This window comes from Pangasianodon hypophthalmus, chromosome 19 (genome assembly GCF_027358585.1).
Source record: "Pangasianodon hypophthalmus isolate fPanHyp1 chromosome 19, fPanHyp1.pri, whole genome shotgun sequence".
NCBI classification, from domain to species: domain Eukaryota; kingdom Metazoa; phylum Chordata; class Actinopteri; order Siluriformes; family Pangasiidae; genus Pangasianodon; species Pangasianodon hypophthalmus.
In genome coordinates, this window is record NC_069728.1 from 19,275,423 (window position 1) to 19,395,422 (window position 120,000).

General features: G+C 38.8%; 6 protein-coding genes across 12 annotated transcripts; 5 read left to right on the forward strand and 1 right to left on the reverse strand.

The window, feature by feature from the left end:
• Positions 1 to 16,187: 16,187 nt before the first annotated feature.
• prph2lb (peripherin 2-like b) lies at positions 16,188 to 20,840 on the forward strand. Of its 2 annotated transcripts, XM_026948089.3 has the most exons (4): positions 16,188 to 16,311; positions 17,100 to 17,704; positions 18,903 to 19,149; positions 20,164 to 20,840. In XM_026948089.3, exons 2-4 carry the CDS (start codon positions 17,127 to 17,129, stop codon positions 20,404 to 20,406), a joined length of 1,068 nt encoding a protein of 355 aa, XP_026803890.1. In that variant the 5' UTR covers positions 16,188 to 16,311; positions 17,100 to 17,126; the 3' UTR covers positions 20,407 to 20,840. The 2 variants fall into 2 exon arrangements, with proteins under 2 accessions (XP_026803890.1, XP_034169335.1); XM_034313444.2 differs by lacking the exon at positions 16,188 to 16,311 and having other exon boundaries at positions 16,836 to 17,704.
• A 1,404-nt stretch (positions 20,841 to 22,244) lies between these two features.
• On the forward strand, positions 22,245 to 28,806 carry serpina10a (serpin peptidase inhibitor, clade A (alpha-1 antiproteinase, antitrypsin), member 10a). 2 transcript variants are annotated; one of them, XM_026948088.3, is made up of 5 exons: positions 22,245 to 22,561; positions 25,212 to 25,781; positions 26,860 to 27,133; positions 27,266 to 27,413; positions 27,806 to 28,806. In XM_026948088.3, the coding sequence occupies exons 2-5, from the start codon at positions 25,217 to 25,219 to the stop codon at positions 27,992 to 27,994; spliced, it is 1,176 nt and encodes a 391-aa protein (XP_026803889.1). In that variant the 5' UTR covers positions 22,245 to 22,561; positions 25,212 to 25,216; the 3' UTR covers positions 27,995 to 28,806. The 2 variants fall into 2 exon arrangements, with proteins under 2 accessions (XP_026803889.1, XP_026803888.1); XM_026948087.3 differs by having other exon boundaries at positions 22,246 to 22,561; positions 25,209 to 25,781.
• A 93-nt stretch (positions 28,807 to 28,899) lies between these two features.
• ppp4r4 (protein phosphatase 4, regulatory subunit 4) lies at positions 28,900 to 60,864 on the reverse strand. 2 transcript variants are annotated; one of them, XM_034313737.2, is made up of 25 exons: positions 59,662 to 60,864; positions 56,137 to 56,210; positions 49,766 to 49,868; positions 49,485 to 49,632; positions 48,002 to 48,075; positions 47,766 to 47,872; positions 46,865 to 46,972; positions 45,075 to 45,196; positions 44,449 to 44,571; positions 43,205 to 43,368; positions 41,508 to 41,627; positions 40,521 to 40,598; positions 38,429 to 38,512; positions 37,883 to 38,062; positions 37,678 to 37,783; positions 36,865 to 37,012; positions 36,603 to 36,747; positions 36,477 to 36,515; positions 36,314 to 36,385; positions 35,158 to 35,221; positions 34,341 to 34,421; positions 34,164 to 34,254; positions 33,219 to 33,283; positions 32,660 to 32,822; positions 28,900 to 29,452 (listed from the first exon to the last, which is right to left on the reverse strand). In XM_034313737.2, the coding sequence occupies exons 1-25, from the start codon at positions 59,764 to 59,766 to the stop codon at positions 29,407 to 29,409; spliced, it is 2,610 nt and encodes an 869-aa protein (XP_034169628.1). In that variant the 5' UTR covers positions 59,767 to 60,864; the 3' UTR covers positions 28,900 to 29,406. The 2 variants fall into 2 exon arrangements, with proteins under 2 accessions (XP_034169628.1, XP_034169627.1); XM_034313736.2 differs by having other exon boundaries at positions 37,883 to 38,065; positions 59,662 to 60,863.
• Positions 60,865 to 62,538: 1,674 nt separating this feature from the next.
• LOC113547694 (ankyrin repeat and SOCS box protein 2) lies at positions 62,539 to 73,053 on the forward strand. Its single transcript, XM_026948155.3, has 9 exons — positions 62,539 to 62,772; positions 64,438 to 64,569; positions 64,670 to 64,845; positions 65,633 to 65,788; positions 67,108 to 67,353; positions 68,492 to 68,663; positions 68,835 to 69,372; positions 69,452 to 69,605; positions 71,523 to 73,053. Exons 2-9 carry the CDS (start codon positions 64,484 to 64,486, stop codon positions 71,663 to 71,665), a joined length of 1,671 nt encoding a protein of 556 aa, XP_026803956.3. The 5' UTR covers positions 62,539 to 62,772; positions 64,438 to 64,483; the 3' UTR covers positions 71,666 to 73,053.
• Positions 73,054 to 73,906: 853 nt separating this feature from the next.
• asb2a.2 (ankyrin repeat and SOCS box containing 2a, tandem duplicate 2) lies at positions 73,907 to 82,115 on the forward strand. Of its 2 annotated transcripts, none has more exons than XM_026948108.3 (10): positions 73,907 to 74,056; positions 75,544 to 75,895; positions 76,564 to 76,686; positions 76,778 to 76,947; positions 77,045 to 77,200; positions 77,932 to 78,177; positions 78,435 to 78,606; positions 78,699 to 79,269; positions 80,061 to 80,214; positions 80,919 to 82,115. In XM_026948108.3, exons 2-10 carry the CDS (start codon positions 75,567 to 75,569, stop codon positions 81,068 to 81,070), a joined length of 2,073 nt encoding a protein of 690 aa, XP_026803909.3. In that variant the 5' UTR covers positions 73,907 to 74,056; positions 75,544 to 75,566; the 3' UTR covers positions 81,071 to 82,115. The 2 variants fall into 2 exon arrangements, with proteins under 2 accessions (XP_026803909.3, XP_034169629.2); XM_034313738.2 differs by having other exon boundaries at positions 73,918 to 74,056; positions 75,529 to 75,895.
• Positions 82,116 to 84,869: 2,754 nt separating this feature from the next.
• asb2a.1 (ankyrin repeat and SOCS box containing 2a, tandem duplicate 1) lies at positions 84,870 to 102,991 on the forward strand. 3 transcript variants are annotated; one of them, XM_053242357.1, is made up of 11 exons: positions 84,870 to 85,061; positions 88,271 to 88,552; positions 91,191 to 91,310; positions 91,426 to 91,595; positions 94,133 to 94,288; positions 95,095 to 95,340; positions 95,428 to 95,599; positions 97,697 to 97,747; positions 99,182 to 99,752; positions 100,966 to 101,119; positions 102,799 to 102,991. In XM_053242357.1, the coding sequence occupies exons 2-11, from the start codon at positions 88,287 to 88,289 to the stop codon at positions 102,942 to 102,944; spliced, it is 2,052 nt and encodes a 683-aa protein (XP_053098332.1). In that variant the 5' UTR covers positions 84,870 to 85,061; positions 88,271 to 88,286; the 3' UTR covers positions 102,945 to 102,991. The 3 variants fall into 3 exon arrangements, with proteins under 3 accessions (XP_053098332.1, XP_026803897.3, XP_026803898.3); XM_026948096.3 differs by having other exon boundaries at positions 84,871 to 85,049; XM_026948097.3 differs by lacking the exon at positions 97,697 to 97,747 and having other exon boundaries at positions 84,871 to 85,049.
• The last annotated feature ends 17,009 nt before the right edge of the window (positions 102,992 to 120,000 follow it).

Genomic DNA, 120,000 nt, shown 5'->3' on the forward strand with positions numbered 1-120,000 from the left:
TTTTAATAGTTTTATTTATTTTTTGTATCTTTTTGTTTGTGTATATGTATAATTATTTGTCTGTTTATATTTTTTCTTTCCATTTTTTTTTATTATTTTTTTTATTTTTATTAATAATATTTGAAAACAAAATTCTTTCTTTCTTTACTTCTTTTTTCATTTCATTATTATTTATTAAAATTGTAATCTGGAGTGTTGTAATCTGGAGTGTTGTAATCTGGAGTGTTGTACGCTGGTGTGTTGTACGCTGGAGTGTTGTAATCTGGAGTGTTGTACGCTGGAGTGTTGTACAGTGGAGTGTTGTAATCTGGAGTGTTGTACGCTGGAGTGTTGTAATCTGGAGTGTTGTACGCTGGAGTGTTGTAATCTGGTGTGTTGTAATCTGGAGTGTTGTAATCTGGTGTGTTGTAATCTGGAGTGTTGTACTCTGGAGTGTTGTAATCTGGAGTGTTGTACGCTGGTGTGTTGTAATCTGGAGTGTTGTAATCTGGAGTGTTGTACAGTGGAGTGTTGTAATCTGGAGTGTTGTAATCTGGTGTGTTGTACAGTGGAGTGTTGTAATCTGGAGTGTTGTAATCTGGTGTGTTGTACAGTGGAGTGTTGTAATCTGGAGTGTTGTAATCTGGTGTGTTGTACAGTGGAGTGTTGTAATCTGGAGTGTTGTAATCTGGAGTGTTGTAATCTGGAGTGTTGTACGCTGGTGTGTTGTACGCTGGAGTGTTGTAATCTGGAGTGTTGCACGCTGGAGTGTTGTAATCTGGAGTGTTGTACAGTGGTGTGTTGTAATCTGGAGTGTTGTAATCTGGAGTGTTGTACGCTGGAGTGTTGTAATCTGGAGTGTTGTACGCTGGAGTGTTGTACGCTGGTGTGTTGTACGCTGGTGTGTTGTATGCTGGTGTGTTGTAATCTGGAGTGTTGTACGCTGGAGTGTTGTAATCTGGTGTGTTGTAATCTGGAGTGTTGTACTCTGGAGTGTTGTAATCTGGAGTGTTGTACGCTGGTGTGTTGTAATCTGGAGTGTTGTAATCTGGAGTGTTGTACAGTGGAGTGTTGTAATCTGGAGTGTTGTAATCTGGTGTGTTGTACAGTGGAGTGTTGTAATCTGGAGTGTTGTAATCTGGTGTGTTGTACAGTGGAGTGTTGTAATCTGGAGTGTTGTAATCTGGAGTGTTGTAATCTGGAGTGTTGTACGCTGGTGTGTTGTACGCTGGAGTGTTGTAATCTGGAGTGTTGCACGCTGGAGTGTTGTAATCTGGAGTGTTGTACAGTGGTGTGTTGTAATCTGGAGTGTTGTAATCTGGAGTGTTGTACGCTGGAGTGTTGTAATCTGGAGTGTTGTACGCTGGAGTGTTGTACGCTGGTGTGTTGTACGCTGGTGTGTTGTATGCTGGTGTGTTGTAATCTGGAGTGTTGTACGCTGGAGTGTTGTAATCTGGTGTGTTGTACAGTGGAGTGTTGTAATCTGGAGTGTTGTAATCCTTGAGTGTTGTACAGTGGTGTGTTGTAATCTGGAGTGTTGTAATCTGGAGTGTTGTACGGTGGAGTGTTGTACAGTGAGGTGTTGTAATCTGGAGTGTTGTACAGTGGAGTGTTGTACAGTGGAGTGTTGTAATCTGGAGTGTTGTACGCTGGAGTGTTGTAATCTGGAGTGTTGTACAGTGGAGTGTTGTAATCTGGAGTGTTGTAATCTGGAGTGTTGTACAGTGGAGTGTTGTAATCTGGAGTGTTGTAGGCTGGTGTGTTGTACGCTGGTGTGTTGTACAGTGGAGTGTTGTAATCTGGAGTGTTGTACAGTGGTGTGTTGTAATCTGGAGTGTTGTACGCTGGAGTGTTGTAATCTGGAGTGTTGTAATCTGGAGTGTTGTACAGTGGAGTGTTGTAATCTGGAGTGTTGTACGCTGGAGTGTTGTACAGTGGAGTGTTGTAATCTGGAGTGTTGTAATCTGGAGTGTTGTACAGTGGAGTGTTGTAATCTGGAGTGTTGTAATCTGGAGTGTTGTACGCTGGTGTGTTGTAATCTGGAGTGTTGTACGGTGGAGTGTTGTAATCTGGAGTGTTGTGCACTGCTGTGTTGTACGCTGGAGTGTTGTAATCTGGAGTGTTGTAATCTGGAGTGTTGTACAGTGGAGTGTTGTAGGCTGGTGTGTTGTAATCTGGAGTGTTGTACGCTGGAGTGTTGTAATCTGGAGTGTTGTACGCTGGTGTGTTGTAATCTGGAGTGTTGTACGCTGGAGTGTTGTAATCTGGAGTGTTGTAATCTGGAGTGTTGTAATCTGGTGTGTTGTAATCTGGAGTGTTGTAATCTGGAGTGTTGTACGCTGGAGTGTTGTAATCTGGAGTGTTGTAATCTGGAGTGTTGTACGCTGGTGTGTTGTAATCTGGAGTGTTGTACGCTGGAGTGTTGTAATCTGGAGTGTTGTACGCTGGTGTGTTGTAATCTGGAGTGTTGTACGCTGGAGTGTTGTAATCTGGAGTGTTGTAATCTGGAGTGTTGTAATCTGGTGTGTTGTAATCTGGAGTGTTGTAATCTGGAGTGTTGTAATCTGGTGTGTTGTAATCTGGAGTGTTGTAATCTGGTGTGTTGTAATCTGGAGTGTTGTATGCTGGTGTGTTGTAATCTGGAGTGTTGTACAGTGGAGTGTTGTAATCTAGAGTGTTGTAATCTGGAGTGTTGTACGCTGGGGTGTTGTAATCTGGAGTGTTGTACAGTGGAGTGTTGTACTCTGGAGTGTTGTAATCTGGAGTGTTGTACAGTGGAGTGTTGTAATCTGGAGTGTTGTAATCTGGAGTGTTGTACAGTGGAGTGTTGTAATCTGGAGTGTTGTAATCTGGAGTGTTGTACAGTGGAGTGTTGTAGGCTGGAGTGTTGTACAGTGGAGTGTTGTAATCTGGAGTGTTGTACAGTGGAGTGTTGTACAGTGGAGTGTTGTAATCTGGAGTGTTGTACGCTGGAGTGTTGTACTCTGGAGTGTTGTACTCTGGTGTGTTGTATGCTGGAGTGTTGTACACTGGTGTGTTGTACGCTGGTGTGTTGTACACTGGTGTGTTGTACAGTGGAGTGTTGTATGCTTGTATGTTTTATGCTGGTGTGTTATACTCTGGTGTGTTGTACGCTTGTGTGTTTTATGCTGGTGTGTTATACTCTAGAGTGTCGTACTCTGGTGTGTTGTACGCTGCCGTGTTGTGAGCTACAGTGTTGCATGGTTGTTAGCTTGTTAGCATGGTAGCGTGGTTAATTCTGGAAAGCATTCATGGAATCTTGCAGTGCAGATGAAATCCTCACGCATGCTGCATTTCTGCTGATTCCATCTGCAGCCTTTCCCAGACAGGACTGACCTGATTCTCTACCGTCACAAAGACACTTTACATAATCACTCACATTCATCCTGAGAGCGAAACAAAGAGATAAAGTTCTGATTTAAACCCAAAAAAGCTTAGAGTTATCTTACAGTACAGTGTAGTACATCTTATAGTATAGTGTAGTGCATCTTATAGTATAGTGTAGTGCATCTTATAGTATAGTGTAGTACATCTTACAGTATAGTGTAGTGCATGTTACTGCATTAAACCGTGTATGTTCAGGTTTTATACACTGAATGTGGTGTAATATTCTCTAATAACATGATAATAAAAGCCTCCAACCTCATTTCTATCCTCTGAACACATTTTAGATCACGATTATTTTATTTCTCTGGTGATTTAGACATTTAGACAAGAATTCACATTTCCTCTCTACATTTCTCTTCTGTAATGAATCATAATCACACTATCTGCTGTCACCAAGAAGAGGACAGGTTTCCTTTAGAGTCTCAAGTCTTCGAGTTTTTTTCCTCATGTCATCTTTTTCCTCAATTCCCTCTCCCCTGACTTGTTCATTAGGGATCTAAATCTACAAGCTGCTTTCTGACAATGTCTTGTTTTTTTTAGCCAATAAATTATGGGGGGTGAAAACTTTTGCACCCACCTGCACCTGTGGCGGTGGCAAACACCTAAATATTGCATGTAGTTCCGGCTAAATTGATTAAGTAAATAAAATGGGTATACAAATAGAATCAATTTCTTAAAAAATAAATTAAATAAATAAAAATATAAACAATTGAGGATTAAAATTCAACCGTAAATTTGTGAAAAGTAGAGAACATTTAAAAAAAAATCCTATTCAAGATTAAAATTCAATTTTAATTGAACTGTAAATTTGTGAAAAATAGAGAAAAAATCAGCTAGTTTTTTTTTTACACATTTGGAGGAAAAACAACACAACTTCAGAATGTAAAGAGATATTTGGACAAAACAATCCTATCAGATTCCTGTAGTTTTCCATTAAATAATTTTTGGTTACTCTTAAATACCTCATCAGGTTCTTCTTTAAAATCAGCAGATAAAATGTGTGAACTTTTCTCTTTTTTTTTTTTTTTTTTTTTACGCATTTGGAGGAAAAAAATCTAAAAAAAAAAAAATACAATTATCTATAACAATTTATGAGTTTTTTTTTTTGCTTGTTTTTTTTTTTTTTCTCTTCAGTTATAGTTTATTTTATTTGGGTTTTTTTACTTATTTTATGGCTTTGGTATGAAATTTGGTATTCATTAGAAAAATAAAGTTACACAAAACAACAATCCTGCTTCATTTTCATTTTATGTGATAAAACAATCCGGCTATATTTTTATGTGAGATTTCCCAAAAATATTGTAATAAAGCATTTAAAATTTTTCAAAACTTTTAGAGGGAATCAAACTTTTTACAGTCAGGGACCCTTTTAGCTGGGTTTAATTAAATATTAAATAAATAAATAAATAAATAAATCACAGACCCTAACCATCAGATTTATTTTACAGATTTATTTTATTTAAAAAAATAAATAAATAAAAAAATAAGGAGGCTCATCATTTAAATATTAAATTCCTGTTGATATTATTTATAGGTTTTGGAAATGGTGAAACTGTGTTTCAAAAATATTTATTTATTATTTACAGTATAATAATTTACAGCTAATTAGGTAAGTATGCACATAGGATCCTGATAGGATATGTTGTGTGTGTGTGTGTGTGTGTGTGTGTGTGTGCAAATTAGGGAAGGAGAGGTTCAAAAATTAGCAAACGTGTCAAGCAGTTAGTGACTCGTCAGCCCAAACCTGCCGGTGCTGCTGATCCGGTCCTGTTAGAAACTTCACCTCACCTCAGCGAACATTCAGCCCCGCTGTACTTCCTGCCACTCCCATCTTCTGCCCCTTTACCCCATTACAGGGCAATCAGGGCAATCAGGATGAGTCAAATCACTGTGTGTGTGTGTGTGTATTCACTACAAATATAAATATATCCGTCTCTTCTTGTTAAAGAAAATCCAGACTCTTTGTACATATGATTAAAAATAAATCACAGGATCAGCAGGCTGTGAAAAGCTCTAATGGTTTCCATTATGTAATGGACTTTAATGAGGATTGGTTTAATGGTTTCCATTAGAGATGAAACACCACCAGAACCACTAGAGCCTTTTATGGTATGGAGAATAAAATTAGGAACAACATATTCCATTAAAGTACCATTACAGACCATCAGAACCACAACAGGAAGCAGAACAAATCACTGCGTGTGCTGCGGTTGTGTTTTTTGCTTGACATGTCTGCGTGTCTGAACGTGACAGATTTAGAAACCAAAAGTGAACATCTATAAAGTCTGGGGAAAAACCCTGCTAATTTAAAAATTTGCTAAATTATTTGTTGGATGCAGCGTAATTCAGTAAACACACTGTGCAAAACTGAGCGAAGTTCGTAAACGGTGGTTTCACACTGTGCGATTTTCAGCCTGATTTACCTGCTGCATGTAAACATCGCACATCGTAAAACAACTCTTCATCATGAGTTGAAAGAAGAAGTCTCTGGTGTCTCGTGGAATACCATGGCAACACCCTAGCCTCAACTGAGAACACCATAGCAACTGCCTAGCAACACATTAGCAATCACCTGGAATACCACTGCAACACAAAAATAACCGGTGGAAACATAATAGCAACAACCTATCAACACACAAACAACCACGTAGAATACCATTGCAACACACTAGCAACCACCAGGAACACCATAGCAACCACCTGGGATATCATAACAACTGGCTAGCAACAAACTAGCAACCACTAGGATCACTGCAGCTACTACCTAGCAACACCCTAGCAACCTCTTCTAATACCATAGCAATTGTAGAGCAACACACTAGCAACAACCTGGAAAACCATAGCAACCACCTGGGATATCATAATAACTGGATAGCAACACACTAGCAACCACCTGGAATACCATAGCTCTACCCTAGCAACAAACTAGCAACCACTAGGAACACTGCAGCTACTACCTAGCAACACCCTAGCAACCACTTCTAATACCGTAGCAATTGCCTAGCAACACACTAGCAACAACCTGGAACACCACAGCAACCACCTGGGATATCATAGCAACTGGCTTGCAACACTGTAGCAACCACCTGGAATACCATAGCACTACGCTAGCAACACATTAGCAACCACCAGGAATACCATAGCAACTGGGTAGCAACACTCTAGCAACCATCTGGAATACCATAGCATTACCCTAGCAACATACTAGCAACCACCAGGAACACCACAGGAACTACCTAGCAACACCGTAGCAATGAGCTGGAACACCACAGCAACCACCTGGTATATCATAGACCACTTGATAGAAACTTAGACTACCATAGCAATCACCTAGCAACACCCTAGCAACAACCTGGAACACCACAGCAACCACCCAGTAACACGGCACTACCCTAGCAACATACTAGAAATCTTTGATCTTTCTTATTTTTATTTTTTTATTTTTTTAAACATGTATCTTGTTTAACTAGTTAACTAGTTTAACTTGTTCCAGCTCTTTGGAAGCTCTGCGAATTTCCTTCAGGAAATGCGAATCTAGTTATCGTCCTGATTTACATAATTAATAAAATCAATAAATTAATCAAAAAATCTGTGAAAAATCTGTTCAAACGTCAACAACACCATGATGAACTGAATAGATACACACTCGAACAGGTACAACCGCATTACACTGATCACACGTCACACTCTCTACTGCTGCGAGTTTCACAAATTTATCAGTACAAAAATAAACACCCACACACACCCACACCCACACACACACACACGCACACACGCGCACACACACACACACACGCGCGTACACACACACAGCAGGTTAGTTACGAGGTGAGTTTTGAGCAGTCTCTGTGACTCTCTGAGATAAATATTTCTTTGTGTGTGTGTGTGTGTGTGTGTGTGTGTGTTTTACTGGGTGTGTGTAGTGTTTATTCAGTAAATCTCTGAGTGTGTGTGAGTGGAATCAGTTTCTTATTTAGGTTTTAACAGATGAAATTAGATATCTAATTTAACAAGGAGATGTCAGGTGCTTTAGGACCTGGACCTTCGTTTAAAACTAAATGAACAAATGTAAAAAAAAAAAAATATTACTTGTTTTAAAAATAAATAAATAATTCATTCATTCATTCATTCATTCATTTTCCTTTCACTTCGCAGGGGTAGCAGAGACATCTCAATCCCTGGCCCCAGATTCCAGCTCTTCCTGGGGCGTCTCCAGACCTTCCCAAGGCAACTGTGAGATATAATCTCTCCAGCAGGTCCTGGTTCTGCCCCGAGGTCTCCAGTGGGACGGGCGTGATACAGCTCGACCAGGAGCTGACCAGGAACCTTCTTTATAAGATCCCTGAACCACCTCAACTGTCTCGTCTCAATACTGAGGAGAAGCAGCTCTACACCAAAGCTCTCCCAGACGCTCCAACTCCTCACCCTATCACAGAGAGCGTAAGCCCAGCAACCCTGTGGAGAAACCTGATCTCCACTACCTGGACTCGCTCATGATTGTGCTTGAGGACAGGGATGTAGATTGACCAGAGAGCTTCATTTCCTCCATCAGATCCTGGTACAGAGACAGCAACAGTGATGCCACTGACCTGATCTCTCCTCTCACCTGAACAGAGCATCTCACTCTCACTTTTCCCAGGAAACAACCATGGCTTCAGACTTGGAGGTTTGTGTAGAAGATCCAATTTGCATAGTGGCTAAAGAACATCATTTACAAATAGTCAAGTCAAGTGGCTTTTATTGTCATTTCAACCATGTAGAGCTGGTACAGTACACAGTGAGATGAAACGATGTTCCTCCAGGACCATGGTGTTACGTAAACATCACAGACCTACACTGGACTACATAAAGTGCATGCGTGCAAACAGCACAATCCAGTACAGAATTACTAAAACAGGACAATAGGCACAGTAAAGGACAGAGCAGCTCCGACCAGTACACAGTTCTAGGGTGTTGCTAGGTGATTGCTATGGTATCAGAAGTGGTTGCTATGGTGTTGCTAGGTATTTGCTGCAGTGTTCCTAGTGGTTGCTAGTTTGTTGCAAGTGTAGAGCTATGGTATTCCAGGTGGTTGCTAGTGTGCTGCTAGCCAGTTGTTATGATGTCCCAGGTGGTTGCTATGGTGTTCCTGGTGGTTGCTAGTGTGGATAACAGGTTGTGCAAAAAATACAACAATATAATAGTCAAGTACTGCAAATATAACATATATAACATAACATACTATGCCACTGTGTATTTTCTATCATGAATACAGTGTTAGCGGCAAGAATGCAGGTGGTCAATACAGTATTTTGTTTACGGTGTTTTAGCGGAAATTTAAATAACATGGATGTCACATCTATCCCCCCCATACCACACGCCTCTCCGTCCTTGTTTGCATCTTGATATCGTCTCCATTAAAATCCCAAACAGGAGTGCAGATGAAGACAAGACACACCGTTGATGGTGTCTGACACTCACCTTCGATTATTTCAACACAACACCAACACTGTGGACACAAATCCCACACACAGAGAACGGCTCACACACAGTAGCGACCCTGATACCCCGTACTCCTGCACCAGTATCTCCTACAACAACTGTCAGTGCACATGATCATAGGCCTTCTCCAGACCTGAGAAGACTGAGGAGACTGGATAAAAACACTCCCATGATCCCTCACAAAGCGGTGAAAGAAAGTGCTGCTCCACTATTCTACAGCCTGGGCAGAACCTACATCGTTCCTCCTGAATCCCGGGTTCAACTTTCAGACGTAGCTTTCACTCCAGAACCCTGGTGTAGACTTTTCCTAATGGAGGTCATGTCCACTAGCTTAAAGAGTTCCTCAAGGTGCTCCGTGAGGAATCACCCAACATGTAGAGCCTACAATCCCTCAGCAGAGGTTGTTCATCGTCTCGTCATCGTCTCGTCATTGTCTCGTCTCCGTCTCCTAAGGCACTGGGAGATTAGTGAACTACTATTTAAATGAACCTGTGACATTATTATCGGTCCTCGATCAGCTACAGTTTTAGGATGCAGTTATACCAAAATATATTTTTTTTAATCTACAGAAGGAGAAAATTTGTTTTTACAAATTCACATACTAGTTTTAAAAACTGATTGATTTCATTTGTATTATTATCTCTTTGAATGTACATGTTTATTTATATGATGGAAATACAGAATGTGTTTTTTAAGCACAAAAGACACAAAGAAATGAAGTCTGTGGCTGCGTCTGTGTCTGTCTCAATCACAGAAATCCTTCCAATGCACTGGAACGTTAGCTCCATAAAAAATCCCACAATGCACCGCAAACACCACAGAGCATCGATGCTCACCATGTTCCCTTAGTGGAAATGACGTCGTATTTTTGAGAAAAATGGCGGACGAACTCTCAGCCAACTTCGTCTACAAATTTAAGTAGCTTGTTATCGTTGCTGTAGCTGTCAAATGATTACTTATGTTAGCGATTTTTAACTTTATTTAACGTTCTATATACGGTTTGTTTGAGTCTAATGACTTTTAAGTGTTTAATGATTTTTAAAAAATCCACTAGCGAAACGTGTGTGATTAAGCTAACGAATTTATAGGACATGTAATATCAGAAAGATATCAGTCCTGCCTGTTGGTGATAAACACCAGTGGTGACGTATTACACAACGCGAGTACGTCGTCATGTGTAGTGACGCCAGGATCCTTACCAGCGTCGAACTCGTGTACACGATCTACTGATTCACCAGCTAGCGAGCTATAAAGCTGATTGAGACACGCCCAAATACAACCCACTGGGGAATTACAGAGCATTGATACAAAGAAAAAGAGAAAGTGCTTAATCTGAGTGACGTTGCTGTCACATGACCACACTGTACTGTAATTACCCTTTCTCTAATACTGTATTAAAACTTTATTATGCAAACTGCCTCATTAAATACGTATATATATATATACACATGTATATATAATTTCGGTGTATAAATTAGTTTTTAGTTATTATTAGCTGCAGTAGCTTCTGTAGACCTAAACATTTAACTGTAAGAAACTCTAAGAAAATTATTTTTTAGTACATGATATCTGTTTGAGTGTACAGTCTTAAAATGCTGATCTCAACCTTCATACAAAAATGGGTTTATTTCCATATTGGGACACATCCGATTTTTTTAGTTATTTATTTATTTAGGTATTTTGGCTGTATTTTGTTTTTTTATGTCTTATATTTGCTGTTTTAATGTAATTTAATTTTGTTTATTTCTTTTTAAGATTTATTTATATTTATTTATTTACATTTTTTTTATTTAATTGAATTTAATTTATCTTCATTAACATTTCTTAATTTGAATGTATTTATTGTACATGTATTGTATTTTTTTAATTTAATGTTTTTATTCTTTTATAAACTTTTTTATTCTTTTATAAACTGCTGCACTTCGGTGTGTTTAAATGTGCTGTGTAAATAAAGCTGACTTCTCTTTAAACACAAATCCGCTTGCTATAACATGTTCCCCGTTCCTCCTGTGAGAACTCGAGTCCGTGGGCTAACGGAGAGGAAACAGGAACAACACGCTAACCTGATTATCCGCTGTAGCACATTTAACATGAAATTAAACATTTTTCTGCTGAACTAATCAACAGGACGTTTGGCTAATAAATGCGATTAGCGTTTCCAGGAACCAGGCCGAGCACAAAGGCTCCACTGTGGACATTATATGTCTCATTTCTCATTCTCTACAGGGTTATAATGCATTATAATCTGGACATAAAGCAACACTTTATGTAATATTCATGTTAGTGCACATGTGTGTAGTGATGAGAGAGAGATCATCTCACAGTCTGTATGTTTACATCTCTAAAGCTGGCCTTCTCATGAACTATCAGCGTGATGTGTTCATTATATAATTGTGCTCTTTAATCAGATCCATTTGGATTAAACAGGGCCATATGGTCACGTTGGGTGCAATAATATTGGCGCCTTCCACACATGACATCAGCGAACTGTGAGATGTTTTACTGAGGACTCGAGCAGACGAGCCTGTCGTTTGTGTTTATTCCCCTCGTGGGCTGTTAGCAGAGGAAATGTTATTTACTGGTTAATATGGACATGAAGGATTAGAAAGGAGGCAGGTTGCAGTACTGCGTAAACTCTAAATCCAAGTAAACACTACATTAGCTACATGAAGTAAGGAATAAACCTCTGTGTGTCATGCAGTTATAGGCAAATAATCAGGCAATACTGAGTGACATGATGAAGTTGATTATTTTCTAACACGTCTTTCACGTTTTTCATTCCTCTTAACACTCATACTCAGAATATGTTGACAAACCTGTCTCTTAACTTTTTAGTCATGAAATAGTTTAAACATTTTCAAGACGCCCCACAAAACACGTCACTAAGCAATAAAGAAAGGTTTGATTCTTTAATATTTTGGTTTTTTTTTTTAAAGAAAATTTACTTTAAAATGCCACGTGCTGGTAAAATAGTTTTCCAATAAAGACCAGTCATGCTGCTCTACCAGCTTTTGCTAACATTTAAAAAATATATATTCCTTATTCATTTAATGTCACGCTGAACATAAGTGTGAGGTCTATCACATGTAAAATATTATATACAATAAAAATATTGTATTTAATTTCTTGTCATTACTATACATATACACCGATCAGCCATAACATTATGCCAATCAGCCAAAACAGCCCTGACCCGTCGAGGCCTGGACTCCACTAGATCCCTGAAGGTGTGCTGTGGTATCTGGCACCAAGACGTTAACAGCAGATCCTTTAAGTCCTGTAAGTTGTGAGTTGTGGCCTCCATGGATCGGACTTGATGGCCAGCACATCCCACAGATGTTCGATTGGATTGAGATCTGGGGAATTTGGAGGCCAAGTCAACATCTTGAACTCTTTGACATGTTCCTCGAACCATTCCTGAACAATTTTTACAGTGTGTCAGGGCGCATTATCCTGCTTATCCCTTTTTTCCCATTAGGGAATACCATTGCCGTGAAGGGGTGTACCTGGTCTGCAACAATGTTTAGGTAGGTGGTACGTGTCAAAATGGCATCCACATGAACGCCAGGACCCAAAGTTTCCCAGCAGAACATTGCCCAGAGCATCACACTGCCTCCGTCAGCTTGCGTTCTTCCCATAGTGCATCCTGGTGCCATCTCTTCCCCAGGTAAACGATGCACACGCACCCGGCCTTCCACATGATGTAAATGAAAACGTGATTCATCAGACCAGGCCACCTTCTTCCATTGCTCCATGGTCCAGTTCTGATGCTCACGTGTCCATTGTAGGCACTTTTGATGGTGGACAGGGTCAGCATGGGCTCTCTGTCCGCTCTGCAGCTACGCAGCCCCCTTATGCAGCAAGCTGTGATGCACTGTGTGTTCTGACACCTTTCTATCATAGCCTGCATTAACTTTTTCAGCAATTTGTGCTACAGTAGCTCTTCTGTGGGATCAGACCAGACGGGCCTTCACTCCCCACGCGCATCAGTGAGCCTCGGGCGCCCATGACCCTGTCGCTGGTTCACCGGTTGTCCTTCCTTGGACCACTTTTGGTAGGTACTAACCATTGCATACCGGGAACACCCCACAAGACCTGCCGTTTTAAAGATGCTCTGATCCAGTCGTCTAGCCATCACAATTTGGCCGTTGTCAAAGTCTCTCTAATCCTTACGCTTGCCTATTTTTCCTGTTTCCAACACATCAACTTCGAGAACCGACTGGTCACTTGCTGCCTAATATATCTCAACCCTTGACAGGTGCTATTGTAACGAGATAATCAATATTATTCCCTTCGCCTGTCAGTGGTCATAATGTTATGGCTCAGTGTATATCTGACATATATCTGCTAAATACCATGTCATGGCTGTTATGTTTATATTCACAGCAATTTATTATACTGTTGTTCTTTTGCACTACTGTTATATCTGACCCTTTCATACTAGAACTGTGTACTAGTCGGCACCCCACTGTCTCTTACTGTGCCTGTGGTCCTGTTTTAGTAGTTATTGTACTGTTCTAGTAGTTATTGTAGTGTCTTGTGCTGTTTGCACACGTTTGCACGTGCGCTTTATGTAGTAATGTGTAGTCTCTTGTAGTTCTGTGTTGTTTTATGTAGCACCTTGGTCCTGGAGGAACGCTGTTTCATTTCACTGTGTACTGACCAGGTGTATATGGCTGAAATGAGAATAAAGCCACTGGACATGACTTGATGTAAATAAGCAAAATTAAATGTTTTTTTTTTTTTTATTTATTTATTTTAAAATAATTTTTGTCCTTGAATTTCAGTTTTTTTGGAATCGTGAAAATTTGTGGTGCTTCCAGGGTCAAAGTTCAGAAGAATAAGCGGCCATTTCAACCTGTACCAGGTGAGTGTTCCTCCACAAGTGTCATCGGAGTTACACATTTCAAGCTTCCTGTAAAATAATTTTTACTGAAAAAAAAAAAAGTAATAATTTAAGAGAATAATGTATTGATGCTGGTGATTACTGATGTGTGCATTTTGGAATTATTTTGGAATTATTATTCTAATAATAACAATAATAATAATTAAAGAGACATGCAGGAAAAATGTGATGGAATAATGATGATAACAGAATGACAATTACAATGATCTCAATTCCATAAAAAAAGGAAATTTGTCATTGGTGTTACTGTCACTGGCGTAAGAGCCTGTGCTTATGACACCACTGATAATTCATAACTCCAGTGATGTAATCACATCATATTAAATATCCAGAGTGTTGTTTACACATTATATATCGTAAGCGTTGTTTACACATTCAAGATCATTTCAAATTATATAAAATATGTAAAGACAAATTCAGAATTTGAACATTTTCCTTCCTTTTCATGTTAAACTTTCTTCCCGTTTTTTTTTTTTTTTTTTTTTTGAGGTGGATTTTTAAAAAAATTTGGCCAAATATAAAAAGTCTGTGCTGATGATTGTTTACGTGATGAGCTAGCTAAGTTAGCAGCACTTCCTTGCTAACACTAAACAAACCATCAGGTATATTTGAAACAGCTACGTTATGTTAGCTAGTCAATGCAGCCTTTTCATTAATATAAAAATAAGTAGCTGTTTAGAATGAAATCATACATCATCGTTACCCAAATAAATCATTAGTAACAAGTTGCGGTGACAAACAGAGAAGCTATTTCATATCATATAATCCTAGTTAGCTATTATACAGCTGTTAGCTGATTTAGCTATTAAACCTGGGAAACTGCAGCTAAATTCACTGCTAACTTTGAAATATATCACTAAGCTATAGCTGATTAAAAAAGTTATAGTTTTCAGATTTATAAAATCAGCTAGTGTCTTGTGTTAGCTAATTAGTTTTGAACAGAGCTTGTTAACCATGATGAGAGCTAATGGCAACGAAATATGGAAATGTAGTGTTGTGGTTTTTTTTATATATATATCTTTTGTAAATAGATCTATAAAGTCGCTTGTTTTTCACTATGTTAGTAATAATTTTGATTTGTGGAACTCTGACTAGCTTTTCAACTAGAAAGCTCCTTCTTAAACATTATATTGTATAGAGATAATGTTATCATGGCACTGTATTTTGAAGTGAATCTCGAATCTTTATGAATCGAATGAATCAAAACTCGCAGTTTGACTCATTGAGTGAACAGTTCAAAGGAATCAATTCAGTAAAGTCATTTGTTTAGGAGCGTTTGAGTGGCTCTTCGTCACTTTTCCATGGCTCTGACGCCACCATGTGGCACGAAGAGAACATTATTATCCAAACAAATAACAATCTTTAGAGATTATTTGAACTGTAGTAAGAAATTTGAAATATGAAAATGTTTACAGAGCTCACACATTTTGACAAGAGGAAAGTTACCAGATTTTACAAAGTTACAAAATGTTTTTTCCTCTTTATCTGTCACTTCCTTTTAACTCTTAAAGGTTCTTCTGTTGTCTCTCAGGGAAACCCTTAAACGTTCTGTGTTTCCCTGGTGTCAAGGGGATGGTTAAGGCATCTTCTGGATTTCTAGAGCAGATGTTCTCGACATGTTTTAGCCCTTTTAAGCGTCCAACACTCTCACAACTCGTATTTTCACTGATGCCAAAGTGGAGTACGGCTAAAGAATGAAATATCGCCCATGTGAAGCACAAATATTGTATTTTGTAGCATTTCTACTTTGAAACCATGACTATGCTGCACAAAAAAATACAAGCTTATATGTTATTTATATAAAATACAATATATTTATTTATATATTAAAGGCCATTTTAAGTAGCAATTCAGCATGCTGGACTACAATGTGTAATTAAAAGGAGCTACAAACTGAGTGAAGACTGATTAATCATGTTTATGTACATAGAATTACATTATAAATAACAGTTGGTTAAAAAATCTCATCAGGCAACCACCAAAGTTCCCAAAGGTCCCATGTTCTAGAGGGATGCTACACAGAAACTTTAAAGGTTGTTAAAGGTTAAAGGTTTAAAGAACCCGTTAAGTGCTAGCATGGATCCTGTGCTAAGAGTGTGCTAGAGAAAGAGGAGTAGTACGTTTCTTCAGTTTGGGTCAAAATGGTGTCACACATGTTCTAAAATGATCAAACCCCAAATTCTCGACTTTCAGTATCAGGTTAGAAATTGCACGCAGTTTAGATTTTACTTAAAACTAATAAATCCTGATTTTTGGTCGTCTCTGAAGGTAAATGTGTGCATCTGGAATTTACAGACAGGGAAACACTCCATCTGAAGTTGGATTGGTCGAGGCAGTCTGGCGCTTTTCCATTAAATCCTGATGATAAGCCGATTACGTGGCTCAGAGGCAGGCCACTGCTCCGTCCATCTCCCTGTGCTTACCTGAAAATATATCAACAATGACCGGCAGGAAATGTGGATATTAATACATCTGAAAGACATAATATACACAGATCTATCTTATGAAAGGAGAATGTGAACACCAGGAAAATTAAGGTATGTGTCTGTCGTTAAAATTCTAGTCTGACACTGTCCCTTGTTTCTCTAATTATTGTTATTACAATGTAATTTTTAGTTTTGTGAAATATAATGCAAAAAGAGCAGGTTATTTTAAGACAATACTGCTTTGTTCTGGTGACTCTACACCACAGCGCTGTTGAATTCTGGATTGTGATTGGTCAGAAGGTGTTGATTAATTTTTTATGACAGCAGCTCTGACAGTAGTGCAGCTGCAGATCACATGTTCATATTAATGCCCTCGTTCTGATACGTTATCGTTTCTATAGCAACAGCTCATTCACAGGGACTTGTATGGTGAACGCTGCACATAAACGGATTTTAAAACTATGTTGATATGGTGAAGATTTCTGTAATGAGATTTATTTATGGAAGGAGTCTCCAGTGTCAGCGCTTTGTACCAGTCAGAGGTAAAGATGTCACTTTGAGCTTTCTGGCATCTTCAGGTCAGAGGACTTTTGTATGTGTTGCGGTTTCTCAGTAACATGCTGCTATGGGAAAATAATCAACTTCTGGTTGGTATTAGCAACTGTGATTCATCACACCATAATGTCATTGATTATTTTCCTATAACAGCATGACACAGATTGTTTTCTTCTATTTCCTCTTGTGTTTTCCTCCATCTTGGTTTTAGCGCAGCTCTGGCCGTCATGGAGGAAAGTAAAAATATCTCGACTAATCTGATTAGAAGGGGCCTCTAGAAATAACCCTCTCCCCCATTCCCATTCTTCTGCCCTGCTGACCGTATCTCCACCGTCTCCCCCCAGACCTACTGGCCTAATATCTCCAGTAAAATGGCGGTCTTAAAGGTGACCTTCACTAAGACGAGTCGAGACAAGCTGGCCCAGGCTCTGTGGGTGCTGAACTGGGTCTCTGTGATTACAGGCCTCATCCTCTTCAGCTTGGGCCTTTTCTTAAAAGTGGAGATCCAGAAAAGACGAGAGCTCATGACTGATGAGATCCATTCTGTGCCAAACATGCTGATCACCGTGGGCCTGGCCGCCTGCGGCATCAACTTCCTGGGCGGGAAGATCTGCTACGACTGCGTGGACGCCGACAAGTTCCTGCACTGGAAACTCCTCATGCTGCCGTACATCATCTGTACCTTCTTCTTCACCTTCTGCATCCTGGTGGGAGCTCTGATGTGCTACACCATGCGCAGAGACCTGGAAGAGGCTCTGTTTCTGGGTCTGCAGGACGCCATGCGATACTACAAGGACACGGACAAGCCCGGGCGCTGTTACATCAAGCAGAGCGTTGATCTCCTGCAGATCCAGTTCCAGTGCTGTGGAAATGATGGCTTTAGAGACTGGTTCCACATCCAGTGGGTCAGTAACCGGTACCTGGACATGACCAGCAGTGAAGTGATGGAGTGAGTAGAACCAAGTTTCATAATAATTTTTTTTTTTTAAGAAGGAATGCTAAACTAGAGTTTTGGAATAAAAAAGGGACTTAGTGGTTCTTCAGATGTTTAACAATTCAGATATGGGAACACTTTTGACACTTTCTGTTTGTAAACTAAATAGAAGACAAGTTTATGTGTAAAGCATATACAAAATAGGAAATGATGACCTAAGTGCTCTACAAAAGCTCAAAATAAAGTAACAAAGTAATTAAAAAAAAAAAAGAAGGGTACTGAAATAGATTTTTAAAAACACAAAAAAACACAAAAGACAATTAAAATACAAAATTTAAAAGGGTAAAAATATTACATAAATATGAAAAAAAAAAAAAGGGCGCTTCCACATCTATTAGTCTGTAGTCTGAGTCTGAATCAGAGTGAAATTGATTCTTTTGATTCAATTGCTGTTTGGTTTGTTTTCTGAATCAAAGGGAAATTGATTCTTTTGATTCATTTGCTGTTTGGTTTGTTTTCTGAATCAAAGGGAAATTGATTCTTTTGATTCATTTGCTGTTTGGTGTGGTTTGTTTTCACAACTGCACATAATTAAACAAACCAAACAGGAAAAGGAAATTGTCTAAATGTGGTGTAGCGCTTAAAACGTCCTTGTAAAACTCTGAAAAAAATATGACAAAGCCAAAAAAGTAAACAAAGCTTTAGGGAATACAGTATGTACCGAGAGCATGAAGAACACAGAGCTGGCGCGTGATAAATAATTAGATAATTATGTATATAACAAGTTTAAAACATTTTGTCTGTCATATGCAGCATTTATTTTCTCTTTTTGTTTGTTCAAATCTCCAGAACACATGGGATTTCTGCAGCGCTGCAGCTCTGAGCTTTGGCTCGGTTTAGCAGCTCACATCTACAGAAAAATATCGACTGCAACCCAAAACACACGGCATACTATAGTTTGGTTCTTTTCATGCATTTGGATCGATTCATGATCTTACTGTGTTCTCGCTATAGTCGAATTGTGCAGTTATTGCAGCAGACAAACCAAAGGTATCGATTTCCTTCTGATTCAGACTCGACAAAACCAGACTAATGTGTGTGTAATGTGTGATCTTCAAATCTGAGATCCCACAGAGATGAGCTATACCTAACTCTGTACAGAGTTTAGCTCAGGTCCATCTAAACCAAATGATCCTCTTCCTCTTCCTGTTAGTCGGCAGAGAAGCAACGTGGAAGGGAAGTACCTCCTGGATGGAGTGCCCTTTAGCTGCTGTAACCTGTACTCCCCTCGGCCCTGCATCCAGCAACAAATCACCAACAGCTCCGCACACTACAACTACGACTATCAGACGGAGGAACTGAACCTGAACCTGAAGGGCTGCAGACACGCGCTGCTGGATTACTACACCCACATCATGCAGTCCATCGGCTTCATCGTGCTCATCATCTGGCTCTTCGAGGTCTGACACACATCAATCACCCAACATTCAACTACAGCACTGTGGAATTTCATTTCGAATTTCTCTAATCAGGTCGGAAGGTGTTGATGAATTTTCCAGAACAGCAGCTCTGACAGTAGTGCAGCTCCACATCACAAGTTTATATTAAAGCACTCGTTCTAATACGTTACCGTTGCTATAGTAACAGCTCATTCACATGCTGGACGCTCCACATAAATGGGTTAATAAACGTGTGGAATCATTGATGTGGAAGGAAACATTTATTTAACATTTATGGAAGGAGTCTCCAGTGTCAGAAGTAAAGCTGTAACATTTTCAAGGCAGAGGAGTTTACGCTTTGTGATTTCTTGAAAACATAAGCTGTGTGTTTTGTTTTTTTTTGTCTTCAAGAAAGAGAAAAAAAGAGAGGCTGGTGAAGGAATAGCTGCTATATATAAGTATATAGTTTATAGCTGCTATAGCATAAGTGAGAACAGGAACTAATTAAATGGAAACAGATAAAAAACACGATGTGTCGTTCATTAATAACTAAAAAAAAAGGAAAAATTGCTGTGATACAAGAAGATTATACATGTAATGAAGTAAGGAATAAAACACTCCGGGACGTGCTGTTAAAGGAAAATAATCAATTCTGGGGTGGGTCAGAGTTACCATCCTATCGTGGATTATTTTCCTATAACAGCATGCCCCCAAGTGTTTCGTTCCTTACTTTATCTTAAACATAGAAAAGTGGTTCCATCTAGCACTTAAATGGTTTCTTTGGTTCTTTGGGTTCCTCTTGGAAACCCGTAAGTTCTAGTGGAGAACCCTAAAGAGAGGGTTTCTCTTTAAGAAAAGGCTCCATGTAGAACCTTTTTAGCAAACTAGAAGCCTTAACCACTCAAAGAACCCCAGAGAAACGTGATGAGCCTTTCAGTGGACCTGATTTTCAGATGTCCGCATTTAAGATGGTACAAGTTTACTCTTCTGATCTTCACATTGCTCTCTTTTCTTCTTTTCTTCTCTGTTCTACAGCTTGCTGTGCTCACAGGAGTCCGTTACCTGCAGACCTCCATGGAGAACGTGCTGAAGTTAGGAAACCCTGACTCTGAGTCAGATGGCTGGCTTCTGGAGAACAGCATCGCGGAGACGGCTCGCTATAACTTCAACATCATCAAGAACCTGGGAAAGTGCTATCAGGTGGACGACGATCCCAACATCGACGTCCCGAGCAGCAGAGGGAACGTCCCCACTCGGCAAATCCCGGTGGCCAGCTAGCGAAAGGTTCACTGCCAGACTCTAAAAGGCAGAGTGAGATCCCACAGTGACCTTATGATGTCTCCGAGAAGCTCCATCATCTAAAGTCAAGGTTCTATGGTGAAAAGTGCCATACTGAAGAGATTCTGAGACAGTTTCAGCAAATGAATCTAAATGTGAAGGAGTTTGTTGCACTTAAACAATTGGTGTAAAAAACCTCAACTGCCTTGTTGAAAATGTAACATCATTTTTTTTTATAACGTACAAAATACACGTGATTTGGCCTCATTTTTATAAAACTCCTAGCACCTGTCTGAGTTCCTCACTCTCCTGAATATGATTGATCATGAATAAATAATCAATAATCCAGAACTCTAAGGGTTAATGAAGCTGGAAATGCTGAGATATCTTGGCACAGTGTTAATAAGATGGTATTACGGCTGCTGTTTTAATAATGTATCTACTACCTGCTGCTTCTCTTAATAACAATAAATAAACAAAGTTTATCTTTTACACGATGTTTGTTAATTGCTTTTTTAATGACCACAGAAATGTCACACATGTGACATATATGAACGATTAAAAAAATAGAACTATGTGCATGATATGGAGATAAACCCAGTTATGCACAACAGTCTTTGTAGCAGTAATACTGTAGAAAATATTTTTTATTTTATTAAATTGATGTAAACATCTGACCTGATTTTTTTTTTTTTTTTCCAGCCAGGGTTGATTTTATACTCATATTCATTTAAATGTTATTTTTAGGTTAAAATATAACCAGTAAATATATGAATTATTGTATATTGCCATAAATTTGTTAAATATGTACAGTTTCTGTGTGTGTGTGTGTGTGTGTGTGAGAGAGAGAGAGAGAGAGAGAGAGAGAGAGCGAGAGAGAGAGTATATACTGTACATACTGAAGGTGTAATGTACACTAATTCTCTTTAATATATAGGTTTTTGTTTTGTTTTGTTTTGTTTTTGAGGAGTGAAGTTTTTTCAGTGAATCACATCATTTGACTCACGAGTCGACTCTTTCACCTCGCAAATCTTTTCCCCCTTAAACCGGGCAAAGCCAAAGATATTTTGACCAGTGATTGTTTTTCTTTGCCTTATGATGGATAAAACTGCTTCATTCAATCTTACTCTACCTTCCTATGAACAAAACAGTGTTACATTGTATGGCATCTTGTACAATGAATGAATCAATGAATCAATCAATCAATGAATCAATGATAAATAAGCAGAGAACTAGAGATATGCCCTGATAAAAACAGTAAGTCTCTTATAATGTTAATGTTAATGTGTCTGTGCTTTATTAAGAAGATTAATTTCCTTTTATCCTTGTGAGTGAATCGGCTCTCATCCTTCACCCAGAAGAACCGACTCAAAGAGCCGACTCCTTTGTGAACGACACATCACTATGCACATGGTTCTTCTGCCTCTGGTGGCAAAGTGCTAGAACAGCGTGCATCATCATTTTATCCGGGGGGGAAAATGTGCTAAAATATGATATTAAACGATGTTATATATGGAAATCTAACATTTACACTTTTACTGGAAATGAAGAATAAACATCTTTCACTCCTAGGCTGTATTTAAAAGAATTAGAGTGCAAAGATTTTTGCACAATACTCTAAATCACAATACTCTATATTAATATAGTATACAATATATAATATACAATATACTATACAGATATGCAGAAATGTAGTATAATCACTCAGATGTTAATGTTACATGTTTTGATGTGTGTGTATGTATTTATTTATTTATTTAAGTGAATATGGGCGTGGCCATGTTCAGCTCAGATTTCCGCATTAGGATTATTTATTATGATTCTGATTATTATACTCTTTGTAGCCACAGCTGTGAGGAAGCATCTGTAAGGAAGCAGCTGTAAGGAAGCAGCTGTGAGGAAGCAGTGTGTGGACACAGATGAAGGCTGGCTCCTGAGCTGCTCTGGTGTTGTGTGTTGTGGAAGTGGTGTGTTGGTGAATCAGCACACAGTCTGCGTTTCACACCGAGCTGCTGCTGCTGCTGCTGCTGCTGAGGATCCTGAGCTGCTCAGCCTCTAATCCGTCAAGCTTCTCCTTCTGCTGCAGGATTATTTCATGACTGCTGAACACAGACACTTGTGAAGGATTCGGCTTTGCTGTGCTGGAAGAGAAGCTGTAAGTAGCACATGATGGGAGAGGGGTTTCTGATCACACTGCCTAAAGGACATGTAAATGCAGGATTATTTCCAGAGCTGCGTGTTTACATGCAACAGAAATGGGTTTATTCTCACTGATCATGTACAATCCTCCTCCGGGTTACTGCTCATACTCATCATAAACACAGTTTCATCACCGGGTTTACATGTTACATTCATAATAAACAAAATTACAGACTAATAATAGACTAATATAGACGCACTGAGCATGCGCAGGCCTGTACTAGATGCTGTCATCGTAACACAACACACACACACACACACACACACACACAATCAAAACAGAAGAAAGGAGTCATATTGTTCCAAAATAATATTTACGAGTGATGTAATAGTGAAATTCGTGATGTTCAGAGATCTTTAGGAATAATAATAATAATAATAATAACACAATAACAAGGTGTTGTTGTTCTTGTTGTTGTTGTTGTTGTTGATGTTGTTGTTGTTGTTGTAATCATTACACTCTCAGAAAACAAGGGCTGGTTTTTGGGATGGAAAGAAAGAAAAGAGTGCTACCTTCTGCTCTTTCATTCCGTACCTCCTAATGTATAAGCCTATATTTTATTTCCTTTTTACGATAAAGCGTTGAATATACAGTATAGACAGCTTTTCTGATGGTACTACACAAGGGTACCTTTGGGTGTAGGAGTGATATTATTGCAAAATAATCTAAACAATGGGATATCAGTGAAATTCACAATGTTCAGATGACTGTAAAAATAATAACAAATGATGATGATGATGATGATGATGATTATGCTCTTTGCAAATATAGTACTAAACTGTGCTTTCCTTGTCATTGTCACTGGTATCTTTTGTTTAAACGTACACTACATGCACTTTTCTAGATAAAAGGTACAGAATACAGGGTAGAAATGCTGCACGCTTGAGAGCACCAACCCAAAAACAAGGAAAAGTAGTGTGTAGTACCTTTTTCTGAGAGTGTAGGAGTCCTATTATTGCAAAATAATCTTTACAAACAATGGGATTTGTTTGTTTTGTTTACAGACAGTGAAATTTGCAGTGACTTCAGAATAACACAATAACAGCCTTATTATTATTATTATTATTATTATTATTATTATTATTACAGTTTAGATGTTATGAAGGCGTTTGCAGTAACCTTGTCACACACATGCAGGGGCAGTATTGATCAGGTAGTGTGTGTTTAGCCGTGTTTTGCACTTTGCCCATGTAAACTTTGAAGCACAAACTCAAGCCTCCAGCGTGCTCAGAGTTAAAGTGAGATTTCTGCAGGTTTGTCAGATTACAGAACAATGTGCACTTTATCTCATCCTCTTCCACTAATTTACACAGATTGATAATAAGAGAAGTTAAAGAACGAGTAAATCAGGATTACACAATGATAAAACTCACTGCTCAGGAACTCCAATACAGACATTTTGTATATTTCATGTAGCAGATCATATAGCAGACGTTAATCTGAAGATATTACTCACAACATTATAATGTATAATCTTTATAATCTGCTAATGTTCAGACACAATGCTGGCTGTAATCGGGATATCAGTAACAAATTAATGTTCATTTTACAAGAATAACAATTCAATCTACGCACCATGGGCAAAAAAATGTTGATTTCAATTAACAATTTTCAATTTCTGGATATTTTCCATAATATTTACAAAGAATATGTACAAAGAAACTGGCTAATATTAATAATATTAAATGCTGTATTTTTAATAATTTTTCACCCCCAGCTGTGTAAAATACACAGTGCATAAACCTTTTATTTTTCTATTTTTTTGTAGTTAAACATCCAACAGGCATTTTACTTTTTTTTCCTATTGAATCACAGATAGTTAGAAAGCTTGTTTCATACAGTAAAATCTTCTGTAGTCTGTTTACAAACATTTCTATACATGACGTAATGAAAGACTCGGTTTCTTCAGATTCTGTTATGTTAATGAGCCATTTTCCCCACAAACCTCCTCATTTTCTCAGCCTTCAAATCCACATAAACGGATTAATTGTTGATTTCTGTAACATTTGTGGAAGGAGTCTCCAGTGTCAGCGCTTTGTAACAGTCAGAGGTAAAGCTGTAACTCCTCTTCAGGACAGAGGAGTTTACGCTTCATAGTGGTTTCTCATTAACAAAATACAAGAAGTTTCTTTTTTTTTTTTGTATTTTTAACTTCAAGAGAGAGAGAGAATAAAGAGAGGCTGGTGAGGGAACGACTGTTTATAGCTGCTGTAACGTAGGTGAGAACAGGTGGGCAACATTCCCCAACGTTAAATGTGACTATAAACAGATAAAAAGTGTGTTGTTCATTAATAAATTAAACATTGTAATTGTTGAAATTTTAGAACACACTTCAGGATGTGCAGGTGTAGAAAAATAATCACCTTCAGGATGGTAACAGTAACGCCACTTCATCACACCATGCTGTCAGTGATTATTTTACTACAACAGCATGACTCCGGGTTTTATTACTTACCTATTTAATCATTTGCACATAAAAAATGTGATAAAAACAGTTATTGTATTGACTTTCATTAGGTATTCGTAGTCTAAGAAATTTCAGTATTTTGGATTTTAAGTGAAAACTATCAAATATTGTGATTCTCTGTATCACTTTCTTCAGCAGGAGCCATGGAGAAGGTCTTCATTCTGCTCAGCGTAACCCTCCTGGCCGCAGGTATTCGTGGTCAGACGCAGAGCTCTGACGTGCAGGAGCTGGCCAGCCGGAGCACAGACTTCGCCACGGCGCTGTACCGCAAGATTGCTAGCATGAGCGATGATAACTTTGCGATCTCGCCTTTAGCAGCCGCTCTGAGCCTGGCGTCTCTGGCAGCAGGAGCTGGAGAGAGCACAAGCAAAGAGCTGCTGCAAACACTAAACCTGGCTCCTATGGAGAGAGACGGAGAACCGGATCAGATCCCCACGTTGCTGCAGCAGATGAGGGAAGCTGTAGCTCAGACTGTAGCGACGGGTCTGTTTATCAGCCAGCAGGTCCAGGTCGAGTCCAGCTTCAGCAGCCAGGTGAAGAAGTTCTACAGCGCAGATGTGAAGAGTGTTGAGTTCTCCAACACACAGGCCACTAAAGCCATCATCAATGAGTACGTTACAGGCAGCACCGGGAACAAGATCAGGGAGGTGCTGGACGCCGTGGATCCTCAAAGCCAGCTCATGCTCATCAGTGCCGCATATTTTACAGGTGAGGAACAATCAGGGTGGTTCTCTTTTCTTTTCCCAGGGTTCTGTGTTTCCTGTCCTCATGTTTTCAATCATCCAGCTGAGAATGCATGAGAACATGATGCAAGAACCAGAGGACTTAACACCAACGCACCATGATGTGTGAACATCTGCAGATACACTCGTAATAAATTCAGAAGCTTTAAGGTTCTATGTAGGACGTTACAACAAAGTATCAGAACAGGTTCCAAGCAGAACCCTTTTTAGGAAAAGCCCTTAACAAAACTATTTTCCCAAGAGTGTGTGTATTAACTGGTTATATGTGCCATGCAAACTCCAACTTATTGCTCATTATTTTACCTAGAACCTCTCAGGTGCTCTTCAAGGGTTCTTTAAGAGCTTATTGGAAAACGAAGAGCCCTTAGCCCCCTAAAAGGGTTCTGCTTAGAACCTGTTTGGTGGAGAACCACATTACTGTACAGTTCTGCAGGAATGTTTAAGCATTCCTGCAGAGGTATAACCGTGTACACAGCATTGTGTTATTGCGTATTGCAAAGAGCAAATGTTAGGTCTGGCTCCTGTTTAGAGAGATGGAGAACCAAGCCAGATCCCATTTTCCTCAGGTAGATGAGAGAAATGGGTTCTTCAAGGGTTCTTTAAAGGTTCGTTGGAAAACTAAGGGCTCATAGCTTCCAACAAAATGGTTTTACTTGAAATCCTTCTAGTCGAGGAACACATTGTTGTACAGTTCTTAGAATTTTTAAGGATTCCTGCAGAGGGATAACCAAAGAACCCTTATGGGTTCTGAATTTTTTAATAGTGTACACCACATTGTGTTATTACACATGCATGCGAAGAGCTGCTTCAAAATTTAGCTTCCTGTGGAGAGAGATGGAGAACCAGATCAGATCCCCATGCTGCTCTGGGAAAACCAAGAGCTCTTAGATTCCAAAAAAGGGCTTTTTATGTTTTAAGGAATCCTAATAGAGAAACAGTGTTTTCAGGTTGTACACAGAATTGTAACACCTCCACCAGAGGGATAACTGAAGGACCCTTAAAGGTTCTACGGTTATAGTGTATGCTGTATTTTTCCCGACCAGGCCAGTGGAAGCTCCCGTTCAATGCCACCTTCACTCAGGAGGAGCGCTTCTATGTTGATAAGTACCACATCGTCCAGGTGCCTATGATGATCCGCTCAGATAAATACTACCTGGCGTATGACCCGTCTCTGAAGGTGGGCATTCTGAAGCTGCCGTGCACTGACGGTACCGCCATGCTGGTCCTCCTGCCGGATGAAGACGTAGATTACACGTCTGTGGATGAAGCCCTGACTGCTGAAGTGTTCCTCAGATGGGTAGCAAAGCTGAAGAAAACGTATGTCGGGGCCAGTTTTTTACACACCATTCTACAGGCTAAAACCGAAGCTGATTTTTAAACACTGTAATACATTAGTGATTAATTGTGATTGAATAGTAATATGTATTTGGTCATGTGATCACTCCACAGGAAGTTAGAGGTCCTGTTGCCCAGGTTCTCCGTGGAGTACTCCTTCTCTCTGAAGAAAAGCCTTCCCAGTCTGGGCTTTACCAAATTCCAGGATAATAGCGCAGATCTGTCAGGAATCAGCAAAACCTCTGAGCTGAAAGTGTCTGAGGTAACGTACATCCATTTCTGATCAGTAATGAGCAGCAGGCAGCAGGGGGGCGGGATGGCAGGTAACTGAGGGGCAGTAGCCTGAGAGTGAGGACAGAGTACTGTAATAATGAGCAGAACTATAATTACTGCACTGCTCTTCACTGCATTCTCACTAAAAAATCTCTAATTATATACAAAAGCTTAAAAACTTGCACAGAAACTCTGACCACGCCCACCAACTCCCACAGAAACTCTGACCACGCCCACAGTTATTTCAGTTTCTACCCATCTGGAATATTACTCACATGTGAACTCACATGATCTGATTGTTTAAGATATAAATATAAGATAATATAAGCCATGGGATATTCTGATAATGGTGTGATGTTATCACGTCTCTCCTGGTTGCAGGCAACGCAGAAGGTCCTGGTGGAAGTGGACGAGCGAGGAAGCTCGGCCGCTCCGTCCTCCAGCAGCCTCCTCATGGAGACTCTTCCTCCGAGGCTCACCTTCAATCGGCCCTTCCTGTTTCTCATCTATCACGAGGCCACTAAAAGCCTGCTGCACATGGGCCGTGTGATCGACCCCACTAAGAAGTAGTCATGTTTGCATTCATGCATCACCTGAAACATATTTAGCGTACCCTTTCGTCTGTGCACTGATTAGAATAACTGGAATCTGCATTGTACAAAAGCTTACGTCTGTATGTACTGTAACACGCTAAACAGTTATCTACATGGAGTAATTAATCGTTATTAATATCAATGCTTACTCGTCAAGCTAACTTTATATGTTACTATCTAATTCACCTGTATTAAAGTCATATTTAACCCTTATACCACAGTGCTTCTAATTCTGGATTCTGATTGGTCAGAAGCTAGCAGCAGCTTTTATATTAATGCGCTTGTTCTAATACATTACCGTTTCTATAGTTACAGCTCATACACAGGGTCATGTAGGTGGATGATCTACATAAACAGATGAAAAAACGTGTGTATTTGTAGACATGGTGAAGTTTTATGTAACATTGATGGAAGGAAGGAGTCTCCAGTGTCAGCGCTTTGTTACAGTCAGACTTAGAGCTGTAACTTTAAGCTTTCCAACATGGTCAGGACAGAGGAGTTTACGCTTCTTTGTGGTTTCTCAGTAACGAACAAGCTGCATTTTTTTCTCGTATTAACTTCAAAAGAGAAAAGGATAACATTAGATATGACGTGTCATTCTTTAATAAATCAAAATTGCAATTGTTAGCTGATACCTGTGGTATAAGAGGAATAAAACACTAGGGGAAATGCAGTAACAGTAACTCTGCTTCCTCACACCATCCTGTCATGTTTTATTCCTTACTGCTGATGTTATGTACAGCGGTTGTCTTTAAACGTGCTTTATAAATAAAATTTGACTTGACTTGACTTCCTGCTATCAGAATTCCGTGCAAAACTCTGCAATAATTCATACAGAAAGTGCTCAAAAACTTCAGAAAGTCGTGAGTGGTGTTCACCATGGGCTTTATTGTTTGGGTTCTGTGTTGGCGTGAATCACTCGGGTGCTTTAAAGCACCAGGAACAATCTCACTGGTGGAAATGGAGAGTCCCAGAACTCCTAAAGGTGGCGCTCAGTCATAAAAATACACACTTTTATCCTAGCAAGTCGGAAAATATTATAAAACAAAGATTCTGCAAAGCATGCTATAATACAAAAAGAAAAAAAAACAAATCAAAATAAATGACTCAATAAATAAAATACATCATATTACCTATTACTCTTCGTCTTTTTTTGGACAAATGATACAAGTTTTGGTGTGGAATAAGGCAGAGATGGATCGACGTTTACTTGTGAGAAGAATCCTGGTGCCTCCTTTTTTCCTCCTCCACAGCCTGAGCATGAGAGTTCAGCTGGTTCTGCTCCAGAGGAGGAATGAGGGATGAACGCAGCGTCCTGAAGACGAACGTACATCACCATCTGGTTCTCCTTCAGGCTCCGTGTCAAAGTCCCCTCACCTGAATGGAACATCATTCCCTTCCAGACTGCATGCCAAACGAGTTGGACTTCCTTTGTCTAACACATACAGTGAGGAAAAGAAATAATCTTAACACTTGGAGACGGCACATCCTACAGTAATTCAAATGCCAACATTCTGCCAAAGCAACATAAGAAGACAAATTATATACATTAGTGCATCCCTTCCTTATCAGCGAAAATGGTCAAATATTCTATATTATACAGTATTCAACTCTGACTACGCCCATCTAAACCTGCAGAAACTCTGACTACGCCCATCTAAACCTGCAGAAACTCTGACTACGCCCATCCACTCCTGCTGAAACTCTGACTACGCCCGTCTAAACCTGCAGAAACTCTGACTACACCCATCTAAACCTGCGGAAACTCTGACTACACCCATCTAAACCTGCAGAAACTCTGACTACACCCATCTAAACCTGCAGAAACTCTGACTACACCCATCTAAACCTGCAGAAACTCTGACTACACCCATCTAAACCTGCAGAAACTCTGACTACACCCATCTAAACCTGCAGAAACTCTGACTACGCCCATCTAAACCTGCGGAAACTCTGACTACACCCATCTAAACCTGCAGAAACTCTGACTACGCCCATCTAAACCTGCAGAAACTCTGACTACGCCCATCTAAACCTGCAGAAACTCTGACTACGCCCATCCACTCCTGCTGAAACTCTGACTACGCCCGTCTAAACCTGCAGAAACTCTGACTACGCCCATCTAAACCTGCGGAAACTCTGACTACACCCATCTAAACCTGCAGAAACTCTGACTACACCCATCTAAACCTGCAGAAACTCTGACTACACCCATCTAAACCTGCAGAAACTCTGACTACACCCATCTAAACCTGCAGAAACTCTGACTACACCCATCTAAACCTGCAGAAACTCTGACTACACCCATCCAAACCTGCAGAAACTCTGACTACACCCATCTAAACCTGCAGAAACTCTGACTACACCCATCTAAACCTGCTGAAACTCGGACTACACCCATCTAAACCTGCAGAAACTCTGACTACACCCATCCAAACCTGCAGAAACTCTGACTACACCCATCTAAACCTGCAGAAACTCTGACTACGCCCATCTAAACCTGCAGAAACTCTGACTACACCCATCCAAACCTGCAGAAACTCTGACTACACCCATCTAAACCTGCAGAAACTCTGACTACGCCCATCTAAACCTGCAGAAACTCTGACTACGCCCATCCACTCCTGCTGAAACTCTGACTACGCCCGTCTAAACCTGCGGAAACTCTGACTACACCCATCTAAACCTGCAGAAACTCTGACTACGCCCATCTAAACCTGCGGAAACTCTGACTACACCCATCTAAACCTGCAGAAACTCTGACTACACCCATCTAAACCTGCGGAAACTCTGACTACACCCATCTAAACCTGCAGAAACTCTGACTACGCCCATCTAAACCTGCAGAAACTCTGACTACACCCATCTAAACCTGCAGAAACTCTGACTACACCCATCTAAACCTGCAAAACTCTGACTACACCCATCTAAACCTGCAGAAACTCTGACTACGCCCATCCACTCCTGCAGAAACTCTGACTACACCCATCCACTCCTGCTGAAACTCTGACTACGCCCATCCACTCCTGCAGAAACTCTGACTACACCCATCCACTCCTGCTGAAACTCTGACTACGCCCATCCACTCCTGCAGAAACTCTGACTACACCCATCCACTCCTGTAGAAACTCTGACTACACCCATCCACTCCTGCTGAAACTCTGACTACACCCATCCACTCCTGCTGAAACTCTGACTACACCCATCCACTCCTGCTGAAACTCTGACTACGCCCATCCACTCCTGCAGAAACTCTGACTACACCCATCCAAACCTGCAGAAACTCTGACTACACCCATCCACTCCTGCAGAAACTCTGACTACGCCCATCCACTCCTGCAGAAACTCTGACTACACCCATCCACTCCTGCAGAAACTCTGACTACGCCCATCCACTCCTGCAGAAACTCTGACTACACCCATCCACTCCTGCAGAAACTCTGACTACACCCATCCAAACCTGCAGAAACTCTGACTACGCCCATCCACTCCTCCAGAAACTCTGACTACACCCATCCACTCCTGCTGAAACTCTGACTACACCCATCCACTCCTGCAGAAACTCTGACTACACCCATCTAAACCTGCAGAAACTGCAGAAACTCTGACTACGCCCATCTAAACCTGCAGAAGCTCTGACTACACCCATCCACTCCTGCAGAAACTCTGACTACACCCATCCACTCCTGCAGAAACTCTGACTACGCCCATCTAAACCTGCGGAAACTCTGACTACGCCCATCCAAACCTGCAGAAACTCTGACTACGCCCATCCACTCCTGCAGAAACTCTGACTACACCCATCCACTCCTGCTGAAACTCTGACTACGCCCATCCACTCCTGCAGAAACTCTGACTACACCCATCCACTCCTGCAGAAACTCTGACTACGCCCATCCACTCCTGCAGAAACTCTGACTACACCCATCCACTCCTGCTGAAACTCTGACTACACCCATCCACTCCTGCTGAAACTCTGACTACACCCATCCAAACCTGCAGAAACTCTGACTACGCCCATCCACTCCTCCAGAAACTCTGACTACACCCATCCACTCCTGCTGAAACTCTGACTACACCCATCCACTCCTGCAGAAACTCTGACTACACCCATCTAAACCTGCAGAAACTGCAGAAACTCTGACTACGCCCATCTAAACCTGCAGAAGCTCTGACTACACCCATCCACTCCTGCAGAAACTCTGACTACACCCATCCACTCCTGCAGAAACTCTGACTACACCCATCCAAACCTGCAGAAACTCTGACTACGCCCATCCACTCCTCCAGAAACTCTGACTACACCCATCCACTCCTGCTGAAACTCTGACTACACCCATCCACTCCTGCTGAAACTCTGACTACACCCATCCAAACCTGCAGAAACTCTGACTACGCCCATCCACTCCTCCAGAAACTCTGACTACACCCATCCACTCCTGCAGAAACTCTGACTACACCCATCCACTCCTCCAGAAACTCTGACTACACCCATCCAAACCTGCAGAAACTCTGACTACGCCCACTCGTAGCATGACTGGGACTGAAACCTGAATCTCATTTTGAACTAGACGGAACGTTATTGTCAGTTAGAACCTACTTCCCAGGCTGAACGTATTTTCTCTACAGTGTTGAGACGTACATGGAGAGTTTTCTGGACTGTGTGTCTTTGCTGCTGTTGCTGCGATGCTCTACAGAGCTGCTCGTGTTGCTGCGGATCAGCACGGGCATGGACGAGGTGGAGGGAGTCTGGGACAGCGATGTGGACGAGGACGCCACGAAATGATGGGGTCTCAGGGCTTCATCTAGGAGACAGAGAGGTGCAGACATGGAGGAAGGCTGTTAGACTGCAGAATTCTCTTCAGTGGTGCAGGCAGGCATGAAATGTAGGAACGTGAAAATGGGTTCTGTTGACGCTTTGTGCTTACTACCTAGATGTTCAGATTACTGAAAACCCTCTTCTCTTTTCACTTCTCTTCCAGAAATTCCAAAAAATTTATTTTTTGTTGCATTCAACAAGAGATAATCTTCCCTAGCAACACTTTTCAAGGTATAAACCTAAAGGATTTTAAAAAATCCCATAATATTCTACGTTCCCCCAGAAATATTGGTATGTAATATGAAAGACAATTCATTTTACATAACAAATACAAATATAATATGATGAGTTATTCACTGAGGAAAAAAAAAAACATAATTACCATTAATTGGTATTATGGAGCTCTTCCCTGATCCAGGACAACTTCCTCCTGATTCCTTCACTTTTCTAAGGAACAGTACAAACTGTGTGTTAATGAACTACGTGAAACATAATGAGACTTGTTATGACATTTATTACAGTCTTACGCTAAAAACGGCAATTCCGGTTACGTTAAACTGTAGTAATGAAAAGATCAAAACTCATCAGAAAATGATGTCACTGTTTTAGTTTTGGTCCACATGTGATCATCGCATCACCTGAAACATAGCAACTGTGAACAACGCTTTAAGCTCCACCCACTTCACCAGCACGTCATGCCATATATCTCTGAAAAGCTTGTTTCTTGATATACTGTATGTCAGTTTATATGTCATTATGATATACACATCAATTTCCCTTATAAACCTTATAAACCACACTAACAGGAGCAGGAAATTCTCCCTGTTCAGTATGTTAGACTTCATACTGAAACATACAGTAAAAAAATTATTTTTATAAGAGCGCATAGTACTTTCTTGATTAAACAATAATGAAATGATTTTAAAACTGTTGTGTAATAGTATTTATCATGAGAATGTCTTCACAGTAAGATGAACATTTTTAATTCGGTCATCCACAGACTAGAGTTTGGTTTTGTTAAGCATGAAAACTTACACAACGTGAATTAGACACATTTTAATTTGTGTAAATTAATTTTTTGAAAAACCTTTCGGTACAGAATATACTTGTAAGAATAGCAATCAGCAATCCACTGGCTAATTTAAAAATAAATGACCCTGTTCACCTTAAAGAGCGTGACAAGCAAATAACACTGCTGTAAAGTTTTACTGTGGAAGATAAGTGGAGCAGATTGCGTTTCTGTGATCACTGTCACATCAAATACTAATTTATCAAACTATTTCTACTCCAATAGTCATGGAACTGGAAGAGAACTTGTTCTACTCACAGGGTTTTATCAGAGTTGGACATTTTGGGAGTGCTCGGGTGGCTACTGAGGGAACGACTGCGAGCCAGTTTGGCTCTCCGCATCTCCTTACCTGTAATCATCATCATCATCATCATCATCATCATCACTACATTCAACACAACATCCTCCTTCTGTCTGATCAGAGATCACACTAACCAGCAGATGTGGACAGGGTGGCTCCAGATGTGGACCCTGACATGCCTTTGGTACCAGACAGTCCTGCTTTGCTGTCTCGTCCTGCACAGAACATCAGAGCGTCACTCTTACACCACAGCGCTGTTTAATCCTCCACTCTGATTGCTCAGAAGTCACAGGTCTATAATGCGCTCCTTCTAATACATTAGCGTTTCTATAGTAACAGCTCATTCACAGGGACGTGTACGACAGACGCTCCACATAAACAGATTAAAAACTGCGTGTGATCATTGATATGGTGAGATTTTCTGTAAGGAGTAACATTTATGGAAGGAGTCTCCAGTGTCAGTGCTTTGTAACAGTCAGAGGTAAAGCCGTAACTTTAAGATTTCCGACATCTTCAGGACAGACGCGTTTACGCTTTGCGGTTTCTTAGTAACGTGACAAGCTGTATTTTTTTTGTCTTATTAACTTCAAGAGAGAGAAAAAAGAGCGGCTGGTGTTGGAACGACTGTTTATAGCTGCTATAACGTAAGCGAGAAGAGGAACTAACTTTGTTCCCGGATGTTCAACAACATTAAATGTAACTATAAATTTGTTTTTAATAAATATAAAATTATAATTGTTAGTAATTTGCTGTGGTGTAAGAGGAGTAAAACACTTCAGGATGTGCTTTTATAGTAAAATAATGAGCTTCAGCAGGGTAACAGTAACTCAGCTTCATTACACCACCCAGTTGTTGATTATTTTACTATAACAGCATGGCCATGAGTTATAGAAAATCACCGTATAGCAGAAATTCCTTGAAGCTGATCCTATATGGATGTTGGTTACGTACTCTTTTTTTCGCTGTGCTTCTCTCCCGTCAGTTTCGCCTCACTCTGCTGTCGTTCTAGCAGTTCCTGTGGATTAAAAATAGTAAAAAATTTCTAACAGTGTTACCACTGACGTACGACAATGCTTATTATGAAAAGGTGACTTTTGTTTTTTCTGAAAATGCATTTAGTTAGTTTTAATGTTGTCTAAATATCTGACTGCTCTGACCAGATAACGTTCATTTCTTTACAAGAATACAAATTTTGCGTATAAATTTTGTATATGAACTTTAAAAATTTGTCTAAAAGCTGGATGTAAAACCCCATACAGTATGTTTTTGATTTTGATCATCGATTTTTAAGTGCAGTAAATAGTTAATGTTCCTGCGTTGGTAGGGAATTTGTTTCTCTTAATGGGTATTTTAGGAGATGACGTCTACGGGTACATTTTAGAGATAAGATAATATACTGCTGATAATCGACCAGTTAATAAAACACCAATATTACCCATAGTTCAAGATCAAAAAGTCCTCTATAGCAGGGATGTCAAACACACGGCCCAGGGTCAGGACAGACCCGATACAGGTTCAAATCTGGCCCATCAAATGAATTTATAAACCGTGTTCTAAATAAAAATCATCTTTAATTGAATTGAAAGATTAGAGAAAAAAGAGCTAGTCTCTGTTATTCCACTAGGGGGCAAAAATAGAGCAATAAACTCAGGGCCATGAACTCATAAGCTACTGACAAAATGTGCTAATAACGTAATCGTTCATTAGCACGCTAAATATTTGAAGCTCTAACCGTGCCTCGTTCCAAAAAACTCATTTTAATTATGTGTTATTTTGTGTAGGTTCAAGAAGTATAACCCCAATTAAGTCCATTTCAGTTCCATATATAAATGAACCCATGTAAGAGGAGTTGTTGATATGTTATTGGTCACTAAAATGTATTTTTTTTTACTTCCGCCTACTTGACTTTGGACTAATGACATTGCGTTATTCCTAAATATGTATTGTCCTGATAAAATCATAACTGCTTACTTAAACAATACGAGTTTTCACACTTAGGATGAGTCTATAATCCAGCCCGTGGTTTCTATTGCTGCCATTCTGACTTCTCTAGAACTGCGCATTTAGCATTAAAACAAAACGCTTTCCAGCTAGCTTTTATTCTCACCATTTCCAGCAGTAAAGTCTCCTCCTTCTCCTTCTTTTGGTCCAGCAGGTCTCTTTCATGCCTTTTATGATACTGCCAGAGTGAAAAATCATCTAAAAATCTCACAACACTCAAATACTACCTGATAAAAGCATGAACAGGTTAGAGAGAAAGAAAGAAATACCGGTTCTGTGATGTCCATTTTGTCCAACTCCAGGACTGTCTGAGAAAAAAAAAAAAAAAAATGGAAATTGTTAATATTTTTAATTCTTGCTTTTTAAGAGAACAAGTAAGTGAGAATGTGTCTCACCTTGCGCACGGTGGCTACGACGTCTTTGTCCTTCTCGCGACAGAGCAGTTTTCTCACACAGAACTCCAGCTGCTGAAGCAGATGTTTATCGGCAGGTAGCCGGATGGTGGACCTGAGCCTGGGCAGCATGTAGCACAGTTTATACCTGCACAGGGTCAGTCACATACAGACGCTTTAATGCTCGGCTACAGAAATAATTAACGTGATGCGCTGTGGATAGAGTTATGAGGTTATGTGATAGAGGTGTAGCCGTAGACGTCACCTGACGTTAGCCACGGGGTCGGTGATGAGCTCCAGCGCCTGCAGGAGGAAGTGCTTACAGAAGTAGGATTTAGAGAAGAGATCTATAGCGATGTCACACAGGTCCAGAAACCGTAACCGGTTCCAGTAACTCCGCCCTTGAGCAAGCTCTTAAATAAGGTAAAAAAAACAACAACAACAACATTTATTTATTTTTATTTATTAAAAAAAGTCATTTATAATAAAATAAACACAACAATAATAACATTAAAAGACACGATTCTTTAGTTAATTTTATTCGTAAGTTTATATTAGATTAAAATGTAAATAATACCATTCAATGTCATAATTTTATAGTCAATATTTATACATTTATATTATAATAAAAATGACAATAATAGCATTAAGTTAAATTTTTTAGTCAATAATAAATTAATATTATAATAAAAAACATTGTCAGTGCATAATAATAAATAAATAAATAAGATATATTAACAATCTATATAGAAATCAAATAGGGATAAAGTATTATTTAAAGTATTAAATACCTTAAATATTATGGAAATGACAAATAATTAATTAAGCAAAATGTTAATTATTGGTATTATAAGATTTATATGATCTATAACATAACAAGATCTTGGAATTTTAATGTTTTATCTGACTTTTGTTTGGCAAAAATGAATAAATGTTATGAGTATGTTTTTTTTTTCACCTGTCATTAAATGTATGTGAAAAGTTTCACACCAAAATGTTGCTTAAAAGTATAAAAAGATATTAAAGATTAAACTTTCTGATGTATATTAATTATGACGTAAATGTAAAGCTGACTCACCCTGCATTATTTTGCTGATGATCTCCTGTCTCTGCTCCTGCTTGCGGTTGTAGCGCAGAAACACACACAGCGTCCGGGCGGCTTCCCTCTGCACCGGTAAAACATTCTACACACACGAAGGAGGGAAAAACGGGTTAAAGCTAATGTCAGTGTGGATCTGGTATACGTGTGTGTGTGTGTGTGTGTGTGTGTGTGTGGGTCTCACATTGGTGGTGATGATGCTGAACATCCTCTGCAGGAAGCGGAAGTAGATGTGGTCTCCGGAGATGACGCGGGGCAGACAGGAGTAACGCTGCAGCAGCTTCTCATGGACACGCCAGCGCAGGGAGGACGCCGCCTTCTGCTCAGCACCTGCCAGCGCAGGAACCAGGTCAGGAACGTTCACCTGCTGAGGGGAGCCATGCGGGTACCACACAGGGGTGAGATGAGAAAAAACTCATTATATATACCAAGAGGAAAAATATATTCATTATTATTATTAGTAGTAGTAGTAGCAGTAGTAGTTGTAGTAGGAGGAGGAATAGGAGGAGGAGGTGGAGGAGGACGAGGTGGAGGAAAAATAGTAGTATTAGAAGTAGTAATAGTACTAGCAGTAGCAGTATCAGTAATAGTAGTAGTTGTAGTTTGAGTAGAATTAGTAAGAGGATGAAGAGGTGTTTTACTAGTAGTAGAACCATTAGTAGTAGTAGTATATAATTCCTGTAATATAAAACACACACACACACACACAAACACACAGTAGTAGAGGTACCTTGCTCTCAGGTCCTGCTCCCTCTCCCCTGGACGTTGCCAGTTCCAGTGTCTCCTGGAGATGATTGAGTAGAGCATCCAGTACCTGCAAACACCACAGACCCAAGCAAAGAGAGGCTCGTACAGAGGCTGAGACAGAGGCTGAGACAGAGGCTCAGGCAGAAGCTCAGGCAGAAGCACAGACAGAAGCTCAGACAGAGGCTCAGACAGAGGCTCAGACAGAGGCTCAGACAGAGGCTGAGACAGAGGCTCAGACAGAGGCTCAGACAGAGGCTCAGACAGAGGCTCAGACAGAGGCTGAGACAGAGGCTCAGGCAGAAGCTCAGACAGAGGCTCAGACAGAGGCTGAGACAGAAGCTCAGACAGAGGCTCAGACAGAAGCTCAGACAGAGGCTCAGACAGAGGCTCAGACAGAGGCTGAGACAGAGGCTCAGGCAGAAGCTCAGACAGAGGCTCAGACAGAGGCTGAGACAGAGGCTCAGACAGAGGCTCAGACAGAAGCTCAGACAGAAGCTCAGACAGCCAGTTCACTGCACACACGGCTAGTACACAGGATCAAACTGCTGTATTTACACAAGTAGGGAGTAGACGATGTGGAGAAGATAATAACATATTAAACTAACATGTTAAATCCCTCAGAACACACAGAGGCTCAGACAGAGGCTGAGACAGAAGCTCAGACAGAAGCTCAGAAAGAGGCTGAGACAGAGAGTGAGACAGAAGCTCAGGCAGAAGCTCAGGCAGAGGCTCAGACAGAGGCTCAGACAGAGGCTCAGACAGAAGCTCAGGCAGAAGCTCAGACAGAAGCTGAGACAGAAGCTCAGGCAGAAGCTCAGACAGAGGCTCAGACAGAAGCTCAGACAAAGGCTTAGACAGAGGCTTAGACAGAGGCTCAGACAGAGGCTGAGACAGAAGCTCAGACAAAGGCTCAGACAGAAGCTCAGACAGAAGCTCAGACAGAGGCTGAGACAGAGGCTCAGGCAGAAGCTCAGGCAGAAGCACAGACAGAAGCTCAGACAGAGGCTGAGACAGAAGCTCAGACAAAGGCTCAGATAGAGCCTCAGACAGAGGCTCAGACAGAGGCTGAGACAGAGGCTGAGACAGAGGCTCAGACAGAGGCTCAGACAAAGGCAAAGACAGAGGCTCAGACAGAAGCTCAGACAGAAGCTCAGACAGAGGCTGAGACAGAGGCTCAGGCAGAAGCTCAGGCAGAAGCGCAGACAGAAGCGCAGACAGAGGCTGAGACAGAAGCTCAGACAAAGGCTCAGATAGAGGCTCAGACAGAGGCTGAGACAGAGGCTGAGACAGAGGCTCAGACAAAGGCTCAGACAGAGGCTCAGACAGAAGCTCAGACAGAGGCTCAGACAGAAGCTCAGACAGAAGCTCAGACAGAAGATCAGACAGAAGCTTAGACAGAAGCTCAGACAGCCAGTTCACTGCACACACGGCTAGTACACAGGATCAAACTGCTGTATTTACACAAGTAGGGAGTAGACGATGTGGGGAAGATAATAACATTAAACTAACATGTTAAATCCCTCAGAACACAGTGGAATAAAGCTGCAGGACTGAAGTGTATTTGAATATGAATGATATACTGCCACAGACTGAGTGGACATTACAGTGACAGTGGGAAGAGTGTCATCACACGTCACACAACCCCATGTGGCAGAGGATAGACAGCAGTGAATCATACACACACACACACACACACACACACACACAGCTTCAATACACCCACTCATAACAGTGTGAACAGAAACATGTGTCTTACAGGGGACACACGCACAGACACAGTCACACACACACGTACACACACACAGCTTCAATACGCCCACTCATAACAGTGTGAACAGAAACATGTGTCTTACAGGGGACACACGCACAGACACACACACACGTACACACACACAGCTTCAATACGCCCACTCATAACAGTGTGAACAGAAACATGTGTCTTACAGGGGACACACGCACAGACACACACACACGTACACACACACAGCTTCAATACGCCCACTCATAACAGTGTGAACAGAAACATGTGTCTTACAGGACACACACACACACACACACACACACACAGGTCCCACCTCTAATGAGTCATCCTGCAGTAAGGTGATCAGCTCTTTGTGTACATAATGCACATTTGGACCCAGCAGTTTAACCACCTGAGAAAGAAAAGAGTAGAGAAAGAGAAGTGTAGAGTTCAGTTATAACCTTTAACCCTTACACAGTATGTGTGTGTGTGTGTGTGTGTGTGTGTGTGTGTGTGTAATAAATCTACAAGCCCTCAGCAAGGTGTGCGTGTATGGATTCAGTCTTGTACAGCGTTTACTTGCCGGTGTTAAGAAGAGTCAGTCCATGACTCATTGCGGGTTTCATGTAAACAGTCATGCAGCATTTCATTGTTGCCATGGTGACACCATCATACAGCATCATATGTTGCATCTATAGTACAGCAAATACGACTATATGCTGAAGATCTGAGTTGAAGAAATTTAAGTCTGAGTACTCTGATAGGTCCTGCTGTGAGCTGTAAGTATTTTTAGTCACATTTTTTAGTAACAATTCTGAAAATGACACTTTAACAGTGATTGCATTTTAGTGTGGTACGACTGCGACACAGTGATGAATGTGAAACGCAGTGCAATGAGGAATTACGTTCACTTCTGACACAAAGTCAGTGTTTTAAAGCTTAAAAAAAAGAACAACCTGCTGATTGGTTTTCACCGATGAGATCAAGCGACATAAGAGTAACACAATGAAGGTTTTGCTTTTCAGTGTGAGACGTTTTCAGGTGTGTATTGTATTTCGTTTTTTTTTTCACTAGTGCAATTGCATTTTGCTTTGGCCCTGTAATAATTTTTTTTCTTATAGTAGGTTACCATTTGTCTAGTAAGCTAGCTTTAGCATAAATATTCTAGAAATCAGGGATTAGAAACAATTCTGTAATGTTTCTAATCACTGCTAGAAATAATACTAAATAGTTACCTGTTATCTAGCTAATCTTACTAGCTATGAGACACTGGTTTGTGTGTTTATGTGAAAGTAAAACTGTACTGTAGGTGTCTCCTTACCTCATGGAACCCCTCGGCAGCCGTGCGCCGCACCGAGATCTCAGGATCGTGACAGAGGCTTGAGAAGGTCCGGTACAACTCAGACAGGAAGTGGTTTGGGTCAGCAAATAACATCATGGCCTGTGGACAGAGTGAGGAGGTCATGAGTGGACAGGTCACTAGCCTGGGGGTTGGAACAAGCAAACTACAGTATGTCAGAAATATTCATTCTACTTTTCATTTTGGTTGCCTGAAAAGCCAGTCACTGTTTTATTTCCTCTTAACTATCTAGAAAACATACACTATGTGGTCAAAAGTATGTGCACCCCTGACCATCACACCCATATGTGGTTCTTCTCCAAACTGTTTCCACAAAGTCTGAAGCACACAATTGTATAGAATGTCTTTGTGTGCTGTAGCGTTACAGTTTCCCTTCACTGGAACTAAGAGGCTCAAACCTGTTCCAGCATGACAATGCCCCTGTGCACAAAGCGAGCTCCATGAAGACATGGTGTGTGAAGGTTGGAGTGGAAGAACTCGAGTGTCCTGCACAGAGCCCTGACCTCAACCCCACTGAACACCTTTGGGATGAACTGGAACACCGACTGAACCCCAGACCTCCTCGACATCCCAACATCAGTACCTGACCTCACTAATGCTCTTGTAGCTGAATGAACACAAATCCCCACAGCCACGCTCCAACATCTAGTGGAAAGCCTTCGCAGAAGAGTGGAGCTTATTATAACAGCAACGGGGAATAAATCTGGAATGGGATGTTCAACAAGCACATATGAGTGTAATGGTCAGGTGTCCCAATACTTTTGTCCATATAGTGTATATATACGTATATTTTCTGTGGGACACATTTTGGTCTTTGGTAAGAATTAATTTTATTAGTCAGAAAAATTAAGGAGCTAACTAAGCAAAAATTATTTTGGGTTAAACTGCATTAGCAGCCATTTTGTTCCTAGTTAACATTGCTAGCTGTTCCTTGCTAGCCTGCATGATCTAGTGGAAAGCTTTCCCAGAAGAGTGGAGCTTATTATACCAGCAAAGAGGGACAACAAAGAGGGTGTGATGGTCAGGTGTCCACAAACTACTGGCCTTATAGTGTATAACTGAACTACTTTGTTTCACGGATGTTTCACAACATAGAATGTAACTATAAACGGATAAAAAGTATGTCTGTCTATAATAAATACTAAATAACGTAATGTTTTATTCCTTACTCACACGCACTGTTAATGAAACCAAGTGAAACTACTTTAACATTACAGCGATCATTAAGTACAACTCTGAGGAGATGTCTAGTTAAAAGTGTTCCAAGGAAGCGCAGGAATGCGGAGTGTCTATTAATAACCAGCGCAGAAAGCAGGGGAGCACTTCAGCAGAGGCAGACGGCGCAGACACAGGTTTAATTTCCTGCGTAGAGCTCGCAGATCAATGCTTCCTCGGCAACAGCAGGTCTCTCTGCGCTCCTTTCTGCATGTTTTCAAAGTACGTCACATTGCTTTTTAGTTTAGCTCAGATCGAGGGGAACAGGATACGAAGCAGTGCTCTAAATCGGCTTCAGAAACAACCGCGGCCTGTTTAACGGCGTCTCGTTGTGCACTTTGTACTTGTGCATGCAGGTACGGAGCGAAACCTGTTTTTCTGAGTTCCTGAGTTTTTAGATAAAAATCGAAATGCGTGAGATGTCAGTGCTTTATGTCACTCACTGGGAAATTGTAGGCGCAGTTGCGGCGCACCAGAGCGTACTTGTTCTCCAGTTCCAGAGGGTAAGGTTGGCTCTCGCAGTGGCCGTTCTCATGCTGCAGACCAAGACAACACAGCTTCTTATAGAACTCCAGGAACCAGAGGTGCTGCTCGTCTGTGAAGGACGCTGTGTGGAGAGTTCAGAGAGTCAAATCAGCACAGATCTGGAGAAGTCTGGATAAGATCTCATGTGTAATCAAAGACAGAAGGGGTATTTAATGAAAGCTCAGAAGCTCTTCACCAGAATCTGAGCTCACATCGGCTGGCTTCAATACACAGAGCAGCTCAAGTAAGTCAGAGCTCAGATGTAACACTCAGAGTCGGTCACTTCAGAAAAAGTATTTATGTGGGGAAAGTTTCTCATATTCAGGGTCCATTTACGCAGCTAACTTAAGTCCATTTTCTGTATGCAGGTTTTTCAAGAGGGAGAAATCAGAGCATTCATCACAACATATTTCTTATAGCCAGTTGCTGTGTTTCTTTACCCAGCACTATAAGTTCAGAAATATTTTAGGTCATATTGCATGCACTGCATGTTTAAGATCTATCCACACATTTTTTTTAAAAAAACCCCAAGCTTAACAGTGGGTAGATCCTCCTCCTCCTCCTCCACCTCCTCCTCCACCTCCTCACCATCATCACCATCATCATCACATGCTTCTCTTAGTTTTCTTGGTCTTTCACATCATGATGTGTTCCATTATTTCCTGATAACATTTCAGACAATGAAAATTGCAAACAGGAAGCATTTAGATATCATTTTCTAATCTTTCCCCACTTTAAAAAAGTGAATTATCATTCATTTTCTCATTTGGTTGTTCAGTTTAAGAAAACATCCTGAGAGATTCAAAGGGTCAGAAAGTTTATTATGCTCTGGAACTTTCATCACCTGAGACCTTACAGAATTAACTGCACAAACTTTTGCACATGCCACATTTACTGTTTTTCACTTTTCAGTGTGTTCAATTCAGCAAATAAATCGTAAATGTGCATCAAATATTTGCAGAAGAATACAATGTGCAAGACAGCTCCTTATAGCTGTATTAACCTCATAAGAAACAACACTATGCACAGTAAAGAGGTTCGAGACTTACAGAATCACACTTCAGCATTACTAAGAGCCCAACTCTGGATATGTCAATAAAGACTTGTGATAATTAGGGACCTGTTTCAGGTGCGCAGGTGTGATTACGGTCGGGACACTCACCTGAGAGGCCATGACACAGTTTGCCGTACTGGAAGGACAGTGATGCCAGCACTGCCTCATCAGCTTTAAAGCACTTCTCACAGAACGTCTTCACCAGCGGGAAAATAACTCGTGTCCTGTCGTCTGTGGAACAGAGCGCAAAGAAGACGGAGACCATCGCTGCTTCTCTACGTCTGTATCTTTATACAATTCTACTTGTATTGCACTTTTAACAATAGACATGGCCACAAAGCAGCTTTAAAGAAATCCAGATGGAGATTTAGATCCTTAAATCAGAAAGCCAGAGAAAGTCCGAAAGTAGAAAAAGATCAAAATGAAGAAAAGGAAAGAGATGCATGCCATAACACTACGAGTGTGAGTCAAATGAAAACTTTAGAATTGTGACATAAAATAAAATTGAATCAAATTTTTTTCTAGAGGAATCTTATGGATTATGTAGAAAAATGATATTTGCTTTTTGACACATTTGGAACAAACAATGCAAAATAAAAAAAAAAAAAAAAAGTAAGGTTTCTCTTATTGAAATTCCACTTCTGAAGTAATCTGGAAGCTCTAGCAGAATGATAATAAACCTGACCTGAATAAATTAGTGGTAATAAATGAAATAAATGAAGAACGAAGCTGACCGTTGTCGAACATCTCCAGGAGGTTGATGATGGTGTCGAAGGCTGCCAGTCTCACGGTGCTGCCCTCATCACGTGCCAGCTCCACCAACTCCGGCAACACCACAGCCTTCGTATGTTCCGGTCTGGGCCACAAACACAAACACAAAAACATCACACATTAACAAAAATGGCGTTATCATTTTTTTTTAAAGTTATTTGAAGTGCACAGTGTCACCCAGATGAGGATGGGTTCCCTTTGGAGTCTGGTTCCTCTCAAGGTTTCTTCCTCATATCATCTAAGGGAGTTTTTCCTCTCCACAGTCGCCTCAGGCTTGCTCACTAGGGATAATTCTGTCTAACATCTAAGACTGTTTGCATGTTTTTTGTTTCTTATGTTCTGTAAAGCTGCTTTGAGACAATGTTCATTGTTAAAAGCGCTATAAGAATAAAATTGAATTGAATTGAATATCGTGCATGCATTCGTAGCATTGTTGGTGCGCATTCTGAGTAGTGCTGTGTACCACGGCACCGAAGAAGCATTTAGTTACCTAGAAATACTGAAAAGTCTAAAATTCTGTGACTGTCTTTGATACTTTGGTCAAAAGATCACATCATTGTTAGAAGAGATACTGTCTCACCAAGTTTACTGATCAGCTTTCTGACTTTTGCAGGAGAAAGTACCTGTATGCTAACATGTTTCATTCAGGATTCAGCTAGCACTTCAAACTAGCATTTATTAGCAATTATCAAACTGTATGCATACATACTTTACACAATTTATTCACGTGATTCATAAACGAGGCTAATTAACCACGAGGTTTCGATTTCATGTTGTAGGTGGAGCTCTGACAGTCCTTGACGAAACCTAAGTACTCATGCGTAATGTTAGACGCATTGTTGAATAAATGTCCTTTGTTAAAGTCGCTGTGAAATGGCTTGATTAGATTCGACATACTTACGCATTTCTTTTTGACACAGGAAGCCAGAGCAGAGGTGTGTAGAAGTGCTTGATTGATTTACACAACAGCCAATAGCGTTTGCTAATAACTCTAAACCAAGCTGACAGTAGCTTAGCGAGCTAGCTAAACACCGAGAACACTGAAGAGTTTAATAAGAGACTGTAGAGAATTTGTCACCTGCCTCCACCCTTTTCCAAATGAATAAACTCCAACTGTTTCTTTATTCTCCCCCAAGCGATGGTTGGAAATACGGGTGGGCGATACGACACAAATATCATAATCACGATATTTCAGGACAATTCTAGATACACGATCTGCATCACGATAAACAGGTTTGCTAACAAACTGCAGGCAACACAGAGCATTTAAAAATAAACCTTTAAAAATTAGTTTGGTGAAAAGTAGTTTTAAAAATCTGTAAAAAACAAAAAGGTTTACTGTAAGAAATTCAAAATACTCTCAATGAAAGTTTGTAACTGTTTGTTATAACGAGTTTGTAACACTTTTCTGAAATATATCTTGATATCTTTATAATTAAAAACGTTTAAACATCGTGACATAATTAATCACGATATCAAGATTATGTCCTCATGTCGCCCAGCACTAGTTGGAAAAGGGAATAGTGTGCTTATTGGTGCTTATTATATAATATTATTATTATTATTATTATTATTATTAAAGATTAAAGAGACAGATACAAAAAGCTCTGAAGCACCACTTTAGATTGGAATAATTCTTGCTCATGTTAATCAAATCAATTTTCAGAAAGATTCAGGTCTTTTATGTTACTCTCTCTCTCTCTCTCTCTCTCTCTCTCTCTCTCTCTTCCTCTCTTGTATTTATCTTTTTTACCCAATTCCCCTGGCGATGTTCTCCAGCTGGCGACACATGCAGGAGCGCACCTCGTACTCCACGTCCTGACACAACGACCTGACCAGAGGCAGCAGGTCCTTCTTCACCCTGCGCAGGACAGCAGAACAACACAACAGCTCAGTGCTCAGATTTCTACCACAGATCTGCTGAATCCTGGGTTCTGATTGGTCAGAAGGTGTTGATGAATTGTCTATAACAGCAGCTCTGACAGTAGCGCAGCTGCAAATCACAGGTTTATATTAATGCGCTTGTTCTGATACGTTATCGTTTCTATAGCAACAGCTCATTCACAGTATCGTGTATAGCAGAAGCTCCAGATAAATGGAGTAACTTGTTTCACGGAGCTCCAAAACATTAAATATAACTATAAATGGATAAAAAGTATGACATGTCATTTTTTAACTAAATAAAAATTGTCATTGTTGACAAATTGCTGTGGTATAAGAGGAATAAAACACTGCGGGATGAGCCGTTATAGGAAAATAATCAGCTTTGGGGTGGTAACAGCAACACCGCTTCATCACACCACCTCACTGTTGATTATTTTCCTACTACAGCATGACACAGAGTGGTTTATTCCTTGTTTATGGGTTTTATACAGCTTATTTAAGCTTATTTATCATGCAAAACAACTGCTGTAGACAAAATATTGGTGCCTGGTTAATTTCTATCCATAAAAAATATTAAATATCACCCATAATTATAAGGTTATTGAAATATCTAGTTTATTAAAAATGGGTCAGTAATTGCATACATAACATTACATTCACGATAGAACGCTTTTTCCTAGCTCTTGCTAAAAGTATTTGAAAATCAGACAACAGTCGATGCAAACCTTCATTCCTCAAACCTTCACTTTTCACACAAACAGGAGACTCACACTGATGACTCAAATTTGGCAGCCACCTTCCCCAGGATGCGACAGCTGGCCAGTCGAGCCGGTACGGACTGCGAGAGCTGAGCTTTCGAAACCAGTGGGCTCAGAATCTGCAAACACAATCACACCACAGTAGCAGTCACGTCTTAGCAGCTCACTTCTGTATTCTATATTCGGCTAAACAGCAGATCTGGAAAGTGCAACAGTGGGAAAGAAGTGAGAAGAAAAGTTCTCATTACCTCCTGTCTGATGGTTTCTTTTGGTAAAGCATCAATAGCTGATAACAAAGTCTCGAGCCAAGCGCTGCTGACCACTGTGGGAAGGAGATTAAAAAAAATAATAAACAAACTGAGTCTCAGAGGAAAGAGCAGGTTTTGGACAGGATTCACTGCCTTGTGTGAAAGAAAAGGTGGGGAAGGAAAAGAAATCCAGGTGGTGTTTTAATGTGATGCAGAATGACTAGGCATAATTAATTCGAATGCATAAATGCATTAAAACGTCCTCTAACTGGTCTTCAGCAGAACTTCTGTGCTGTTACATTAAAGTCAGTCTGCACTTATGTCTTGTGCTTATTCACTGGATTAGAAAGGATTATAACACAGAGCTAAAGTCACTTTTTCTTGGTAATTTGTACAAATCGGGGCGGGAGTCAGGGGCGGAGCTCCACGTGAGCACAGTTTATGATGTCACTACACATTAACTTCCTGAGTTTGGACCAGCCATGTGCAAGATTACAGGATGAAGAGGATGATGTTATCAGAACCCAGTACAGCAGAACGTAGCAACGATCTAATCCTTGGACAGTTCCCCTCCAGACCACCAGAGGGCAACCTGATTCAACATTTCAATCTTTCTTCTGTATTAATTCAATTCAATTTTATTTCTATAGCTCTTTTAACAATGGACATTGTCACAAAGCAGCTTTACAGAAATAAATGGATTCACAAAAAATATATTGTAAATATGTGAATTTATCCCTAATGAGCAAACCAGAGGTGACGGTGGTGAGGAAAAACTCCCTGAGATGATATGAGGAAGAAACCTTGAGAGGAACCAGGCTCAAAAGGGAACCATCCTCATCTGGGTGCAACGGATAGTGCGATTATAAATCATTCTCTTCTATTATTGTGTACTATAAGGACAAATAGTGCAATTGTGCAACCAATAAATTCATCACAGTTTTTGTAAGAAGTCTAGTTGGTTAAAATCTATCCACTGTCCACTGATGGAGTCCTGAGTATGAAGCTGCTCGTGGCAACTGCAGCCCCAAAGTCACTACAGCAATCGCAGTCCCAAGCCATTACAGTACAGTACAGTACAGTACAGCTCCCCATATGTGATCCCCAAGCCATCTCCACAGCCCCCAGGTGGCTCCATCCCCAGCAATCCAACTGGTTCTTCAGACCGTCCATATGGGGCCACCACCAGCAGCAGCGAGCGAACACAACCGATCAGAACTCCAACCAGAAGTAGGGCATCAGGATGGGTCAGGAAGTGAGGAGGAGCAGAAGGGGCATCAGGATCACTGGCATTATGACTGTATTATGACTCACTTCCTGTCCTGCTGCACACCTGTTATGTGCTTTCTCCTGATTAGTACCCTATAAAAGATCTGCATTTCTTCCCTTTTGTTGCTGAGCGTCTTTGTTTTGTGTTTTAGTTTATGACACCTTGATGGACGTGTATTTGTAACTGTTAGAGAAGAAGTGTGCTGTGTCTGACCTGTGTCCCGGTGGTCTAAGTTGAGGAGGACGATCTGGAGGATTGAGTGTGTGTGCGTCTGGATGAGGACGATGTCGTCCTGGAGGATGGTGAGGAAAGAGCCTGCTGCGGCGAGCTGCATATCCGCCCCGGCCACGTGCAGCACTTCCTGTGAGGGAACAGAGCAAAAGATCCGGCAGTGAAGTTTAGTCCGGTCGCCTTGGCTCATTGCTAGTGATATCATAGGAGTGGTTCTGATTGTCGGGGCTGGGAAGAATGAAACGCAGAAGGATTTGTCCTACCCTGACTTTCGGCACCACTCTTCTGAAGGTCTCCGCTGGGTTCTGACGCACCAGGTTTGGCAGGTTCACAATCACACTGGCTCGCTGGACGTCCTGCCCGGAGCTGATCACGACAAGAACAACAGCACAGAAACAACATTTAACATACAGACACTGTCTGATGCGCAAACGTGGAAGAAAAACTTCTAACCATGGTTTCATCTTATCCGCTTATATACCTCTCATTAAATGCGTACAAAGACGTTACGTAGAAAAATAAAACTCGGGAAGAAAGTAGAAGAGATCGTTGGTGTCTCACTGGTGTAACGTAAATCAAACATCTGACTCGTTAGCTTTAGAAGCTATAGATAGATATTTCCATTTCTCAACAATGAAAACATGCAGGACAGGCCACGCCCACAATCGACTGCGTGAGCATAGTGTTCACCAGGTATCATTCTGCATCTATAATAATAAATCTGAACATTAATGGAAAGCGACTGTAATGTTAGAATAAACATTTTGTTTTAATGAATCTAACGACGGAGGTACAGTATGAAATAATCGGCCTTTTTAGGGCTGGTTTAAAAATATTCTGCGTCTGCAAAGATCTTGTTTTGAGGCAAGTACCTGAACTTAAATCTAATGAATTTCTGCAAACAAAGGCAAAGTGTAAGTGCAGACAGTGTGTCTATGATGCACAGAACCATTATGAGTGTAAGATATATTGTAAAGATTGCGAGAGGGAAAGAGGGAATATGGATAGATAACCAGGGGCTGATAAAAAGATGTGTTGAAGAGACAGCGAATCAGAAATGCGTGCACACCACGGTGAACTTGTTTCCCAAGCAAAGATTAAAGATGTTGATGAGTCCCAGTATCCTGCTTCCTCCCTTTCCTCAGTGCGCTTTCGCTCTGAGGTATTCATTACCTTTACACTCGCAGTGTGTCCTCCAGTGCCCTTTGTTGGCAGAAGGTTATTTAATAACTAAGAATGAGCTGTGCTTGCTGCCAGGTCTGTCAGAGAGGGAGAAGGTAATGTGGTCATGGTGTGTGCACCTTCTCAATACGCTCGCTGTTGTTCAGCACCGTGGCACTGTTTTCTGTTTCTGGACTAGTGAACAGACGGACAGAGCAGAGCAGCTGGTGTCTAAAGGGTGACTTAATCAAATAAACACCGGGTGAACACGGGTCCAGTGTCCTCATCTTCTTCTCAAAGCGTGCACTTTATTCTGCCGAGTCAGAAAGTAAAAAGAGACACACTCGCTTTTGTGCTTTTGAAATGAAGTTTGGCGAGTAAAAGGAGCATGAAAAGGTAACCAGTATACTGTGCTATAAATCGCAGGTTTATATTAATGCGCTCGTTCCAACACGTTTTGTTTCTCGTGTCACTTGAGGGACTTTGTACAGCAGATGCGCTACGATTTAATAATAAACAGATTAAAAAGCGGAATCACTGATATGGTGAGGTTTTCTGTATAAAACATTTACAGAAGGAGTCTCCAGTGTCAGCGCTTTGTAACAAGCTGCAAGTCTTCAGGACAGAAGAGTTTCTCCGTAACGTCACAAGCTCCATTTTTCTTTCTTTCTTTTTTTTTTTTTTTATTAACTTCAACTTCTTTTTATAGCTGCTAGAACGTACTTGAGAACAGGAACTCACAGATGCCGCTCCGCCGTTGATTATTTTCCTGTAACAGCATGCCACAGAGTCAGCGCCTGCTGCATGTGCGTACGTGTACCAGTCTGCCTAAGAAAACATTGTATTTGTATAAGTCTAGATTGAACAGATATGCATCCTCTGTGCATCTCTCTACAGCTTAACGAGCATCTCTCTCCTATCTGTCATCTCACAGATTTGCTGGCAGCCTGCTTTTAAGCTCCGAGTGACAGCCAGCAGGGGCAATTAAACTGTTCTGAGAACTAGTTTGCTGCCCGAGGGAGCCGAGGTGTGGAACGACTCTGGAACTTAATTAGCACGGGGAAGGAACGCTACATAGCTTTGTAGGTTAAAGAGAAACATGGAGATCTGCCAACAAAGGATGTGATTGGTTGAATTCTGGCGCATATATATATATATTCTGAGATCAGACTGTGACAGCAACAGATAAGCTCATGTGTCATGTTTCCAGCAGCAAGTCTGACAAGCTGATTATAGAACACTGGGATTTAACACTTACACACACACACACACACACACACACACACACACATACGAAGCTCTGACTCTACTGTAAACACACAATTTAATCATCAAGTTATTTTTCTGATGTGAAAACATAACTGGGGGAAAATGTGGGACAAAAACAATTTGACACGTCTAATATCAGGGTGGACAAATCAGTAGAATCAGTTAAAGAATGAAAGTATATCCCTGTCAGTACAATTAGTCTGATAATATGCAGGTGGAAAGTTCATGAAACGACAGCTAATCGTCTCCGGACAGGTGAACCAGGCAAGAATTTACAACGCTCTCTCAGACTCATGATAATGAAGGTAAGAGAGAAGCCAGCAGTCGCTCAAAAAGAGGTGCAGGATGAACAGAAACAGTTCCACAGAGAGCAATAAGCAGCGAACTGCACCACAATCATCTCCGTTCCTACACCTCACGCTAAACTCCTCTGCTAAAAAAGAAGCACAGAGATACACGTCTAAGAGCATTCAGATAATTCACAACTCTACTATGACAACAATAACGACAATGACAATTTATTTATACAGCACAATTAATTACAACTTCCGTTGACCAATGTGCTTTCCAGCAAGTCATCAAAAAAAACAGAAAAAAACACAACAAACAAACAGAAAAGTTGTACAATCATACAAATATCCCATCAGCCATACGCTTTAGAAAATAAAAATGTCTTTAGCCTGGATATTAAGAGAAGAAGCTTGTCATATAGATAGTGGCAAGGCACAATCCAGAGCCTGGGATATACAGAAAGCAATACAGAAAGCACCATCTCCCCTACACTTAAGCCTCGACTTAGAGGTAGACAATAGATCCTGGTTGGAAGACTGATGGGATCTAGTGGGTTGATACTCAGTCAATAACTCAAAGAGATAAGTAGAGGCCAAACCGTTTAGAGATTTGAGGAGAAACGAGGAGCAAAATTTTAAAATCTACTCTAAAACGAACAGGCAGCCAGTGTAGTGAGCGTAAAATAGGAGTAACATGCTCCGCCTTTTTAACTCCGCTCAAGAGTCGAGCCGCAGCATTGTGAACAAGCTGCAAACGGGATAAAGCTGTCTGGCTAATCCCAAAATAAAGTGAGTTGCAGTAGTCTAGCCTAGATGAAATAAAAACCTGAATTACTAGAACAATGTACTGAGAAACAAATGAAACAAAAATAAAACTCTTTTTTATGTTTGAGAAAGAAAGGTTGATCCCAAGAACACCACCATACACACGGTGAAGCACGGTGGTGGGAGCATCGTGATATGGGGCTGCTTCTCTGCAAACGGTACCGTGGCATTACTCATCATCGAAGGAAACATGGATGGAGCGAAATTTTGGGGACATACAGTATTAGAGAAGAATTTAATCTTATCTGCCAGGAAACTAAGTCTGAGGAGAAGATGGATGGACGTTTCAACAAGAGAACAATCTGAAACATACAGCCACAATAACTCAAAAAGGTTTTGTACGACCGAGACTCAAATCCCAGTGAAAATTTATGGAGGGAATTTATTTATCAGAGGGATCTTCGTAACCGTGGGGAACTGAAGATGATTTGTCAAAAGGAATGTAACGAAACCAAAATGCTGCAAAAATCGAATTACTTCTTACTGTAGACGTCTCAGAGCTGCAGCAGACAGCAACGGCTTTGCAACAAAGTGCTAATATTGTTCATTTTTTGGCGTCCGATTACAATTTTCCCTAATAATTTTGTTTTTTTCAATACATATGCTTATGAATACATACTTATTTGTTCATATTTACAATACTTTTTGACGAGGAAGCAAACACAATGTGCTACATTAGAAACTTAACTAGCTAACTAACTCACCATAAAAGATACGAAATCGTGGAAGCCAATGAAAACGAATATTTCCAGAACATACGACAAAAATATCACGTCACAATAAAGACTTCATCTTCGTGACACACAATATGTATCACTATACGTATATAAGTATAAGTAATTGCTACGGTTTTGCTAACAAAGTGCCACTACAGTTTCGGAAAATTTTATAAAAAATGTAAACATTTAATCCAAGGAGTTGTAAAAGTTATAACTCCCGCACAGACCTGCTGTGGAAAATAAAACCTTTAAGATGTCTTCGAATGTCTTCTGACTTGTTAATGCTAATTACAGCCTTTGTTTGTGCAAAATTGATGAGTGACTCTGTGTGTGATTGAATTAAAGGTATCTGAGAGCGTTTTAACCAGACGCTTCTGCTGCTCTGGGGGTTTTAAGGATATCTGATAAAAGTATAATCCAATCTGGTAATCAGATCACAGCCATCCAAGTTTAATCAGCTGAAATCCTCCATCAGATAGCGATGGATCGTTGTTGTAGCTGTACGTCTGAGTGTCAGTAACACGGAGGATTAAGTACGCTTTCTTTCAGAAGTCCGGAGACGAGCAGATAGTTAACTCGGCTAAAGACTTGAATGAAAGGTCGCTAGCTGGATTATACATGAGGCAGGTACATGAGCGATGACATCAGCTGGACTCGGTACAATTCACGCTGGAGAGCCAGTGAGCAAGAGATTCACGCGCTATAATGCTAACTGTTAAAGTACTTTCAGGATAAATTATTGATGAAAAATGATAAAAAATCCAGATTATTTTTATTTTTATTGCTTAAAATTGCATGTCAAATAATTTTGGTTTTTTTCTATACATTACTTATATTAAAAATAAATAGATTGTCTGTGTGTTGAAGTAGGAAAGAATAAATATTATATCTTAAATTTAAAAAAAAAAACAACACCCAATGTCTTTATAAAAAATTGTTAACATTCACATTTAAATTTATAGAAAATATCACTTTAAAAAAATAGTCAATATTCTGGACGAAATGATGCAGCTGATTTCGGAGGTGAAAATTTTGTCTTAAAAAAACGCATTCATGGGATTTTATGTCGAAAAAAAAAACTTAAATTAAAATGTAAACCTATTTCTTTTCCAATAAAAAATGTTAAATTATGAAAAAAAACTCATACCTGAAATCTTATAACCATACACATATCACAATATTTAATTCTGCTTAGCTTAATTCAATTTAAATATTTTAATGTAATTTTAATATTTTGTAATATCTGATATGTATACTTTAAAAAAAACAAAGATTAAATAAAACATTAAATAATAATGTTAAATAAAATATAATATCATGTAGTATATATAATAGTTCTAATTTTATTTTATTTATTTTATTTATTTAAAAACCCTCTCACCCTCCCACTATTCTATTCAAACATTAGCCACATTTTTTTAAATATCTACATTTTTTTATGTGTTTATATTAAAGCTAGCGAGTTTTTAATTCCTGAATTTTCCCTTCATTATCCATCATTACTTATAGGACTTATCTTTTTTTATATTGAGGTTTGAATTAAAACTAGTTACATTCAGAAACATTCAAAACAGCTAATAACATCTCAGTAAGAATTCCATAATGAATATAACAACATAAAAAAGTCGCCGTTTAGATTTTAATAGGCAAATACATAAGAGTGTATGAATGGATCATTATTAAAATGATTATAATGTTTCTAGCATGTTATATGTTTGCGATCAGTTCTTTTAATCTTAAAAGATGAAGTGTGTCACTTTTTAGTTCTTTAATAACCATGTAGAAAGACGTATCCTGGCCGTATTCCAGGACGACACTGCCAAGATTCCTCAGGGTTAAAATTGTGAAAGAATGGTTCAGAGAATAAAGGTTGTGATGTTATTTTATTTCCATCAAGCGGTGCATCAATTTTTGGTTAAGATCTTGTACTGATAATAAAAGAGGTGAGCGCTCTGTAAAGTCTCCTCCAGGACATCCCAAAGACTTCCACTGAGGTTAAGGTCAGGACTCAGAGGCGTTGATTCATGTGTGAAAATGATTCTTCATGCTCTCTGAACCATTCTTTCACAATTTAAACCCTGAGGAATCTTGGAAGTGTCATCCTGGAATACGGCCAGGATACGTCTTTCTACATGGTTATTAAAGAACTAAAAAGCGACACACTTCATCTTTTAAGAATTAAAAGAACTGTTCCCAAACATATAACATGCTAGAAACATTATAATCACTCTAATAATGATCCATTCATACACTCTGGGATATGGGGAAGAATCGGGACTGAGAAATAAAAAAAACATAACAACTGAGATGTGATTATTAGTAAATCTGTATTCTTTAATCGTGATGTATAAGCTAAGGTGTTTTATTTACCTGAGGAGGTAGACCGCTCGCTCGATATCATTCAGATCTTCATCTACAGTTAACTTCTCAATCTCCTCTGCAGTCTGAAACATCACACAAAATATATAAATATATATATATATATATTTATACATTAATATGTACAGTACATTCTGTAAAACACCAATCTGTACTGATGACTGCCCAGGATCTGTATCAGGAAAAAATATATATAATATAAGAGGAAAAAAGAATGAATACTTATTTACTTACTTACTTACTTACTTTTCTTTACTGTCCACAAGTGGAAATTTGTCATTATAACAAGACCAATACAATAAAAGACACTTATACAACAACTCTAAAAGGTAAGCTAGAATAAAATACCATACAATACAACTGACTCAACATTTCACTTTAGCATACACATATATACATTCCCACATGTACATATATCTGCGTACATATTATGACATCTGATACACATTTTTACTTGCGTGAGGTTGTGTAAAACGTCGCCTGATGGCAACAAAAGCTTTTTGTTTAACTTTAGCTGTATAAATATCATTTAATTGTTTCTGAGTCTTTCCTACAATCGCACTAGCTATATTAAGCACCCTGAACAATCTTTGCTTTGCTTTAGCACTCACATTTCCGTACCACATAACCACATTGAAAGACATAATACCCTCCACAAGTTTTTTTTTTTTTTGAATTGGAACTTTACATATAAAGAGATTTATTTTATTTATATTTTATACTTACTATATTTATTATATTTGCAATGTAAATGTGTATTTTTCCTGTATTTATATGCGAAATGCTTCAGTTAAAAAAAGCTTAGTTTTTAAAGAAAAAAATATCAGATGGGTATCGATCGTATCGGTTCATTCTCCAGGTTTCAGTATCTTTATCTTTATCAGTATCAGTTCATACTCGAGGTTTCAGTATCTTTATCAGTATCAGTTCATACTCGAGGTTTCAGTATCTTTATCAGTATCAGTATCAGTTCATTCTCGAGGTTTCAGTATTTTTATCTTTATCAGTATCAGTTCATACTCAAGGTTTCAGTATCGGTATCGATACAGATTAATACTCAAGGTTTCAGTATCTTTATCAGTATCAGTTCATACTCGAGGTTTCAGTATCTTTATCAGTATCAGTTCATTCTCGAGGTTTCAGTATTTTTATCTTTATCAGTATCAGTACATACTCGAGGTTTCAGTATCGGTATCGATACAGATTAATACTCAAGGTTTCAGTATCTTTATCAGTATCAGTTCATACTCGAGGATTCAGTATCTTTATCAGTATCAGTTCATACTCGAGGATTCAGTATCTTTATCAGTATGAGTTCATACTCGAGGTTTCAGTATCTTTATCAGTATCAGTACATACTCAAGGTTTCAGTATCTTTATCAGTATCAGTACATACTCAAGGTTTCAGTATTGGTATCAGCATCAGTCGATACTCCAAGTTCTAGTATCGTTATCGACAACTGCTGATACTGAAAGTTTTGGTATTGTTATCAATATCCACTCCGCGTATCCCCTCTGCTACTCCAGGTTTCAGTACCAGTATTGATATTGGTGGATACTCAAGGTTTCAGTATCAGTATCAATACACTGTAGGTTGATACTCAAGGTTTCAGCATCTTTATCGGTATCGGTTGATACTCTCCGTTTCAGTATCAGTATTGATATCGGTTGATACTCCAGGTTTCAGTATCGATCTCAGTATCAGATGATACTCCAGGTTTCAGTATCGATCTCAGTATCGATTGATACTCCAGGTTTCAGTATCGATCTCAGTATCGATTGATACTCCAGGTTTCAGTACTGGTATCCATATCAGCTGACACTCCTGGTCTCACTGTCGTTGTCGATATCGGCTGATATTCCACATTCTAGTAACATTATTAACAACTGCTGATACTCCTGGTTTCAGTATCGATCTCAGTATCAGTTGATACTCAAAGTTTTAGTATTGGTACAGATATATCAGTTGATACTCCAGGTTTCAGTATCAGCTGATAGTCCAGGTTTCAATATCGAGCTCGGTATCGGTTTATTCAAGCTTTCGATATCAGTATTGATATTCGTTGGTGCTCAAGGTTTCAGTATCGATCTCAGTATCGGTTGATACTCTCCATTTCAGTATCAGTATTGATATCAGCTGACACTCCTGGTCTCACCGTCGTTGTCGATATCGGCTGATATTCCACATTCTAGTAACATTATCAACAACTGCTGATACTCCTGGTTTTAGTACTGTTATCAATATCGTCTGATACTAAAGGTTTTAGTATTGATTTAGTATCGATCTCGGTATCGGTTATACTCCAGGTTTCAGTATCAAGCTCGGTATCAGTCAATACTCAAGCTTTCGATATCAGTATTGATATTCGTTGATACTCCAGGTTTCAGTATCAGTATTGATATTGGTTGATACTCCTGGTTTTAGTATTGGTATCGATATATCAGATGATAGTCCAGGTTTCAGTATCAATCTCAGTATCGGTTAATATTAATATTGGTTAATAATAATATGTTTCAGTATCAGTATCAGCTGATAGTCCAGGTTTCAGTATTGATCTCGTTATCAGTTGATACTCCTGGTTTTAGTATCAGTATTGATATTGTTTGATACTCCAGGTTTCGGTATTGTAATCGTTTATTGGCTGATATACTCAAGGTTTCAGTATCTGTATCAGTATCGACTGATACTCCAGTTTTCATTTTCAGTATCGTATCGGAAAAGAAAGAGTGGTATCGTACCACCTCTATTATATATAATAATAACCAGACGACCAGGTGGTGGATTTACTGCTTACAGATGACTCAGCCGAAATATGTGAGGGGGATTTCATGCGAGGATGGTGAGGATGTGAGGATGCGAAGCACGATGGACTGCGGGGGAAGAAAGAAAGAGAGAGAGAGAGAGAGAGAGAAAGGAGTGCGTGGGCCGGGAGCCACGGGGGCGGAGAGTCTGTTACTCCAGGGCTTCTCTCATTAGCCGAGCCACTTCGGCCGTGGAACCTCCCTCCCAAAAAGGACGCTCAGAGAACCCCAGCGCCTCCTCCACCTCCACCTCCACCTCTACCTCCTCCTTCTCTCTTTGCATACGTAATACGAATTCCTCCTCACGCAGTACGTGATGAGACTACTCATGTCATATCAAGAGGAACCTCGTCCTAAATCGGGTTTCTGGGAAGCTGAGCAGGACGGACACGGTCTGGCAGGATGTCCGAGGGTTCGGGTGGGATTTAAAAGCTGGAAGGATGAGGAGAGCGAGGAGGAGCGGCAGCGGTGATGCGGAAAGCTGTCAGAAAGTGCGTCACTCTGTGAAGCGGTGTGGGCAACCCCCATGCCATCCTGTGTCTCCTGAACATGCACTCATCAAAACACACACACACACACACACACACACATCTCTGGCGCAAATGAATAAAGCACATGATAATGACATGCATGCAGGACATGTAGGTGGCATCCTTTAACACACACACACACATAAGAAAAAGACAAACATGGCAGAAAAGGTTGCAGGAGTACCTTCAGACTCCTGCGTATGGGTCTCTCGATGAACGTCAGGTCCTGCAGGTCATCGATCTGTCCAAATACACCGGACTGGCTCAGGGTCATCTTGCTGATGAACATCTGCTCTGGTTTTAATGTCTCCTTCTCCTCTTCTTTCTCACACCTCAGGCATCTTCTCCGGGCTCCTGGAGTCGGGAACGATGATTTCTCTTCCTCCCACGGCCAAAAATAAAACTCCTTCAGGTTAACCGAGGAACTAGAAGTTCAGAAACATGCTCCTTGGATGGTGGGGTGCTTCAAAAAACCAAGCAAAGCATCTAATTACTGGCTTTACAGTCATATCTCAAGCCTGGAACAGGAATTCCTTCAGATGAGCAAATGATGAGCAGATGATTGAACTTTGGATGGATGACAGGAGGCTGCTTTTCCATTGCACCTGCTGTTCAATAGGCAGAAGATCCTCATGGAAATGTTTCTATCTATATCTATATCTATATCTATCTAATCATGTCCAGGTCTAGTCTAAAATCTCACTAGGATAGGATTTAACCTGTCCAAAAAGATGATCAAGATATTACCTAGATAGATAGATAACTAGCTTGCTCACTAGTGAACTCACCCAGCTAGTAAATAGTGCAAAAATATTTAAATATATTTATATTACAGCCGAGAGACAGCCTATAGCACTGCTGCTGCTCTATTAACTGAGACTAAAACGTCACGCGACAACCAATAACCTCAAACTAACGTCTAAATATTAATGACAAGACACTAATTTAACGTCTTTCCGGTCTAAAAAAAGAGAGAGAACCCGCTGTTGTTGTTGTTTTAGCGGTGAAAATCGCCGCTTAGCCCGACAGCAGCAGCAGCAGCAGCAACCCACTCGCTTCAAACGCACTGCACCAACTAAAGCCGTCTCCATGGAGACCGCATGCCACAGGAGCGCGCGAGCGGAGCGGAGCAGAGCGGAGCGGATCACAGCGGCTCGCGCGTCAGTCAGTCAGTCAGTCAGCCACGGCGTCGTCCTCGCGCTCGCGTTCGTTCGTCATCGACGTCGTCATCGTCATCAACATCATCATCATCATCAATATCAGGCAAACAGAAATGAGACGCGCGCGCGCATGTGTGTGTGTGTGTGTGTGTGTGTGTGTGGGACCGGAACACCAAACAAACAAACAAACAAACAAACAAATAAACAAACACGAAAATACACAACAAGTCTGTGTTTCTACAGAAGGAGCGTCTCACTGGCTTATAAGCCCTTATAAGGAAATGTGGGCGTGTCCTTGAGGCCACGCGCTGAAATGAGAGATGCCCTGGTGTGGGCGTGTCATTAGGGACGCCATATAAGGAAGTAAGTGACCATATATGGTAAAAGGAAGTAGGTTTCATTTTTGTTATACAGTGTGTATATATATATACATGTATATACAGTAGAGTATGTTTTCTTTTCTTTTTTTTTTTTTGTTTTTTTTTTTAAGACAAGCCATGAACAAAATTGATAACTTTTAACTTGCAAATATTAAACTTTGAATTTGAAAGACTCAAATGTTATGAAAATAAATTATAAATAGAATTTTAAAAGTTTAAGCTTTTAAAAAAAAGCAAAATTATTTGAAATATGAACACATTATAAACTACGCTCATATGCCTTGCAGCTACACCCACCTGTTCTTATAAGCTCCACCCACCACACAGGTCATATACAGCTGTACAGCTACTGAATATAGTCCACCTGTGCGTCTGCACAAAAGTATTGGCACCCCTCTACCCACTGCATCTATGCAAAAGGATCATTCTTAAATTCTCAGTACAGTATAAAGGGAAGATGACAAATATATCAAAAGTCTGCCTCTTTAATATACTTTTTAGAAGCTGTACTCATATTTAAATGAAACCTGACCTTTTGACATGCATTTTATTTATGTATATATGCAAATGATATGCAAAAAAGACAGTACATAATTAAATATTTGTTTCATTCAGAATTATTTTATGTTAAACAAAACTAGGTGTGTGTAAAGTTGTGTATATTTGGTGTGTACGTTTGCATATTTTGCATATATTTTGCAAATGTCTCTACATAAATTACATAATATTGTTTATTTTTAAATAAGCTTTCCAATTATATATGGTTTATATCAATAAAAGGAAAACAATTTAAAAATATATATTTTAAAAAATTTGCAGTTTTATTGTTAGTGCTCATTATAATATATTTGTATTTATAGAAAATGTTTTTATATATTCTTTAAATATTTTTATATTATATTAAATCTTAAAAAATACAAATGTTTTTTAAAGAATATATTACATATTTAAAAAAAAAACACATTTGTTGTTTAATTTTCTTACGTTTCAGTTTCACTATAGAAACTGAATATAGAAGTTACAGACGTTTTTTAATTTTAAAAATATATAATATAGTTTAATTTTTTATTTACTAGTTTTTTTTTTTACAGTTGCAGTTTTATTGTCATATTAAAAATATATTTAAATTTTTTTTTTGTTGTATTATTACTTGTCATAGAAAATGTTTTTAATATTTACAAAGACAATTATAGTACAGTTTTTTTTATTGGCATTCCTGACAATTTTATTGTCATATTTTTAAAAATATAGTTTCATTTTATTTGTACATATTTTATTGGTACTTTTGGTGGTTGTAGTACAATAACCAGGTTCTATATAAAACTCTAAATCTAAATTAGAGCTCTTTTTTCTGCAGTAAAAGAGAGAACTTGACTGAGATGTGTTCAGTTAGTAAATAAAGTTCGGTACTTTTCTGGGTGTGTGCAGAGTCATGAGTGTGAAGACCTGGTGAAGTTATTTATAGGCATCTCTGAAAGTCTCGTGTGTTCAGTGGAGTCCGGTGGCATGTTGTGTGTAAACATGAACCATGCTGGGGTTCGGCGTCCCGACTGCTGTCCCGCTCCGTCTCTCACAGGCGAGAACACCCGAGTCATCATTTTGTGTGTCACTGAAACCCTGAGAGAAATATTCCATAATCATGTACGCAGGTCAGTGGAGCAGAGTGTTCAGAGGCGAACACAGAGACGACGCAGATCACACACGACATTTTTACAACGAAACTGCAGCTCAGGACCTCAGGTGGAGTCTGAACAGGTAGGACCTTCTCCCAGCAGGTTCCTTTTACATCCACGCAGAACTTAACACCTTTAATGACACCTTTAACTGGAATCATTTAATCACACGTCTCATGGAATAAGTCCGTCCCACTATCATCACTTACACATTCACTCAAATCAGTCAAGTCGTTTAAAATCCAGTATTTCTACATAATTTCTTTATTATTTCCACCCTGTTTTCTTTTTTCCTGTAAGTAGTCTTTAATTAGTACCTTAATATACCTTTTTTAAACTTTACTCATGTTAGAATGAGTACCTACCCTACTGAAACACATAAACACAAAAACATTTAATGTAAATGATTAAAATATCCAGTTTAAAGGTTTTTTTTGTGATAAATAGCTTTAGTTGTGTATGAAGTGCCCGGCTAGCTCAGGTGGTAGAGCATGAGAGTCTTGATCTCAGGACTGTGGCTTTGAGCCCCACGCTGGGTGCCGACTCCAGCCACTGGCCGTGCACAGGCTCGTGCTCTCTCTCAGCGCCGGACCCAAAGCCGGATACATGTGGAGGGTTACATCAGGAAGGACATCCGGCGTAAAACCCGTGCCAAATCAACATGCACACGAGGGAAGGGGAAGGATGTGCTGTGGCGACCCCTAAAGGGAGCAGCTGCAACAACAACAACTTTACATATGTGACTAGTGTTTATTTTACAGTGATGATGATGATGGTGGTGATGATGATGGTGATGATGGTGATGATGATGATGATGATGATGATGACGATGATGATGATAGTGATGATGACGATGATGATGATGGTAGTAACGATGATGATGATGATGATGGTGGTGGTGATGATGATGATGATTGTTATGATGATGATGGTGATGATGATGATGATGGTGATGATGATGATGATGATGATGACGACGATGATGATGATGGTAGTAATGATGATGATTATGATGATGATTATGATGATGATTATGCTGATGATGATATTGGTGATGATGGTGATGATGGTGATGATGATAATGATGATTTTGATGATAGTAGTGATAATGATGGTGATAATGATGATGATGGTGATGATGATTGTTATGATGATAATGATGATGATGATGATGATGATGATGATGGTGAAGATGATGATGGTGATGATGATGATGACGATGACGATGATAGTGATGATGACGATGATGATGATGATGATGATGATGGTAGTAACGATGATGATGATGATGATGATGATATTGGTGATGATGATGATGATGATGATGGTGGTGATGATGATGATGATGATTGTTATGATGATGATGATGATGATGGTGGTGATGATGATGATGATGATTGTTATGATGATGATGATGATGATGATGATGACGACGATGATGATGATAGTGATGACGATGATGATGATGGTAGTAACGATGATGATGATGATGATGATGCTGATGATGATATTGGTGATGATGATGATGATGATGGTGATGATGATGATGCTGATGATGATATTGGTGATGATGATGATGATGATGGTGATGATGATGATGATGATGATGATGCTGATGATGATATTGGTGATGATGATGATGATGATGATGATGGTAGTGTTGATGATGATGTGTGTGTGTGTGTGTGTGTGTGTGTGTGTGAGACCATGCTAATACTCTTGCATTGTCTTATTATTGTTATTAAAGAAGGACAGAAATCCCTCCATCTTCTGGATGACATCTGCACAGGATCATGTGCACTAACGGCATCGGGAAGCAGGAGTGTGTGACCTGGCGAACTCTTCACGGCCTCCGTCTCATCTCCGTCATGCCTGCTGAGTACGTTTAATAAACACAGCCCTGAATAATATTCATCATCAAGTTACAATGTTTAACTAACGCCTGTGGTGACCTCTGACCTCTGACCTCTGACTGACAGGGATGAGGATCAGCTGCTGTCGGCCGTGTGGAGCGGAGATGTGAGGAAAGTGAGGAATATTCTGATGAGTGAGAAAACGCCGAGGAATCTTCTGATGGCGGATGCAGACGGCTGGACTGCGGTACACGAGGCGGCTTATTACGGCCAAGCTGAGTGCCTGAAGCTGCTGCTCACAGGTGAGGAGGCGTTAACGCAGTCGGCCATTTTCTTCCAGGAAGTCAAATAAAACATCCGGTGCATCTCAATCAGCTCGCTAGTTCAGTAGTCAGGGCGCTGATCAGGGAGGCGGCCATTTTAAGGGCTGTCTCAATCGCAGAATCCTTCCAGTGCACTGGAACGTTAGCTCCCTAAAAAATCCCACAATGCACCGCAAAAACCAGGAAGCATCGATCCTCACTATGTTCCCTTACTGGAAATGACATCATATTTTCATATTTTGAAAAAAAAATGGCGGACGAACTCTCATCCAACTTCGTCTACAAATGTAAGTAGCTTGTTATCATTGTTGTAGCTCTTAAATGATTACTTATGTTAGTGATTTTTAACTTTATTTGACGTTCTATATACGGTTTGTTTGAGTCTAACGACTTTTAAGTGTTTAATGATTTTAAAAAAATCCACTAGCGAGCCTACAATCCTGCTTGAAGCACCATGACAGAAACGTGTGTGATTAAGCTAACGAATTTATAGGACATGTAATATCAGAAAGATATCAGTCCTGCCTGTTGGTGATAAACACCAGTGGTGACGTTTTACACAACGCGAGTACGTCGTCATGTCGTGTGTAGTGAGCCAGGATCCTTATTAGCATCGAACTCGTGTACACGATCTACTGACTCATGACGTAGCGAGCTGATTGAGACACGCCCATGATCACCATATCAACCCATCCTGTCTACATGCGATTAGCATGAAGGCCTCGCTAGCTCTAGCTAACTTCTCATTCTGTATTTTCTTTTTCAGTTGTCCCTGAGATGATTAACACTCGAACCTGTAAACACCAGACTCCTCTCATTCTCGCTGTATCCCGGGAACACTTACCCTGTGTGGAGTATCTCTTGGAGAAAGGGGCGGATCCCGGAATTCCCACCATAACCAATGAGACGCCTCTGTATGAAGGTGATGACTTTAATCACTATATTTAACGATTATTGTTAATATTTTACAGCATTTGGACTTTATGTCACTGCAAAACTGATATCAAGTGGAAAATATCCTGAATATAGTTACATTTATCTAATATCTTTCTCATCATGAGATTATTAAAATGAAATTTTCTTTTTTTATTAGTAGATTGTTTCATTTACCATTCATGTACCATTACAACAAAACAATTTAAGCTAAATAATCTCAGTTTATCATATGTACTTTTATCATAAACTCATACTGAGAATGTTTTACAGAAATTTGACTATATTCAAGATATTGTCACTTGCAGTATTTACATTCAGGACAATTGAAATATTTTATAATTAAAATTAAAATGAGGTTTTTTTTTGCATTTGCCACCAGTCTGATCACATTTCTGTGCAGTTTAACTGTGTTTATTACAAAACCATATCTCAATCTTAATCTAAACTGTACTATTGATTTAAAATATTCTAAATAAAATATTTTAGTGTTTATATCAATTTAAATGTAATTCAAATAGTTATTTTATATTTTGTACGGCCAACAGGAAGTGCACAGTGACAGTTTCATTGTACATTATGACAGTAAAATATTGAATCTTAAACAAACAAACAATCAATTAAATAAATAAATAGTGAAAACTTTGCATGCATGCTAAACTGTAAATATTAGTATGGTTATTTATTTATTTAATTATTTATTTGTTTGTTTTTACCAGTCACACACAATTCATTTGAAAGTAGTTAAATGTTTTAAAACCTTATTTATTTATTTATTTATTTATTTATTTATTAATCACCAGTCACACACAATTCATTTGAAAGTGGTGTTTTAAAACCTTATTTATTTATTTATTTATTTATTGTTTATAAGTTTATCTATAAAATGAAAACACACACGTGAGCTCAGGAACCTTTTTTTTTTCACTCTTCATACATTACAGTTTAAAAAAATAAATAAATAAATAAATAAAATTTTAAAAAAGAAAAGAAAAAACTAACATGGCCTGATGTCTACTTTCTGTTTAAAATCATGTAGAATTTATTTTTTAATACTTGAGTACATTTTTTTCACTTAAGTATAATTTGGATGAGATAATTCCACTTTAGTAATTAATTTATTTAAATAATAAATCATTTAAATGATCTAAAATATTTAAATCAGTAATTTAGGTGATGTAATGTGTACACACTACTCTGATTTTTCCCTTTCCTTCACTCTGTGTGTGTCTCTGCACTCTGTCCATCCCGGTGTTGACACTCTGCACAGGACGGATAGATGAATGTTTCTGTTTGTTCTCTGCTCAGCGTGTGCCACGCGTAACGCTCAGATGGTGCGTCTCCTGGTGAGAAGCGGCGCAGATGTCAATCAGAAATGTTTGGACGGATGGACGGCTCTGCACGAGTCAGTGTCCCAGAACGACATGGAGATGTGTGAGGTTTTAGTGGAGCACGGAGCTGAGATCAGCTCTCGCAACATCTACGGAGTCACGCCGCTGTTCCTCGCTGCTCAGTGCGGACGCCTGGAGCCGCTCAGCTTCCTCATCCGAAAGGGTTCGTAAACAGCGATTAACCCTTTCATACATCATGTCCACTGAACCATCTGGAGATCTGCATCGTGTCCATAGAACTATCTGGAGATCTGCATCGTGTCCAAGCTCATGGACCCTCAATTTAAGGCTCTTTGTAATGTTTTAGGAAAATATAATAAATATAATAAATCAAAATCATCTCCAAATAATTTCAGATCATGAATGTAAATTAATGTAAACTTCTGTAGCTCGGTCTTTCGCAATCTTTAATAACTTTCTACATAAAATAAAATAAAATATAAATATAATAAATAAATTTTCATTAATAAATGTGTGAATAAAAGTAATAAATGTTTTTGTGCCAAACTTTACTGATCTCTAAAGATTTTAAAAAACTAGTTTGTTTGTTTGTTTATTTGTATTTTATTTTAATTAGTGTTGCTTTGGGGAAGATTATTATTATTATTATTATTATTATTATTATTATTATTACTTTTTTTTTTACTTTTTTAAAACTTTTTTTGCTTTATGTCCCAAACTGTGTAAATTATGTATGTTCACGAAAGATATTTTTGTGTTCAACGTTACACATTTTAGTCCTCAATCTTTAAAAAATGAAAAATTTTGGACATTAGAAGACTGAATTGTATTATTATTATTATTATTATTATTATTATTTTATTTTTTTTAATTATTATTATTATTTTTTATTTTATTTTTTTCTCAGGCAGACTGTTTTAGCCTTTTTTTTAAACTCATGGACTTTCATTTACTTTTTAATATAAGTAATATTTAGACAGAATCAAAATTCATACATCATGAAATTTTAATAAGAAAAAAAAGAAAATCTAATTGAATTTGGATTCATGTATAAATACTTTATGCACAGAAGGGTTAAGTTACAGTCAGGTAGATTTACACCACGGCGCTGATGAATTCTGGCTTCTGATTGGTCGGAAGGTGTTGATTAGTTTTCTATGACAGCAGCTCTCATTCTAATGTATCATGGTTTCTATGGTAACGGCTCATTCACAGGGTCTTGTACGGTGGAAAATAATCAGCTTCAGGGTGATATCAGAAGCTCTGCTTCATCACACCTTGCTGTCGTTGATTAGTTTACTGTAACAGAACCACACGCGTGATGTTGTGTACTTGTGCAGGTGCTGATGTCAACTGCGAGGCGAAAGACGGAGCCACAGCGTTGTACGAGGCCTGCAGGAACGATCACTCAGACGTCATGGAGTTTCTTCTGTCTCAGAGTGCTGATGCTAACAGACCTGGAAAGGACGGACTTTTACCTCTTCACATAGCAGCGAAACACGGGAACGACAGGTATAACACAAACACAAACACAAACATGTCGAGACTTTAGCAGAGGAACCCTGAAGGTCCAAAACCTGGTTCTGAAGATTTAAAAAAGTCATGAGGTGAAGCGACAGAACCAGTGTGTGGAATTTCTCTGTATATTTACTGAAGCTTTATAACCTTCTACGTCCCGTTCAGGATCATCTCCAAACTGATCCCGATCACGAGCATGACTGAAGTCCAGCGCAGTGGCATCAGCCCTGTGCATCTCTCAGCCGAGAGCAACGAGGACCACGCCCTGGAGCTCCTGATCCACGCTGGCTTTGACGTCAACTTCCTGCTGGCTCCGGAACGTTCCTGCATGTATGAAGACCGTCGCCTGTCACCTCTGTACTTTGCTGTAGATAACAGGAACCTCGAGGCTGCCAGGATGCTTCTGGACGCCGGCGCTGATCCAAACCTGGACCCGTTCAACGTCCTGCTGCTGGCCGTGAGGCAGGGTGACGTACACATGGCCACCTTACTCCTGGAGCATGGAGCTAACGTTAACGCTTCCCTTCCTACACACCCCAGCACGTTCCCAGCCTGCGTGATGCTCAGCGTGAGGAACATCGCCATGATGAAATGCCTGATGGACCACGGCTGTGACGCAGAAGCGTGTTTTCAGTGTGAATATGGCGCTGAGGAACATCCGACGTACACCAGGAGCGAGACGGAGACACGGCCATGTTTGCAGGTATTAGTTGCACTGTGAGATAATTAAATATTCAAAAAAAAATTTTATAGATCTTCTTCTTTATCTTCTCCACACACAGTTCTGTGAGATGATCTCAGCTGGGTTGGTGTGTCACTGCACAGGACCCGTCATTAACCTGCTCCTGGATTACGTCACTCCTGTGAAACTCTGTTCCAGACTCAATAAACTGCTGGAAAGTGATGATTCCTGGACACAAATCAAAGACAAATCATGTACGTATGTCCAAATTATCTGGCAGCTGGGTGCAAAACTTAGCATCCTCCTTGGGTTAGGTCAAACACATCTGAAAAAAAAATACAGAGCTCTAATGTTTTTACCCCCATTAATGCCTTTTAGTTGCATTATTCAAATTTGTGCCTTGTTAATGTGTTTACTGATTTAAAACCATCAACACATTCACTTTAAGTCAGGGTTTCCTAAACTAGGGGTCACGACCTCATGTGGTGTCATATGATTACTGGCGTAAAAATAAAAAAGGACAAATTTCTCCAATCATCTAGATCCTCGAAACATCAAGTGACTCTGATTCAGTAGAACAGAAGTCAAGAAAACAAACGCTAAATATCGATTTGAAATTGAATATGGATTTACAGTAAACAATTGTTTATTTAAAGAGTCTGAAAACCTCGTATTTAGGACATGAAACAGTCTCAAACTTTCAAGCAGTCAGTCAAAAAGAATCACCAAAACAGCTCAAACACACTCTACATCTATAACATACTGTTCTCCCACAGAGCTGGAGGAGGAAATAAACGAGATATCCGAGTGTTTAAGGAGAGCGATTAGAAACAGTGGCAACCGTTATTCAGAAACAGACGAAACACAGACGCAAAAACTCAACCAAAAAGCAGATAATAAGGCAAATCAGAGGTGGAATAAAAGTCCACATTTATATGAGTTGGATTTGAATGAAAGCTCGGCTTGCCCAGAAGTGCAATTAACTAGATTAAACATCAGGAAGTGACATCATTAACGAGTTCATTCTGTACATTAACACATTCGAATAGACAGAAGAGAAGAAGTGAGTGTTAAATCCCTGGAAGGAGAGACTTCACGCAGCCAGAATCTTTCTTCTCTTCTCTTTCTTCTCTTCTGATAACGTCTCGGGTGATGAAGCATGGTGTTTCGGCCTGGATGAAGAGTCAGAAAGCTAACGTCAGCTATGAGCCAGTGTGAAGATGTTACTGGAGTCTGGCTAGCGTCTCCATTTACTGCTAGCATTAGAGTTTTAAAACATATTTTGTGCTACAGTTTAATTTAATTAATATTTCTAGTAAAAATACATCTCACTAACAGCCAGAGTGCATCCTCGCTCTACACACACGTAGTCCAGCAGGTGAGATTCAGAAAAGAGTGCTAATGTGAGCGTTTTTACATGAGAAACATGTAATGTTGGATTGTTTTCTTTGGGAAACCTGGTGATTGTTTTCTCCTAAACCTGCTAATGAAAATCTGCTACGTGATCTGTTTGTGCATGATGCCAGAGCTAGCGACTTGTCCTTTACTCTATAAAGACCTAGCACACGTCTAAAAATGTGTAAGAAGATCAGATCGATAAGATCCTGGCACACATTCAACGTCCTAGTTGGCTTCTTCAGGTTCAAGTAAACCACTAAACTGACAACAGCATGTTCTCTAATGTTTAAATGCGTAAAATAATTTCCACAGATGATCATTTCCATCACGTCCACCATGGACAATTCCCCTCCAGACCACCAGAGGGCGACATCCCTCATAGACTGAACAACTTTTTTCTTGTTTTTCGAGACTTCTGAGAATTGCCTGACTGTTTTTGTTTAGTTTACACACACTATGTACAGATTAATCTCTTATTTTATGACCATAATCAAACATCGGACTTATTATTTAAATAATATTTTGGTTATTTATTGGAGCTGAAAATGTTTTATTCCTGAACTTTATGCTGAAAAGACACATTAGGACCACGTTAACTGTATTTATTTATTTATACTTCCATTACTGAGATTCAGATTAAATTCTATTCACTGAGTCAAACAGGTTAAAAATTACACTTATTTAATAATAAATATATAGTGGGATGTGATTTCCAAAACTGTATCAATCACCAAAACAATTAATCATGCTATTTTATTTATCTTCCTCTTCAGTGCTTCCTCAGAGTCTAATGCAGCTCTGCAGAGTGAGAATCCGACAGTTAGTGGGAATAAAAAGCCTGAAGTCTATCAGGAACCTTCCAGGAAGATTAATCAGATACCTCAACCACAATGTGCAATGTGAAGATGTTCTTTAACCTCCTGTATGCATGCATCAAGCCTCATTATGACCATATATATACAGTTCTGTGCAAAAGAAACGCTGTAGAGCAAAGACGCCTTCAAAAATAATGAAATTAAATGTTTCTACATTAAAAAAATACTATAAAGAGCAGTAAACAGTAATAAATGAAACAAAGTCAATATTTGGTGTGACGATCCTCCGCTTTAAAAAAAAAATAAAACAGTATTCTCAGGTGCAGTGTGTGCAGTTTTATAAGGAAATGAGCTGGAAGTGTTACTGAGCATCTTGCAGAAGCAGCCACAGTTCTTCTGGAGACTTTGACTGTCGACTCGCTTCTTATTTCTGCAGCGAAACCCAGCAGCCTTCATTATGTTTTTATCTGAAAAGTGTCTCTTATGGAATCTGCTGCTTTCTTTACTGACATACAAACATTTCTCTGTAACGTTTCATTTTGTGCTGGAAAACTAATGTTTGGAATCTAAAATGTTTTTGTACTGAATCAATAATGTAGAAGTCAGAAAATAAACATCTATAACAAAATTTGTACTAAAAAAGGGGGTGCCAAGACTTTTGCACAGTACTGTATGTATATAAAACATATGCCAGGAATAATAATGATGAAGTGTAGTAAACTCCTCTGTCCTGAAGATGTCTGAAAAGTTCCAGCTTTACCTCTGACTGTTACAAAGCACTGACACTGGAGACTCCTTCCATAAATGTTACATAAACTTCATATGATTTTTTTTTACACATTTACATGGAGTCTGTGATGATAACGTATTAGAACGAGCGCATTAATATAAACCTTCACTACTGTCAGAGCTGCTGTTATAGAAAATGAATCAACGCCTTCTGACCAATCAGAATCCAGAATTCAGCAGCACTGTGGTGTAAATGTATATTAATACAAAGTGTGTTGCATGGTGAAGTGCTTTCTAATACAAAATCACCTCATAGACTTTAGACAGTGTTACAGTGTGTGTGTGTGTGTGTGTGTGTGTGTGTGTGTGTGTGTGTGTGTGTGATACAGTTTGAACCAGATGATGGTGCTAGAGTTATAATGTAGAAATAGATGATGATATTATCATGTGTGTTTGTGTGCATACACTGGCATTAATGTTATAAAATTATTTATTCCATTAATACTATTAGAACAGATGGACACAAAAATAATATACTTATCTTTTAATTCTATTACTTCTTATACAGTATGTCTGATATAGACATACACTCATTACATGGCATATCTATCATGTAATATCAGGGATTTCTAGTCCCACTTATAGTGTGTGTGTGTGTGTGTGTGTGTGTTTTAGTCTACGGATTTCTACAGATTTCCATTTCTTTAAAACAAACTCTGTTTATTGTGTTAGTTTGTGTTCCTGTTTTAATAAAATTCAGAGCTGATTTGTTGTTGGCTTTTACGTCTCACTCAGTCACGTTCACACGCATCACAGCCTTAAAATATAAAATCTACAGTTTTTTAATTAAAGCTAAAATTATAAATGCATTATTTTTAATTAATTTGAAGAATTTGAAGAATGCTGAAAAGGTTCTAGATATTAAGAAGAAAATATTGCACCACACACTTAACCACACACTTCAGGTATTTTCTGGTTATAGCCACGCCCCCTAAGTGTGGCTCAAAGCTGTGATTGGACAGTGATTGCGTTTCATTTCAGTGTAGCACTGCTGCACCACAGTGATGAAGGTGAAATGTGATGTAACAGAGAATCACGTTCATGACTGACACAAATTCTTTAATTCTTTAAAAAACAGAAACAATTCCCTGATGATACGCTGACGTAAGAGCAATGCGATGAATGTTTTACTTTTAGTTTTACTAACGAAAAGCAATACTGTTTATGTATCGTATTTCACATATTGTTCATCAATGAGAATGCATTTCGCTCTGGCATGAAGCCATGAAGCATCTTCTCCATTATCTTCAGAGACGAATTATAAATGAATAAAAATGCTCTGTTAGATAGTAAACACCCAGATAAATCGGCTAATCATGCTACCTCAGATCTGTCTCAAAAAGAATGCAAATATGCAAACTCATGTCCATGTCCATGTTCAGTGTCAGTGTAAAGTGCAGACCTGAGAACATTCCTGCTGCTTCTCTGAGCAGTTTGTTTATTCCCAGCAGTATCACTGTGTGTGCACCCACTGCAACTTTCCCCCCGTCGTTAGGCCAGACATGCCTTAATGTCCTACGTGTAAGCCAAGTAAAGATGTGTTTGAGGTCACAGGTTTGTTTACAACATTACATCCAGATTGCTTTCACAGTAGCATTTAAATTAATAATCCAGCACTCCACAGAGCAGTCAGGAGAGACGCCGCTGAAAGAGTAGAACTTCTACACTAAATATCTACGCGACCCTGCTTCACACTGCGTAAGGTACGTCACAATAACACAATAACATCAGCATCAATGACATTCACACCAAAACCACCAATTGTGCAACTTCTCCTCAGTTCTAAAGCTCAGGTTTTAAAACTTGTATGTTTTTATGTACGTTTTATATGATGGTAACATGCTACCCATAAACATTTCCCCTAATCGTCAGCTTTGGCAGATATTTTATGTAGTTGTACGAGGTTGACAACTTTTTTTATATAAAAGACAATCATAGTTACATTTATTAATGTTTTCCATCCAGATGAGTGCAAAAGTTTGCCTCCCTCACGGTTTCTGTCTGCAAAATGCCATCTTATTATGCAAATTATCTACAAAAATTTAATCCAAGAAATTAAAAATGAAATGAACTCCATAATATGAGGCAAAGTAGAGAAAAAATTACTTTGAAAAGAATGACGTGAAATGAAAAGTCAACGTTTTGGAGGATGTAAAAGCTGTCCAGAGGAGGTGATAGAGGTTGGAGGTATCGTGGTATTATTGTAGCAAGGGTTGTGTTATGTGTTTTCCTTTTTGTCCTATTTCTTCTTCTTCTTCTTCTTCTTTTTAACATCAGCTTGCTCAGGGACAGCAGATGAAAATGAGCCATTTGGCTAAATCGCCACATTTACATCAGAACCACTGATATCAATTAACCTGTACTTTCTCTGTTAAAGAATTAAAGTAGTTATAAAACCAAAGGGATGATGTACAAACTATTAAATATTCACCTTTTATCAACAAACATTTGAATGTTATTCAATTAATATTAATATTTAAACTATATTATACTATTAATAATTTAACATACCCATGACCATCTTTGTTACATGAACGAATGAAGGAGCATCTGAGAAACACAACACGCTAAATCTCTTTGTTCCTGTAAATTATTACATTATTAAAGGATTGTTACATTTCTTATAGACTACAACAAAGTTTCACAGTTGACATATAAAGCTCTAAAAGGCTTATCTTACTGATCTTCTGAAGCAGTATAACCCAGCTCGAGCACTTCCTGCACCTGAGGCAGGTTTAGTAGTAACTCCTGCGATTAATCTCAGCACAGCTTGTGGTAGATGTTATGATGTTATGAGGTTATGATATTAAGAACACAGGTTCTATAAATGTTTTTAAATCCAGATTAAAGACCTTCTTTATTCATAATTCCTGTATTCATAAATCTTTTATGAATACATTAATCTTTTTTCTGTTAATATATTTTATATTGTGTATAGTGTATATTTCATTTGTATTTCATTTCAAAAAGTTCTTTTATCCGTAAAGGTATTGTTTATTGTTATGTTCTTTGTCTATTTTTTTTATCTTCTATGTAAAAATCTTTGAGATTTCAGACTGAAAAAGAACAATGATATATACATAAAGAATATTATTTTTAAATACTCTTATTTATTCATTTGTTTTGTGCTGGGGCACTAACTTTTGCACTCTAACTGTGTTCATGTGGAATAAAGTGCTGCGTTTTTCAGGATCTGGCCTCCCCAGGTGGACGATGGCGACTGCACGGGTGTCGGCCCCAAACCTGACGACTTCCTCTGCAGACACGGAGGACTACAGCGTTTATGCTAACATGTCTGAGGACCAGCTCCTGCAGCTAGCTATTGAGCGAAGTCTAGCTGATGCTAATACTCAGCAAATCTGCTCTCACACACCGAGACTGATGGCTCAGTGTTCACATCTCCCACGGTCTCAGAGGGTCCCTCCTCCTGCAAACCCACCTGCAAACCCACCCGCTAATCCACCTGCAAACCCACCCGCTAACCCATCAGCTAATCCACCGGCTAATCCACCGGCTAATCCACCGGCTAACCCACCACTCAGGTTAATCTTCAAAACACACTGTTAGCGCTAAAGTTTCTTTCTCTCTTCTAAGAGGCAACATAACAATTTTAGCATAGAATTAAATGTTTCCGATTCGTTTTTACTCACTTACCCACAGTAATGTTTCAGCGTCTTTAGAATCCCGAATGGCTTCCTATTCACTATACATGCTCACTACTTAGGGTAGTACATCCTACCTAGTGACCACTGCAGATTCATCCAGAGAAAAGGAGCAACGCTGAAAAAGTTTACATTGAAACTTCCGTCTATTTCCATGAAGGGTAAAAGTATTGGCACCCTTGTTGTTTTGGGTCATTAAAACAAACTTTCTGTGTTTTTCTTTAATGCTTTTCGCTTACGAGGGTCAAGCATCAGTAGAACATACATTGAGTTGCCTGGTTTCATTTTAATTACCATTTACTAATCATGTCCACTGCTAGTCCAAATCCCCCCACACACAACCTCTAGAGAAACTTCTGCTTTCCTGGGTAGAGTTATATCATGAAAAATTAATATCCATGTACTCAGTATACGGAGATACCGATAATCCGAGACTCGTTAGCATGCTGTCAGGAAAGTGGAAAAGCGCTATTTTACGTCTGCAATATTGTTGAAGTGTTTCATGAAGTACATCCCCTTCTCACAATATATCATTATCATTCTTACAGTGAGAAACAATGCTCAAGAATCAACCGAGATGCTCAAAACCATTTATTCAGGAAGGACAAGCAGGAAGTGATTGCTTGGACAAGATACAATGGATTTCTAAGGGTTACTGTCGAATCGGTCAAGTGAGTGTCTTTGAAATGCAAAAACAAAATGATCACAAATGTGGCTCAAATTAATGTGTTGATTGGTGCAAATTGAACATTTTATTTCCAGTGATTTAGACCCTTTTCTCTCAGCAATTTGGAAAGGTGATGCTAAGGCTCTAAGTGCGCTAATTCAAACCAAATCCAGAAAACTTTTGGAAGCTAATCAGGATGGTTGGCTCCCCCTGCACGAGTGTGCTTACTACGGCCATGTTGACTGTCTAAAGATTTTACTAAGTGGTAAGGAGTCATTTATAGACCATCCCATCCTGAACAGTCCTGTGTTTCCTGTGTGGATGTCCATCTATGTCAGTATTTGATTGTGTGATGCTTTTAGCCGAGCCAGAGACGATTAACAGTCGCACCCTGAAGAACCAAACTCCGCTTCTTCTGGCCGTGACTCGCCGACATTCAGCTTGTGTCCTTTATCTGTTGGAGAAGGGTGCTGATCCCAACCTGGCAAACAACCAGTGGGAGACTCCACTATACAAAGGCAAATATGTTTTAATATGAATAAAGTATCTTAGCAATAAAACTGGGCTTACAATATGGGATGCTACTAACACCATTCCCATTGCTAACCATTTTTTTTGCATTACTACTAAATCATGTACTAAATGCTTTGGCACACAATTTGGCACACTAACACCAAATTTATTATATATAAATTATATTAAGTACTATACAAAAACTTGTCGACTTTTTGCCTCTGACAGTTTCATAAAAGGGTGAATGCAGCTAATTCAGCTACGATAAACTATTAAATATTATACCACAGCACTGTTGAATTCTGGATTCTGATTGGTCAGAAGGTGTTGAATTGTAAAATTTCTATAACAAAAGCTCTGACAATAGTGCAGGTTTATATTAATGCACTCATTCTAACATGTTATCATTTCTATAGTAATAATGTGTAATCATTGATATGGTGAAGTTTTCTGTAAGAAAACATTTCTTTAACATTTGTGGAAGGAGTCTCCAGTATCAGTGCTTTGTATTTGTATATGTAGTTGATGTGTTTTCGGTGTGACCACCTTTTGAGGTGTATGATGACGTTTTGAGGTACTCAGTGTAGGCAGGTTCATCAAGTAGTTTCCATTATCATGTAAACAAATTGGAATAAACAATGTAAGCCTGGTTTAATGTATACATCTAAGCAATTACAGTAACTAAGACTGCTGTTGGGTGAATAAACTTCTGTATATATAACGTTGTTTTCTACAGCTTGTGAAAAGGGAAATGAAGAAGTTGTCGGTTTTCTGATAAGATACGGAGCATCAACAACCAAGTCGTCTGTGCAAGGCATAACACCATTGCATGAAGCAGTGACAAGCAAAAATGTGGAGATGTGCAAGATGCTGCTGCAAGCAAAGGCAAATCTGATGGCTAAAAACATTTATGGCATAGATCCGCTATTTACAGCAGCTCAGTGTGGTGCTGCTGAAGTTCTTAGCTTCCTGCTCATGAAAGGTAGGCATCAAATTAAAAAACCTCACTTAAAGAATGACTAAGTTAAGGGTATTTGTTACAATTAAAACTTACACTTCATACCCAGTTGCAAGGTCGTCAACCACGTTAATCAGGCAAAGGCTTTATCCAGGGAAAGACTTTATAAACATTAAACATTATAGAAGTGGTATGTGGCAACAAAATTTGCAAGTGGACGCATACTGTTACAGTTGGCCCTTCCTAGTTTCTTAGTATTTATTGGGTTAATTTTCCTGTAGGTGCAGAAGTCAACACTCAGGCTAACGATGGAGCCTCGGCCTTGTTTGAAGCCTCTAAAAATGGTCACCGTGAAGTCGTGGAGATTCTCTTGTCCAGAAGGGCTGATGTTAACAAATCTAACAAAGCTGGACTACTTCCTATTCATGTTGCTGCTAAAAACGGACATGCTGAGTTAGTGAAACAAGGTTTATCCTTTTATAAATCGGTACTGAATTCATTTGATCAGGCAAAAGCGTAACTGCGTAATTTGTTTTTTCCCTCAGAATTGTTGCGATGCTAATACCAAGAACTAGCAGAGCTAAAATAAGGCGCTGTGGCATCAGTCCTCTTCATATGGCCGCAGAACGCAACAGAGATGGTGTTCTTGAGATGCTGATAGATGCCGGTTTTGATGTCAACTCCATGCTGTCGGAGGATTGGTCCAAAATGTATGAGGATCATCGCAGCACCGTGCTCTACTGCGCCGTGTCCAACAGTAATATCGATGCGGCCACAATGCTTCTGGAGGCTGGGGCCAACCCAAACCTGGACACCTTCAATCCTCTGCTTGTTGCTGTGAGGAAGGGCTACATGGAAATGGTCAAGCTTCTGGTCAACCATGGTGCAAATATTAACTCCATTCTCCCAACTCACCCCACCGACTTCCCGGCCGCTTTGATTTTTTGCATGAATTTCTTGCCCATGTTTAAGTACCTAATGGATAATGGGTGCGATGCCCTATCGTGTTTTACGTGTGACTATGGTAGCAATTCTCACCCACCCATGAAATCCAGCAGAGATGGAAGGGACAGGCTATATTACATCAGTGATGAAAATTCAGAAAGCTGTGTACAGGTAAATCTCATGAAAAAATTTTGGGGAACCCCAAGGGTACATCCTTGGTATTTTATATTTGTATCTTTCATCTGAATGTAGGACACATTTGAGGCTAACTTTAGGGTACAGTAGTGGTCCTCAATGTCTTTTCATCTATGTTACATTAGTTTTAAAGTTCACTACATTCATTTTCCCAGGCAAAACATAAAAAACTAAAGGTCCAAAGGATGTACCCAAAGTGGTTTATTCCTCAGCAATTTCTAGAGCAATTTACATCCCCCCCTTTGTGCATCAAGACCTTTGCCCTAGTGAATTGGCATGTGTACTTCAGTGAACTTCAGGGCTATGTCACTGGGAGCTTAATGCTTGATGCTCCCCATATGGCCACAAATAGTGAAGAGGTCTGAGAGAGGTCAGACAAAGAATGATCCTAATGACCTCCATGAAAGGTACATAAAAGTGCTTGGACTTGGGTTGCCCATCCCTGGAGTCAGGCCTGGGGGTGGCGTCCACAGAGAAGCATCTGGTGACCAAGCCAACCACATAACCTGGTCAGGCTCAGCCTTGTGGGCTCACCACCTGCATGAAGGCTAGGGGGTCAGGCGCAATGCCAGCCAGGTGACAGGTATCTAATTCACAGACTAGTCTTAGACAGACTAGGCCCTTGCAATGAAAATGTACTTCCCCAGGTCAAAGATACAACAATACATGCCAAGGCCATACTCTTGAGGTACTCCCGTGACCAGCAGTGGTACAATTTGGAACTTGCTTGTATATTGCTTTATTGTTTACACATGTGACTCCAACAGTTCTGTGAGATGATCTCAAGGTCATCAGTCTCCAGTTGGGCTGGACCTGTCATAGACATACTGCTAGACTACGTGGGTCATGTGAAGCTCTGTTCCAGACTTACCGAACACCTGGACAGTTACAGTGAATGGGCTCAAATCAAAGACAAAGCAAGTATGTAAAATTCCCTTCACAGACCCCTAAGATCCAAGTAAGTGTGTGGTACAAACTCTGTAGTACTGGATACTCACTCATCACTCATCTTCAGTACGTTCTGTATCCTGGTTAAGGATGGTGGTGGATCTGGAGTTTATCCTGGTTATACTTGAGGCATGGGGTGGGAATACTTTCTGGTTTTTGGTAACCAGTCCATCACGGGGCACAATGCGCACTCATTCACAGCTAATTGCATCTTTCTGTGAGGTTGGAGGAAACTAGAGAACCCGGAGGAAACCAGACACAAGGAGAACATGCACAGTACTCCACACAGAGAGTAACCCAAGCTCAGGATTGGACACACTGCACCACAATGCCACCCTCTGGTTTCCTCTCACCTTGGAAGAACATGACAGTAGATGGACTCTAAATTGCCTCCAGGTGTGAATATGTGTGTGTGCATGGTGCCCTGTGATGGACTGGTATCCCATCTGGTGTGTATTTCCACCTTACACCCAGTGTTCCCTGGCTGGGTTCAGTATCCACCATGACCATGAAGAGCATAAACTGCTTGAAGATGAATGAATGAATAATTACCCAGTACTTATCCTAGCACCTATGTGTTTTATATCATACACTTACCTGGTTAATACTTAGAAATCAGTAGGTATTGTTTGTGAATAATGGGCTGTAAAGCATTATAACTCTGATTGTCCGTGCAGTGCCTCCTCGCCCCTTGATGCATCTCTGCAGAATAAAGATTCGTCAGCAGCTGGGAATCCAGAGACTAAGACAGATGAACAATCTTCCTCTACCTGGGAGGCTTATCAAGTTCTTACGGCATGAGAAAGAATCGTTTTCTGATATCCTGTGAAAGGTTGGACTTTGAAAAACAGTCTCAGATTTCTTCTATTTTTCTGGATAAGTGATGCCATGACTTTAACAAATATAACAAAAAGAAATATCCAGGAAGCTCCTTAAAGCTGATAAAGATGTGTAAATTCTCGATTTGTAAGTTTTGCTAAGTTGTGAGATTGATGTTATTACTGATTTTATTGTTTTATGTGTTTAGTCAAACCAGCTGTTTTGTTTTAGGCAACTGATTTTCTTTTTGCATTAAATATATTTACTGCTTTTTATGCTTTATTCAATCAGATTCGATTAAAAAAATCATCCATGTGAAATTTCACAGCAAATACCAAGTTAGCTTGTTGTAAATTGACTTATTATGGGGCGCCTGATCATTTCTTGAGTTCTGATTGGCTGAAATGGTGACCGTATACATTTGAATCTAAAGTTGATGAACAGAATTTTAAAAGTGTTGTGACACCAAAATTTGGATTTTTTATTTTTACAATTTTTATTCAAATTGTATTTTCAAAAACATCAAATTTAGTTTTAATACAAATTCAGTTTGTAGAATACAAAGTCAACTTAATCCAACTTCAGCACTTAATACAATTTCAAAGTAAAGGTAGCAATTTAAGATTTATATTTATATAATTTTTTATTTATATTATATATATTTTTTGAACCACAGTAATGTAAGAAACGTGACTTTGATAGCGCTGCTGCTGAGTATTTAATTCCAGTACCAGCTAGCCGAAGTTATCTTAATGAACAGGAAGACAATTCCATATAATATGTTACTATATGTGTAGTATAGTTTAATGTTTTACATTTAATTTAACAATTATTATTATTATTATTATTATTATTATTAGGAAAGGTTTACATCTGGAAGCTGATGACTGCTATATAATCGAGGCGCTGTTATGAAATACATGAGGTTTACTGTGAATCACTGTGCATTATATTCTGTGTAATAGTGTACAGGATGTGTATAATATTGTATATGATGTATGATAAATATGTTTTTACAACACATTTGCGGTTGCTTAAATAAAATAAATAACATTCCTCTTGAGTAAATCATTATTATAATTTAGCTACATCAATTTAAATCTATTCTATTATAATTTTATCAATTTAAACAGTTTTTTTTAACATAAAGTCTTGCTAATTCTATGTAATGTTATACTATTAGTGCATATTATTAGACAATAGTTAGACAATAGTCTAATTATAATCTGTGTAGAATAATAAATAGTTTTTTTTACTGCCCAAGAAATGACTAAAAGCAGCTGCTACTTTACTCTCATAGACCAAGATCTATGAATATGCATGAATTTGGGAATAATTAGGATTGTCCTGCTATCATTACTAATAGCCTAAAATCACTAACATTAGCTAACTTCGCTAGTCAGCTAGCTATATGCTAATAAACTACCTAGCATTAGTCGCAGGTTTCGGTATTCAGCTCTCAATTCGCGTAGTCATTTCTTCCTATTTACTGGGTTAAAATACAACGTTACCATGACAACCACCATCTGCTCATCACTAACATTAGCTAGCTAGTGTAGCATGGCTAAATGTTACCAGGCAGCACATCGTCATCATCATCATCTATTCCTCAGACGTGATCGGTCCAAATCTGTGAAGGTTATATTTAGTGACATCACAAACTAAGATCATTCATAGCCCCGCCCCCCAAATCAGTTTTTATGCAAACGCATGAGAAAGTCTCTGTTTTTTTTTTTCTTTTGAAGTTAATAAGGTTTAAAAAAATAGCTTAATTGGAAAACTTAAAGTTACAGCTTTACCTCTGACTGTTAAGCGCTGACACTGGAGACTCCTTCCATAAATATTGAAGAACGTGGAGAAGACATGCACTCAAGTGGGGTAGTTTTCACAGTTGTGAAACAGGCATGTTGTGTATCAGAGCCTGTTTGCGTAACATTAAATGATATTTAAAGTGTTGCGTAAGACACATGCTGTTAAACAATTGCAGAAATAGCTCATCAATGCAAAACACATCCTCGAGAAAAATCTGTTAGAGATCTGTTACACTGCTCTCAGCATGACCTGGGTGAAATCGGAGATAGTGCAATGTGTGTGTGTGTGTGTGTGTGTGTGTGAGTGTGTGTGTGAGTGTGTGTACATGCTATAAAACCCTCTTCATGATCCGACAGAGATTTTATTTAATCTTTAACAAACACGTTCCTGGAAAACTGATCTATCGAGGTCACAAGGTTCGAGTGTTTCTTGCCCTGACCTTCATGCGCTATAATTAACCAAGTTACAAGTGTGCATTAAGATAAAAATGTGTGCCAGCACACTGCCTTAGTTTTTATGACATTCAATGAGATTTAATTTATTTTGTAAAGATTGGAGCTTGTAAATGATCTTTTCCATAGCATGTGACCCAGCCTGCTAACTCTATAACTAAACCTTAGACTACACATTAAACTATAAACCCAGCACTAAATCAGAATAAATAAATAAGTTATAAATAAGGGTATGAATAAAAATTTATTTCAGCGCATCTGTACTGTAAAGGAATGAAAGTACAAAGTAGCTGTATCATGAACTGAAATATAATCCATTATAATGACCATGACCTGTATATTTATCACATTTCATTTTTAAGTTCTTTAATTTTTTTTTTTCTGTAGGTGAATTGTGAAATACAAAAAAAAGGCAAATAAATATATATTTTTTAAAAACATATCCCTTTAAAAACGTTCATGATTCATGATACATTAAACATTTTATTGGGTAAATTTTATGGAAAAGAATCAAAGACCAAAATCATGTATGCATTTTGATGAAATTTGATCCCATTTGATACTTTAGGCTTTTAGAAATATTAATTTTGCTGCACAGAGTTTATCCCAAGAGTTTTCTTTCTTTCTCCTCAATTTAAGGCCCAAAATATTAAAGGTCAATGCTCTTTATGCTTATTTATCTTTATTCATTTTTAATTATGATAAATTCATTATTGTCTGTCCTTATATTTATCCTTATATTTATCCCTCTGCCTCAAAAATTATCATTCAAGATGGTATCAAGAAGGTGTCCGTATTGAAACCGTACATTTTCGGCAAAAATACAAAGCAAACAAACAAACAAACAAACAAACAAACACACTTTACAAAGCCTTATTTGCAACACAAAAATATTATTCCTTATTTCACCAAAAATTGTTATTAATGCAGCTTGCTTTTTTTTTTTTAACGAAATAAATGTCAATACAACCTGCAGCCTACTAATGAATCTTACAGTATTAAATTTGATACAAACATTTTCAGTAGTGCTGTACCATGAAGGAAATTTGCTTACACAGTGAACAATACCGTAATAAAACAGTTATAATAGCTTTTATTTTTATTTTAACTGCATTGTGAGCCCTTTTTCCTCATACACAGTGTTATGTCAGTGAAAGGCCACTAGAGCACGCAACACACTCATCAATAAATGTACAGCAGCTATTTAGGCATGTGAAGATAAAGAAAAGATAAAGAAATGAGTGGAATTAAAATAAGTGTAGTCAATTTGGAGTGTTAGGAAAAGCATGGGAAGGGGATGCAAACTTTTGCACTCAAGTGTAAGTGCATGGAATACATAGGGATCTCTTCACTCCGGTCTTTTGCAAGTTAGCTTTAAGAAAAGAAAAAAAACACCTAAAATCTGCTTTAGCCTAAAACTCCTGTGTTTGTGTCTGAACTTCTCTCAGTACCTCTGGTTCCTGCGGTTTCTCTTCACGTTCTGCTCCAGCTATCTCCTGAGAGGAATGTGAGGCCCGAGGCTGGCACGCAGCGCTCCTGAGATCATGTGCACTCTGTAGACATGTCCTATAAACAGAGCAGGGACGCAGGGACGCTTCTGGCAGAAGACTCGAGCAGCAAAAAGCGAAAGAGAAAAGTGTTTCTGTAACTTTACCTTTTAATTTAAAAAAAAAAACCTGACGGAAAATTCAACTTTCAGAAGAAGGTTTCAACTTTCAGAAGAAGGTAAGTGTCCCTGTAAGTGTTTATGCACATTATATTATATTATATTATATTATATTATATTATATAAGTTTTTTCTCCTTTTCTGCTGTGTTGATTGCATTAATAGAAAACTTCGTTAATGTAACTCTTCTGTTATGAGTGCAACTCGCCGTCGCAGCCACTGTCTGTATATTTCATTAATTATTTTTATTAATTTAACAGGACTTTTATATTTTAATGTTTGTTTATTAGGTGTATATACAGTTTATAGACACACAGACCTGCATGCTTCTGTTATTTGTGTGATATTTTAAAAGAGCTAAAGGATAAAAGAGTGAGAAGAGAAACCTGAGCTCTAATTCCACAGAGTAGTTAGGTGCAGATTTTCTATTTATAACCCTGAAGAACAGACATGTAACTGAGCTAATTTTATCCAACAACTGGGTCAGACACAACACACGACTTTACAAAAGCACAACAAGGCAGTGTTACGCTGGTCACACACTCTCACACACACACACACACACACACACATAAAAGCTCCACAGCAAGTGGGTTTTAAAATGGTAGACTATGTCTCATACACGTTTGCTTTAATCCCGTAGTCTGTTTATTAATCTTCATGAGCTCTGAAGGTATTCAGGAGTACTCAGGGGTACTCAGGGGTATTCAAGAGTATTCAGGAGTATACAGGGATATTCAGGGGTACTCAGGGGTATTCAGGGGTACTTAGGGGTATTCAGGAGTACTCAGGGGTATTCAGGAGTACTCAGGGGTATTCAGGGGTATTCAGGGGTACTTAGGGGAATTCAGGAGTACTCAGGAGTATTCAGGTGTTCAGGAGTACTCAGGAGTATTCAGGTGTTCAGGAGTACTCAGGGGTATTCAGCAGTACTTAGGGGTATTCAGGATTATTCAGGGGTACTCAGGGGTATTCAGCAGTACTTAGGGGTATTCAGGGGTATTCAGGGGTCCTCATGGATATTCAGGAGTACGCAGGGGTATTCAGGGGTACTCAGGATTATTCATCAGTACTCAGGGGTACTCAAGGGTACTCAGGAGTATTCAGGGGTACTCAGGGGTATTCAGCAGTACTTAGGGGTATTCAGGGGTACTCAGGGGTCCTCATGGATATTCAGGAGTATTCAGGGGTATTCAAGGGTACTCAGGAGTACTTAGGGGTATTCAGGGGTACTCAGGGTACTCAGGGGTATTCAGGAGTATTCAGGAGTACTCGGGGTACTCAGGGGTATTCAGGAGTACACAGGGGTATTCAGGGGTACTCAGGAGTATTCAGGAGTACTCAGGACTATTCGGGGGTATTCAGGGGTACTCAGGGGTATTCAGCAGTACTTAGGGGTATTCAGAGGTTCTCATGGATATTCAGGAGTATTCAGGGGTATTCAGGAGTACTCAGGGGTATTCAGGGGTATTCAGGAGTACTCAGGGTACTCAAGGGTATTCAGGAGTACTCAGGGGTATTCAGGAATACTCAGGGGTATTCAGGAGTATTCACGAGTACTCGGGGTACTCAGGGGTATTCAGGAGTATTCAGGAGTCCTTGGGGTACTCAAGGGTATTCAGGGGTATTCAGAAGTACTCTGGGTTATTCAGGAGTATTCAGAAGTACTCGGGGTACTCAGGGGTACTCAGTGGTATTTAGGAGTACTCAGGGGTACTCAGGGGTATTTAGGAGTACTCAGGGGTACTCAGGGGTATTTAGGAGTACTCAGGGGTACTCATGGTATATAATAGTGTTTCTCGATCCAGGTTATGAAAAACAAACTTATGGCTCAGTTAAGTGCCAGTTTTTAAAGTGCCTTAAGTTAATTCACTTATTGTTGAATTATTGTTGATATTTATTGATTAAAACTAGAGATGTTTGATACTAGAGATGGAATGTTACCACTTTTCTTTTTGATACTGACACTGAAACCTCGAGCGGCAGCCGAAACCCATCCCATATTGAGTTGTTTAAAAATTACTGAGCTTTATAATGTTTTTTTTAACTGATGCTCTTTGCAGTTAAACTCCTTCACACACAAATCAATAAATACAAAGCATAACTAGAAGGTTAAGTTCATGGATAAACTTTGGTGTTGCCTGACAGAGCCCACTAAACACACTAAACACACTAAACACACTAAACACGCTAAACATGCTTAACATGCTAAACATGCTAAACACGCTATACACGCTAGAAGAGTTTTACAATGTTTCATTGTCATAAATTTTAAAATATTAAATCATTTAACAGTTAAGTGTGTCAAAGTTAAAAGATGGTGCAGTGCTGCTATCATATCCCTGTTGGTTGCTATGGTGTTGCTAGGTGGTTGCTAGGGTGTTGCTAGGTGGTTGCCATGATATCCCAGGTGGTTGCTAGGGTGTTGCTAGGTGGTTGGTATCATTCCAGCACTTCATTCTCATAGGGGATCTATTTCTCTTCCAAATTTCTTGGCTCCGTTTTAAAAATTGCGATGCGTGAAAGGGGTACAAATTTGCGAAAAGAAGAAGAAGAAACAGAAGATGAAGATTATGGAGAAAAAATAGAAATAAAATGCTTACTGAAGATAAATGAATGAAGATGATCAACACATCAGATTGTACTTTCTACATCCTGAGCTTTTTCCAACAACAGATTTGGGGAGGAACCTTAAAGGTTCTGTGTAGAACCCTTTAATAACAAGGTTCCAAGCTAAAAACTCTTAATTATCCAAATAAGTAAGAGTTATTATTCAAACAGAAACAACTACATTTGCACCACTTATTTTTATTCTTTTATTCTTATTACTCTAACAGAAGTGCTGATATTTATGGTATAGCCATTTACAGGAATTTATGATTTTTGAAGAGTTGCTATGGCAATACAGGAGACACCCGAAAGCAGAAAAGCCAGAAAACGCAAATAAAATGCAAAGCAAAGAGGATTCACTGAAGGGGAAAGGACAAGGGACGTGAAAGACTCAGATTTTCACCTCACGTCAAATTTATCTAGGTGAACTTTGACCTGTGAATTCACGAGCCTAGGTTTGTGTGCCAAATGAAAACAAGCAGGCGGGGCTGTGATGTGATTGGACTGTCAAAAAAATGGAGGAGCTGCTAATTATTAAGTTGCACCACACTAAAGTTTTGCCTCGCTGTTTACTTTGGTAAATTTCTGTTTCTTTCTGGCTGCTAGGATTCTATCGTTAGCTATGCTCTCATGCCTGCTCTTTTATCATTTCTGTTTGAACGTTATTCAGGACCCCGGACTCCATCATGGCGGCTGCCGGCGGGCCTGTACTCGGTGCCACCAATCCCACACTGACCCACGATGACTTCTGCCTCTACGGCTACATGTCTGATGATGAACTGATGCAGCTGGCCATCGAGCGCAGTCTCACCGAGACCCAAAACAACTCCACGACGTCTTCAGCCGAAAACACGAAGACCTCCGTTCCTCAGCGCAGGACAGAGATTCCCCGGCCGAATCAGCGCCAGACACCGCGGCCCGCTCCCGCCCCCTGTCCTGCAAACCCACCCAGGTACAGAGTAGAGGAAATAACACACACACACACACACACACACACACACACAAGCACAGACTAACCCTGACTCACATCTGGAGATTCGTAACCATTTTTTACAATTTGAACAAAAGTTTAAGGTTGAGGTTGTGGGCGGAGTTAGCGTTTATTTCCCATGACTTCCTACATACATTTGATCAAATCCAAACACACCAATTTTTTCAAATTCATACAAATTTCTAACAGATTTCACACAAGACATAAGAAATCAGCTTATGTGAACACTATTTTTGTTTAATTTAAGACTAAATCAGACATTTCATCATTGGCTCATCATTTACACACATTTCAGACGCTCTATCCAAGTGTCTGTTTTGAGAGAAGACTCAATTTGGAATAATTGACCATTTTTTAAATGAAGTTTTATGAACAACAATAACAACAATACTACTGCTTCTGCTACCAACCCGAACAAAACTTTTTTGATTTTTTTGAAATACGAGACGGTTCATATATCATAATGCACAAACTAATTCAACAGCGAAGTCTCCAAACAGGAAGTGAGGTCTTAGCTCAGGAACAGTGAGACTCCAAGAAGCTTTTGTCTAAATCCCCTCTAGTTGGTGCTATAATTCACAAATTTGTAAAACTGCTCATAACTTCTAAACTGATAAACATCAGATTAAGATTCTTCTTTCTACTGATTCGCTTAAAAAGTCTGAAGAGTTTGTGATGTAAAGAATTTGTGATTTGTCTAACAGGAAGTCGGCCATTTTGAAACTGATAAAAACTGTTTGTTTGTTTTTTCCACTTCCACTTCCAATTTTTTTTCCAATCATCATGAAATTTGGATCACAGCATTGTTAAACCAACCAAACAAAACTTGTTTCTTAGATTTTTGATATACAAAACCTTTCATCCACAACGTGCAAGCGAAGGTGATGGCTATGTGACCAAACAGGAAGTGAGGGCATATCTCAGCGACCATTTTACATACTGATACCAAACTTGTCACATGTTTTTAGCAACATGACCTAAAGTTAACAAACAAGATTTGAGTTCATTTGTAACTTGGAATGGGTACTGACAACAGGAAGTGTGGCAATATCTTAGCAACAGTTTGATGTTTTGGCTTTAAATTGAATATGTCTGCTTGCGAACAAACACTGATGGTCCCAATGGCTTCTGGTCTTCCTCTGTCATGAAGACATGGGGCTAGAAAGTGCTTGGCCCCATTATGTTTCAAGTGACAATATACTGTATATTAACATTAAAAATTACACATCATTTATCTAAATTGTTTGCTGGCCCAAATTGCTCTGGTCACATTTTTGATGTAGGCTCAATAAAAAGACAAATACGCTTAAATACGCTTAAAGTAACATGTGTTCAGTTTGTGTTCTAAGCCGACGTGAGGCTGCACTTTGCCTGTGTCATGTGTTTATCTAACACAGCTCTGATTTATCACTGAAACACTGGCAGGCTGAGACCTGATATATCCACACCTGCTCCTGTACATCCTGCGTAACGCAGCACAGACATCAAACCAACACAAAATCCTGACCAGGATGAAGTCCAGCTGAAACGCCCCCAAAGCTCACATTCCACCCAGGAGAAAAATAGAAGCACATCTTCTCCTCTGTCCCGCTGCTTTGTGTTTAACACGGAGTTCGAGTTTCACTGAACAAACTCTTGTACATTTACTTTAGTGCACAATAGTTTCACTATGGTGCTTCATTAGAAACATTAGAGTTTATTGAAATGTCACAGTTTTCCTATTATATCTCATTATACCCAATATCACTATAGGGTTAGGGCTATCTACAAAACAAAATTACGTTAGGAATAACACACTGCCTGTCATGCTGTTAGAGGAAAATAATCAGGGACATGAGGGTGAAGTGATGAAGCGGACTTACGGTTACCAGGACAAGGTTATTTTCCTATATAACCACATCCCAAAGTGTTTTATTCCTCTTATACCACAGCAATTTTTTTAATTAAAGAACAACATCATACTTTTTTATCCATTTATAGTTACATTTAATGTCTGCGTTAGTTAGTTCCTGGAAGTTAGTTCCTGTTCTCACTTACGTTATAGCAGCTATAAACAGTTGTTCCCTCACTAGCCTCTCTTTTCTCTCTCTCTCTTGAAGTTAAAAAAACAAAAAAAAACAGCCGAGAAACTCCTCTGTCCTGAAGATGTCGGAAAACTTAAAGTTACAGCTTTACCACTGACACTGGAGACTCCTTCCATAATTATTAAATAAATGTCGCCTTACTTTAAGGAAACTTCACCATTTCAACTATTACACAGTTTTTTTAATCTGTTTATGTGGAACATTCGCCGTACACGTCCCTGTGAATGAGCTGTTGCTATAGAAACGATAACGTATTATTACTATTAGTAATATAAACCTGTGATTTGTAGTTGTGCTACTGTCAGTCTAGTTGTGCTGCCGTTCTAGAAAATTAATCAACATCTTCTGACCAATCATGATCCAGAATTAAACAGCACTGTGGTGTAAATATTACCACATTTAGATGTTAATGAAGATGATCTGTAGTATCACAAAAACCTTTTATTATCAAAACAACAAAAATTTGACTGAATCGTAATTTATTGTTTGGCTGAAATTTTCGTTTTTCTCCACAGGGATAAAAATGACCAGCAGTCTGTAACAGTGAGCCACTTCATCACCGGGAATGGGAAGCGAATGGTGGCGTATCGGAGATATGACGGGACTCTGATACAAGTCAAACCCGAGGAGGAAGAGTGAGTAGATTCACCTCGTAACCACGTCGTATCACATTTCAGCATTATTCAGAGGTATTTGGGTTTTTTTTTAGTTTCTGGATGTTCTGAAGTCTCGTGTTTTGGTTTCTGATAGAGAAGTGGATCCTGTGCTGAAGGCAATCAGGGACGGAGATGTTGGAACTTTGAGAGGACTGATCAAAAAAGCAGACTGCAACCTTCTGATGCCAAACGAATACGGCTGGATTCCACTTCACGAGGCTGCGCACTACGGCCAAGAGCAGTGTATTAAAGCGATCCTGAGAGGTAGGACTGACACACCGTCCACACGTATATGGCTATTTTTTTGAAAAAGTAGTTTTAACCTTTCCATTTAAAAGAAAAACAATCTTGTTCACATCAACGGTGTTTTCAAAAATATCTCTGTTCAAATGAAAACACAAAAATGATTTGAAGACTGTTCCGTCAAACACCTCAGGAATAACCTGAAGAGCCGCGTATTGAGCGTTAGAGAAGACGAAGTGTGGAACATGGCTGAAAGTTTGAAAACAAGAAATGAAAAACTCAAGGATTCATACATGTGGCTTAAGGTTCCACTTCAATACAATGTGTCCTCCTGGGTCTTGTCCTAAACCTGTACTCTCAGTGTGGTTTGGATTCAGGAGCAGTACAGCGTACGTCATATTCCGTCTCCTCCACGTCATATTCCGTCTCCTCCACACGAGGGTGTAGAGTGAAATTAAACTGTAAACATGTTATTAAATAAGAAATTACAGTAACACTTTACATTAACAGTACATGAATAATCATGCACTAATACCTGAATTAATACTTACTTAAATATGAACTAATGATGAGTTAAGGTGTGTACTAATCATGAACTAATGAAGAGCTAACCTTAACTACGCGTCTGAGTCTTATGAATTCATGCGTGAATTACGACCACCTTAAGTACGTTAGTTCACGTTTGTTAGTTAATGTATTAATTCACACGTAGGAGTAAACTAAATCAAACATGCTCTGTAAGAAAGAATATGAATTAAATGTGCATCATTTTAAATGGTTTATATTCAATTCAATTCACTTTTAGTGCTTTTAACAATGGACATTGACACAAAGCAGCTTTACAAAATAAATAAATGGATTCACAAAAAAAAAAGAAAAAAAGATATATTGTAAATATGTGAATTTATTCCTGTGAATTTATATAATTTGCCACATGCAGCTGCGTACACAAACATCACTGGATGGCGATGGATTACTTTCATAATTAACATTAATCCTCCTTACTGAAAGTAGAAAGACGCACTAATAATAAACACAAAAAATTTCATCTCAAACTGTTTTGCATCGTTCTCCATCCATTTCTCTTCAAATCCCACTGTAGCACTCGTACGTGCTCTGGGTGGCTATAGGACCCGCGGCACTGCTCCTTTGCCCACAAGGGTGAACTTACTACAGTAACGTTTATGCATTTAGTAGATGCTTTATCTATTAACATTTAAACCCAGTGTTCTATAAGATTATTTCTGATGTTTTAGTCTGAGATTGATGGAGAATGATGTCATTCTCCTACATGTTAATTAATACATTAACTAACAAACATGTACTTAAGATGGTCGTTCTCACGCCATAGTTAAGTTTAGCTGGTCATTAGTTTAGATTATGATTAGTACACACCTTAACTCATCATTAGTTCATATTTAAGTAAGTATTAATTCAGGTATTAGTGCGTGATTATTCACGTACTGTTAATGTAAAGTGTTACTGAAATGACAGAGCACAAACTAACAAACTGGTCAGCAGCCGCAGTCCAACACGTTCATAACACACGCAATACACACGCAAGAGACATCAGAGTTTTCACAAACATACATTTTTCCACACATCCACACCAAAACAGTGAAAATTCTCCACCTTCATTTTAAGCTGTGTTTTCACTGAGCCAAAAATGCAGTTTAGGTGTGAATAAGAGGCCAACACGCAGAAAAGAAAAATACATCTTCAAAACATATCTAGAAGCAACAACAATCCTGTGCACCCTTTAAGAGATTACATAATACTTTCACACACTGAGGGAGGAAAAGACACCATCCACCATTCCACCGCTGGTGAAAAAAAGATATCTACAGTCCCTTCATCCAAATAATCATGTGACTTCTGATCGCACCAGAAATAATTTAGTGGTTTCACAGTGATGGAGGGTGAATACTTACGCAATCAATGTTTACGTTTTTTAATTTGTAAATAATTTTGTGGAGGAGTTCAAGGGGGGGTGAATACTTATGCAAGTCACTGTAAAATATGAATATGATCAAAACCTGGTTACCTCTGCCAGGAGGTTAAGACCTGACCGTAAGATCCATCTAACAAAATAATGACCTTAAAAAAAAAAAAAAAAAAAAAAAAGAGCACAGAAATGATTTCTGGACACAAAATCAATGTTTTTGCGATGACACTTTGAGTTGCACAAATGCACAAATCTTAGAATATACTGTACAACAACATGCACAAAAACAAAGAATATACTGTAAGACTCTCCACAAAGGTCTACAATCTTGTTTGACTTTACAGGATAAAGTTCAGTGCTGTTATTAAATATTAATTGCAAACATGTCCATAATAAAATAAATAAAATACACCTTTTAACAAAAATACGGTGATAAAAAATGAATAAAATTATACACCATGCCTGTATGTGAATGCTAAAAATAATGACTCGTTGCTGTTTATTTTTATATATTCATCATTGCTTATATTCATTGAGGGTGCTGATAATAATTTTGTTATCAATTGAACCATTCTGTTCATTTTTCATTCATATTTTTAATGCTCTGATAAAGTCCAACCTGGGATGATTAACAAGCGCACGCTGAAGGATCAGACGGCTCTCCTGCTGGCCGTGTCGAGGGAGAACAAGGAGTGTGTGGCGTGTCTCCTGGAGAAAGGTGCAGATCCCGACATCGCCAACAAGGACAAGGAGACGCCTCTGTATAAAGGTACGAGAAGAAGTTTCCTAAACCAGCTTCAGATCTAAACAATAACGTGTGTAATTGTTGATGTGTAAGGAAACGTTTATGTAACATGTATGGAAGGAGTCTCCAGTGTCAGCGCTTTGGAACAGTCAGAGGTAAAGCTGGAACTTTAGGCTTTCCGACATCTTCAGCACAGAGGAGTTTACGCTTTTTGTGGTTTCTCAGTAACATGCGCAACAAGCTGAGAAAGAAGAGATGCTGGTGAGGGAACGGCTGTGTATACAGTAGCTGCTCTAACGTAAGTGAGAACAGGAACATTTAATGTAGCTATAAATGGATAAAAAGTATGATTTTTTTTCATTAATAAAGGATTGTAGTCACTGACAGGTAGTAATACTATATGAGAAATAAAACACTTGTTATATAGGAAAATAATCTTCAGGGTGGTAACAGTGACTCTGCTCCATCACACTAGCTTGTTGTTGATTAGTTTCCCGTAACAGCACACCCCGAGACAAGCGTGTGTGTGGTGTGTCCATCATTTCACAGACTCGTTTAATGCTGTTGTACTGGAGGTGTGAAAGTGCAGCGATTATCTGATCAAATAAATTAAAATATTAGTCTTATTTTATCTATTTGCATTGACTCCGCCCACTTGTTTACACTTTCAGGTAAAAAAAAAAGTCCCAAAGTGCGTAATCATTAAGGCAAACATGCAGAACAGACGTGTTATTTTGCTCGTGTGAAAGCTGCAAGCGTCTGTAGATCCTGTGTGTAAATCAGAGGAAACATTGTGGAGGTAAGTTTATGAGGTGTTTCTGTCTTTCCAGCGTGTGAGAAGGAAAACCCAGCGATCGTGGCCATGCTGCTGAATCACGGCGCCACGGTGAACAAAAGCTGTATCCAGGGCTGGACGGCGCTGCACGAGGCCGTGTGCAGGAACAACGTGGAGATCTGTGAGATGTTAGTGAAGGCAGGGGCAAAAATTAGCACGCCCAACGTGTACGGCATCACCCCCATCTTCGTGGCGGCTCAGAGTGGGAACGTAGATACACTTCGGTTCCTCCTGAAAAACGGTAAGGGAAATATTTCTGCTTTTTTATTCTACAATATCTGAGGAGTTTTTACAGAAAGGTTTATACTGGATTTTTTTCTACCATCAGGTGCTGATATCAACAGCCAGGCAGCAGATGGAGCCACGGCGCTTTATGAAGCCTGTAAGAACGGTCATGTGGAGATCGTGGAGTTCCTGCTGTCTCAAAAAGCCGACGCCAACAAACCGGGCAAAACCGGACTGCTGCCGATTCACATAGCAGCTCAGAGGGGAAACGATCGGTAAGTGTCCAGTCACCATCTGTGCTGAAGTGATGCCATAATAATAATAATAATAATAATAATAATATACACTGTTATAATAATAATAATAATAATAATAATAATAATAATAATAATAATAATAATATACACTGTTATAATAATAATAATAATAATAATAATATACACTGTTATAATAATAATAATAATAATAATAATAATAATAATAATAATAATAATAATATCACCACCACCAAAAAAAAAATAATATCACCAACAACAACAACAAATAAATAAATAAATAATAATAATAATAATACTATACACTGTTATAATAATAATACTAATAATATCACCAACAACAAAAATAGTAATAATAATAATAATAATAATACTAATAATAATAATATCACCAACAACAACAACAAATAAATAAATAAATAAATAAATAAATAATAATAATAATAATATACACTGTTATAATAATAATAATAATAATAATAATAATAATATCACCACCACCAAAAAAAAAAATAATATCACCAACAACAAAAATAATAATAATAATAATAATAATAATAATATACACTGTTATAATAATAATAATAATAATAATAATAATAATAATATCAACAACAAAAATAATAATAATAATAATAATAATAATAATAATAACAATATACACTGTTATAATAATAATAATAATAATAATAATATCAACAACAAAAATAATAATAATAATAATAATAATATCACCACCAACAGCAACAAAAAAATAAATTAATTAATAAATAATAATAATAATAATAATAATAATATCACCACCAAAAAAAAATATATCACCAACAGCAAAAATAATAATAATAATAATAATAATAATAATAATAATAATAATATCACCAACAACAACAACAACAAAATAAATAATAATAATAATAATAATAATAATAATAATAATAGACATGTAGCTAGGCCTTTTTTCATGACAAAATTTAATTATGGATATTTTGGATATTTGTGATCTTTTGACATTTACTTATTTTCCAAGGACACACACATTTCATTTCAGAAAATTAACTCCTTGCCTTAAAAAAAAATAATAATAATTTAAAGGATTTTTTTTAATAGATTTGGAAAACCATCTTAAGGTTGAAATATCCAGAATAACCAGGAACGTATTTTTTTAATATATATATTTTTAAACACTAACCTGGGAAGATAAATATGTAGCATAAAAAGAGATCCAGAAGTAATAGGTCCATTGTATTTTTTTTATTATTATTATTATTTTTATTGTAATATTTTTTCCAGCTCCAGAAAAGCCTCTCTAAATCATATCACATTTCATGTATTAATTTTTTTGTTGATAAGTTACTTTACATAAATTTTTAAAAATGATCAAATTAAAAACTTTGAAAAATATTGAAAAGTAAATTACTTAAAACGTCTGTAAAAACATTGAAACATCCAGAAACATGAAAAAATGAATACTTTTATTATTATTATCATTATTATTATTATTATTATTATTATTATTATTATTGATTGAGCTCAGTGGAAGTAGCCTGATTGGTTCAAAAACACAGTAATGAATGAATGCATGAATGAATGAAGGTGTTTATTTTGAAGATATTTTACAAAAAGTGTCACATGAAATGGCATATTATTATTATTATTATTATTATTATTATTATTATTATTATTATTTATTCTGCCAGTGCTTTGAAATTTAAATATTTTGTAAACATCTCATGCAGTGAAGAATCTTTTCCATCCTAAATAATTAAAATTGAATTCATATTTATATTTATTTCATTTCATTTCATTTTATTTTAATTTATCCTGTATTCAGTTTGATTGTACTGAGTACTTAAATTATTCTGCTGTCTCAGTGCCTTCATTTCTGGGTATATTTGTTTAATTAATAGCTGTTGTTCTAGCTCATAGTTTCCTGTTAGCACATCACGTGATTTAATTACTGCTCTTTGCAGTAGAAGTAAAGTCACATTCGTGTGTATTGTAAATATGTAATATAGTGTGTGTGTATATTTGTGAGTCTGTTGAAATGATTAGTTTGAATAATTGAATGTGTGTAAATGTTGTCGCATGCTGTTTCAGCACCGACCTCTTCACTTACGGGTCAGCACACAATACTGACAGGGCGCTTCAGTAAGTCCAACAGCGTGGCTGGAAAGAAATGCAAGGAGAAAAATGCTGAATTAACACGTAACATTATTAACATGACATTAACGTGTAGAGTGAAACACAGTGTGGATTTAATTTACGAAGTCATTTTACCTACTTAACCGTGTGTCAGTCTGCTTTTTCACTACAGCTGTCACTTCATTCTCAGCTTTTAGTGGTGTTTTAATCCCTTTTAAGCTGCTTTGGATTTAGAAAGTCCATTAGATGAATAAATGTATTTAATGGTGGTGTTCATAAGGCTTCATGAAACCTACGTAACTCCTTCCATATAAACCTACATATCCATCTACGTCCAAACTCGTTCGTTTTGATTTAACACTTGAGGCAGATTTTTGTTGATATAATCTGGGGTTATGACACTTACGTTCGAAAGTCATGACAACTGACATTGTGACACGTCAAACAACAAAACCTGACATGACATAATCTGGAGTCGGATTACATATAAGCTACATAACTCGTTACGCTGTCATAGCACTGACATAAATATATATTTGTAAAAATGTTATAAACAGAAATATGAAATTTTACTTACGGACCATGAAAAATATACTGACACTCTCATTAGTGTCATAACATTGACATAGGTATTCATAAAAATGTTATAAGCAGAACTATGGCATTGACTTAAGGACCGTAGAAATTATGCATAACACAGAAAATAGTCATAACCGTATCACAGCACTGACATTAGTATTCATAAAGCATAAGCAGAAATCTGAAATTTTACTTAAGGGCCATAGAAAATATACACAGCTGTCATTATAGTGTCGTAGCATTGACATAGGTATTCATATGTATGTTATAAGCAGAAATTTGAAATTTTACTCAATAAATTTTACTTACATAGATTATAAGCAGACATAGGAAACTCAGTTTACGTAAACTCTGTCATTACAGTTTCACAGAATTGGAAATGGCATAGATATTCATAAACATCTGATAAGCAGAAATATGGAATGTATATGAACCTCTCAGCAACCATATGTCATTTGACTCAAGTGTTCTGTCAGCTTGACATCAGAATGTCATGATGAATATGACTTCATGAATGTTTATGTAGGTTTATGAAGCCCTTATGTCAGGACAGCCCATGTGAGGTGTAAGATGTAGGAGTTTTTCTCATGAAGATTAGAATCATCATGCCATTTCACTGTGTGTATTTCACTCAGTAATTCCAGCTACTAAACCATTCTTATGTACCGTAACTGCCTCCATTAGCAGTTCATTAGCAGTTCACTAGCAGTTCATTAGCAGTTCATTAGCAGTTCATTAGCAGTTCATTAGCAGTTCACTAGCAGTTCATTAGCAGTTCATTAGCAGTTCATTAGCACTGTCATTGCCGCTCAGGTGCATGAATCAGATGTAAAACTTTATAACGCTGCCTCTGTGCTTCAGAATCGTGTCAATGCTCATCCCTGCCACCAGTAAGGCCCGTGTGAGGCGTAGCGGCATCAGTCCTCTCCATCTCGCCGCCGAGCGAAACCGAGACGAGATCCTCGAGCTGCTCATCGAGTCCGGCTTCGACGTCAACGCCACGCTGTCCGAGGACCGCAGCACCATGTACGAGGACCGCCGCAGCACCGCCCTCTACTTCTCCGTAATCAATAACAACATCGAAGCCACCAGCATGCTACTGCAGGCCGGCGCCGACCCCAACCTGGACACGTTCAGTCCTCTGCTCGTAGCCCTGAGGCAGGGCTGCATAAGGACCGTGACCTTACTGGTGGAATACGGCGCTAACATCAACGCCTACATCCCCACGCACCCCACCACCTTCCCCGCCACCGTCATGTTCTGCATGAAATACCTCACCGTGCTCAAGTACCTGATGGACAACGGCGGCGACGCGCTGTCGTGTTTCAGCTGCGTGTACGGCAGCGACCCTCACCCGCCTCTGAAAACGAGTCACAGCGACAGAACACGCTACAGAGATGATCAACCTATATCACACAACACCTGCGTACAGGTAACACAGTAATCTATTTCACTGCTAGTTCTCCTGCAGTGTCATTGCTTCAACATTCATAACAACATTCTGAGCAGACACAGGAAACACACGTTCCTCAACAGCCAGAAAAAATAATATACACAACCCTGTCTTTACTGTTTCAGGGAATATGCATAGATACTGATAGAAATTTCAATTAAAGACCATAGAAAATATACATCCCTCTGTCATTAGTGTCGTAGCATTCATTAATATTCATTAAATAGTTATAAGCAGAAATATGACAACTTTACTTATGGACCAATGAAAAGATACATAACTCCGTTATTACAGTGACACTGCATTAACATACAGTAGATATTTCTAAAAAAATATTTTAAAATGTTTAAAAAAATGTTAGTGTCATAGCCTTGACATAGGTATTCATAAAAATATTATATTCGCAAAAATATTATATTTTACTTAAGGACCATAGACAACAATATATCTGTCATTACTGTCATAGCCTTGACATAGGTATTTATAAAACTGTTATAAGAAAAAATATGATATTTGACGTAAGGAACATAGAAAGTGTAAAATATAAGTCATAAAGTATAATATACATAACTCTGTTATTACAGTTTCATGGAACTGGTGTATAAATATTCATAAGAATGTTATAAGCAGAAATACGGAACGTATTCCAGCCTTATGTCAACCTGTCACCTGACTCAGGAGTTATGTCAGCGTGATATGAACACTGATGAATAAGACTTTCTAAATGTTATGTAAGTGTTTCTGCGTGTAGTTTTATGTCATGTTATGAAGGCTTTATGTCATGACAGCAGTGTGATGGGTTAGATGTAGGAGTTGGTCAGAAATTAAGGCACCTTTGCTGAAGTGGGCGGAGCAACACAAAAGGGGGTGTGGAATTTAAAAATATATATATATTTAAAAAATGTTTATGAGTAGAGAAGTAAAGGTTTATTATATATGTTTTTGTTGGTCATGTGCAAATGGGCGTGGAAGGGAGGCGGAGTCAAGGAGTACACAAACCATTCCAATGTTTTTGGAGTTCACCTTATAAACACTAGAGCTCAAATTCCACCTTTAATCCATTAAGATTAACTTGAGAAATAATATTTAAATCTAAAGGAAATGTGTACAGTCCTGACTGATCTGAATCATTCTTAGCACGGCTATGCTAACACTGATGCTAACACTGTACCCGTGTCTCCTGTACCTCCAGTTCTGTGACATTGTCTCCACGGACACGTACAGCCCCTGGGCAGGACCCATCATAGATGTGCTGCTGGATTACGTAGGTGATGTGAAGCTCTGTTCCCGGCTCGTTGAACACTTGGACAGTTACGCTGACTGGGCCAGCATCAAGGAGAAAGCAAGTACGGCTAAACCCTCAGGCGTGAAAACTGCCGAGAAATCCAGCATGGTCAGACTGGTAGATAGAAACGTCCTGAATTCCTACACCACATCGAGTGTATTTCAGAAAGGAACACTACACTACAGCAATTAGAAATGACCTCAAACATCAAAATCTCTATAAAAATCTCAAATTGTAAATAATCAATTTAGGAAATAAGGAAGATGCAATCTCAGACAGGATGTTTAGTGTACAAATTTTATAAACATAGCGAATGCTATCACATTTAATCTTATGTAACTACCTAGTGAAAGCTAGGCTGAGCAGCTTTGCTAAGCTACAGTAGTCTAGCAGTTTGAGACACTGTGTGTGTGTGTGTGTGTATGTGTGTGTGTGTGTGTGTGAAACCAAGCGAGATTTTCATCAGGGAATTGTCGATATTATGTTCAGAGTTGCGTTATGTGCATATAGTAAGGATTTAATACTGAAACTTAAGCACTATTCAGAAGTTATTTAGGGTTTAGAGTTTGAGTAAAACGGAGGCGTGTTTCTGAAATTAACTGAAGTCCAGCGCCTCTGTCTGACAGTTTGATGTAACCACAGTATGTCAAGCTGAAATGTATGTTTTGGCTGTAAAGCTGAACTCAATATTAAATACATAAGTATGACACTTAAATATGACAGTTTTAATTTTTATCTCGGTAATTTTTACCTTAGGTATGAGAAATGTGCTATATAAATTAAACTGTAAATTAATTAATAATATTGTCACTTAAAAGTCAAAAAAAGCTGTTTTTTATTTCAAGGACATTGGAGGAGATGCATTTTAATCAGAGTCATTGCTTATGGATAAAATTATGAATGAATTTAAAGTTTAGGCGAAATGTGTAAGTGCTTGGTCAGCTTATCCTTCAAACCGTGGTCATGTATTCTTTATGGGAGAGTGCTTCGAATCAACAAAATCATTAGTGTTATTTATCAATCTGACAAATTAAAAAATAGGAAATTAAAAGCCTGATAAAGCCCCTAAATTCCAAGTACGTGTTACAATTTGATGTCTTAGAATCTCCTAGCTTCATGAAAATCTTTAAAAATAATAATAATAACAGCTAAATAATAGTCTGTGCTGGATCAAGTGCTATTCTCTGCGCTGCAGAATAATGAGTGTGGAAGCCTTTTTTTTTAAACTAAACCACTGATTAATGTGATCATTACAGCTAGGATTATTCATGCAGTGATATATTAGTGATATATGAGACTCCTGTTAGATTTATTTCAACGCTTGCCATCTTCACATTCAGATCTAATTGTATTGTATCTTTTTAAATTTTAAATTTGTCTTTTTCTTCTATGTTACATGATCTTCTTCTTCAGTCCGCATTTTCTATCCCCTGATTTTTTGGGGGGTTTAAAGGCAGGTGATTGTGTTTAAAGGCAGTGGTCTAGACGAAACTTAAAAACTCCGTCTTAGACGCTTCTACGTAAGAAAAATCTGGGAACCTCAGAGGTGTGAATTTTAACAATCTGAATGCTGCGTAAAGAAAATGTACTTAAGCAGTTGCGTAACTCGACTCTGAATACGAGGAACCTTCCCTGAGTGGAACTTTTGAACTTTTAGTCACTGTATCATCATTCGCTTTAAATCAGTAAGTATTTGTATCTTTTCAGTGCTGCGTCTTGTTCATTTGTTTTTTATTTCAGTGCCTCCGCGGCCGCTCATGCAGCTCTGCAGGCTGAAGATCCGGAAGCTGATTGGAATCCACAGACTGAACAAAATCAAAAAGTTGCCACTTCCTGGACGACTGATCAAATTCCTGAACCACGAGGAGCGCACACAAGATTTATGAGCCTCGTTAGGTGTGACAGAAAACACAGAGAAAGGGAAAGATTAAACGAGGAACGACACATTTACACTCTACAGCACTTAGGCACATGTAAAGAAATTCTGTAAAAGAAGATAAAAAATAACGAGATGTTATTAAAGTAATATTATTAATGACTATAAAACCAAATCAAATCAATAATCAGTGTGATCGTTTGCATTTAAAGCCGCATCATTTCTCTCAGTTCGTACAGTTTTATAAGGAAATCAGCTGCTCCTTTTTTTCCTGCATCTTGAACAACCTCTAAGAAGACTTGCTTCTGTTTCTGCATCTAAAATCAGAACAGCTTCTGTTATGTTTTTGCCCAAAAACAAAAAAATCCTCTATTACTGAATATAATACGTTCTTTAACAACATACACACATTTCTGTCTAAGATTTACTTTAATTCTGGAAGAACAAAATTATCTTCTGATTCAGAAGACAATAAAAACATCTAAGACTAAAGTTATAGACTATTACTAAATCTATATTTATATTATTCAAATGATTGTTATTATATTTATTAATAATCATTATATATAACTTATGACTTTTGCACAATGCCTACTGTATTGTATTGTAAATATCTTTAGAAATGCATTTGTCTAAATCAGATCTACAGATATGTGACAAATTAAAGGAAAACGCACAAACCAAACCATCTGAAATGCAAAAATAAACGCCCCCACACAGCATACGAGAGCCACTGTGTTTACTTCGTCACGTGTCAGTACTCCTGTATGTATTATGTGTGTATATATTCTTCAACCCATTTTATATGTACAGTATGTGTGTGTTAATTTAAATGGATTGTAGTTCGGAACAGTTACGATGCAATATTGGACTGAATTGCACTTAATTGTAGATAATTAGACATTAATTTCTACACTAGTTTTAATACAGTCTTAGAATAAAAAGGTTAAATCTAGCACTCTTAAGCGTTCTTTAGTTTCTTCCTCTACAGAAGGTTTCTCTTTCAGAAATGGATCCAAGTAGAACCTTTTTAGATGTTTAAAGAGCCCTTAAGATTTGGTTTAATAGTGAACTTGGAAGTGAAGTGGTTATCAATACAGTGGCCAAATACTGTGTTATTTGATGTAATAGTAATTATTTGATGCTGAATGTAATAAATTAACATTAAAATGCTGAAGTATTTCCATTTTATTGTACACATTACTCTTAAATAAATCTGGAAAGCACTGATAATATTGTGTCATCGGATCTGAAGTTTAATTCCTAGCCTTGTCTCATTCATTACTTCAGTTGAAAAGAGTATTTTAGGGATTATATAGATATATATATATATTTTTTTTTTTTTTTCATAGCAAATTAGATGTTGTTTTCTATTCCTCCAGTTCTCTGGAGTCCTCTGAGGTCATGTGATATACAGGATGAATCCAGTAGGTAGCGCTGTAGCCTCACAGCTCCAGTGTGTCCGGTTTGATCCAGTTTACACTTTGCAGTTTCTCTATAACATGACAAGCTGCATTTTTTTTTTGTCTTATTAACTTCAAGAGAGAGAAAGAACAGAGAGGCTGGTGAGGGAACGACTGTTTATAGCTGCTATAACATAAGTGATAAAAGAAGCTATGTTCAAAAACATTAAATGTAGCTATTAATGTAGAAATAATTTGCTGTTCTATGCAGTGGTATAAGAGGAATAAAACACTTTAGCTGTGCTGTTATTGAAAAGTAGTCAACCTCAAGGTTGTAACAGTAACTTAATGTTACAGCTTTATCTCTGACTGTTACAAAGCGCTGACACTGGAGACTCCTTCCATAAATGTTAAATAAACATCTCCTTAGAAGAAGAAAACTTCACAGATTTTTAAAAATCTCTTTATGTGGAGAGAATGAGCTGTTTCTATGGAAACCATATAATATATAAACCTGTGAGTTGCAGCTGAAGTACTACCAGAGCTGCTGTTATCGAATATTAATCAACATCTTCTGACCAATCAGAATCCAGAATTCAACAGCACTAATTTATTGCACATATTCCTAATTTTAAATTGTAATTAAATGAGTTTCAATGCTGTCTAACAAGCACAAGGGGGCAGCAATGATCTAAAACAATAAGGTTTGAAATATCCATCATAGACTTTTGTCCAATCTACTGAGACAGGTTATAAATATATATAAAAATATAAATATATATATATATATATATATATATATATATGTAAGCTATACTATACTGTACAGCTTTGCCACATCGCTCCTGCTGATAACTCTCATTCTCCATTTGTCTTCCATTTCAATGTGTTTTGTCCTCCACTTTCCACACAATGCATCATGGGTCTGAAACAATCGCCAGTCAATACAATTTGCGAGATGGGCCAAACCACAGCAATCCATTCTGCCTCCCTCGTCTCTGGGCCCGTCGAGCTCCAGCAGCAGTCGTGTGGAAAAATGGCTTTTCAAGAGAGTAGTGGGCCGAGAGTAGAGGGTTTCATCACCATTTGTTTCGTGCAGAGGATTGAGTAGACAAATAAAAAGTGCTGGCTGAAGACTGAGGGATGTTGTAGAGCTGGATGTGGACTCAGGATCTACTCAAAGACTCGTACCAATGGTGTAGCTAAGAATATAACTTTATTTACCTATAGAGGGGAAAAAACCTAGATTATATTCACATTGCAATCGCATGGCAAACCAGTGGGGTTTCGGTACGAGCCGGAGCAGTAATGGCTGATTTGACCCACCTGAAACTCATGTACTTATGCGTTTTCTCTCCCTGTCAGTGATATTTCCGATATTTACAAGACAAAAGTGAAGCTGCAGAAATGCAGAGTGAGCTGGAAAGCCAATATTTTGGTCGTTCACCTCTATTGTGCTTGTTTTTAATCAGGTTGCCATTATTGATGGTCCAGATGTTCAAGCTGGGGTTCCGCTAACCTTTCTTTTCAATTTTTCAATTCATTAATTAATTCAGACGTGGGACATTCAAACAGGAAATACTGTTATCACCCAATTTTTGGCCCCCAATAATCCAAAGAGCATCATCCTTTTTTCATTATAACCCTGTGACCGGCCATTGGAGGTAGATAAAACATGAGCGCGATTAATGGCTGGTCAGGCATCTGGAGGCCATTCCACACACGCCATTATCAAACACACCAGTATGGATCTCATCTGGCTCATTGATCTGGGAGACTGCATTGTACTAGTCCCTTGGATTATGCAACACAATATTCCAAAGCAGTGCTCAATGCTCCAGGATCAGCAGAACCAAGGGATTGGAAAAAGACATTGGATGATCCAATATGGAAACCTTAAAGATTTGCACTTCCTTAAAAAGTCTCACTCTTGCTTCAGTGGATAATTTAACCTGGATACTGTTGATCTGCACACAAAAGCTGCTGCTGTAATCACAAAGACTCTCCTGTGATATATGAATAAAAGCGTATTGAAATGAATTAAACATCCTAACCGACTATCTGATTGAGTCTGGTTCTTCCTCATGTAGTCTCAGGGAGTTTTTCCTGTGCCATGGTCGCCTCTGGCTTGCTCATTAGGAATAACTGTAAAATTAAATTAAAATTTTATATCTGGATTTCTGTAAAGCTTTCTGTCCATTGTTGAAAGCAGTATATAAATAAAATGGAACTGAGTAGGCATTATTATTGATGTCATATACTTTACACATTGCTGCAGAATAAAGTGATCTGAGCCACCTGCAGAACAGTGGGTTGGTGGAGCGCTTTTAGAAAACACCTACAAATATTACTCATAAGTTCATATTTGAATTATTAAAGGGCTGAAACCCAGGGGGTGTTGGAAGCCCAGAAAGTTTTCTCCAATCCATTCAGAACCTCAGAACCAAACTCCTCACACTGCGTAACTTATCGCAGGAGAATTTGCCCCATTGTGACAATTTGCAATCACTCTTTTTCCTTTTGCAGCTTGGACTATTTGATCATTTTCCTACTTGTGTAAACGAAGGAACACCTATGAAGCCGGAGCCGAGCATGCTATAAATTTCATTCATTTCTGTCCTAAGGGTGCATAAACTTTTGCAATCAACTATACACACGTATGTAATCATCCACTTGAGTTCCCTCTTCATAACTGTTGCTGTTTTTTGTTTTTTTTTTTGTCCATGTCCATCATGCAATCAGCAATCCGGTGGAGTCCTGGAGCTCATCCCTACCTTCAGGAACCCTGAAGCATCTCCAGAGTATTTTTAAAGCCCCATCAACGTCAACAACACATTAACAATGTCTGACACAACAAATCAACAAAGCTCACTTCAGCCTTGGCTTTCAGACCGCTCAGGCCATTGCAGGGCTGCAGAGTCTACCCAAGAGTCACAGTGAAATTTTCCCCAAATGATCAGAATTAAAATAAATGATTATGTGAATTTTAAATCTGTTAGATGTGGAGTTTTGGTGCCTCCTCTTGTGGAAAAGTGCAATTGAAAATGGCTCGAAGTTAATATACATATAAAGTTAAAATTAAAGCTCAAAGTTATAATATACATACAAGGGGAATTGAATACTGTGTGCCAAACTGTAGACTATACACTAGATAGATAGATAGATAGATAGATAGATAGATAGATAGATAGATAGATAATTTATTGATCTCGAGGGAAATTGCAGTGTATGTGTACTACTTTATTACAGTAGTATATGGTTTGGTATGAAGCTTTAGTGTATATTTATATGCTGCCATCATTTCCTCAGTATTACAGAAATGTTATAGGAATAAAAACCTGTTACTGAACACTACATAAAAAAGCAAAACCTCTTATCTTCAATAAAAGCTTATCTTTTTTAGCAACGTTAGTCTGCTAGCAACAAAACTCTGTTCTGATTTCGCTTTGGTCCGTGATCATTCCTGATTGTCTGTGATTTGGTCCGTGATCATACCTGATTGTCGATACTATGACGTAACAGAGCCAACTAAGCGAGCTATGCAGCTAACATTACCTAGCTAGCTAAAACACAAGCTCGGGTTGTGTGTTATGATGTGAGCTTACTCCCTGCTGTGCTTCAGGTGGCTCTAATGCTGATGGTAATGAGCTAGCTTGCTAAATTTCGTGTTGAAAACAAAAATAACATACATCTACAAATTTCCAGTGTGTGTATTTGTATAATCTGATCTGTGTTCTGTGCGGTTTTACCTTAAAGAGCAAAAATTTCTCATCATTTCTTGTCTTCTTTGACTGCTATCAATTGTGGTTTACCTCAGGGCTCGATTTTGGGCCCTATTCCATTTTCACTGTATACCTTCTTCTAGGGTGTATCTTTCAAATGTACAACTTTTATGCTAATGAAACACTGCTGTATTTCCCTCTAAAACCAGCTGAAAACTATTGACAAACTAAAACATCCAGAAATCTGAAGAATGCTGTTTATGCTTTTATTTCTTCTGATACTGATTACTGTAATTCCCTTCACAATAATCTGTCAGTCTTCTCATCAGGTTGTCTACTGGCGAACTAGCTAATGTTAGCTTGCTAGCTCGCTGCCATCAGCTCTACATGGTGCCGTACTTCTTTCTAAAGTATGAAGTATGAAAATGGCCGACAAGTCAAATCCAGAAGTTCTTTACTTTATTCTGTACAGCAGATTTATAAAGATTCATTTACTAAATTATTCTATACACTCAAAAATGGTCATTTTTTTTCTGGAGTCTGACTAATGTGAAGAGGGGGATTATGGGTAGTAGGTGGTAGACGCTCCACAGGAAAACCCTGCATGATTCAAACGGCTCCAACCGCAACCAACTGCGCTGCAGGGTCGATGCTAATCACAAACACAACCCATGCTGCCAGATGCACCTGGCATCTCTCTCTCTCTCTCTCACACACACACACACACACACACACACACAAACGACTCTGCTTTTGTTTCTTCTATCAGACAAAACAAGCCCTGTGCCAGCTGCTGTGTCACCGCAGTGTGACGTCTTTACACATAGACGTCAAGTCAAATAAAATCAGTTACAGCAGCGCTGTTAACGTCAAAGCTGAAGACACTGGCGTTCCTCACCTGAGAGACTCTGCGGCTCAGTTTTTAAAAAAAAATGAAAACAGTGGTCCTTTATAATGTTCTGGTTTTAGAAAAGACCACAAATTGTGTTTTCTGCCCAGGAATATTTCCCAATCTTGGGAGCAAACAGTGCTGGGAATTTTGATTCAGTTTCCTGAGCCGATTCTTTCAAAATGATTCATCTGATTCAATCTCACCTGGGAGAAAATAAAACTTCAAATAAAACTTCCAAAATGTGCCATATACGGGTGTACATGACCTACGGCTCACCAACAGTTGAGCTAAACACCACCAAGAAAGTTTCCCACTTTGATCTATTTTCATGAATTGATAATCAACAAGAAAATCACAACATGTATACTTTTCTACTGTCGTACTCTATACTGCAGACTATACAGTAATGCCGCAGCGCTGCTTAGTCTCAAATCTGATTGGTTAGAAGGTGTTGATTCGCCAGGAAGAGATTTTCTGAAAAGCTGAAAGCGACAAATCCAAACAGTTGGCTCGGAGGATTCAATCCTGTGGTGCGACGTTTCTTCAGTTCCCCACTTACAACTTTAGTTCCTACCTGCAACTACGTAGTTCCCGTGTATGGTTTGACGTAAAAATGGAAGAAAACTTTATAAAAGTGGTTTTATCGTATCCTGTCATATGTGATCTCTCATTTAATGTGTAGAGACGTTAAGAAGAAAAATAAAGCTTGGAAGGAAGTAGCAGAAATCGTTTGTGCCTCAGCTGAGTGTATGTAGCTAGTACAGTTAGCTCACTTTGCTAATCTGAGAACGAAGCTAGTACAAAACCGAGCACGATGTAAATCAAACTACTGAATTTCATGGTAATTAGTGTGTTATTTAATGACAGAGGATGGATAGCAAGGACATGGGAAACATGAGCAGGAGTGAATAGCTGTGACGAGTCTCACAATTATCCATCCATGTATAAGTAGCACAACTCTATTAGCACATATTTTTGGGGGTTTACAAGCAGCCACTATTTCAAAGCGAGCTTCAGGTTTGCATTTAAACAGCATGCAGATTAAAACCAATGTTTTTAAAAATAAAAGACAAAAGAACAAAGACCCGTGTGCTAATGATATCACACTGACAGACAGAGCTAAATAAAATATCAAACCATGATCAAACTCACTGGAAAAAAAAGGTCACATGGTGATGGTTGAGATGGTAATTTTTATCTTTTGATGTCCTGTGGTCAGTTTTTATGTGAAAGGGAAAAAGGGTTTCACCTGCTGAGCTGGAGCTGTGAATTTCAGCATAATATTACAACAAATAATCCTTAAGTACAGCGTAAATGAAATTCTATTCCATCACCTCCAATACTTTGCGTCTTCTCTTGATTTTTTTTGCTGCTACAGTAACGTGTGTGGGAAAATGTTTTTTTTCCTCATTCTGGTTTCCTACGTTTCCTACACAGCGCCCCCTAGCGCACATATTTACAATAAGTGCAAATCATTACTGCGTACGTTTACATTACCCAAGACACGTGATAAGTACAAAGAAAAATTGTCTTCTTCCAGAAAGTTCCTCCAGTCGAATAAAATTACACTTTCTTAACTTCTTCAGCTTCAGACAGTTGACGTACAGAACTGCAGATGTTTACTACCGCATGTAAACACTCATATCTTTTTGTTAAACTACCGAGATTCTGCTAATGTCATCAACCCGGCCAGCAGCACTGCCGCAGCATGACCGCAGTGTGAGAAATAACAGTAATGTCAGGTCAAAGTCCTTGAGAAGTGAAGGTCACTACAGCGCTATTAGGGGAGTGCAGTTTATTTCTGCTTACACGACAGAACGATGTGACTAATGTGTTTATACAGAAAGGGCACAGACTGTCGTTCGATGCTTGCGCGTATTACGAGAAGACGGACCTACACTCGACTAGAAATAGATCTGGAACAGAAACATGTGCTCTGCTGCTAAAAACTAAAAACTAAACACAGCAGAAGTTTAATTACATTCAGAAATCTGTGGAGATTGAAGAAGCTATTCTTGGTTTAAGCGTAATGTGATATAAACTCCAAACCTTCCAATCATTAGTCCAGCTCACACTGGAGACTCCTTCCATATAAATGTTACAGGAAACTTCACCATATCAACAATTACACGTGTTTGTTTTTATCAGTTTATGAGGAGCATCCGCTATACAAGTGCGTTTGAATGAGCTGAAACAATAGGTCGAATGTATGAACATAAATTAATCCACTTTTTTTGACCAATCAGATTTGAGAAATCAGCAGTGTTGTGCTAGAAAATAAAATAGCAGAGGGCAGAAAATGGAACCCTGTGGAACTCCATATGTAACACTGACCTTTTTAGAGAAAAAATTAAGCTAATTTAATAAGCAAAGAAAAATTTGCTTTCCTGCTTCAGAGTATTATATGTAGATGTATGCTTTTGTGCAATATTAGCCGAGGTACGGTATTTCTTTCTTTCTTTCTTTCTTTCTGTTTAGACACGTTCTGCTCACAGGAAGAAAGGATACCTTGCTGGATTAGCATTGCAGCAGCTAGTCACTCAGGCCCCTTTTCCACCCAGGATCGATTTCCTGATGAGGCAAAGCTCTTAAATCACAGTGCCATGGCAGTGCTGACTCCACTCTACTCCTCAACCTGGAGGGGGAGAGAAAAAAAAAAAACGCTAGCAAGAAATGAATGCTTGTCACAACACCATCTATCACTGGCTGCAGCTGAGGACACCGTCTCCTCGTCTCCCCTCCTGCCCTCAGACAACACCAGCTCCAGAGTTATATCCAATGTGCCTCCTAAAGTAAGACGGAGCATTACATCACTGGCTAATGGAAAGGCCATGTCAGCTTAGAGAGATGTTTGGCAATATCTTATTAGAGCTGACACGCTGTAATGCCACTGTGTATAATTCACCTACATCTCCAACACAGTCAGGCAAACACAAATACTCGCCAAGACACACGCTGCATCTTCTGACACAAGTTACTGAAGCTAGTATGCATACCCAAAGCTACAAATATCACAAATACATTGTCTTGCTTCTCTGCAGTCCAATCTTCAAATAACATAAGCACCAAGGAGAGTTTAAAAAAAAAAAAAAAAGTCCAGACATGTGCTTGATCCTCCACAAAAACCAGTAGATGATTGGTCAATGAGAACAAACTGAATGTCCCATGATGCTTTGTGACTCCATCATGATGTCAGGGGACACAGAAGTCTAAATATGTTTTCAAATTTTAATTAAACAATTTTTGACATAAAATGTGGTGAGAAATTAGTCATACAGTAATTGTCCAACCTTTGCTCATTTGGTCCAAACGACACAGAATCAGGCTCCTGATAGATTTACTAGCTTCTCTTGGTAACATAGCTAGCACTACACTGGCGCTGAATGGATGAATGGATTATTTATATGGTTTAAATGCTGTATAAACTATCAAGATGAAAACAAACAGTTTGCTTGAACCTTGTTTTTTTGTTATAAAAGTTTTCCAGGAAATCCAGAATGCTTTTGTATAACACATACACACAGCGGTATTGCGCAACAGCGAGTACACAGTGCATTTTAAACAAATGTTGGTGTATTCTCCGTTCTTGTGTCCTTGTGAACAATCTTCCTAAGTCCATTTTCCTGTTCTTGGTATATAAAGACCCAGGGGCTTTGTAGCAGCCACTCGTGAATGACCAATTCAAATCAGAGATGCAAATGATTGTGAATGTAATTACTTGCCATTTGTGTGGTGTTGTAAAAAGCTGTGCTCATCAGGAAATGAATAGGGAAACATCCCCGCTTCGAATTATCTCCTGTGATATAAAAAGCATCCTGGCCTTCTGTTCTATTAACTCAGCAAAATTCAAAATGAACAGCCTGGGTTTTTTTTCTGGATCTTGTGCTTTATGTAAGGAATAAAACACTCGGCATGGTACTGTTATGGGAAAATAATCAAAAACTCCTCTGTCCTGAAGAAGTCGGAAAACTTAAAGTTACAGCTTTACTTCTGACTGTTCCAAAGCGCTGATACTGGAGACTCCTTACTGAAACCTTCACCTGTGAATGAATAGAAACGAAAACATATTAGAACAAGGGCATTAATATAAACCTCAGAGCTGCCGTTACAGACCAACAGCAGTATTTTAATGCTAAGACAGTGTTTTTGGACAGTAACACACCAGACGTGATGTCTGACTAAACTGTGGACTCGGAGGTTGACGGAGATCAGCTGTGGTGCCTCGAGGTTTTTAAGGCAGCTGAGCACTTTGGAGAAGATTATGTTTCTCCCTCGACACTTCCGAGACACTAAAGATGGTGGGTGATAATGCCTATTATAGTCATCCCACATAGATCACTGCACTCTCATGTTTGCTTTGGAATAACATCACTGACGTCATGGTCCACGGAGGAGACTCCGAGTCTCTATTTACTACCATGAAACTGGAGCATCGGAGACGATGAGCGCAACGAAACGAGACTTCTGTGCTCAACCTGACTCCCAATTCACGTAAATGAATAAGTACAACTAGCAGTGGTCTAGCAGAGAGGAACCGATAAGCAGGTTTTTATGAGACAGAGAGATAAGAAGAGAAATAAAGCAAGAGAGAGAGAGCTGATCTTGACTGAACAGCAGCAAGAGCGCTCTAATGGGCCGGTCTCTATCAAATGCACAATCAGACAGGTCTACCTTAATGTACACAGAGTCAGCCATCGTTTCCCTAAAGTGGATTAGAGTGTCTTTAAGGTCAGTCAGCAGGCAGGAAGACCACGCTGGACTTCCTGACATCAAGAAGCTGGATCAGCTCGTTGTCAGAGCACACAAACCCCCTCTGCCCATTTTTTAATCTACTCTGCTGTGCTCAGAGTCTCGGCTAATGAAATGAGATCGACTTGGCCTAGAGACAGCTCGTCCTCCTGATTAGGAGCTGCGTCGAACTCGCAGCGTCTTGCTGAGTCGCTTGTTTTGCACTGGAAATCAAGTCCATTCTGAACATGATAGCAAGAACTTTGTCAAAAAAGCATAAATTTTGAAGTTGTAAAAATGTCAAGTTGATTGTCATGTCCACAAGTACAGTGTACAGCATGCAGTGACATTCCTGCTTGCACGATCTTCCACATCAACACCACAACAATGACACAAACATACATACGTTATCCACGTAAACGCACAGTTTAAGACAACTGCACAGCTGCTCACTGAGTGCTGAGTCCAGAATGTACTGGTGCCGGACGGTAGCAGAGATTAAAGTGTTGAGTGTGTACAAAATTCTGCAAAATGGGCATAGTGACAAAAAGCTACGTAATGCTGGAAATGCTACAAATGTGATATTTAATTATTAGTATATACAATTTCAGCAACTACACTTTATGAAGTGTTACCTAGAATTGCTCAGTGCCAATATCTGGATCTGGATCTGTATTTGAATTTAAACCCAAAGTGGGCGTGGCCTAGACTGGACGTTTTTAATTAAATATGAGCTCTACAACCCTCCCAGTCCCAACCAGGTGTCCTGTGAAGCTTTTCTGATGAAAAAAATAGTGTGCCTCCTATTCATTATCTGTTTATGTATTCATATTGCTTTACAGCTCCTCTAGGTCAACAAAAATTGATTAAGTCCAGAAAAAACATAACTTGCTTACAAAGTTCCTAACATGGATGAATAGTGATAATAGAGTTACCTTTTAATGCTGAACCATTCATTATTACTTCATATAAATAATACAGTTTGAAGTGGTTACGTTTTCACCACTTTTGATTAGTGAACAGATGAGATGTCTCATCTTTAGGAAATGTCTCATGTTTTGAAGCTGAAGTGGAGAATAAACTCACATTTCTCTGATCATTAAAGATTGTCTTCATCAGCACTTCACCACTCAGACTAGAGAGGGTAAATAAAAATTTTTTTAAATCTATGGAAGTCTGTAAAACTTCCCTCTCTGAGCAAACGTCTCTAGCTCTCTCGGTAACTAGTCTCAGGTCTGTTGAGCTTCCTTCAGTTAAATAGTTGACATAAATGCACGTAACAGGATAAAATGCGGCAGAGGATCTGCTACAGAAGCCACAGATCTGAGGATCTGCTACAGAAGCCACAGGTCTGAGGATCTGCTACAGAAGCCACAGATCTGAGGATCTGCTACAGAAGCCACAGGTCTGAGGATCTGCTACAGAAGCCACAGATCTGAGGATCTGCTACAGAAGCCACAGGTCTGAGGATCTGCTACAGAAGCCACAGGTCTGAGGATCTGCTACAGAAGCCACAGGTCTGAGGATCTGCTACAGAAGCCACAGATCTGAGGATCTGCTACAGAAGCCACAGGTCTGAGGATCTGCTACAGAAGCCACAGGTCTGAGGATCTGCTACAGAAGCCACAGGTCTGAGGATCTGCTACAGAAGCCACAGGTCTGAGGATCTGCTACAGAAGCCACAGGTCTGAGGATCTGCTACAGAGGCCACAGATCTGAGGATCTGCTACAGAAGCCACAGATCTGAGGATCTGCTACAGAAGCCACAGGTCTGAGGATCTGCTACAGAAGCCACAGGTCTGAGGATCTGCTACAGAAGCCACAGGTCTGAGGATCTGCTACAGAAGCCACACTGCTTCATGTTTAGAAAACTAGGGTCACTGAACTATGGGAAGTTTTTCAATAAGCAGATCAGTATTTTTTGAATATAGCTCACTACACCAGTTGATGACCTTTGGTCAAAGTGTTGTTAAAGACGAGGTTCCTCATCAGCCTCTGAAATATAAACCTCAGTAAGTGATCTGCAGATAAAGAGCAGGATGATTAAATTCCTGCATCATGGCTTGGTGGTCCACTGTGTAGTACTGAAGTGAGAGTAAGACAACATCAGGAGCCGTAACTGCTTTACCCTGGTAAGGAACACTGGGCTGAGGTGGGAATACACCTTGGATGGAATGGCAATTTACACACTCATCCACACCTAGGGGCAATTACGACTAGTCAATCCATCTACCAGCATGTTTTAGGAACCCGGAGAACCCTGAGATATGGGAAGAACATGCAAAATTCCACACCTGAGCTTCGCCCCACATTATACTTATAACTCCATCACGACCTTGTGATATAATCCTATTATTATTGAGCTGCTGATAGATTTTAGATTTTAGCTTCTCATCGCCGCCAGCCATCAGTGCGCTCCATGCACTCATTAAACTCTGGTCTTGTGTAAATAAAATTTGGGCCATTTGTATTTAGATTGAGATTTGTATACAGTAAATTAAACAAAGCAGTGAAATCCGAGTTCTCATGAGGTGACTGATAATTGGTGAAAAACATGGTTCCACTTTTTGGCCATAATAAAATCCATGTTTCAGATGAGGTTCTTCAGGTTTAAGGTTGTCTATACTTTGGAATTTGTCCTCTTGCCACCATTAAGGTGATTCAGTGAGTAATAAAGTACTGAGTAACAGGAGGAAGCAGAGTTAATGTTACATCATAATGATTATTTTCCTGTAACAGCACACCCCAAATTTATTCCTCTTATATCATTACATTTAACATCCGTGAAACAAGTTAGTTCCTGTTCTCACTTACGTTATAGCAGCTATAAACAGTCGTTCCCTCATCAGCCTCTCTATTTTCGCTCTCTTGAAGTTAATAAGAAAAAAACGCAGCTTGTCATGTTACCAAAAAAGTGTAAACTCGTCTGTCCTGAAGATGTTGGAAAACGTAAAGTTACAGCTTTACCTCTGACTGTTACAAAGCACTGACACTGGAGACTCCTTCCATAAACCTTAAATAAAGAAGAAGAAAACTTCACCTTATCAACAATTACGTGTTTTTAAAAACACGTTATAAACACACACAAAGCGTCCACTGTACAAGTCCCTGTGAATGAGCTGTTACTATAGAAACGATAACGTATTAGAACGAGAGCATTAATATAAACCTGTGATTTGCAGCTTCACTGCTATCAGAGCTGCTGTTATAGAAAACTAATCAACACCTTCTGACCAATCACAATCCAGAATCCAACAGCTCTATTGCATAAATACCAGATCCAATGTGCTGTAGCTGAGCACCTTTTTCTCCAAAGGTTTAGTAGCTCAGATGTTAATAAAGCGTCAGTGATTAATGATTTGCGCTACAGTTTCAATATCACCTCCAGGCTGAAGTCGATAATCACAGTGTTTACCCTGTTGAGTAAATTAATTTGTCCCCAGAAGATTATAAAAAAATATCGTCTGATTGATCAGCGCAGCTCAGCAGAAACACCATTTCCACCGAGACGCTGTCAGGTGTCAGCAGCATAGCATCGCTCTCACTGCGTAAACCACAGCCTATAAATTAAGATTCAATTTATTTGAAAGAGAATTTATGGCCGAGGCAGTCTAATGGAGGAACCTCATCTGGGGTTGTCACATCAGGGAGCACTTCTGTCTAATTAAAATAAGGAGTGGATTTTCTGCAACGCAGTAAAACTTGAGCTGTCACCATGAGCCAGGGCTCAGCAGACAGAGAGAGTGAGAGAGAGAAAGAAGAGAGAGAGAGAGAGAGAGAGAGAGAGAGAGAGAGAGAGAGAGAGAGAGAGAGAGAGAGACAGGAAGTCTGGATGCTCCGATAGATTTTTCCAGCCAGATCAGAGCCATGAATTTTACTGCGGAGAGGAGGGATGGCCAACAGATTACTCACCTCTGTGCTCTTTTCTGCTTTGCTTGTTCCAAAATATAACAAGACTTAACTCCAAAATTAATGGCACCCTTTAAAAGAATGGACAAATATAATTGTATGAAATAAACATTACGGGAAAATGATAAAAAGGTCTCACTTAAACAATTGGAGAAACCTTTTTCTGGGGGCAAGAGTAATACTTTCTCTCAAAACATGTATATGTCCCTTCATCTTCCATCAGCATGGCTTCAATCACAGATAGAAGTTAGTTAGTGGCCAGGTGATGTGCATATGATGGATATATAAAAGTACACAAGCAGTTATAATGGCCATTAAATACAATCTGGGCTCTTTTCCGGCTTTTATTAAGCTTTATGTCATCATGAATTCTGCTAAGTACCAGCATATTTTACTAAAACCTCATTGCATATGAACACTAAATTAATGAATTAGTGACAATTAGTGTTTTATGATAAACAGTGTATGGATTTGATTACACTAGCAAATGACAGAGTGACAGGAGACCGTTCTGTTTCGTGATACAGAGCAGCATTTCAGCGACAAGCGACAAATAAATTAAAATTTTCTCAATTATTTGCAAATTCTCTCTCTCTCTCTCTGTCTCTCTGTCTCTCTCTCTCTCATGCTACTTCTGAGATACCAGTGATCCTGACTCCTTCTGCTCTCCAGACCTCCCTGATCCGTCCTGATGCTCTACTTCTGGTTGGAGTTCTCATCACTTGGAAACGACTCGCTGCTGGGAATGGCCTCACACCAACAGCCTAAAGTTACATGAGATTACTGTGGAAGGTTCCACTTAGAAACCATGAAGATGGCTGTGGATGTTCTTCCTTGGAAAGCCTTAGGACTGCGATTGCTATGAACAGTTTTACATGTCTCAAGTCTCCATCACTGAACAGTTCATAACTTCAACAAAATAGACTTTAAGTTAAAACTATAATGAATTCAGAAATAACTCTGATGCTCATATTCATAAGTTGCTCAAAAGCTCATAAGTTCCTGGTTGCACAATTGCACTTTTTGACTATATAGTACACAGTTATAGAAGGGAATGATTTATAATAATTATTTATTATAAATTATTAGAATCATTGATTTATTATAACTTATTATATTGATTATAATAGGTATTTATAATCGCACTATCCAGAGTCACCCAGATGAGGATGGGTTCCCTTTTGAGCCTGGTTCCTCTCAAGGTTTCTTCCTCATATCCTCTCAGGGAGTTTTTCCTCACCACTGTCACCTCTGGCTTCTCATTACGGACAAATTCACAAATTTAAAATTTACATCTGGAATTTATTTATTTCTGTGAAGCGGCTTTGTGACAATGTCCATTATTAAAAGCGCTATGCAAATAAAATTGGATTCAATTGAAAGGATGTATGAAGCAATAAAGAGGCAAATCCAAAAGAATGTCTCAAATGATTCCTCAGACCGATCCCATGGTGTGTGAGGTCTGATGTTTCTGCAGTTCCCTGCTCAGAATTTTATTTCCTACTTGCAGTCAATTCCCATTTACTGTCTGACACAAAACAAGGAAGAACCGTGGTTTCATCATATCCTATCATATACGACTTCTCATTAAACATGTATAGAGACATTAGGAAGAAAAATAAAGCGTGGAAGGAAGTAGCAGGGATCAGTGGTGCCTCTGGTGACGGTACATAGCTAGTACATTTAGCTCACTTTGCTAATCTAATCTGCTGATTAAGCTAGTACAAAGCTGAGCATGTCACAAGTAAATCAAACTCTAATCGATTTTAAACTAAAGTGGTGTGTTTGACTTGTATAGTGGGCTGTAAGCTGTATATTTTGGTTACTACCATTTCTCATACGACAACAGTAGCGGTCAGTACACACCCACGAGCGAGTGTGAATGAAGAATAAGCTCGGTAGATGTTACAGCAAGAGGCTGCAGGTGGTTTTTAAATCAGTATTTTAAAGAAAACTTATTGTTTGGAATAAAACAAAGCATCATCCACATACACACACCATTTAAAAAAACATTCATGCTCCAATTAGATCCAGGTAAAGAGGTTATGTTAGGTTAGGTTCGACTTTATTGTCATTGTCAGAGTGCGAGTACAGAGACAACGAAACGCAGTTAGCATCCAGTCAGTAGTGCAAATAGCAAATAAGTTAAAATGAGGTAACAAGGTGATGGTGCAATAAGTTAACAGTGTACAGGTAAAGGTAAACTGTATGATGCATAACCAGTGATGCAAATGGCAATTAAGTTCAATGGAATAAATAAGAATTGTGGTGCAGTTAGTTGAGATAAACAGTCACAGGTAAAGGTAAGCAGCATGACGCATGCAATATGATGCAGTGGATAAAAATGCAGATGTGCATAAAGATAAAGAGCTTCTGTTATGTTCACACTGAACACCAGAATGAGGAAAAATC

Bases quoted from the DNA above. Each gene is read 5' to 3' on its own strand.
- prph2lb (XM_026948089.3), top strand. From the start codon at position 17,127: ATGGCGGTCTTAAAGGTGACCTTCACTAAGACGAGTCGAGACAAGCTG. The intron at 17,705-18,902 runs GTGAGTAGAACC...TCTTCCTGTTAG, and splicing joins ACCAGCAGTGAAGTGATGGA to TCGGCAGAGAAGCAACGTGG. The intron at 19,150-20,163 runs GTCTGACACACA...TCTGTTCTACAG, and splicing joins TCATCATCTGGCTCTTCGAG to CTTGCTGTGCTCACAGGAGT.
- serpina10a (XM_026948088.3), top strand. From the start codon at position 25,217: ATGGAGAAGGTCTTCATTCTGCTCAGCGTAACCCTCCTGGCCGCAGGT. The intron at 27,134-27,265 runs GTATGTCGGGGC...ATCACTCCACAG, and splicing joins GTAGCAAAGCTGAAGAAAAC to GAAGTTAGAGGTCCTGTTGC. The intron at 27,414-27,805 runs GTAACGTACATC...TCCTGGTTGCAG, and splicing joins CTGAGCTGAAAGTGTCTGAG to GCAACGCAGAAGGTCCTGGT.
- ppp4r4 (XM_034313736.2), bottom strand. From the start codon at position 59,766: ATGTTCATCAGCAAGATGACCCTGAGCCAGTCCGGTGTATTTGGACAG. The intron at 37,013-37,677 runs GTGAGTCAGCTT...ACCTTATTTAAG, and splicing joins CATCAGCAAAATAATGCAGG to AGCTTGCTCAAGGGCGGAGT. The intron at 36,516-36,602 runs GTGAGACACATT...TTTTTTTCTCAG, and splicing joins TCGTAGCCACCGTGCGCAAG to ACAGTCCTGGAGTTGGACAA.
- LOC113547694 (XM_026948155.3), top strand. From the start codon at position 64,484: ATGTGCACTAACGGCATCGGGAAGCAGGAGTGTGTGACCTGGCGAACT. The intron at 64,846-65,632 runs GTGAGGAGGCGT...TTTCTTTTTCAG, and splicing joins CCTGAAGCTGCTGCTCACAG to TTGTCCCTGAGATGATTAAC. The intron at 69,606-71,522 runs GTACGTATGTCC...CTTCCTCTTCAG, and splicing joins ACAAATCAAAGACAAATCAT to TGCTTCCTCAGAGTCTAATG.
- asb2a.2 (XM_026948108.3), top strand. From the start codon at position 75,567: ATGGCGACTGCACGGGTGTCGGCCCCAAACCTGACGACTTCCTCTGCA. The intron at 76,948-77,044 runs GTAAGGAGTCAT...TGATGCTTTTAG, and splicing joins TCTAAAGATTTTACTAAGTG to CCGAGCCAGAGACGATTAAC. The intron at 79,270-80,060 runs GTAAATCTCATG...TGACTCCAACAG, and splicing joins ATTCAGAAAGCTGTGTACAG to TTCTGTGAGATGATCTCAAG.
- asb2a.1 (XM_053242357.1), top strand. From the start codon at position 88,287: ATGGCGGCTGCCGGCGGGCCTGTACTCGGTGCCACCAATCCCACACTG. The intron at 91,596-94,132 runs GTAGGACTGACA...GCTCTGATAAAG, and splicing joins TATTAAAGCGATCCTGAGAG to TCCAACCTGGGATGATTAAC. The intron at 101,120-102,798 runs GTACGGCTAAAC...TTTTTATTTCAG, and splicing joins CAGCATCAAGGAGAAAGCAA to TGCCTCCGCGGCCGCTCATG.